This window comes from Patiria miniata, unplaced genomic scaffold (genome assembly GCF_015706575.1).
Source record: "Patiria miniata isolate m_02_andy unplaced genomic scaffold, ASM1570657v1 HiC_scaffold_7, whole genome shotgun sequence".
NCBI classification, from domain to species: domain Eukaryota; kingdom Metazoa; phylum Echinodermata; class Asteroidea; order Valvatida; family Asterinidae; genus Patiria; species Patiria miniata.
In genome coordinates, this window is record NW_024037074.1 from 34,388,733 (window position 1) to 34,532,911 (window position 144,179).

At 40.2% G+C, this 144,179-nt stretch overlaps 2 protein-coding genes across 3 annotated transcripts in view; both read right to left on the reverse strand.

Moving 5' to 3' along the window:
* Nucleotides 1-4,610, reverse strand: part of LOC119746067 (regulator of G-protein signaling 9-binding protein-like) — an 8,954-nt gene extending 4,344 nt beyond the window's left edge. The window contains exons 1-3 of the mRNA XM_038222848.1: nucleotides 4,396-4,610; nucleotides 2,066-2,221; nucleotides 763-929 (exon numbers count right to left, since the gene is read on the reverse strand). Coding sequence (XP_038078776.1) covers nucleotides 763-929; nucleotides 2,066-2,188 — 290 coding nt within the window. The 5' untranslated portion in view covers nucleotides 2,189-2,221; nucleotides 4,396-4,610. The remainder of the gene's footprint in view (nucleotides 1-762; nucleotides 930-2,065; nucleotides 2,222-4,395) is intronic.
* A 2,589-nt stretch (nucleotides 4,611-7,199) lies between these two features.
* Nucleotides 7,200-117,120, reverse strand: LOC119744793 (adhesion G-protein coupled receptor V1-like). Of its 2 annotated transcripts, none has more exons than XM_038220930.1 (98): nucleotides 116,711-117,120; nucleotides 103,223-103,406; nucleotides 101,720-101,971; nucleotides 100,515-100,616; nucleotides 99,879-99,992; nucleotides 98,339-99,368; nucleotides 97,690-97,991; nucleotides 96,816-96,954; nucleotides 94,778-95,532; nucleotides 94,449-94,572; nucleotides 93,731-93,991; nucleotides 91,940-92,072; nucleotides 91,067-91,290; nucleotides 90,226-90,422; nucleotides 89,623-89,779; nucleotides 88,594-88,811; nucleotides 88,007-88,134; nucleotides 87,257-87,382; nucleotides 86,686-86,900; nucleotides 85,392-85,633; nucleotides 84,571-84,972; nucleotides 83,699-83,828; nucleotides 79,586-79,725; nucleotides 77,886-78,059; nucleotides 76,736-76,924; nucleotides 76,512-76,606; nucleotides 75,037-75,215; nucleotides 74,151-74,317; nucleotides 73,052-73,168; nucleotides 72,080-72,221; nucleotides 71,356-71,484; nucleotides 70,521-70,639; nucleotides 69,206-69,387; nucleotides 68,379-68,712; nucleotides 67,279-67,431; nucleotides 66,320-66,545; nucleotides 65,564-65,683; nucleotides 65,140-65,325; nucleotides 63,894-64,033; nucleotides 62,469-62,748; nucleotides 60,807-60,967; nucleotides 60,377-60,467; nucleotides 58,557-58,641; nucleotides 56,836-56,974; nucleotides 56,448-56,589; nucleotides 55,339-55,595; nucleotides 54,513-54,688; nucleotides 53,319-53,443; nucleotides 52,172-52,383; nucleotides 51,391-51,537; nucleotides 50,403-50,671; nucleotides 49,738-49,871; nucleotides 48,645-49,020; nucleotides 47,545-47,749; nucleotides 46,491-46,643; nucleotides 45,533-45,867; nucleotides 45,084-45,213; nucleotides 44,096-44,272; nucleotides 43,598-43,780; nucleotides 42,741-42,920; nucleotides 40,862-41,026; nucleotides 40,522-40,642; nucleotides 39,966-40,089; nucleotides 38,766-38,904; nucleotides 37,966-38,160; nucleotides 37,666-37,777; nucleotides 37,350-37,473; nucleotides 36,956-37,098; nucleotides 35,071-35,504; nucleotides 33,939-34,184; nucleotides 33,298-33,444; nucleotides 32,138-32,361; nucleotides 30,676-30,832; nucleotides 30,110-30,172; nucleotides 29,613-29,715; nucleotides 29,303-29,416; nucleotides 28,776-28,957; nucleotides 28,032-28,211; nucleotides 26,935-27,184; nucleotides 26,184-26,342; nucleotides 25,321-25,511; nucleotides 24,298-24,438; nucleotides 23,359-23,511; nucleotides 22,711-22,857; nucleotides 22,402-22,547; nucleotides 21,161-21,769; nucleotides 20,222-20,386; nucleotides 19,287-19,425; nucleotides 18,420-18,587; nucleotides 17,606-17,728; nucleotides 17,006-17,110; nucleotides 16,703-16,819; nucleotides 15,876-15,957; nucleotides 15,038-15,176; nucleotides 13,454-13,611; nucleotides 12,036-12,157; nucleotides 11,004-11,231; nucleotides 7,200-10,309 (listed from the first exon to the last, which is right to left on the reverse strand). In XM_038220930.1, exons 1-98 carry the CDS (start codon nucleotides 116,722-116,724, stop codon nucleotides 9,854-9,856), a joined length of 18,969 nt encoding a protein of 6,322 aa, XP_038076858.1. In that variant the 5' UTR covers nucleotides 116,725-117,120; the 3' UTR covers nucleotides 7,200-9,853. The 2 variants fall into 2 exon arrangements, with proteins under 2 accessions (XP_038076858.1, XP_038076857.1); XM_038220929.1 differs by having other exon boundaries at nucleotides 100,515-100,619.
* Nucleotides 117,121-144,179: the final 27,059 nt, after the last annotated feature.

Consider the following 144,179-nt stretch of genomic DNA (forward strand, 5'->3'; position numbering starts at 1 on the left):
TTTATAGCAAATATTGTTACAGTGACTTGTTGAAGTTTTGTATTAGTAGATGCTGGATAAAAAACAAGGAAAACAATCGTGTTCCTTTAAACTGGTTCCCTGACCCCACGTTAGATGAAAGGGAGCAATTTATAGACGTCGGGGAATGGTAAGGTCAGGGAATCAGTCTAGCTGGCTTGTACCCGTTCGTAGGTGTGTAATCAATTGCAAACAAAATCCAGACTAACTAAAAATGGTAAACTGGGTGCAGTATATGAAAACAGCCACTTTTTTCCCAACGCTGGTCGGCTGACCAGCATTGGAAATTGCTGCAAAAATATCACTTTACTTGAAAATGACAGCACACCTGGTTCCATGATTTTACAGGATGCTTTACACTGTCATTCACTAACAGTCCATTAAGGTATTTCATAATAATATGTAAGTTTTGTTTTTTGATGTTTTAGGCATGCAACTGGGAATTTAGAAAAAAAAACAAGGAAGTTCCAAGCCACACAGGACTTTGTACAGTGTTTTTCAATTGTAATGGCATTCACGAGAAGTCAAAAATGAGGAAATCAGCTGATCCGAGGAAGAGTTGCATGCCTGGATGTTTGCAAATATTGTATATTCCCTTTAGGCAAAAAAATCTGCAGAGAAGCAGCCGCCAGCAATGAACAGCAGGTGGCATTTTGGCCGGTAACCTATTACTGCTAAGCAGATATTTTTTGTGCTTAGCAGATTTCGTGCTCAGCAGCTAGGACCCGGGTGAGTGTTACTCACGCTTTGAGGTGAGGTATGAGCATTTGTTTGCTGCGTCTAGCCAGCTCCGATGCATTGTGTCTCGTCTTCTTGAGTTCATCTCGTAGGTACTCGGAATCGCTGGAGCCCCCGAGCGCCAGGACCAGATCGTGGTAGCGTGCCGTCTCAGTGTTAAACTCCTTAACAAGCTGCGGGGAAACATTTGGAACAAAAACATGTTTGTACAGAAAAACGCTTTCCCCTAAATTCCTTACCATTTTTGCTAAAATCTTTCCAAATCTTTTCAAACAAAGGCTTAAGCAGAGTGCTGTCTTGCCATATTTGGACATCTTATAGGCAACTTTAACCATTTTGCAAATATATGCAAAATAATCGGAAAACTGGCAATAACTGTACAAAATGGCACAGATGAGATGACACATTTGCCACTGGAAAATGTAAGTTTTGCGCACAATAATTTGAAAATGGCTGATAAAGATCTTTCTAGTGCCTGGGACTGTACGTGTTGGTAGGATGGTAGGATGGATCAAATGATGTTTGCTCTACAAGGCTAGTGTAGAAATATAATATAGTCCAATAATATCTACCACAGTCAATTTTGAGTGAGAACTTGCAAAGTGTCATATACCTTCACTCACTTAGAAAGCATTCATAGTTCAAACTTTGACAGAGCATATATATTTGTTTTTTGTTTAGACAAATACAGTACAATGTTATGATCAGTAACAAGTCAAACTGTAATTTCACCTTCTGTGCATTAATTACATAGTATTGGATGGCTTTGAGATGGATACAAGAATATATTGCACGAGCTATGACAATATTGCACGAGTCGAAATATTGTCATAGCCGAGTGCAATATATTCTTGTATCCTCTGGAGAAAAACAAGCCATCCAATATTATTATTATTATTATTTACATCAGGCTGACTTTATCTGCAAGAAATACAACTGAAAACACTGTCTTCATTTCATCTTTTTCGTCAAACTATTTGAAGCTGCCACTGTAATTGTTGACAACAGTGCGCGTATACCTGGCCTTCTGCGCGCTGCATGCGCGCAGCGTGTTCCGTGTTCGATGGTACGCGCGCGCTACGCTCTGTTGAGTGGTTGACAACTGTGACTTTCTATGCTCATGATCGTGCGGGAACCAGTGAAAATGCCTGGATGACTGCAATAATAGTATTATTGCAGTCAACCGGGTACTTTTACTGATATAATATTGCAGTCATCTGGGTACTTTTTATGAAAGCATACAATACGCTGATTTACTTTTACCGCTGGAAGCCTGATATAAATAATAATATTGAATATTTCAGCTTACGTTTTGGCACTCGTCTGTGCCACAGACTTCAATCTCGGCACTGTTCTCAGTATGCATAGTAGACTGCACCGGGGTACTGCTGTGACGTCGGATCACAGAATCCTCAATGTGGGAATGAACCATCTTGATGACAGTCACTCAAGCATCAAGGTGTTTCTGTGATTGAAGATTTACATACTTGTATAAGTTAAGAACATCTCATCAACGTGATGATATCCAATATTAGTATACAAGCTGCTAAGTTGTAGAAACAATGTGTACAAATTTTTTTTCATGTTTGTTTTTCTGGGGTTGCAGTGGAGCCCAGTACACAGAAGGAGTACTGTCCCATTTAAGTCTTAAATGGGACTAAGCTCACCAGATCAATATGTTCTACGAGTGTGATGATGTGTGACCATTAAAAACTGCATTAGTTCCCATGGCTTCAGTTTAGTAAAATCTTCCAGTTGTTTGGGATAAAAGTTCTCTGGTTGGTATTAGCCGGCCTATCTCTTTTCTTTCTTTTTTTCAGTCAAAATTTGACATGTTTCTCAGTCTCAGATTCATGTCTTTTCAACATTTTTGCAATGACTGACCTTTATTGAGATGATATCCTCGATGTAATGGTTTTCGAGAGTGTAAGATTTATTTCAAGCGAGAGAAAAACACTGACATAGCCTTCGGTTTCCAAATTTGTTGGGCTGGCGGTGGAACACGTACCGCACACACAAGAAATCAACTGGTTGTGTGTTATGAATATGCGCATGTGCGCCGCTACAAGGTCAAACCTCGCAAACTTGATGCCCTGAAAACAGGTGGGGCCAACACGGATGATATATGAAGAAAAAATGGCGTCAGGTTGCAACATTCTCTCCGGGCGCTGTACAATCTAGTTGGCTTTATCCGGCTGAATATCCATTATTGTTTTAAATCCAATCCTACATCAAATTGCAGAATATTTCGTCTTCTTTGAGTTAACTCCATCATCTTCTTAGGGAAAAAATGGAAATAATATTGGAAAGAATTTTGCAACCTGACACTGCTTTTTTCTTCATATATCATCCAAATAAAGGTCATTCATTGCAAAAATGATGATAAGACATGAATCTGGGACTGAGGAACATTTCCAATTTTGTAAGGAAATACTTAGAAAATTTTCTTGACTCTCCATAGACTTTGTACAAAACCACTGAAGTAGCGTCAGGTTGCAACATTCTTTTCATTTACTGGACTAGTAAATACTAAATTGGCCACATTTATGGGGCTAGATGAAGGTCAGTCAATGCAAAAATGAACCTTCAGAAATTAATGCTGCATGAAAATGCTTGGAATGGCTTTCTAAACATACAGTACATGTATGATAAGACATGAATCTGGGACTGAGAAACATTTCCAATTTTGGCGATCGTAAGGTGTAGGGCCCCTGTTTCGTTTTGATTAAATTAGAGTCAAATATATTTTTTATTGCTCAAAAATCACCTTAACAATCAAAAGCAGATGTGGCAAGATTACCAATATGCGAAGTTCACTAATTTTCCTCTGTATTGACTAACAAGCCCCCACATGTCATCAAAGTCAATTTGAGCAGTGAGAAAATACAAGCATTTTCTTAGAAAACACTTAATATTTTCAGTCCAATCTCATAGGGTTTGTACACAGGGTGTTGAGTGAACTTCGTATATGGAAATCTTGCCGCAGACTTTTCTCAATTCTAATGACAATTGTTTTGCAATTTTGAACAGAATCTTGGGGTAGGAATCACGATTTTCCTGCACAGTTTGTGCCTTGCGATTCAGCGCGCCGTGCGTGCTCACAGTACATCGCGCGGTGATCGCCATCTTTATCTTTGGGTCGCGTGTTGTCGCGCGCTGTCATTGTCATTTTACCCCCAAATTTCCCTCAAAAAATCAAAACCTGCCCTCTATCTATGACATACCTGTTTATTGAGAATGTCCCCAACTAGTTTGGTAGGTCCAATAATTTTTAAGTGGATTTTGTTCCCTTAGGAACAGGGCCCTACACTACACGATCGCCAATATCCGACTTCAGAAGTTCAGCCAGTTCAGGCGTCGATTGCTCAAACAAGTTTAACAAGGTTTTGGGGGACATTCCTCATTTTGCCTCAATAGGTCAGGTAGATACGGCCCCAAACCGCTGGACTCCTAAGCCAAGCAGGGGAAGATTCCCATATCTGGCCATCACTAGTCACCCTGTGCACAAACCGTATGAGACTGGTCTGAAAATTTCGAAGTGTTTTCTCAGTAAATTGATACATGATGTAGGCCTAGGTCACTGATGAAGGAAAAATTAGTGATGGCCAGATTTTATATGGGAATCTTTCCAAAACCTACCTTGCACTGCAGCTGCACATCAGTGATCCATTGAGAGCGTTTCCTTATAATATCTTAGTACAGGTAGGTATACTGCTGAAACGCGGAACACGACCTTAGTTAGAGTATTTCAATTATTTTCAGAATTTGTCTTGATGAGTGAAATAACAACCTCGATGATCGTGTAAAATATTCCTTCAACTCATTATTTATCAGTCTGGTGCCGTCTGTTTACACATGCTAAGAACACGAAATCAATCCTTGAAGTCTAGGTGATGTACATGACCACCAAGGGTTTTTAAACCTCGGTTTCGTATCGGTATAGGATCAAGGAGATGAGACAATCGACTTAAATGGACCCTTGCCTGGTGCTCTATTTGGGAAACATCAGTCACGTAATACACAATAATATGAATCGAAAGTTTAATTTACGTCCGCTTGTTATGGAAATTCAAAATTGAATGCTTCTAAATTATTTCGAAACCTGTTTTGAAGATGCAGCTGGAGAATGAAACCATAATTTGGAGAACCTCTTGTCAATTGCTGATGTACAAAGAGGGCGCTATGATGGATGAGCGAGGGAGGAAAAGTCAATGGGCCGAATACATAAAAAAAAAACTAGCAGTTGCTTATCATAAGCTTAAAGCATTCAATTTCTTCTTTTCTGCTACCCTAAAAGCAAATGTCGAGTTTCGGCCGCCGAAGTAAAATCTGGTAGCTGAAAAGCGTAAAAATGGAAATCAGTTGTCAAAACTGCTTGTCTGAAAAGAGCAGTCTCAGAGGGCTAATGGTTTCCGGACGATAACTCAAATACCTGACGTATCAAATTGAAATTTCATCTCGTTATTGGTCGTAATATATAACACAATTCTGATGAATATCGAACAATTTGTTTCAATAATTAAAATAGTATAATTATAACAAAACTATGTTGCATGCTAAGCGCAAAAAAATATGCCATCCGAAATGAAGCCAACGCGATGTAAACAAAGTTATTGTAAAGCACGAAAACTCAAGAATACTAAATAAAAAAAGAAAAAAAAGAAAGAAAGAAAGAAAGATGACAACCTCTTGTGGAGGGCGGGGGGGGGGGATCAAGCCCCCCCCCCCCAGGCCGCCCCCCCCCCCGGGTGTGGCACTGTGTTGTACTCTTTTCTTTAACGGTTTTTCTCGAATTTCAAATGTATTGTTTCGTATATCACAATCAATTATGCTACGCAAATTCAAATCAGTGCATTGTGTTTTTCGTGAGTTATCGTCTCCACAAAGATGCTTTAAGCTTTATCTTTTTTTCCATAAAAACAGTGATTCGAATTCGAATTGAACTTTTCGCGATTAGTACATATTAAATTTATTCTTCAATGGTTCCCGTCGATTTTCGAACTATTTGAGTACTATATTCAGAACAATTATTGGACGAAGTTTCAATTCAGTGCAATGTGTTTTACTTGAGTTATTGTCTCCACAAAGCGCTATAAATATTTGTTCAATTAAAAGTGACTTGAATTAGGATTGAACGTTAATAAACTGTATTTTCTTTAAATCATATTAAATTTATTCTCTAATGGTTCCCATCGATTTTCAAACCATTTGTGTCCTATATCCCAAACTATTATTGAACCAAATTTCAATTCAGTGCACTGTGTTGTTCTTGAGTTATCCTCTCCACAAAGTGTGTTTTATTTTTGTTCACTTAATTTGGGCAGATCGTGATCCACGTTGACAGAAGAAGTCTTTACGGTGGTGACCGTTATTTGTGTAGCGCGCCCTCTTTTGGAAGAAATGATGTTGGTAAACCTTACGGGAGTGCCCTTGCACACTGTAGTTTTGTTTTTGTTGTATTAATTATTTTCTGAAACGGTTTCTGTCGAATTTCAAACTTATTGTGTCGTGTATATATATCACAGTCAATAATGGGACGCAATTTCAAATCAGTGCAATGTGTATTTCGTGAGTGATCGTCTCCACAAAGAATGCTTTATTTTTGTTCCATAAAAAAGTGACTCTGATTCAAATTGAATTTTTCCCAATTAGTACACTGTATTTCCTTAAATCATGTTAAATTCATTCTTCAATGGTTCGCGTCGAATATCAAATATTTTGTGTCCCGTATCACAATTTTTCGCGGTGAACATACTCGATTGTTCGGGCTATACTCTCAACAATCAACAGACTTGTGCTTTATATCACAAACAAACAGACCGAATTTCAACTCAATGCATCAACATTTTCTCAAGTTTTTGTTTGGAAAACAAGTGTATTGTTTTTCCCCTTTAAAAGTTGCCTTTTCTTTTGGATTGTATTCATGTAGAATAATTGTGCTGGGTTTGATTAAGATCGGTCAAGGTCTGCTCAGGTTATGGTGTTTTGTTTCGTCCCCTTCCAACCCTTTTGCTAAGAAAATGCATGTAAGCTTAATCAGAGGCGGTTCCAATAAGTGGCCTCCTGTGAGAGTGCATCCCTAAATTTTCACTGTTAACATTTTTTTTTGCTATTGGGGACATGCCAAGGATTAAGAAAATATCAGTGGGGTGGGTTCTGGGGGGGGGGGGTGCACTGGGACCCTCATAGCCCACCGACTATGTGTCGTATCCACTGAGCTGAAAGTTGAACAGGTAAGGTTTCGACCATTCTACATTCGGGAAGAGGAACAGAGCACTTGAAAAGCAAATGATACATATGCCTTTAAAGCATTAGGGAGACAGTGAAATGTCTCCCTAATGACCAGTGTCTCCCTGGAAGCGCCTCTCTAATTGTAGATACATTTATTGTTAAACTCGTTTAAAACAAAGGGACAAAAGCAAAAATAAAAGCACTCTTTGTTGTAAGTACAAAAATCCGTTTATTTAGCTCTCTTCAGTCAATAAGTACAATGAAAGTACACACCGGAATCAAGGCAAGGCAACAAGATTTTAGTACAAAATTCGATGATTTTGATGACGTTGGTCACATTAAAAAGGCAGTTATTAAAAGTTACTTGTTTAATTATTTCCGAGTAAAGTACATGATTTTGTTTACAGCCAAAATACTGAGTACTGCTTGTATATCTGAACACACTTGGCAGTTTAATTAAAACATGATCTTTCATTAAGTAAACTATGATTTTGCTTCAGGAATACTGAGTACTGCTTGAATATCTGCACACCTTGGCAGTTCAATTACAACATGATCTTTCAATAAGTAAACTATGATTTTGCTTCAGATATGATTGCAGCATTCAAAGTCCTCTTTACATTCAAGATAATTTAGTTTTTGAAATGTATTCATGGGTTTAAGTTAATCTGATGTTTTAGCCTCAAGGTGCTACATAAATCAAGCTCTTCATAGAACTTATTTTTATTTGATCATTAATGAATAATTTAATATAACAGTTTTTATTACTTTGATGTTTAACTGGACGGAGAGAATTATTGCAATCCACACATTTTTTTGGTGGTGTCACTCAGCCAATACCTGTAGTGTATTTAAATGAATACTTTGCTAGAAATAAAATGTTCTATTAGAGGATATGTCAAGATTTTAAATAATGGAATGGGAATGTCACATACACTTAGAATGACTTGGAATGTTTTACAACAGGACGGATGTAAAAAAATATTGCGCTGGAAAAAGCCTAATGATTTGTAATTTTTTTCCATGTCTCTGTTCAAAGGACTTTGGTAGAAGTACTTTTGTAAACATCTTAAGATGTAAACCATCATAATTATTTAATAAACCTCTTCATGACTTAGGCATTTTGTAAAGTGGAATAAACTTAAACATAATCAGCTAACTAATATCGTCAAGGCTGAATGCCTCTTACCAGAAAACAATAAGTCTTAACATGCTCTTTTGATCGACAAAGGGGGTAAAAAGTCACATGATGGGATTTTATACAAATATTGACTGCTTGGAGTGGTGAAGTAAAACTAACCTCCCGAGGTGATCCAGGAAGCATTCTTATTTTTCCCGAGGCGAAGCCGAGGGAAAATAGAATGCTCCATGGATCACTGAGGGAGGCTAGTTTTACTTCACCACTCCAAGCAGTCAATATTTGTTTTATAACACCTCTCCTACAGATTCTGCTTGATATTAAGCCATAACCAATTAATTTAATCTAAATACAATTAAAATGTACTTCTTTTTTTAATACAAAATTAAACACAAATTTACTAGCACTTTTCCAAACTACCCCTTCACGAAATGTATGAACCCAGCCCTGTAGCGCTTGTGCTTAGGAACAATACGCGCAACACACACACCCGTATGCATTTGCACACAATAACGATTGCTATGCGTATAGTACTTTGGTTGCTACGGGTATAGTACTTTTGGCCGAGCACAGCAAGATAGCAAAAATAATAAATACATGTAGTCTGTGACTGGCCCTCGGCCAATGAAGATACAGAATCTGTGGGTGACGTGTTGTAATACCATTTACATAAACAGTAGGTTTGTTCACATCTGGACAAAAACATTTGAGTGAAAAATCATGTATGAACATTGCTGTAAAGAGATGAACAATTGAACGTTACTTTACATTCATGGAGAAAAAAATGCCTTGATTCTGAAACATGCTAATTACAACTACTCTTTTAAGTACTGAACTCACTACAAAAGTATACTATGGATAAAAAGATGGCCATAAGAAAACATGCACAGCAACAATGTACAAAAATATGTATGTCTTCATTAAGTACAAAACGGTGTAAAGTCCACATCTATGTAGTAAAGCTTGTACAGTTTTGTACAATTTAACTCCTAATATGGCACTGAATACATGAAAAAAAAGGCATAAAAGACGAAGTTACGGTACAAAAACACAAGCTCTGAATAACTGACTTTAACTTAGTTTGAAATTAACAGTACACTGTCCGTGCTTTTCATCATACTGGAGTTTTTGTACTAATAAAGTTTATATTTGTATGTTGTATTTTCATGAAAAAAAAAACACTTTTATTTCTATTTTGGGCAATCGCAACCCTCCGAAAGGAATTGAATTACTGGCGGGCCCTCAACTGATTCAAAATTGGAAAAATATTCTAATGCCGATTGTTTTTTTTTCATTTGAAGTCTCATTCAAAATTCAGTATTTTTTGTAATGCTAGAAAACTAGCAGTTGCCAAAACAAGAGGGAAACCCATAAAAAGCATGGACAGCTCATCTTAGCACTTGAAATTGCATCCAACAGCAGCAGAAATAACAAACGGAAGTTCATCATGGGGAGGCACATACAACTTACTGTCAAATGATTGACAAGCCGACTCGTCTATATTGATCAAGTGCTCATTACATAAATGTCTTGATAATTCATTATTTTATATAAAAAAAAGCTTGCACCAATTGGAAGTCTGGCAAATGGCGTATTCAGGACTTTGGAGAATGTGCAGATGAACAATGCGCGGATACAACACAGTGCATTTGCAAATTACTCCCAAGTTGTACTGTCCACCCTGCAAAGCCACAAATGGAATTTACTTGTAGACCATTTGTGCACAGATCAAAGATGCGTATCGGCAATTTGTATCCGTCTCATCTCGTAATGGTCTTGCGTAGCGTCTCCCGTCATGTCCATCATCTCCCCCATCTGGGAATCGTCCTGCCAGTTGCTACTGACCCGTGACGACGGCCGGCTTCGCGACTCCCCCTCCTCCTCCCCTCGCACATAGGCCCCGCCCGTCTTGAGGGCAAAGATCAGGTCGTCGAAGTCCTGCGAGTCGGTGTCGTCATCGTGGTGGTGGGTCGGTGGGAGAGGGGCGGGGACATCTTGGAAGGGTGCAGGGGCGTAGAGGTTGTTCTGGATAGAGCCCGGTCTGCTCCGGTTACCGCCGCCGCCGCCCCGGCTTGCCACTGAGCCAGGTCGGCTGGGCTGGGATTGGTTAGTCTTACTGTGCTGACTGTGATGACTGTGCTGGCTGTGTTGGCTTTGACGACCGAGGGACTGAGTATCCCATTCCTGAAACAAACAATGACATTGCAGTTACTCACTGCCGAGAATCAGCCCAACTTGGCAAAAGATGATGCTTTACCTTCTGTTTTGAAATGAACAATGTTCAGTCATCCAGAACTTCAGGGGTGCAAGTAAGGTTGTCAATGGAAAGCTAGTAAATTATCCTTTCAGATGACACCACACTGACAATGTTTAAGTTCACCATCTTAATATACTTGTCCATTAGTTTTGGATTACCCTTTTTGATACAACCTGTACAGCACCTGAATATGAAAGGGAGAACACCTAGTTCAATAATGGTCGAGCGTCATTACGAAAATTCTCTATATACTGACTCCCTGTGTACATTCCAAAAAATGCATTACAATACATGCATGACAAACCTCAGTAGACTGGTCTGGAATATTTGACTGAAGTAGTCCTCACATCACTGACTAGTTTATGTTGGATCAGAACATGGTTTGCTATCGTAAACAGTAGGGTTAACCATAGTTACAATATGGTTAACTACAGTTAACAATATGTTTAACTATAGATAACACTATGGTTAACTATAGTTAACGATATGGTTAACCGTAGATAACAATACGGTTAACTATAGATAATAATATGGTTAACTTTGGTTAACAATATGGTTTTAACTACAGTTAACCATATGGTTAACAACATGGATCTCTATCATTTTTGATAGTGTACTCACATCATGGTTTCCTATGATGGTCACCCCAGGCGGCTGTTCAGCCTTGGTCAGCAGGACCCTTGACCCCTTCTCAGACCCCGCGGCCATCAGCCCGTTGCCCACATACTGGCTGTTGTCCAGTAACATGACCGAGTTGTCAAAGCCCGAGGGGTTGAGTGAGTAGTTGCCCTTCCTGGGCCGACAGATCTGGTTGCGTAGGATGGTGTACACGACAAAGGCATACAAACCCTGTATAAAAATCAAATTCTCAATTACATTACCATTAGGCTGAACAAACAGGTTTCAAATCCAAAGAACTAAATTTCTTCTTGATAAGATTACATACCTTATAAATTATAACATTTGTTCTATCTTGAGTAATTTGGAGAAGCAATGATAACATTAAAATCTTATGATGAAATATCAAAAACTAAGGTGTTTTGATACAAAATGTAATCCAGAAAAATGTACCGGTAAAATCCCAGAATCCTAAAATTCCACCTTTAGTAATGACTGCTTATAGTACGAAGGAACTGAACAAATCATTTTCAAGCGGTTCAACAGGTTTGTAAGGCTGTGCATTCTGACCCCTTTTTTGGGTTAAAGATTTTGTCTTTAATTCATATTTCCCTCCCTTGTACGATTTACCAGTCCAAACTGCAAAAAAGGTCAACTTTGAGAAGGAATTTAAGACTCATTTTGGGCTTTGTTTCCGAACGGGCCTCATAGCCGAGCGTGAAGCTACAGAGTGGAACTACAGATGTTGGCGGTTCAAATCCCATTCGGACCAAAAACTGGAAAACTCTCTCTGACGACCCAAGAGTAAAATGGGTACCTGATTCGTTCAGGGAAGGTAAGACGGCGAGAGGAGAGGACTGGGCCCCGCCACTCATATGCAGCGCCCAAGACACAGTGGACCTCTAACATCCCACTGCCCCTACGGCCAGTTAGACCTTTACCTTGTACCTTCCAAATCAAATGTTCAAGGATTCAAAGACTATAAACAGTCCAGATTTTTTTCACAGCAAGGGAGAATATTCGTTCCCAACTTGCCTGAACAATGTTGAAGATGACAAAGACAATGAGCAACCAGAGGTAACTGTAGGCCATGTGTAGACCGCCGAAGAGACAGGTTAGAAAGATGATGGCCCAGAACACTAGCAGTAACTGCACCTCTGTAAGATGGAAATGAGCATCAGGGAAACATTACAACAATTCATGACAATGAAACATGCAATCGGCAGAACAAATCATGTTTTTGTTCCTTTTATGTGGAAAACTTAATATCTGTTAATAGACCATGCTGAAGTATAGATTTTGCACTAGGTAACAAGTACGAGGCAGTTTTCACTTTGGGACCCAAAAGTTAGATTTTTTCCCTATGATTTCAATTGTTCTATTTAAAGATGCATTCCCCCGTGCTGTTTTCGAATTTCATCTCAAAAAAAAAACAAGTTTTTTTTCAATTGCTATTTTCCCAGCAATATAAAAAGATATTCACTATTGAATGAAACCTCAAACGAACCAATTTACCGGCATTTAGTTATTCAATTATTTCTTCACAAAAATCAAATTATTGGCTTCTAGACAATAACTCGGCTCTCACAGGGTGGGGTCATTTGTGCGCAGATTGAAATTCCTTTACAGAGGGTTTCAAACACTAAAAATCATTATAAAGTAGTTTTTTCATTAAAAAAAAGTCATACAAATTGAAAATTCATCAGGAGAAAACAATTTATTATTGGAAGAGCACATGTATGCATTCTTAAGAGGCTTCTGAATGCACTCATTTGGGGTATCACATGTAAATAATGAAATAAGAAGGACAGATACTTTCTACTGCAGAGAACATGAAGGCTAATATAAGGCATACACTTGATAGGGCACTGTACAGTCGACTCTCGTTAGTACAAACTCTGTTAATACAAAATTATGGTTATAACAAACATAAAGCCTTGGTCCCGACTGTGCATTTATATGCACAATGATGGGACTGATGTTCCTCTTAATACAAAATTCTGATATAACAAACAATTTGGCTAGGTCCGAACGAGTTTGTTATAACGAGACTCGACTGTATTGTGAATATCTTAAATTGGTAGACCCTAAGTATTCACGGACACAATCTTAATGGGTAAAAGGTCCAATTTTGTAGAACTTCTTTGCACAAGATTTTCTGTTCACAGAACAACTTAACGGAGATAGAATTTAATTTTCCCATATTAAAATTTCAATCAAAGGCACGGTCTGAATGCTGATCGATCTTTTCAGAATTACGATTGTATTTCCAGTATTCTGATCAACCCTGTACCACCCCAAACCGCCCTGCCTGTTACTCCAAGAGCCACCCTAAACTGTCCCAGCACTAAAAATGGGATTAAAAACACAATGTTATACAATGTAATACAATGTAAATACAATGTAGTACAAGTGTTCAAGGGTTAAAACAAATATACAGATTTCTTTCTCACCAGTGGTGTTGTAACTGCCCATATAGATATCATCATATCGTTTCCACTGTGGCTTGACTTGGTAGGCATTGGTGAACACAGTGGCTACACCAAACAGACACAGGATGGCTGGGCCGACTGCGCTAGCTAGGGCCGCATAGCCATTAGGCATGAAACAACTGAGGACCAAAGAAAAACAAAACCAAAGAGACTTAGGATTGATCTATTTTAAAGAACCTGGCCACTTTTCATGGGGCTGGGGCTGTTCAGTACGGAAACTTGCTAAGCATGGAGAGTATTTTCTTAGCAAGATTACAGGTTACCACCAAAAACGTCATGCAATTTATACTGTTTGTGACTGGTTTCCATCTCATTTTTTTAAGTACATAACTTCACAAAGCAATGTATTCTAGGTTTCCATCTCATTTTTTTTGCTAAGTACATAACTTCACAAAGCAATGTATTCTAGGTTTCCATCTCATTTTTTTTGCTAAGTACATAACTTCACAAAGCAATGTATTCTAGGTTTCCATCTCATTTTTTTTGCTAAGTATATAACTTCACAAAGCAATGTATTCTAGGTTTCCATCTCATTTTTTTGCTAAGTACATAACTTCACAAAGCAATGTATTCTAGGTTTCCATCTCATTTTTTTTGCTAAGTACATAACTTCACAAAGCAATGTATTCTAGGTTTCCATCTCATTTTTTTGCTAAGTACATAACTTCACAAAGCAATGTATTCTAGGTTTCCATCTCATTTTTTTGCTAAGTACATAACTTCACAAAGCAATGTATTCTAGGTTTCCATCTCATTTTTTTTGCTAAGTACATAACTTCACAAAGCAATGTATTCTAGGTTTCCATCTCATTTTTTTGCTAAGTACATAACTTCACAAAGCAATGTATTCTAGGTTTCCATCTCATTTTTTTTGCTAAGTACATAACTTCACAAAGCAATGTATTCTAGGTTTCCATCTCATTTTTTTTGGCTAAGTACATAACTTCACAAAGCAATGTATTCTACTTGTCGTTCAGAAGTTCACTAGACATTTTCTTGAAATTTCCTTAACTTGGATTCTCAGCAAAATGGCCCCGAAAATAAAGCTTTTGATCGGCTTAAGCTTTCGGTAACCATAACAAAAGTAAAGAGGCTGCAAGAGCTAAAATGATATATATTTTTTTAAATTTAAACCACACATGGAAAGTTGATAGTCTGGAAATCTAATTATACTGCATTTAAAAAAAGAGCTTTCACAAGAATTATCACTCAATTTCCAATTCATTAAAAAAATGTCTGAAAATTACAGCCTTACTCTCTGAGACAAGTGAGAAAATATATTCTCATTGACTGTAATACTTTTACTTGAAGGAACATTTTTCAAAAGTTAGTGGTATTAGGAAGTTGCAAGTTCAAATCCGGCTCCGATTATTTGTTGAGTTTCTGTTTTTCTCAATGTCTTTATTCAACATAAAATTTAACTTTGTCTTTATCTGTGGTAGCTGCTGATTTTACAAAAAAAAATCCTCAATGGAAATATCAACACTTAGAAGCCTTTAAAAAATGTCCCATCCCAAAAAGTAACATTGTTGGATATGAACTCACATATCTCCATTGAGATGCACGTCTCCATACATGGCCGCAGGAGATGACGGGTCTGCAATAGAAGTATCCAGCAGGAACGGCCAGTCAAACACGGCGTAGGTTATCACCACGTAGATGACGATAGCTACAACGGGCAAACCTGGGTATGCAAACCAATGAATGGTGGATTAGTTCCATCTACATGGAATTGATAACTTCATTTGGAACTTTCAATACTTGTAGTAATGTTAATCATATTGATGATATGGATAGAGAGGGGAAAAAAAAGCCCAGCTCATAAAGTCAAGGTTGCGCAGAGATCTTTAATCTGTTATCAAACTAAAAAATCTTCTCACATCACACCCATCTTAAGACGTTTACATTCCAGATCATTTACAAAATTATACTTATGGTCTTCAAAGCTCTCAGTGGCAAAGCCCCTTCATACATCATGGACATGCACACAATTCACAACCCATCTCTGAATCTACATTCACGTAATAAACATCTTCTCCATGAGCCTAGATCACGCCACACTTGGGGAGACAGGTCTTTTGCTGTAGCAGTGCTTTTATGTTGTGCGTTTCTCATGACTAAATGCTGTGTCCTACAACAGCCATGTTGCAAGAATGCTCATTTTGCTCGTAAATAACGCGCGTGCATTGTGCGAGCATTGGTGTAACATGGCAGTTATGGGACACAGCATTTTGTAATCAGAAATGTTAGGCAAATGTCGGTCCAGTTTTTTTAAAAAAGATGTCCATGGTGATGATTTGACTACCTCTCAACGTATACTGCCCTCTATGGGGAATGCACAGATGGAATAGACAACGTTGCCTGAATGTTATTTTTTACTCACACCAGCCAATGACAAAGAAGAGAATGTAGTATCTCTCAGTGTGCTCGTCGTTGATCACAAACACCTTCCACAGATTGAAGGCCTGAAAATGAGGAATGAAAGCAAATTAAACATTAAATATATCAGAATCAGGGGGAGTGTGGCCTCATGGATACGGTTCGTGACTCATGATCAGAGAATCAGGGGTTTGAATCCAGCTACTGGCAACTTGCCTCTCTCAACCCAGGAGTATAAATGGGTATCGGCACAAGCTGGTGAGTAGCCTTTCAGTCCTTTCATGATACGGAAACCGGTGATAAATGCCGGCCTGATGAGCCACATCTTGGAACAGACTTTATTTTTACATACTAGAATTCAAAAAGGTATTTGCGTGACCCTGACTTTTAAAACCTTTTTCAAAAGTGGAACATTGACTGAAAAACAGTAAATCAACATTCTTTCATTCAACAATGACACTCTACAGCCTCATTAATGGACTTGGTCTTAGACAATTTAAACAATAAACTAAATAAGATTTGGTAAGCCTAGTAAAGCCAGCCCAAGATCAATGTGGTCTGGGGGGTCTGGTCATCTGAATCACTTTTTGGGGGGCGTAATCTGAACCATTCTCAATTCCACAAGATTCTACATAATTTAAATGAGCCCTTGAGGGTTAGGGTTAAGCAAGTCTAATTCACAAGTGACAATCAGTCAGTCAGTGAGTCAGGTACAAAGAAGACTGTAGGCTGGCCCTCTGAGACCAACAAAAACAAGATCTTGAAAGCTCCTGAAAGCTCTCGAATGCAACAATGACCCAAGAAATGAACAGTCACAGTGTGTTTCCTTACCTGTACAAGCATCCAAGTGAATTGAGCCAGGAAGAAGAAGTGAATGAGAACTCCCAGGACTGCACAGGAGGCTGTGGAGATGTAGCTACTCACATACGCTGAGGTGACAAAGACAACCTAGACACACACACAAAGAGAAAAGGGGGAGGGATTATCACAGCTTACACTAACAATAATAAGATGAAATCCGAGTTCTTTTACCAATTCTCCACGGAAGGTCTAATACCTGTTTCAAACTTGCAAATGAAAATGTGCACATTAAAACAGAGGTGAGTCATTTTCTTTAATGGAATGTAGTGTTACCTGGAGCGACATGGCAGCAAAGCACATGTGTATGAGAAGCTTGGCAGAGAACATGGAGTAGACGGAGCAGACATTGTGAGCAATGATGGCACAAACGAGACCAGCCTGTAGAGAGAAACAAAAATTTCACAAATCCCAATAACACAAAGCTGAAACACAACCAAATGAATTAGCGGTTCTGCAAATATTTACAATACTATATTCAAATCAAAACCCTCCTCAATCGTCCAAAATCCTCAAGGCGGTTTTGGAGGACTTTGGAGGATTGAGGCTGAATGGCAAAAAGTGTCAGTTGATTGAGGCAATGGTCAGCCCTCCACTGAACAAATTCAGGAAAAAAACAGATGACTTTGGAGGATTGAGGCTGACTCTGATTTTTACATGGTGGCAATTGGAGGATTTTGGAGGATTGAGGATGGTTCCTAGCAAAAATGACCTAGGGGGTTTAGTGAGTGCAAGTGGAACACAGCATTATGTAGTGCTTATGTGTTCCACACGCTGCAAGGCTTGTTCAGAATTCGGGAAGAAGTTAAAAAAATACAGAATATTTAAAGTAAAAATGTCACGCCTTAATAATAAACTGAAAGATCTCCTACTCACAATGCAGATGAAACAGGACACGTAGATGTACACATTGTAGCCAACAAGATTATCTGTTTCACCCTGGGCCGCGTAGTCTGACAAGTGAGTGCAAGAACACTCCACATAGGCTCCCTGCTGAGTCTGCAGAAAAAAAGATAAGAAAATTGACCAATCAAAACCTATGTCTGATGTCAATGAAATAAAGCCAGCCAATCATGGCATTTCTCTCAGCATAGTCATGCAATTGAGTGCATGAGCACTCCACAAAGGCTCTTTGGTCAGTCTGCAGAAAAAGACTTAAGAGAGAATTGACCAATGAAAAACTCTGTATGATGTCAATGAAATAATGCATCCAATCATGGAAACTCTCTTATCATAGTGAGGCAATTGAGTAAATGAACACTGAGTCAACAGAGGCTCCTTGATCAGTCTACTGAAAATAAAATAAAGAATGGACCAATGAAAAGCTCTGTCTGATGTTAATGAAATACTGTAGCCAATCACGGCACCTCTCTTGCCAGAATCAGTTAGACAAATGATTGAATTGATGACATCCCATCAATTCGGAACTAAGAAGGACTGAAGGAGTATTTCACTTTTGTCTATTTTGTAATTTCTGCAAAAGAGGCTGTGTTCTCACTCCATTTAACATTTCCCAGGTTTGCAGCACTATTATTATTGTTAGCATCATAACTTTGGGAGTGATCCCTGGCCACATGAAATAAACAAATCTAGAGCCTGCCAACCTTTTTCATTGGAATAGAAGTTTCTGCAATAAAGCAATTCTTCACTCAACAGTATACAGAGCCACATGAACTGGGCCCAGACCTACCAGTATTTGACAGCTGTCCGGTCGCCAGCGTTCGGTGGGTCCGTTGAAGATGACACAGCTGGCTCCCCGCGGTGTTACCCTGGCATTATCGGTGTAGATGCGGTAGGTGACCGGTGTGGACAGCCTGGTGAAATTCTGCTCAGCTCCCTTGATGGCAACGGACAAAACCTGACACACACAGAGACACAAATTATGTCTTCAATGCTTGACTATCGCATGACTTTTCTGTGCGTGTATGTGTTCATACATGATTCCCAGCATACGTCCGCGATTGGGGTCGTGTACAAAACCTATGGATGTCTTCCTAAAAAGTTAGAATACAAACAAAAGAGGGACAATAGGACGTCCAAGATCGATGGTGAACACACGTTTGTGTGTATGTGTGGATAATAATAATCGGCATTTAAGAACGCTCCTATTAGTAAACTAAATCACAGCGCTTACAGTATTATTAATACCCCTGATCATTGGGCCAATTTAACATTCAAAATACCATCTCAGCTCCCTGGGGAGTATACAGCTGGATGCTGCCTGCTAGGCGCAAGCAAGCTAATTCAATCACAATAACCATCTCTGCCCTCACAGGTACCCATTTACTCCTGGGTGGAGAGAAGCAATGAGTGACAAGTGCCTTGCTCAAAGGCACACACACCATGACCCCAGCTGGACTCGAACCCACAACCCGCAGCTTTACCCACATGCCACGAATCCAGTGCCCTTAACCACGAGGCCACAGCACCCCACACGGGTGTTATGGGGAAGTTCTGTATTGTTAGGCAAATTAGGTCCGAGTTATGGGGACTTTCTGCTGTCCCCACAGCGTCTTCGGTCCCCATTGTACCATGGGACATGTATCCTTCTTTGTACCTGGTTATTGAGAGTGCTTGCTTCGTTGGCACCATAGAACCACTGCTGGCTGCTGTACTCAATGAAGTGAATGTCTTCACAGGATGAGGATGCACTGGTGTCCAGTAGGTTAGTAGGCATGGTGAAGCTGTTTCTGTCTCTGTGGAAGGGAACCAGGGAGATTAGTTATGAAAACACAATTGAGCAAGGCGGTGTCTGAATAACTTGGCTATGACTATGCATCTAATGCATTTTACATTATCGAGACTTCCAGTGTACAACCTACGCGACTGTGGTATCATCTCCGTAATGGTTTTCAGACCATTTAGGCAAAAACCTGGGCCCTGCTAGGGTTAATATCTTATCTATTCATCTCATCATGTAATCATCTTTGCTTAAGGGCATACAGGATCATTTGCATTTATCTCAAAAGTAAAGTACCAAATTATTATCAAAATGCTTGCTTGGATTAAAGATCGTAATTTTATTGAACATCCAGTGAAGTTATTCCATTTGGCTTGCTGTCATTTACAAGAAATCCAGAAATGTAGGTGATTTCCAACGATCAGTTGATTGACTGATTTTTGGATACAAAAAGTGCTATCGATGAACTCGCAGTCAAAAGATTGAGCACGGATTTTCACTGTTTTCTCAAAAAGTCTAATACCCACTCGGGCATGCAACTGGGAATTTAGAAAATACGAGGAAATTCCAAACCACACAAGACTTTGTACAGTGTTTTTCAATTTGTAATGGCATTCAAGAGTAGTAAAAAAACGAGGAAATCAGCGGATCCGAGGAAAAGTTGCATGCCTGCCCACTGAGCTGAAACTTCAACAGATTAGCTTTTGAACAGTCTTCTTTGGATTTTGATTAGTGTTATTATTGGAACAAACAAAATGCATAGAAAACACAAGATCCTATGTGCCTTTAATTTGTCCAATGTCTGTTCTTACTTTCCCTGGAAGTTATGTCCATTGATTCTTCCCCTAGACCACCGGCCCGTCTCCACCACGGCATGATCACAGGACAGTGTCTGGGGGTCTTGGGTCTCACACGGCAGGTCAGTCACTAGGATGAAGGCAAAGGTACTGAAGGATTCTGCTAGCTGGTAGGCACCCCTATGAGGTTTAAGTGTCCATAAAAAAAAAAATGATTATGTAATGTACCAACAACCATTAAGCCGTATCCAAATATCTTATCTAGAGATTGTCTGGCTCTTTTTCCAGTACAACTACATGGGAACAAGCTGACAATAGACGTAGCCGTAGCCCCAAAACTGTCTTTGGGACACAACCTTATTTCAATTGAATATTGGAATACTGAAACGTTTTTGTGATATATACGTATCATACAATACTGAAATTATGATATGATATATATCAAGGAATGTACTATAAACTAAAGTAATGGCAGGTATGATGTCAATCAATCATCCTGCCAGGATTGAGACTGTTTAATTTGTGTATATAAGGTTAATCCAGTCAGTAAGCAGTTTACAGCAGTTATATTCATTTTTCATTTTGTTTTTTTCTTCAAATTATGGTAGCTGTTTGACATGTATGCAGTTATTGTATTCATTCATAACTTGTCTACCTGATGCGAATGTGTGATAGATTGTATTTTTTCCCCAATGTTTGTAATTCTACATAAGTCCTAAAAATACTTATTTGTTCTCAATGTTCATTATGGGAAAAAAAAATATTTTGACAAGGTTTACATTTTGTTCACAATTACAAGAAGTGTTGATACAACTTCAAATCTCTGGTGCCTAAAATACTGTGTTCAGAACTTGTTACAGAAAGCTAATTGCCTGTGCTGCTTATTTATAATTATGCAAAATTGTGAGCGTAGGACAATGTTTATAATCTAAAGGTTTTCCTTTATGAGCGTACCTTGTGTCTTGCCTGTCCGGATTCATCAACGTGCAGTAGATATCCATCAGCTGAGTCAGCAGGTTGCTAGGCAACTTCCTCCTCCCTCCCTCGGCAACCACCATCCCGATGGTATCCACGACGACGGCCAGTTGCTCCTCCGTCAGCTGAGCCTTGACATGCTCGGCCATATCCAGGAGAATATTATAGATGTTGTCATTGTTCAGGCCAATGAGGGCGCTATAGCGGTTGTCCCAGATGTCGGCCGTGCGCTCGTCCTCCACTAAGGTGATGCTGGCCGTGCCGTAGTCGGCGTGGATACCGGCCCCGTTGGTAGCCTGCATCAGTCTGACCTGCAGTAGTTTTGGGTATTCAGCTGATGACGCGGGGGTCTCTGGGAGCAAGACCACGTCCAGCGGAATCCGCCGGATACCGGAGCTGAAATCCAAGACTCCCGAGGTGGCCACATAGTCCGTGTCTGGGATGGCCGGGTAGGCGGTCAGTCCGGCCAGTTTGATGGGGGAATCGAGCTGGAACGTCCCCCAGGACACAGCGCTGTCCTTGGTGCTACCACCGATTCTCTCTACACGCAGGCTGACTCGCTTGGTGTTGCTGTGCACTGATTGGAACCTGAAAAATACACAGAAAGAAGACTTTAGTGTTTTCAGTCATTCTTAACATTTAATGCGACAAAACACTAGAGGCAATATTCGGTTAAGTCATGCATTAAATATAGCATATTTGCAGGTTCACAAAACTTGCTGGGAAGTCTCAAAATCATGTTCACATTTGAATCTACACCGAGTTTGAAATGCCCTAACACTTTCAGTGTGAATATAATACTAATAAATACTTGTTCATGTGTCATTTCCCTTTGCCCAATGCAGGCTTCTTCAAAGTTCTCATCCTTAAGGCCTGTTCATAATTCACGTGAATGAAAATACGAAGTGATCTTTTGCGAATTTGCAGCTCCTCAAATTTGCGCTCACGAAGGCTTTCACACTGAGTAAGAACCAGCCTTAAGGCAGACTTCAGGCAGTTTCTAGGCATCTGAACTTGGTAATTTGACTCCATTAAGGTAAACTCTCTGTAAGGAGCCATCAAATATTTGAAGGTGCCAAATTGTTTATAATTTGTATTTGGTTCGAACACCTTGGATTTCTGAAATTATTCTGGTGCCAGGAAAGTAGCTAAAGCAAGAGATAAAACTAAAGCCATAGCCTGAGTCGTAGCCAAATCCTTACCATAGCATTACCACTCACCTGGTATCTGTGGTAAACTGCAGCAGACCGTACGGATAGTCACTGTCCAAGGTGGTAATGTTGGCCAATCGCTGGGCTTGGTCCAGACTGGCTCCCTGTCCTACCCCAACCAGCTCCACTAGGAACCAGCTAGCAAACTCGGGCTCCTGTTGTCCAAACATAAAACCAATGCGCATGATACCTTGATTCCATTCCATAACCTCAATTATTTTTTTTTACTAACCCTCGGAAAACAAGCACCACCCTTTGTTAATGCTCAAAAGTCTTAACTAAAACATTGCCCGACAGACATCACAGTGTGGTTCCTACCTCGTCTTGTCGTAGCGTGATGTCGAACGTACACAGTCGCTGGTCGGCAGGACATGTCACCATACCCTGTGCCTGCTCAAGCTGATTGTAGAGATCAGCGTCGTTGGTGATGTCACCGATAGCACTGTACGTTGCTCGCCACTCCACCTAAATGCGGCAAAAAGCAGATGGACGACTTGTGTGATTGAATTTGACATTTGATATGGACTAATCTGACAAACAGAAGTATTATTGAGGTTGAACCATGCTCGCCCGCAGGTGGTATGCATCACTCAATGTTCCTCCTACCAACAGGGTTTTCAAATTAAACGCGTACCTCACGTTAAGCGGAATGCATGCAACATGCCCGTGAGCATCGCGCCACCTCAGTATTTCCAATCTCCAGAAATGTCTCTATGTTGATATTAGAAAAAATACAGAAATACTTTCTGGCACAATCAAATTCAATAAAAATCCCACCATACACTGCCATCTATCATCTCAAGCACAACTTTTCAGAAGTAGTAGCTAGAATGTAATTATCTTCACTAATTCAAAATCTTTGTTCCTTTCGCGGAACATATTTATATCAGGTCTTTTTAATAAGCTGCGGTGAGTGGGTTGGTGGTATTGCGGTTGTGGGGGGGGGGGATTTGGATGAACACCCACCGTGACTTCACCAAAGAAAGCCTGCCCTCTATCTAGCGTGAGTGTAATGGAAGGTGTCACATCCTCATCGACAGTCACAAATCGTGACTCTTCCGCAAAGCCGATCACGCCGTTGAAGTTGTCGCTCCCAACGATGGTGAAATGAGTGAACCCCTGAACAAGAAGATATGGTAATTATTGACTTTACATTATTCAAAACACTAACTGAAATGTGTTAAATGACCCAATGCAACAAAATGAGACATTAAATTCAGTTATAACTCTGTCCCTTTAAAAATTTGTTACACAATGGAAATCAACGTGAAAAATCACTGCTTTCAACAATGCAATATAGGCACATCTCCAAATGAATAACATTAGAAAAATTCTTTTGACAACACATGAAAGTACAGTTTTAAAAAATATCTTCAAGACTGTCTTGTCAATACACTCAATGATTGCTTTATTTTAATGGGTGATCTAATAATGACATTTTCAAAATGACCTAAATTACTTGGTTAAAATTGGCAGTAACACATGTGTCTATGGGAAGTGGATTAATCCATAAGTACACGTGTAATTGCAAGCTGTAGACAAGTATTATGAACCTGGTGCTTAGATTAAATATTGTACTGACTGCTGTAATTAAGAGATTAAAACAATGCCCGGTGACGATGGGCCCATTAACCCTAACAGAACTCAACCCATCAAACCCCAACGGCATGTTTTGTTGGAATCTGTCAGGATGGGAACAGTACCCCTGAACTGACAGTCTTTTACATTGGGTTGGCACACCTCCAGAATCAAAGTCAGAAATATGTGTGTGCAGTTTCCCATATGGTGTTGGAATTTGCCAGGATGGGTATGGTTCCTGGTAAATCATGCTAGGGAGTAAACCAGACTGCAGCAATCCGAGTCGATATTTTGTCTCCACGTATGCCAGAGTTAAATAATTCTCACCTTGAGGCCCCCATCAGGTTGTCCCTGGGCCACCCGTGCCCCTCCCGTGGGCTCAGACAGGTAGACAAAGAACAACTCGGCCGGCTCAGCCACGCCATCATCACACACCTCCACCTGGAAACTCTTCTCAGTCTCCCCATCCTGTCAAGAGAAACATCACTGACTGTCAGATGCACTTTTTCTTACAAACTCTCAGATAGAATGAATATAGATTAATCCTGCAAACAAAATTAGAAGATGCCTTAACTGAGATTGAACCATGCTCGGGCATGTTCTTAAGATCAAGTCATGTGCAAATTTTGCTGTCAAAGCAGCACTGAAGGCATGTGTATGACCCACTTGCAAGCTTGGGTCTGCCTAAGTAATGGCTTCTCATTGAGGTCACTGAAATAGTCTCTGTAGTGCATATCTATCTATCATGTCCTACTCAAATTGTTGAGCGCGAAGCTGTGCCGTGATGGTGTTGTTGGCTTAATCTTCGGTAGCACAAGGTTCTTTCAAATGCGGACATCTCAGTAGATGGTCCACTGTATGAGATTCTGTTCCACAGTCGCATGTCGTTGGACCTGTAGTGTATCCCCACTTGTTGAGTAATTCCTTAAATCAGCCAACTCTGGTGCGAAGGCGGTTAAGTGCCTTCCAAACAGGCCAGTTATTCCTGGAGGGAGACTTTCAGCAACTAGAATTTTCATGTCCAATTGTTGTGATAGCTTGGCGAGTTCCTTTCCATACACTGAGACATGCCTCTGCTGGACAGGTATCAAGGGGTTCTACACTTGACAGAAAACTCTTACGTGACTTGAGTCGGCTCAGTGTAGCGCATATAAAACTGGGTAAAAAATCCATTTTTGAAATAAACATCTCCCTTTATGCCTAACAGAAATAAATTCAAAGCCACAGTCAGACTGTAAAAATCATTCGACTGCTGAAAGAATACAATGATTTTTTAAATGGTAGTCACCATACATGACAAAATCTTTATATCCTGAAAGGTAAACCACAGTATGGTTCATTTGCACTCACTCTGAATGTGATCGCCACATCCACTTGTTCATAGTCCTGACCGGCTGTGGCGTGGGGTCTGTCCTGGGTATTGGCCAGGGCATTCTCTATGGTATTGGTGGTGTCGGAGGGGCGCTGGGCCACGCTGCTCTGCCAGGGCTCCCCTCCCCCGATGGTCCGGACTCGGATGCTGACCTCGCCATGGCTACCACCTAGGAATTGGGAGAAAAATAGTCTGGTCCAAAATTTTGACAGAAATATTTGGAAATTGTATGCCCTCACACGAAACCTGCACAATGGACATAAATAGGAGCTGTCAATGTTTTAACCAACGTAACAACCTCATTTCATGATACACATATATCAAAAGTAAAAGTTAAGCATATTCTCTTAAAAATAATTTGGGGGGCTAACCATCTTGCAGCTGAGAAGCTAAATTGCAAAGGACGTGGCTACAACGTGGTCAAGCCGAAGACATGTAAAGGCGCCTTAGGCAGCCGCCATACGGCCAACGTCTGACCACGGAGCACAGCCAGATCGAAAGTGTTGATTTTGTGTTGGACGAACAACTCTACTCACACATGACCCATGCCAGGAATCGAACCTGGGCCACAGTGGTGAGAGGCGAGCACTTTACGTAATAGCCACCCATGCCTACGAAAAACTTTGGTCTTTAAAATTCAGTCTTGTAGTTGAAGAACTTGTGATTTTTCACAAGTCATCACAAGCCAATCACAACCCATCTTATCCAAAGTGTACTCACAAGCTATTCAAATGAACAGTGACAAAGTCATATTGTTTATTCCTTGTTACTTGTGACTGGACTCATGTGTTGACTGGTGATTTGATTGTGTCCACACTGTTTAAGGTTTACATATTCCTACCTGATCTCTGGATGTTCAGCGTGACGTGTTTGCACGTGGCTTCACTCTCGGCAATCTCAATCACGTCGGGATCCATACTCAGCACGCCGTAGGGATCATTACTGCCCTCTATAGTCACTTCAGAGACAGGGTATCTTGAACTCAGCCTAGGACTGGTACCTGCATGCGGCACAACAAAAATCACGTTCTTCGTACTGTGGCAATTATTTAAAGCAAGAATGGCTCTCATAGAGAATTAAAAGCCTATTTTCGAAAAATACAGTAATGCCTTTATACATTTCTCCGAGTTTTTCCTCTTCTCAATTTCCACGCGGTTTCATGACACCTGAGGGGTCTGTTGCTGTGAGTATGAATTAAGGCACTCACTTTGCAGTTTTTTTTGTGTCACGTACACAGAGTTTTTCTGTGTCATGTACTATATAAACAAGGACATCTACAAAGAGAACTGATGTCAGCAAAACAACATTTCTGGTGCCTCTCTGTACTCAAATTTGTGGCACATTTCTCTGTAATTGTTTTGGGGATGTCCAATTTGCTTCGCAATTGCTCCTCGTGAAGTACGCACTTGTCCAAAAGACATCAATGGGTTTTTAAAACGAAGATAGCAATTCAAATTGCCATTGTCTGAAACACCATTACGAAGGCAACGGAAAATTGAATAGTAAATTGGACACAAAGGAGCATTTTAAGGGAATTCAAGGAAAGTTTCCGGATCCCTCTAATCTGTGATATGTCCAAAAATCGGACTCACCCTGTGTTCCGTCGATGGGTAACCGTGCCACACTGGTGATGTTGACATAGAAGACTTTAGCCAGCTCCGGTGCCTGTTCCTCCAGGATAGTCACCAGTATGTTGGCCGTCTTGGCTCTGGTGGCCATTGTGAGGGCCCCGCTGGTGATGGCCACGTAATCCTCCCCAGCGACGGCCGAGGCGGCGTGGGTCTGGTAGGTCACGCGGATGCTGCCTAGGGTGCCGAGCTGACGCTCCACAGTCAGGGAAAGCTGTGAACAAAAGTCAGTTGCACACATTTGTGACCTGTTCTGTCAAAAAGCAGATGCTTCTGGGCAGAGGTTAAAATTGAGATAGGGCCCAAAAAACGCTGTGGGGGTGATTTTTATCGATTTTCTAATTTTTGCATATTTGTAATACTGAACATGTCTAAAATATATTATAAAAGTTTGAAGCCCTAATTTGAACTCTACATATACTATTTTTGATGATTTTGATAAGGTATATCAGTTAAAGAAATGTCTGTTTTGTGACGTTCGTGTCCATTTTCTCTGTTTTCTACTTTTCGACACAATGAACTTCAAAATAGCATAACTCTGCCCAGGAATGACCGGTTTCAAAAATTAAACCACCTATTAAAAGGAAAAAGAACATATGTTAACAATATGTAAAAATATCATTTTCGACCTTATGCCCAGAAATGTCTGATTTTGACAGAACAGGTCACATTTGTTTCAAAATTGTGCCGGACACAGACTAAAAAATATGGCCGAAAAATTGCTGTAGCTGGCCTGAAATACTTCTGAAGGCAACACATAAATAAAATAAAACCCATCAGAGGATAAGTTACATTTACACTCTATTTCAGGTAACTAGGTTTTTCAGAGGGCTGGCTAGCAGATATCATTTCTCAATGGCTTTGCTTTTAAATTTATTTTTAGCAACGTTTTACCCATTCCAAATGTTACAATACATACTGCTTTAATAGTCCTGTGTATTTTTTCGTTGCTCTGAGGCAGTAAGATAAGGTTTTGCTACAAAATGATAAACGTTTTGGGAATGCCATGTGTTTGATTTGTTTTCTGTTTCAATCTCAGAAAACATCCAAAGTGCACTCACCTCGCCACTACCTTCAGACACAGTGACCCCTCTTGACCCCTGAGTGAAGCCAACCACCCCGTAGGGCTCAATGGGTGCCGTGGTGTACCCTCCCCTTAGCCTGGCCCCGCCCTCAGCCGACGTCAGGGCGCTGGTCAGGTGCGCGGCAAAGAGCTCGCTGGGGTTGCCGCTAGGGTTAAGCTGCAGAACAACAACAACAACAACATCAACAAAAGAAACATGACAATAGACACTTCCGGGATGTTCATCACACAAAATGCATTGACCACTTATATCACGACTTTTGGTCTGTGTTGACCATAAGCCCCACCCATTGGTGGGTGGGGCTTGTGGTCAAGTCTGGAATGGTCCATTGATGAAGGAGGTGAAGTCATTCATGGCTATTTATCGCTTGCAAATGGGGAAAAGGACCAATACACTATATTTTTTTTTAAAAATTGGCCGCTTTTTTTGGGTAATTTCCTGTTTCTTGTGCCAAGCGCAGGCTTCTTTTTAGCGAAGTGGTTGATCTGTTCATAGTTTATGAGTTGTTTCCTTTTTGCTTTTAAACTACAATTTTAATGAATGCGAATAATATTTTTTAAACAAACAAATAAACAAACAAAGAGGATATATTTTCCATAGAATCACGATGAATAAATAATTTGAATTTGAACTGAAATCTTTTTGTTTCGACTAAACTTATTGGTCAAAAGGGAAGATCATGGAGCAAAAGGATCAAATGATCTTGAAACGTGGACTTACCACAATAGGCAGGGTTATCGTTGAGACTCCACTGCCCATGTTCAGCTGACCAGATCCCTGTGATACTGCCCCCTGGAGATAACCCTGGGGTAGCTCGTCTGATGGGTAGCCGGCCTGCCACAGGACATCAATGGTTCCATAGGATCCGATACGTTCGATGGTGAGGACAGTGCGGTAGGATACTGGGGAGAAGGTTGGGGGGGGGGGATTCCAAAGATTACTGTTAAAAAAGCATCTAAGTTGAAGGAATTTTACAACCATTATTGAGGGAAATGAGTTCAATTCATTGACACGCATTTCTGATTGGCATTTCTGAGACTTGGTAAACCAGTCTTCAGAGCAACTCTGCGTCCACCCATATAGATTTTGGTTTTAAAGTTTACTTATCAATTGTCCATTTCAGAGGACTTAGGGCGGTTATTATTTGTACAACATTCAGGATTTTCTTCGGAGTTACAACTACTCAACAAAAATTTCAAATTCAACTCATGGAAAAAAAGGGTGTATTTATGTGTGACTGGACTCACTGTCATCGACTGTGGTGGCGTCCATCTTGAATCCCACCAGTGAATTGGCAGCCTCCTGAGGTACAACAACGAGTGCGCTCTTCGCACCCGGCAGCATCACTGGAGGAATGGTGACTAAAAACAAAACAAACCAAACCAAACACGGTAATATTTACAAATCTTGCTGCAGCATCAAAGTGAGAAAAAGAAATAATATATTTTACTGACTGTTTTGTGGAAATAAATAAGATGTCAAAGAAATGCTTATCAATAGATAAGTGAGCGTTAATTCCAGTTCAAAACTGTTGGAGATTTAAAAAATGTGTTTTACCTTCAACGGGTCCAAGATAACTGAGAGATGTCAAGGTAACATTAAAAGATGTATCCCTCTCCAGGAACATGTCGTTGTTCAGCAACGGAATGTCTTTGGTGCACTGTTTGAGATCAAAAGGAAACAAATGTTACCGTTACAGACATTACATTTAGAGCTAAAAACCAATTTGAAACAACACAATAAAATACTTCCAGCAAAAGCAAAGTTTCATATATTTGGCACAAGTATAGTTTGGGCCTTAAGACAAATTGTCCAAAGGCAAAAGTGAAAAGGTTAAGTCTGGAGGCTATGGATTGTAAAAAGGCATTCCAAAAGTAACTTCAATCAAAGTCTTCTGCAAAGCATTATCGAGGCAATGCTTAGTTCCAATGACAGACAGACAAGTTACTCTCATTGCGTAAATAATAAATTTTGTGCATCACCTTCAGAAAAAAAACAGTTAAAATGTAAAACAAGAACACATCCATAGCCACACAAAAAAGGGGTTAACTTACAAAGGCGTTTCCACTTCGGCAGACGACAGAACTACTGCTCGGAACGTAAGCGCCAGTTATTCCCTGCAAATGACAAGAATTGTCAATCAGAAAATCAATTGGGAGATTAGATGGGGCATGGGGGATGGTGGTGTGGGATGGAGTGGGGCTTGGATGGGGCTCAGGCCGAGGATGAGGATGAGGTGGGGATAGGGTGGGGGTTTACATGGGGGATGGGGTGGCGAGTTTGTCTCCGTCTTCACTGCATTTAACAAAATTTGAATTCCAATTCATAATTAATTAATTATTTTCTCAGACCCTGTTAACACCAAGAGCTGTTGTCAAGTTGTTAAAAGTTAACCACAAGTCATTCCATCTCAAGACAGGAGCTATTCCAATAAACCACGATGAAGTTCATTTGAAAGTGTCATTATTCATCCCCTGTTGCTTGTGACATAAGTTGTGGTTGACATAAGATTAAACATGTGATGGTTTGTGAATGGACTTGTGAGGAACTTGATTACATCCACTTAACATACAGCATGGCCAGATATAGACAAAAAGGGCCAAATGTGTGTACTGCTTACATCATTGTATTTGAGGTCAAAGGTCACTGAGACATCGCCCTCGGTGCCTGCACCGCGAGTCACATAGATCCTAAGGTAACGCTTCATGTTTGCATTGACACCGACCGTCTGGTTCTCCTGGTGGACGCTGAACACTCCGTGGGGATTATCGTTGGGTCTGGAAGAAAACAAGGAGAGGATATAAAAAAAGAGGTTTAGCGTTAGATTAACTAAGTCGTCTGCTGCAACTGTACAAAACAGCACAAAATTAACTTCAATTCAAAGTCATCTTTATTTCCATACTTCTAACAGAGATGCCACAGGGTCTGCTTGAAAAAAACCCGGAACGGCTGCTTGAAAAAAAACGGAACTTTTGTGTGTGTGAAAAAGCCACTCCGTGTCCGACAAGTCCCCGTTGTCATCTTTATCTTGTAGCCAAGCCAAGTTCTGTTTATTTTTTAATGTTGCTTCTATGGCCTTTAAAGCTGTCGGTTCGTTCAATCACTTTGACTATTTCCATATTCCTAATATTTATTCTGCCTACCCGAATTTCCAACGTAATATTCGACACGAAACATGCACGATTCCACAACACTACTGCTGTCGGTGTACATGATCCTTGCACTACGCGCGCGATGCGCTCAACGAAAACATGGTTGGTACCCGCATTTTTTGTATTCACATATCACTGCGATCGGAAACCACCGATAGCTGAAATGATAGACTTGATTTCCAGACTGAATGCTACGTGTGCTTAGCACACAACAGCCCGCACGCGGTGAAGCACGCGCGAGGCGCCGTTGTATATTGCGTGCAGGTACGTTGGCCGCTTGTATTGCATGCAGGCTCGGCAACAACATACACAAAGACTCTTTTTAAGACTACTTCAACGAACAACGTTGTGCCATGCGTGCGCCTAAATGTACTAAATCGAGGTAAAAATCAACGCATTTCCACAGTTTTTCTTCTCTTTTTCTGGTTAATTTGACGGAATTTTGAGAGATTTTTTTTAAAAACCGGAATTCCGGTTAAAACCGGAAAAGTGGCATCTCTGTTCTAAGAGAAATATAACAGATCAAAAATATGAGAGGACCTAACGTTTCTGTACTGGCAGGACCATTTTTAAAGGCAAAATGACAGTCATACAGTGCAAACAAACAGTAAAATATAGTGCAATGAAAGCAAAATTTGGATAAATAAAATTACAAATGTGCAGAAAGGATTTAATTTAGATCACAAAAGGGGCGTTGCCACATTAAGGCGCGCATGTAATTTAGATAGCGTTTTGGTTGAAGGAGCACATAGTGTTCGCACACATCCTGCGCCCAAGTCGGGTGCCACCCGAGTACTGGCTTCTAGATTTAGCTGCCTCTTTTCAATCTTTTCTAAGTCCGCAGCTTAGTGAAGCTTATATCTAAGCTCTAGGCTTCAACAGACACTAAGTAATTATTGACTGACAAGTTATAACCTCTGGAACACTCACTGAATGTAAAATGTGGAAGTGTTAAACTGAGGATCGATCTCAGCCCCACCGTCCACAGACACTAAGACCAGCTGGAAGCGTTCCTGCAGCTCTGGTATCTGGTCTGGTAGGATGTTAAGCAGTATCTGAGTGTTGGCCACGCCATCAGGGATTCGTAGGGTACCGTTAGGGGGTGAGACGTCTGACGCCACTTGGCCTGTCGCGTCTCGTGCCTCCCAGTGCACCTGCGAAAGAAAGAAAAATTTGGTGGTTTTTTTACGAATATGCTAAAAGCGCAACTCAGAAAATCAAGAAAAATATATCACCAGGGATAACGAAAGCAACATATACAAGACCAAACCTGCTTAAAACGAGAAGTGGGGGTTTGTTTGTGAATTTCCAATAATTACAAAGTTTGTTAGTCATTTCCAGTGATTTAAGCCTATATAATTACCAAGCGGGGATCTCACTTTATGCATTAACAATGGCAATTGCAGTTTACTCTCATAAAACACTACCTCTATGTTTGACAAACTCAGCTACACCACCACAGCAGTCAAAATCAATCAAGTGACTATTTTTTCACAATTAAGAATTCCCTAGTTAATTTGATATAACCATGATTAGACGGAGGTGATTGATATGCCAGCTGTACATACCAGTTACCTCTTTTGTCTGTTGATGGAATTTGACTAGTCACAGTGTTTACAGGAATGTAATCTGACTAGTTTTTTTTTTACTAGTCTGTATACAAACGCATGGCAAGGGAAGTGGAAGAGACTTTCGACCGTTTGTGACTGATCAAACAATAGGAGTTAATTAACTTAATTAAAAATTAAATCTGGAGCTCGTTTGGACGAGACTGGACCTCATCTGACATTGGGGGCACTCTATTTCCCTTTTCCCCCTTTTCTTTCTTCTTATATTTTACAAATATATCACGAAGCAGTGGTAGGAAAGTATATGAGTAGCCAACAGCATGGATTTACAAAACAGTCATATCCACTGCTACTCTGGTTTAGTTCATTAACACCTGTACTACATTGTACTACATTGTACTACATTGTACTACATTGTACTACATTGTATATATTCAATGAAGAATTCTTAACACCATAGAGTGCTCAGGCAGCACAGGGAGTAAAAGGCAGGGCGGTTTGATTTTAATGATAAATGCTTACATTGATGTCTCCAACCACCCCTTCCCGTCGTCTGAGAGGGAAGGCCACCTTGAGGGACCCACCATCACCTGGCTCCTCAAAGCTGCGAGGGTTGATGGATTCCCCGTAGAATCGGACCACGCCGTTAGGGTCCCCATGCTTGAGAATCTAGGTGGTAAACAAAACCACACAAACAAAAGTGTCAATACAAAGTCTTGAACGCACAAGATCACGTTTTAGGGGAAAAATCTCAACATAGACACAATTAAAACCTGAATCTCCTGAGAAAATGTATGCAAATACAGTACATTTATTTTTTACTTTATTGCATTCTTAAAGTGTGTTTAACTATATAAAAGCCTTTGGAACTGACTTTGGGCAACCAGAAAAGGGCGGTATTCCAAAAGGAAACAAAATGGTGTTTGTCGCATTTTGGAAACATATGCTTCAAATGGAACATGGAGTTATCATAGTTCAATATGTTCTAATTAACAGAACATGGAACAGTGATAGTTGCATTTTTAACAGTAGTGTAAAAATGGGACAGGGCTCAATTGAAATTCATCATGTTGCATTTCTAATTGCAAAATGGAACAGGGAACAAAAAAAGTACAAAGTGTTGCATTCTCAACACCAGTGTCCAAAAACAAACACCGACTTACCTTCAATGTGGCACGGCCAGCGTCTTCACTGATCTCCCCAGCGCCGACCACCTGGTAGATCTCGACGGTGAACGTCTCCTCCACCTCCGGCCCCGGGTATGGCTTGACCCGCAAGGTGAAACTCTTGGCGCCTCGCTGGCCGGGGTCAAAGGTCACTGACCCCTGGAGCTGCCCGCCGGAGGTGGAGATGTCGCTGGTGTCTGGGGGCAGAGTTTGAGAGTTGGGGCCCAGGATTCGCCAGCGCACCTTGGAGGAAGGCATGAGTTAAATTGAGAATTTATCTGGGGAAGTTATCTGGGACGGGATTTGAACCTGCAGCCTTTGTAACTTAGGCCGCATCTGAATTACTTGGCTACGGCTGGAAATAACACATGGGTCTATGGGAAGTGGCTGCAGCCGCTTCCATAGGCGCATGTGTAATTTCCAGATGCAGTCAATAATTTGGCCACAGCCTTATTTTTCACACATTTAGGCAGCGTCCAAAACAGGCTTCCGGAGTTAAGGCTATGTCTATTGTCAGCAAGTGTCTGTAATGGGTGAAGACCAAGACAATAGCCCTAGCCACAATGTTGCCTTCAAAACAAAAACCGTTACAATTCTATACCACATACTTAAGTGCTTAAGGACAATTTCACTGACAAAAGAAATTAAATGCAGGACCTGTAAAAAGAACCTTGTGACTTTGTTTGATATTTTTGCCTTCAAGTGAATTTTTGATCTCACAAAAACACAGAGGTTTTCAAGACGATTTTCACACACCCAGTGCCAAGATAAAGAAAAACCAGTCTATCAGATTTGCTTAATATGTATAAGGGAACTTTCATTTTTGAAACAACTTAATTTTGTTAATTGTGACAAAGACTCCCAATACAAGAAATCCCATAATGTAATTGCCAGAATATAAAACTTGAAAGTCAATTTTAAATCAACAAGTTTGTCAAAGTAATTTTATTCAATAGGCCATCTTGGTTTTGGTAGAGATTCTGTCTATAAGTAGAGAGATACTGAGAATCACAAGGAACCTTCCAAATATTAAGAGAATTCCTGCAATTTATGAACGGGATAAGTTTATTAGCTGCACATTGAAGTCAATTTTTAGACAAGTCAAATTTTCAAGCCAAACTAAACTCACTTCAGCTCCAGTCAGGTACTGATCGATCCCGCCAGACAGCTCAATAGTGAACTCCATGTCGCGATTATTCTCAGGGTTAGGTAAGATCCGCTCCAGCTGGTTGAGGGAAAACCCAATCAGCCCGTCCGGTCCGTCGCTCTTGGAGATCACCACCGTGGCCGTCCGGTTGCGGCCCAGGACAGCGCCCCCTAGTGTCTCGGTCAGGGTGATCTCGAAGACCTCCGCAAACTCCTTGAGCTGGTCGTCGATGATAGTGACACTGATGGAGCCCTGGGATTGGCCGTCTAGGAAACTGACCGCTCCGTCCGTCAGCGAGTAGTCAACGCCGCCGGGAGTGGCGGTCAGGTTCCTGGAAGTGTAGGAGACTTGGACCAAGCCGAAGGTACCAGCGGTGCGGACGACGGGAATGACTGCTGTGCCCACTCCTTCAGAAACTGCAGTTATGATATAAATAATAATAACAGGTTCTTACTTGGCGCTTTTGACTAAAGATCAAAGCGTTTTATACTATTATTACCCCGATAACTGGGCCAATGAGACATTCCAAATACCATCTCAGCTCCCTTGGGAGTATACAGCTCGATGCTGACATGTCGGCGCAAGAAGGCTAAAATCAATCACAACAAACATCTCTGCCCTCACAGGTTCCATTTACTACAGGGTGGGGAGAAGCTATGAGTGACCAAGAGCATTGCCCCAGGGCACACGTACCACAACCTCAGGCTGGAATCAAACCCACAACCTGAAGAATTACCTGCAGACCACGAATTCAATGCCCCAGACCACGAGGCCACGGCACTTTAATAGTAAAGGGTAACAAGGCCATTATCAGTATTGTGGTCAAGTCCATCACAAGTCCAATCACAAGCCTGGTAATTCACAAGTCCAGTAACAAATAATAGGACATAAAAAATATGCATTTCTCACAGTCCATTTGAATAGCTTGTGACCTGACTTGAGGGACTGGAGGACTTGTAACGGACTTGTGATGGACTCAATTTCAACACTGACATTTACGAAGGACATTCAAAAGCTCTGGTCTAGTTTTTTTTTTCAAGAATGAAGGAATGACCTCAGTTTAGCAGAAAACCAGTAATATAATGTTAAAGTGTGCGTTTCTTTGGGAAGATGGTTCCTCGTCTGGGGTACAATGCTTGAAAAGCCCCTGTTGTTGTAATTGCTTACGTAACTTGTCATGAAAATTTCCAAATTTAGAATGAGAGTGAAAACATAGGTAATCTTCTCTGAGCACCCCCAAACTGTCGAGTCCCAGGTCTGCAGATGTTTCAAGTAAATATGGGAAACAAAGCCAGGCCACATGGCATGTATGTCTTCAATGGCATTTAAATTTGGGGTTCCGATTGGCACACTGGTACTCTCCTTGCCTTCCACCTCTGTGACCCAAATTTATATCCTTCCCAGGGCAACATGTTGATCGGGTTTTCAGTCCCTACCTAATTCCATGTTTTTTTCCCCTGGGGTTTCCTCCCACCACTAAAAAGTGTAATTTCTTTCCCATCATCCTCTAGCAAGGTTAGAAATAAGTTGTGGTCTCTCCTGGCCCAATACCAATAATATAAACTGTATTATTTAATGTGGGGAATTCAGGTTGGTGTAGCAGTCCTTTCCTCGCCTTCCACCGTTGTGACCCTGGTTGGAATCCCGCCTGGGCCAATATGTGGATTGGGTTTTCAGTCCCTACTTGTTTCTGTGGGTTTTCCTCAGAATATTCTTCTGAGGTTTCCTCCCACATCTAAAACTGTCATTTCTTCACGTTATTTTCTCTTTCGTAGGCCCACAGGAGACCAGTGCATTCCACTGAATGGGCTATCTGGTTAAAATAAGAAATAAATAAGTATTATTTTAAACTATATAAATTACTTACATTCAAAGACGTTCGATTGGGCAAACTCAATAATCCCCTGAGCATTGTCATTGGCTGCTATGGTCACCGTCTTCTCACTAAACGAGCCAATCACAGGAGGCATATCAAGTGAGAGACCACCACGCAGTGTGTAGTCGTTGTTCCTGTTGGAAAAACAATTACAAAAAAAAAAACCCTTTAAAAATGACTGAAAAATGCCAAACTTTACCCTATGTAACGTCTTCATTTGTTCATGCATAGAGTCCACACTGGTCTTTGATTGATTTCAAATTTATTACAACAAAATAACTTAGATGTCTCTTTTAAAAATCTTTTGTCATTCCATGACATTACCCTAATACTTTGATCACTTTCACATGAAACGGTTTAAAAAGTATTCCAAGGTCGGACTTACACTGGTTGCAGCAGCTCAATGGAGGTCAGATTCACCAGGAATGATTCCGGACCTTCTGGCAGGTTATCCGGAACCAGACTGATCTTGATTGTGTTCACGTCCACTCCCTCACTGAAAATCAGATCTGAAAATATGAACCAAAGACTTGTTGAAAGATTATTTCAATAAAAATTCTCCAATGAAATATTTGATTTTGCATTTTGAGGGAATGGGCAACAATAGATATTATGTCAATGTGTTGTAAGGATTGAATGTTTACTGTTTTATTTGCTGTGTTTTTGTTGTATTTTTGTTTCGTATTCTAGGCAATAAGTACCTCCACTGTCCTCCACATAATCTTCACCAGGTTGGGCTGAGATTTGTTTGGTTGTGTAAGTCACCTTCACTGCTCCAGAAATGCCAGCATTGCGAACAACGTCAAGGCTCACCTGAAGAAAACAGAAAATCGATGCAGAGGTTGAGATTTGCAATCAGTACAAATCCCATTATTAGATATGACAACCCCTTGCCAACACATTGAAAACCTTTGTAGGAGAAACAACCTCTTTTGTGATGGACAGTAAAACCTACTCTTTATTCAGATCTGAAGTTGAAACGGGAAACGACTGATACTCACTTGGGGCAAGTCTTCGCTGACGACCACCTCGGGCAAGCCGCTGAACTCAAAGACCCCATGAGGGTTATCGCTAGCCACGACGATGATGGTAGCCTGGTTGGCCTGTGAGTCCGGATCGATGGCAGCTCCACCGGTGATGGAGGAGAGCTGGAGGATGTAGGTCTGCTTAGTCTCAGGGATGGAATCATCAATTGTCTGTTCGGGAAAAAGCAAGAGAAAGTTAATTTCTTGGTGGTTTTCCAGACGTAATTTGACACCTGATGACATCATCACACATCATTTCCTTTGTGCACAGTTTCGAGTCAGTGTGCACGAACCACATTTGAACTCTGTATGAGCGTGCATGTGATCAAACAAGTGCAGAAAAATAGGGTGACTAAATGAAAAGAAGAAAATAAATATGAACCCAACAAAAATCAAGGTGTTGTGGCTCGTGCCTCAATGCCAAACCAAAAAAGGAATGTTTGTTCAAGGAATTCAATGTGAGAAAAAAAACGTTGGGAAAAAAAAAGTCTTCAGTCCTTTTGCAAGATACCATTTATCATTTGTCTACCTCAAGACTTTCTTGATTTTCTGAAACGTTCACTGAAATTTCACTTTCATTTAATTTGGATATCATGCCTGGCACTTCTAAAAAAAAAAAAAAAAATTATCCCAAATCCTAAAGATTTCAAAGCTCCTAAATTTTGCGATTTCCTCTTCATTTACAAGAATGTCAAAAGGGTTTTCTCTTTTTTTCCCAGGATTTTAAATTTTTTTACACTTCCATTTCTGGATCCTTGCCATGAGCCCATACTTACCTGCAACATAATGGTAGCATTCTGTTGCAGGTCTTCAAAGACCAACGTGCCCGAGGTCTGCCTGAAGGTGGACCCGTCCCGCGGACTCAGCTGCCAGTTGACTGTCACTTGGCTGAAGATCCCAGCTCCTCGTGTCAAACTGTGAAGCAAAACCAGAAAGGCAGGTTTAGGGGAGTCGGGTTGATGAAGCAGTACTTTCCTCATCTAACAATCTTGTGATCCCAAGTTTGAACCCCACCCAGATCATGTTTTTCAGTCCCTACTTGATTATGTTGGTTCTATTTTTTAACAAAAATATTTATCTTTGATTTTCCTACCGCACAAAAACTGAGCATTATTCTTTATTGTATTCTCTCCACCACGGGTTTCTTCAGGTTTATCATTGACACTTTTGGAGAATCCTTGGTATCATTACAAGAAATACGTAATAATAATGATATCAATGGTAATTAAACAGGAAACTGTACAGTTGCATCAAGTTAATGCAACAGTGGTAAAAATTATTGCAAGTTGTTGCATTTAGCAGCCAACTCAAGTCCCTGTGCTGCTGCATCTTGTTGCATTTAGCAGGGTAACTGCTCATAGTGCCAAGTCGATACAAGAGTATCCACTGTTGCAGTTTGTTGCATTTAGCAGGGTAACTGCTTGGTGCCAAGGCTGGTGTGTACTGGGTTCAGTGCACTATGCAACAGAATCCACTGTTGCATCTTGTTGCATTTAGCATGGTAACTGTTCATAGTGCCAAGGCAATACAAGAGTATGCACTGTTGCATTTTGGTTGCATTTAGCAGGGGAACTAGCTTGGTGCCAAGGCTGGTATGCACTGGGTTCATTGCGCAATGCAACAGAATCCACTGTTGCAGACTGTTGCATTTAGCATGGTTCTCATTTGAGTTGAGTTGGATATTGTTGCATTTAGAACGGTACCTGAAGAATACCCGATGGGGGTTAGGGTTGACGTAGCTTTTCTTACATGACATGGACAAAAGAAAAGTTCCAATCTTTTTTTACAATGAAAAGGGCTTATGGTTACCCTTCTGCGATCACATTATCAGCACAGATATTTTGCACTTGGCACTTTACTCTTTAAGCAGAGAATTCTTCAAAATTTGTTGTTAACCTTCAATTTTTGTTTCAACCTTCTCCCTCCCCAACCCATTCATCATGGTATCCCTCTCCCAGTCTGCCCAGTCTACTTACTGCAGTGTGGCTGTTCCGTCATGAGTAGTCGTCGGTTCTCCAATCAGGACATATCTTGACTGGGGCAGGACGGCTATCAGGCCAGCTGAGCCAGCGTCAGGCTGTATCACAATGGTGGTTGTGCCTTGACAAATCAATGACAATTTCAGATTTAAACCTGGCTCCTTACCAAATCCATTCACAAAACAGGTCCTATTTGATTTTTTATTGGAGTTCCACATAAGGGTGATGTACATTTTTTAACGTTGTATTTCATCCCTTACCAAAGTAAGCATCGTTTACTCAGTGGATTCCTTGAGTCTGTGAAAAAAAAACTTCACAAGCAAATTTGGGCTGGACTGAAACCCAGTCTGCTATTGACATAATTCCCTGGTTTTGCGTATCTGCAAGGCAAAATGGATAGGATTTTTTCAACATTCTCTAAACATATAAAACATTCCTAAGACTTTTGGAATATTGTTAATAAACAATCTATAAAAAAATAATTAAATACTGGCGATCTCCAAAGAATAGTACAACTTTAAACAAATCAGGTTAAAAATTCAGAATTGCATACCAAAGACAGGAGATATTTCTGCGTCGTCGGTAACTGACTGAATGGTGACTGTGTATCTCTCCTCTCCTTCTAGCACTGTGTCTTCAACGGCTCGGAGGGTTATCGTTCGACGAGTGGCTCCCTAATCAACAACCAAACAAAATGTTAAGAAACCAAACCAGATTCACATAAAAGAAAAGAAATAAAAAAGAAAAAGAAATAAAGTTAGCCACTAAGAGAAAACCTTCATACCTATCTGATTGAACTTCCTACATTTGACCATTAACTGAACAGAATTTGTTTATTTTTTTCATGAGAAGGGTTACTTTGTCATAGATTTTCTCCCTATTTTCTTTCCTACCTCTTGGAAGGTGAGTGATCCCTGAGCAGGGCTGAGATCCATTCTGCCCAGGGGTTCCAGGGCCCAGTCCACCTCCACGATACCCTGAGTGCCTTGGCTTCTCTCAATGATCAGTGTCACCTCACCGCTGGGATCCGAGGGACTGAGCGATTCCATCACTGTCTCCTGCAATCAAGGAAGGACAATGATTGTCAAAGAAATAAAAGAACGTACCAGGTCATTTACATTTCTCCTGTGCAGTGCCCTCGCTTGGTAGTACAAGGGCCATTCCTGGTGAGAGTCAGCACTGGTTCAACCAATACCATAACATCTCTCTTGTGTACTTCAATGCAATTTCACAATAGATTCAAAGTTTCAGGATAGCTTCAAAATATGACACCTATAGAAGAAATGAAACGCGACAGAATATTTGCATATTTCTCCTCTCTTGACCATTTTAATAGGTCGAGTTGCTCTTTGTCTTGTTAGTATGCGAGTAGGGGTGTGCATCGGAACCAGGTACCCGAGCACCCGACTGTTGATGTCAGGAACCGGTTCCAGATTATGGGATTGGGTAACCGTAACCACCTTTACAAATTACATAGTAACTTCTCAGACAATGAATAAGAAAGGTATTGAATGTCATTTGTGGAGAATTTTCAAAATGGAAACCAGGCTGCATGGAAAACAAAAAAAGATTCCTGTTTATGACGCTTGCGAAAATGCAATTTCCACTGTAAAGTTAAAGAGCTCACTGTACACACTTGTATTTTTCTGTATTGACGCACCAATGTGGTAGTATTATTGCATTGACCTTTACGAACAATGAGTACAGCAACTTCGGACGGTTAAATTTTGAGTTTGGGTTTCTTTAACAGGTACCTCGGTACCCGTACTACCCGTACTACCCTTTAAAGGGAATATACAACATTTGCAAACATCAACAAATAAAACCACCAAGTTTTTACGAAATACCTTACTAGGATGTTGGTTAATGACAGTCTAAAGCATCCTGTAAAATTATGGCACCTGGTGTAAAGTCATTTTCAAGAAAATGGTATTTTTGTATAAATTTCCAACCCTGGTCGGCCGACCACCGTTGGAAAAACCCAACTATTTTTCAACTACTGCTCCAAATTTACCATTTTTTTCAGTTAAAATTTTGTTTGCTATTGGTTACATGTTCATGAACGGGTGCAGGCCAGCTAGACTGGTTCCCTTCCCTTACAATTTTTCCGGCATCTATAAATTGATCCATTTCATCTTTAGTGGAGTCAGGGAACCAGACTACTTGAACTTTTTTGTTTTTCTTGGCTTTTCCAGCATTTCCGAACACAAAACTTCAAACATGTCAGTGTAACAATATTTGATCTATTATACTAACCCCTCAAATAGTTCATTTTTGAAAATTACAGCAAAAGCCAATGATGTACATTCCCTTTAATGCACACCCCTATATGCGAGTCATTCCACACACAGCATTGGTTCAGCCTACGACACCACAAACCCTCTCTTCTGCTCTTCAACACAGTTTCATGACAGCCTTTCCAAAATTTGCATTAGTTTCATAATTTGAAAGGATGGTGTACATTTGCTGTGTCTGACTCTTTAATATGGTGTCACCGCATTAAAAGAGACTTCCAGCCAAGTCATTGAAGCTTTACTAACACTTTGTGAAGCTATCCTAAGAACCAACATGAAACTGACGTTCACTGGAAGGATAGATTTTTGATTTTAAATTGAGATTTCTCATGGAAATTAAACAGCCTGTCATAAAAAGTAAAAGAAGTATTTGTGAGTACAATACAAGACTGATTTAAACATTCAAGCCCAATTAATATCATTACGAGATCAATACATATTGAGAAATTAGGAAAGGCAAACAATCTCCTCGGCTTACCTGCGTGTACAGGAAACCAAACAGCCCCTTGGGAGAATCGTTCTTGAGAATCTTAATGATGACCGAGGTCTCCGCACCCAGAACAGCGCCCCCACTTGGGTTGTGCAGGGAAACCGTGAATCGTTCGTCATTCTCGTAGATTGTGTCATCAATGATGGCAATCTCAATGAACGCTTCTCTCTGAAAAATAAAAGTTCAAGAAATAACAGCAAATTAGGCCTGAACCCTAACTACCAATATGGTCCTTTCCACATTTTAAGTTGAGAAAAAGTAAACCCTCTATTATTTTCCGGTTTAATTTATCAGATTATCTGTGCAGAATCTGTGGATATAAAACTACTATTCACTGCTTTCATGCTTGGTACCATTACACTGGCATATCTTAGTGATCAACTGAGTGTTCAGCAGTCTCACTCAATGAATCTCCTCAGGTTCTAATTTTACTATACCACTCAAAGCAGCCAATATTTGAATACCGTAGCTTTGACAGCAGTCGATATTGGAATACTATACCAATCACAGTAGTCAATATTTGAATGCTAAGCCACTCACAGCAAGCAATATTTGAATACTAAACCAATCAAAGTAGTCAATATTTGAATGCTTTACCACTCAAAGCAGTCAATATTTGAATACTTTACCACTCAAAGTTGTCAACATTTGTATATTATACAACTCAAAGCAGTCAATATTTAATATCCAAAAATTTGGCACATTCTTAAAAAAACAACCAAAAACCCCCCAAATGAACAGGGTGAACTTTCAAACTAATAACAGATATTAATGTCACTACCAAGTACCAGCAATTCATTGTGGAAATATAATAATAAATAAATATATAAAAAAATAATGTGTACCTGTCCCTCAATGAAGGTGACGTTACCAGACAGTGGGGAGAAGTCAGCAGTGCTGGCAGACACCGTGGTTGCCAGCCAGTTGACGCCAACTCGACCAAATGCACCTGCAGTGCGGCTCACCGGTAAGCTGAGTACCCCACTGGTACCTGAGCCTTCATAGACTTCAACATCGCCAGCAGAATTCTGCGAAGAAAATCAACTTATTTCAAAAGACGCAACAGAGTCTCTTTTCTTGAACTTTTGTCCCTTTTTGATTTAAGCTTGTTAGGCAAGAAAAGTAGGAATTCCTACTGTTTTTATTGAAATTTAATGGCAAAGGGAACTCCAAAAGTTTTTTAGAGGGCACATACATGAAGACTACCAAAGGAGATGAACATTTCAAGAAAATTTTGTTCAAGATCAAGGGTGTCAAAACCAAGATCAGTGCTCCTTGATCTCGCTTGAAATGTTTTTCATTAACACAAACGACACTCAAGTCCAAAGAGAATGTCGCCCTACCTTGGATGCATTCAGCTGCAGGATACCGTTGGCATTGTCGTTCTGGGTGATGGTGATTTCAGCCACATCCTGATCGTTCTTGATGCTGGGCGCCGCTCCGCCGACCGGGGTACCAGTGACAAGGTCAACCGAGGTCAGGTTGACTAGGAACGTCTCGGGTCCTTCAGAGTCAGTGTCCTGAGATACGTTAGGAAAAGAAAATACAACAGCACTTGTATTGAATTCTAATACAGTGTGTATATATTTCCTGATAAATCCATAAAACCATGCAGTGCTGGCTTAAAGAACTTAGAGGTAACTGCCAACATAGGGCTGGCCAGTAGCCCAGTTGGTAGAGCACTGGAACGGTAATCCGGTGGTCGCAGGTTAAAACCCCACTCCAGTCAATTTCTTCGTTCAACTTTTCCAAATTTTATTTATAATTCACCTAGTCAGTTTCCCAGTGTGGTTCATTTGAAAATGTGCAATAAAAAGCCGCATCCTCTCTGAGTGATCCCCGTTTGCTATTTCCCAGGCCTGCATCGTGACTTTGGGCGTGATCCGTGGCTGTAGTATGGCATATACGGGTTTATGGCTTCTGACTAGCACCCCTTGAACAAAGATATTGACAAATTGGAGAACCGCCAACATAGAGCCGTCCAGTAGCTCAGTTGATAGAGCACCGGAACGGTAATCCGGAAGTCGCAGGTTCAAACCCCGCTCCACTCAATTTCTTTGTTCAACTTTTCCAAACATGGACGAAATTTTTTGTGTGCAACCTCTCCATGATTAAGTCATTACCTATTCAAACTTTGAAAATTCCTTTTTCAGGAGCTACATCCGAAATGCATAGATGAGATAAATGTAGTTATTATCAGCAATTTTATGACATGAACAACCAAAACAATCAAAAAGAAAAGAGTCAAAATGGACAGTCTCAGACCCTAAATGCATCAGCCACTAGAATTTGGAGGCTGGGTTCAGACCCATTCCTGATGAGTATACTCACTGGAAGTATGGCGATAGTCAGTGAGGCCGAGGTGACTCCATCTTCCATCCTCACATAGTTGTCCTGGGAAACAAAATCTCGATTGGGTTCTGCTTGCTTCAGCTCCGGCATCTCCGCTGCTCTGGATGTCCTACAAATACCAAAAAAAAGAAGATTTCAACAATCAAAGAGTGAATCAAAAAGTTAATCACATATGGGTGATTCCATAAATTTAGTTCCCAAAGTGTGACTTTTTTTTCCAGTCCATGTTACCTTGGTACTTTGTAATTTGCCATTCAAATATCATTAATAATGACTTCATAGAATACTCGATTTGTCAGGTAGGTGGTTCGCTATTCACAATCACTCTTGGATGACGACTGCATTAAAGAGTGCAACTCAATAACAAATCATAGATTGTGGGATTTGATCCGTCCATGGTAATGGTTGACAATTTAGTTTGGCCTTACTTGTATCTAACGTTGACAGCTCCCAGGGATCCCTGCTCTCGCAGGATGTGCAAGACAACGGAAGCCGATGGCTGCGATCCCTCAGGCTCATTGACAACACTGAACAGGGAATTCAGCGTCCAGGCAAAGACGCCGTGGGGTGAGTCGTTGGCCAGCACCGTCAGCAACGCTGTGCTGTCCGTGTCGCTGATCATGGCCCCGCGGCCCGGGTGCGTGGTGCCGGGGTTGACGATACTGGTGAGTTGTATGGTGGAGGTCTCATCCAGCTCTGGAAAGGAGTCCGCCGTGACCGTAATAACAATAGCGGCTGTGGAGACCCCATCCGCAAACTCAACCTGTGAATATTTTTCAGGCAAAGTTCAAGTTTTAAGTTTCAAGTTTATTTCATACAATTATAAAGAGGTTTTTAAGCAGAATCAAGCCATTATACAGGGAAAAAAGTAATATTGGTGGCAACATCCTGCTTTACTGCAGTCAAAATATGTATGTATATAATGCCGAACTGTCATTTTGTACAAGGAATCAAGGATAAAGTGTCTTGTAGAGTTTTCGTTAACTTCAATTTTAGTTGAAAGTTTCTGCGAATAACAATTATTACTTTTAGCCTTCAACTGCATGTTTTACTTTACAGAAACAATATAGGACGAACAATTAACTGCACCAAAGTACATGCAGAAGTGGCCTTTTGGAGGCAACAACTCCATCACAACTCCATCACAAGTCTGGCCACAAATAAATCACAAGTCCCAATCACAAATCTGACCAGAGGATGAACAATGACAGAGGATTGCCATCGTCACAGTTCTTTTAAATAGCTAGTGACTTGACTTGGAACTGGAGGACTTGTGACTGACATGTGAGGACTTGTGATGGACTTGCGGGGACCTGTGGGGACTTGTGCAGTTCTTGGTTAAAACATTCGCACCGTATTGCGACTTCCTTTCAACCGAGGACTCACCATTCCTGCTGTCGGCCTCATGTCCGAGGGGTCGTGTTCCCCGCTAGCCACCCAGGCCACCACAACCACTCCAGAAGTACCGCGTTGTCTCTCCAAGGTAAAGATGACAGCCGTGTCGGTAGCCTGCTCAGTGGCTTGGATGTTGAGGGAATCCTGAGAGTTGGACATGAAATATCCAATAAAATAATAATTGGTTTCTTCCTTTGTCTTTAAGTTGTTGTGCCCATGCTCTTCAACAATTATATTTTTTTCTCCAGACGAAAAACTAGGATTTCATGATTTTCTTGACTACTTAATCCGTGCAAGTTTTTTTGTTGTTGGATTGCATATTCAAATGTGGATGTATTTGTATTGCTAGAAAAATTGCAATCTCAGACAATTTATTGTTTCTTTCATTTAAAAAGGCCTTAATACACAAGAGCAATCAGTCCTGGTGTGATCCATAGACCCCAAGACTATTAAGGAAATTCTTGTTATGTAAATTCAGTGACAATGAAAATACCAAGTGTTTACTCATGCATATCACAGAGAAACAAAGACTAGTTGATCTGGTACACAGTATCCTGTGCAGACATGTGCATAATAGAGAACAAAAGCTTGTATACGTCTCCACAGAGCAATTTCTATAGGTAAATACGTCTCCACAAGGTTATCACGAAATAGATTTATGGATTTTACTCAAAAACTAGGAATTTCAAAGGTGTGTTGATCTGTCGCAAATTGAAGTATTTTATGTGAGCGATATTAAGTACGAATTGCAGCCCAGGTGATTAATTCTGGTTAAAATAGGAGCATTTTGAAACTACACTAGCAAACTGTAAAATTTTAGTACAAAAGAACAAAGAAATGACTCCACAAGGATAAAAATTCCAGTTTATGTTCACAGATGCTTGACAAATGTGTTTTTTGCCCTGCAGCCCTAGGCCTGAATTTAGCACAAATGTTGCTAGGCACAACAAATATTTGCTTAGCCATAACAGGTTACCAGCCAAGCTGTCATGTTATGTACACTGCTTGTGACCGGTACTCCACATTTAGTTTGCTTAAACTGTACCTGAGCAAAGCCGATGATGCCGTGAGCGTCATCGTTGGAGAGGATGTCCACCATCACAGCATCTTGACGGCCCAACTCGGCCCCACCCGTCGGGTTGCTAAGGACAACGCGGAAGTATTCGTCATCCTCAGGCCGGTCGTCGTCCAGAATAGTTATGGCAACGGTCAACTCCGTGTCCTCGGGTTGAAAGGTCAGTCTGCCAGATCTGGAATGGAAAAAAAATCAACTGTGTATGGGCTCCAAGTGCGGGCGCTTTCTGGCCACTTTCGAGAGCCCCATGGACAGGACACACTGTGTGTGCGTGCTGATTGCGCACGTACTGATTTGTGCAAAGTACGCAGGGCTTATTTTATTCTGACTATGCTCAAAGCCATAGTGTCTTCGCGCAAGTGTCAGGTGTCGGCAGCAATGTGTTCAAATGTCTCTCCCAGTGGTCTCCCCCAAATCTCCCTTTCTTACCGTTGAGGGGGTACTTGTGCACGTAGCCCCTTTATAATTTTGAATGGTTTGTTGATGCTTTGGTAAGCATGCTTAATAACAGTTTACGTCTTTTCTGGGCTAGAGCTCTCTTTATATGGCATGCCAAGTGGAATATTAACTTCCTTCTGAAAACAATCATTGCTTTTACATTTCTTTTGTTTCTAACCCCCTACACTTTTCTCTATAGCCTTTAACCTTGAGTGGAGTCCAGCCTTGTATGAAACAACTTCCTAACAGAGGAACCCTTTTAAAATTTCAAGCTTTTCAGATTTTTTTTTAATGAACATTTAAAATCTTCAAGTTACTTTAATAAAGTCAATTTTTTTTCCCGAAGGAATTATCAATGTGCATGTTTAACTTTAACGATAAAAAAAAAAATCTACTTTTGGCACAACCCTCTAAAAAAGGGCTTTAATGCTTCTAACACTCTAATAAAATCTTCTGTTGGGCTGCAAATAATTCAAACTTTGTTAAGCCAATATTCCATAACGTAGGCAACATTTTATGCTTGATGTCTCATTTGAATGTTTGCTAGTAAAATAGCAATTAAAAAGAAAACGTTTTGGGGGTAAAACTTGAAAAAAGCATCGAGAGCAAGTTTAAGGAAAATAAGCCCGTACCTTGGAATGAAATCTGATGATTCAGTGACCCCAGCGATCTGTAAGATCATGGAGTCCAACACAGACACCCCATCACCAAAATTTGCTGATGCAAGCATCACCAAGTCACGGCCAGCGTAATCGGTGACAGTGAATGGCACGACGTCGTAGGCAGGAGCCAACGACAGACTGTCCATGAACATGGCTGAGAAAGGCTCCCATTCCATGACTACAGAGTCCCCCGCCGCATTGGCGATGGCCAGATAGGTGGTGCCGCTACTGGTGAGGAATGTGGTGACAGACTGGGCCCCCTGGGTGGGGATGGTCTGGTGGATGACAAACAGGGACGTGGAGGGGTTCCAGCGGTAGACGTACGAGTCAACATTTGATGCGCCTTCTGTGAATATAAAACAATATAACAGGAAGGTTTTTTTTTCTCTCATGATCGTTAGGTCCTACCCATTGCAAGCAAATGTGATGCGATCATGCTAAATGAGTCGTTTGTCGACCCTGGTCTTTATTCTTTTACAGATTTGAAAATATCACAATCTCAGCATTACTGCTTTGAAAACCCCATGCTGGTACCATCTTTAATTCAAAAATGATGGAATTTGGAACACCAAGTGATGTGAAGTGATGTGATGAAGTGGCCCTATTTTGGCCTGAATCTCCAAATGAAAGTTCTCGCAAAACGACTCATTTAGCTTGATCGCATCACAAATGATAATAGTTCCGCTTTTCTTGAAAATGACAGCAAACTAGGCCTAGCGCTTTCACAGGACGCTTCATCCTATTATTCGCTTACAATCAAGTAGGAAACTTCACAATATTTTTGCACTTTCCGTTTTTGAATGTTTGCAAAATGTTGTCCATTTCCTAAAGCTCGGAACTCAAACAGAAGCCCTCGCGACCTCTCACTGATGTTCCTGGATTTGGCCCAAGTTCCCAACCACCATTGGTTTGTGTACACTTCTCAGAACGGATTGCAACCAAGTCTGACTGAGCTATCGTGGTCACCTGACCAAAAGCTGTGATCTCATTGGTCAATGCGCTCTGTCGGACCGACAGGCAGGATGGGTCAAATAGAATGATGACAGACATCACAGGCTCCTACCATTGTTTTGGCTGTTGGCAAATACAAGATACATCGCTGTACCGACGCTGAAAGACTCGACATCCACAGCTCCCAGTGTGTCTAGTTGTTGGTACTCAGTAAAAGAGCCGCTCTCCCACTTATACACCACAGACCTGCAAAATAGTCAGTGCCAATTGAAACATGTTTTATATTTTACAGGACAAGTTATTTCAAATAATCAAGTGAATTTTTCTGATGAAATAAAACCATGCCTTCCACACAGTTGGCTGTTAAAAATGGCAAGGCTGAAAAACATTCCATACAAGTAAATTTCCTTCAATTTTGATTTCTGTTTTACTTTATTGTGATTTGGCCAAGAGAAATCTGGGCACACATTCCGACCAAATTTATTCTACTTCAAACATATGGTTCTGCACAAATGACAATTTACCTTTTCAAAGCTTACTTTTTGCACTTTTTTGTTTCAAAATTCAATAATTCAAACGTTCATATTTCAAACACCAAAAGGGCAAACAAAAGTCAAAGCAAAATTTATCAAGTTAATTTCAAGCTCTTGACATAATCCATTCCATATCAATTTTGGTGCAGTCTCAGTAAGTGTGCATGTGTAATCATTTCACTCTATGGATGGCACACAATGCAACATGTGGCATATGATTAGGTAATTTCCAAGATGCACTCACTTAATCTCATAGCTAGCCTGGCCAGAATCGTAAGAGTTAGCCACGGCCAGATACTGGTCCCCATTAATGCTGAGTGCCTCCACTCCGGCTGCCCCCGTGGTGGCCAGGCTACTAACTGCCACAAACTGCACGCCGGTCCATAGCAGGACCGTGGACTCCGTGACGGTCAGCTGGGCATTGGTCAGTCCGTTGGCTAGCATCAGGAAAACGTCTGAGCCGATGGTGAAGAACGTGGCGTCGGTTGCACCCTTGGTGGCCACGTCTTGCATCTGGGGAGACAGCAAAATGTCCAAATTAGTTTAAAACTTTGAGTAAAGCACATCACTAACCCTTTTAGTTTTTTTTTACTTCATAGATACTCACTGCCCCTTGAAAACCTGAAGACATTAATTTCAGCACTATACACAACTTACTTATTTTTTGTGTGTGGAAAAGTGGAATGAAGCAACACCAAAATGATCACTTCAATATTGAAATGAAAATAAAGTAGAAAATTGATTTTAAATTCAACAAGTTTTTTTAAACTGTGTCGAGTGTTCCGTTCTAAAAAGTCTTCACGAGTAGGATAGAAATTATTTTACTTCAAACACACAGCTGTGAGTGTCTTGTATCAATCTCAATAAGTTGTGCAATAACAGGCTCCACGACACTCAAGATTTGCTGGCAAAATAGGTCATTTTCAGGTGCTAAGCCACAAGTTATGTCACCTAAAATGACTGCGCAAGGTACCCCATAATTTGCTGCGCACGTTGCGGACTTACGCACTATGAAACTTTGGTGAAATTGTCATAACTGAAATGTTGCACATCGTGAAATGTTACGCAGCTTGCACAATAAATTGTGGCGCAAGTGGACTCATGCCATTGCATAAAGTTTCGTGAAATCTGCCACAGGTGCGCAGTGGGCGGGGTCTAGTGGATCGGTCCATTCAAGTTCAAGGTGTGTCCTGTATCAGTCAACTATATACCAATGATCCTGAACTACATACCACATAGAGCGTCCCATCCTGATTGACTCTGTAGATTCTGGACATGGTCTCGTACCGCCCTGTACTACCATGATTGGCAATCACTAGATACGTCGTGCCTTGGATGTCATAGGAAGTACAGGCCACACCGCCGTCAGTTTCAATGCTCTGTTGGCACAAACAAGAACTTTGATTTACAGTATATGATTCTCAAATAAAAATTGATAAAGATACCAGAATTTTCAAACAATGTATCCTTTTGCTTTTTTTAGTTTTACTCTATTAATAAAAAATATTCAGTTCATTTGTGAATATTATTCAGTTCATTTGTGAATATTACTCAGTATTTGTTGTTGAGATTTCAGGACATTTCCGAATGTTTAATGATAGTTTTGACAATCAAGTCTCCAAATATTGTAACCTTGCCAAAGTAAGTTCAGGCTGCTAAAACATTTCTTTATCTTAACCAAGCCTCCTTCAATTGTAACATGGCCCAAAATCTTGTGTATGTTGAAATTAAGAAGAACAAATTATAAAAAACGAGTTCAGCCTTTTACAAATGTGCTTATTGGCGTAAACGTCTTAATCACTCCATCACCCATCTTGCTAGGGTCTGCTGGCTGTTTCAAATCTGATTATATTGCAGCAAGTGGGGCTTGAACCCGTGGCCTCCTGCTTACTAAAGCACATGTCTTAACCACTCCACCACCGGGCTTGCTTGGGAAGAACTAGCTGGTTCTTATCTGATCAAATGTTACATCAGGCAAATTTGAACAAATGTTGTTGGAAAACATAACCCTACCTGTACAGGAACAAACTCCCCCTGCCATCGGTACAGCAAGGATGTCGCCCCCGGCGATGACCCATCGCTACCAATCTGGCTGGACAACTGACCAGTCTCCGCTCCACTGACCAGCACCAGATAGACGTCTTGACCGACGCTGTAGGAGCACCAGCTGCGAATGGCCTGGCTGGCGATTCTCTGGACAGTGGCTAGGGCTAGGACTTCACCCGCTGTTTGAAGAGAAAACAAATTATGATAAATCAAGCATTCTGTGTTTACAGGGTTTTATGGGGTATCTCTGGGTTCAACCTCAAGTTACTGCTTGTTTAATTTTCCCCTTAAAACAATCCTGAAAGTTGATGATGTTGATCTTCCAGTAAAGAGCACAATAGACCAAAGTCCATTTTTGTCACATTTTAATTTTTGTAGATAACATGTACACATCATTTTTGTTTCTTTTGTCTTGTTTGCTAATAACTTGAAAAGACAACCGCACTTTTTTTCTACAAACCTGCTATGCAAACATCTGACAATCTTCATATGATCAGAACCTTAGAGATAGAGGTCATACAGAAATAAATTCAACAGTTTCAGACAAAAAAAATAAATTGTTCTCATCTTTGAAATGAGGCAAAATATGCACAACTAATGTTCATCTAAATGTGCACAAACCCGTCTTTGCATGAGCACCATGCACAAGGCAGCAATACATTAAAATGTTCTGCCTATTACTCTCTACGTCAGAACTGAGCTTGGGGGGAATGAAAAATCCAAAAAATAATGGGCACAGGGTTGGGGGGGGGGTGTCACGTATGGCTCCAGAGCAACATAGGGTCAATGATATATGTTTGAATTAGGCTAAAGGCATCCCTTAAAATACCCCTTTCTTTTGTTTTATATAATAAGGGAAGAGATTCCTTTAAGGTAAAATCTCACAAATTCTAGATATCAAAAGGGATTTTTTTTTCATGCTGAAATCAAGAAAAATCCTAACAAATCTCTCCCCTATTTCTGACCATTGAGGGGTTTACTTGTACATGGAGACCATACTACAGACAAGATGCCAGTGTTTCTAGTACATCAGCACTCATTCTCACTTTCACCAGTGAGATGTTGTGTACAAACTTCGTCATCACAGATAACTCTATCTGAATCACGGCCATACCTTGAGCTGTTGCAGTATCTGGTACAGCTTGCCAGTCTACCGTGATGGTTCCGATGTGACCCCCTGACCTCTCCACAGTGAAGTAGACGGTGCCGTTCTCTTCCTCCACATCCAAGCTGGCTTGTCTGCAGGGAGAGAAGAGGAGCAAATGACGTTTTACATTTGTAGGAATTAAAGTCCAAAGACTTGTGACTTGGATAGCCGTCTGACTCAACTCAAAACTTTACCTGCTGGACTGATAAGAGTTTTGTTGGGGTTGGAAGAGTGGTGTTTGACTCATGAATCACACTGGATGAGACCTACATGACTTGACACTCGACTGATACTTGAGCCTTTGACTCAAAATTTAAATATTCACATCCAAATCCGATTGGAATTTGAACTGTGACCCCTTCTGGTAAATGAAACTATTTTATTTTGTTGTAAATTTTTTTTTGTTCTAAATATTTGTCATCCTCAACATTGAATGGTCCAGCACTTGAAAATGCCAGAGCAAGTCTCTATTTTGTTGTAATTGAAATGATTTAAAAAAAAACACATAAAAAATTAAATGTGTTTTGAGCAAAGGATGCTTAACAATAATTTGGATTTAAAAGCAGACCTTGTGGCAGGGTTGCCTTGCTGGTTCTCAGTAGTCTTGAATTATAATGAAGAACGGAGGGAAATATGAACTCAAAACCATGACCATGTCAAGATAACTTGACTATGGCTTGACAGTAACACAAGTGTCTATGGGAAGCGTCTTCAGCCGTTTCCACAGGTGCATATGTAATTCGGGCGATTCACAATGCAGAGCGCCACCAATAGTTTGCCACTTCATTTTTCCCAATGCATTGTGGGAGATAGTCGACAAATTCGCAGCGCGGGACATTTGAAGTTGTTTATTTTTTTCCGGTCGTGGTTTCGTAAGTGTATGATTCGAGGATATGTTTGCCCTTTTCTTTTCTTTTTATCAATATGGTGATTTTTGGTAAGGCAGCAGAACGCTATGCCCCAATCTATAACAAATTAGCTCAAGTGTCTACTGACACTCATTCAAATGGGCCATATTTTGTCGACCGTAAACTTGAAAAGTTGACTCTCCATGGCAAACTCTTGGTGGCGCACTGCATTGTGAATCGCCCGAATTGCAAGCCGTAGCCAATTAATTTTGATGCAGACATGGTTGACGCTCGCACTTTCTCTTCAATTTACCTGGATCCTGTAGGGAAGACCTGCATGCTGCCGTACGGAGCATCATTTCTTTGAATGATGATTGTAGCATTGTTGCTGTCCCCTAGCATGGCTCCGCCCTGGGGCGTGGCCAGAAGCACCTGAAATCGCTCCTCCAGCTCCGGGATATCGTCCGCTGTGGCTGAGATATGAAGAACCTGACACAACAGTCAACCAAAAAAACAAGAAAAATAGGAATAAGGGAGGTTTGTGAAACTTGGGATTTGTTTCCAGCTGCGACTTCAGAAGATTTCAGGCATTTGGAGGACTCCTGAACAATATTAATCTGCTTCAGAAACTTAACTTCTATGCTATGTGGTCCAAGTTTAGAAAAGTTCCATTTAGAAGTATCTTCTAAGGACACACTTTGCACACAGTTTTGAAAGCGTATGAGGATATTAGTCAGAGCAGTGCTCTTGCAAAAACAAAAACAAAAACACCCCAAAACCACACCATTCATGAGATAGACTTTGCATCAGGTTGATGTAAGATGTCTGCAGTAATAGGAAGTCGTGAGTTCGAGTCCCCACCGAGTGATACGTTGGTGAAGGGCAAAAAGCACGAAATATTAAAAAAAACACCAGACAAACAGAATATGTAAATTGATTTTGTAGCAAGGAAATGCTGAATAAGTAATGACTCTACTTTACTGTGAAAAGACTTACAGGGTTTTAAAAAACAGAAAAAAAACCAGAGATTTACTGGAGCAGGATTTAAACCTGCGACACGATTTCTTAGCCCAACCTAAAAAATTTTAAAAGGCAAAAAGCAGCCACTATGGAAAAGTTAGGATTTAATTTCAGCTCACCCCTGTGCTCTCCCCAGCAGCGATTGTGACAAACCCGTCCACCGGGGTCAGGTCAATGACCCCTCGTGACCCGCTGTGGTCTACCACGGCAAATGGGACCTGCACGTCGCCAAATGTCCCTCGACTGCGGACGAGCGTCAGCTGGGCCACGCTGTTGGACGTGTCCGTATCAGAGGGCTCCTGGATGGTGACCGTCAACGGACTCGCAAAGTTGATGATGCCAAAGGCGTCATCGCTGGCCAGGATCCTGATGGTTACTGGAAAGACAAATTACAAAAAGTAATCCCAACTCTCAAACTCTTACAGTTAAAATGTAAAAACTGGTAAAATGTATGAAGTGTGTTAACAAGTAAAGGCACAAGTTCCCAAAAGCTCCTGAAACCTCAACTTGATCTAAACATGGAGCTATAAAACACACCCACCCACACCCCCTGATATGCTTTTATGGAGAGACACAATTGCAGTCAAGTGTCTTGCTGGAAGACAAAAGCAAAACGGCTTCTTGAAAGTTTGGAATACCCACTCTCCTCACTAAAACTGTTGAGGGTGCAACACTAGTCCCTAGACGCTCCTGAAACCTCTACATTAGCTAAACATGAACCCACAAACCCTGATGTGCTTTATGACCATAAGCGATTGCAGTCAAGTGTCTTGCTCACGGACAAGAACATCATAGCTTCTTGATGATTTGGATAAACACTCTGCTGCCAATGCAGGAACACCTGAGGGTGCATTAACTAACATCAGGGCACTTAATGTAACTGCTCCACCAAGAATAAGTTCGATCAAGGACCAATGGCTAACTAGTGGTTGGTTTGTGATGCGTCTAGCACATAGGCACTGAAGTTAAATTGCGAACGACTCTAGTCAACCTATTTTGATGTCAACGACTGTGAGAAAATGGCAGTCGCACACTTTCAATATTTGATGTTTCTGTTTATTTACACAATAGTTGGTCCCCTCTGCACTATGCTATGAAAACTTGCTATTGATAACCAACCAGCGCGACCAGCCGTGGTAGGCTGGTCCTCAATAGTCAACTATACTAGTCCAACTATCGTCGACTAGTGTGCGTTCAATCAAAAGGAAAAAAGGGCAGAAAATGCAACCTTTAGCCGGGTCTCCAAGTTGCAATCCTCCCGTTGGGTTGTTCAGGATCAGTTCAAAGGTTTCGTCGGCTTCTGCGATGTCATCGTCAAATATGGCAACATTGATGGTTCTGGTTGTCTCTCCATCTCCAAAGCTTAGCACCTGGGTAGTATCACAAGTAGTTTATGGCATTTGAAAGTTAACAAGAAAGGCACAAAGAATATGCAGGAAAACGATTTCATTCAATATTTTTTGAACTTCAATGTGATTTTCCTTTCACATGTAGAAGCAATAAATAAGTGAGAATAAATGGCAAAATGTTCCAAGCTGCAGACAGAGGACTACAACACAGTAAGTCATGCATCAGTCTCAAGTTAAAAATCAATCAAAAATCCAAACTAAACAAACCTGATCACTGAAGCTATAGTCAGAGCCCTTCCTGGCATCGACAGGCTGGCTATAGACAAAGACTGTGACTGCACCGTAGGTACCTCGGTCTCTAGACACGGTCAGCTGTAGGGTCCTTTCAGCTTCAATGGTATCCAGGCTGGAACAAAACACATAGATAAAAACAAAATCACCAAATGTCTCAGAACGATCCATCAAATTCCAAGGATATGTTCAGATTGTAACCCATTAGCACATGTACTACATTGTATTACATTGTGTCCATTCACAGACTGCAAGGGCAGTTTCGGGCGCTACTGTGAATAATACGCAGGGCAGTTTCGGGTTATAGTAAATAAAGGGTTAATAATGATAACAATAATAATGTGGTGCTTGTATAGCACTTTATACCAAAGGTCTCAAAGCGCTTCACAATTATTACCCCTGTTCATCAGGTCTTGAGACCATTTTTTTAGCCCAGCAGCTCGAGATCAACGCATTCTGGTCTCTACCTTCACAGGTACCCATTTATGCTCCCAGGTGGAGAGAGGCAGATGTAGTAAATTGTCTTGCCCAAGAACACAAGCACCATGTTCCCCATTGATTTTCAACTGAATGTGTACAGCGCTGTAACAAACATGGGGGCATGCACAAGTTGACCACTGGCATTTGGCAAAAATGGTGATAAAAAGTCTTGTACACTTAATGCACAGTCCAGAACCAAATGTTCAGTGTAATGGTGCTTTTGTGGCAATAACTACAATTTTATGGGACTGGCAAGGTGATTTACAGCATTCAATGCACAATGCCTTTCGCTATGGCAATTGTTGTAGCAACAAGGGCATATTTGATACAGTTTTCGGACTCCGTGCGTGAAAAGTAGATGGCCCATCTTGACCACTTGTGTTAGCTTTGTGTGTAGGTTTCATTGTGTGGGCTCACTGGTTACACGCATACAATGTGAAGTACACAAGACTAACTTTATTGTATAAAGAGGTTGTGGAATGCTCGAAGACATTTCCGTCATTTTTTGGGTATATGTAGCCTAAGGTGTGATGAAATAAAAACGACTATTGTTTCTGTCATGAAATGAGTACAAAAGGTACTCTTGAGAGCTATTTTTCAGGTCCTGTTTCGACCCGAACGTGCAATTTGTGTAAAAGTCGTCGTTGCGGGCAGCAAACAAAACACAGTAAATCGTGACGTAATAAACAGGACTCGTATATGCTACTCTGCATCGGGAGTCCTGTTTATTACGTCACGATTTACTGTGTTTTGTTTGCTGCCCGCAACGACGACTTTTACACAAATTGCACGTTCGGGTCGAAACAGGCATAACAGGACTTCAAAAGCAGCTCTCAAAAGTACCTTTTGTACTCATTTTATGACAGAAACAATAGTCGTTTTTATTTCATCACACCTTAGGCTACTTAAACCCGAAAAATGACAGAAATGTCTTCGAGCATTCCACAACCTCTTTAAGTGCTGGACCTGTAGCATCTTTGAGTGAGCATCTGACATACAGTGGCATTACATTTAAGTATCCTGCACAGAATGCATTGTGCAGAGAATCCATAGTAGCACTCTATTGCACTTGTACACTCAGTATAAGGCCTTGAACAGACTTCTTGGCTTAGGCCGGCAACTGTACATGAGCCTATGGAAGCTGTCAAAGTCACTTCCCATAGACACATGCGATACTGCTAGCCGTAGCCACTCAAACCAGACATGGCTTAACTTACCTGCCGGTGATACCAGAGAACAGAACCACCCCCTGTGTACCATCATTGGCCTCAATGGTGACCTGGGACAGTGTTCCTGAGGAATCTACAGCCAAAGGAAAAATAAAGAAAATGTCTGTTAAAGATTGAGATGAGGAAACGTTTAGACTAAAAAACTTAATTGTCAGGTTGAAAAGTTAATTCTAAAATCATATAAAAAGTTAGATATAATCTTTGCAGATGAGCTTTACCCCTTTGCACATTTATTGATGAGTTTACACAATACAGGGCACTACCAAGTACATCCAGTAGTGATGTGAATTGAGAAGTAAAACACGGGTACCCAGATACCCGTAAAAGAAACCCAACTCCAAAACTTAAAGGGAAAATACAACATTTGCAAACATCAAAAAATAAAACTACCAAATCATTTTGAAATACCTTGCTGGACTGTTAGTGAATGAGAGTGTAAAGCATCCTGTAAAATCATGGCACCTGGTATACTGTCATTTTCAAGAAAACTGGTATTTTTGTATCAATTTCCAACGCTGATCGGCCGATCAGCGTTGGAAAAAACTGGGTTTTTTTCAAATACTGGCCCCAATTGACCATCACACTTGTTTGCAATCGATTACAAACCTATGAACGGGTACGAGCCAGCTAGACTGATTCCCTGACCTTACAATTCCCCAATGTATGTAAACTGCTCTGTTTCTTCTTATATGGAGTCAGGGAACCAGACTACAGGAAAATGATTGTTTTTCTTGGTTTTTATAGCATTTTTGAACCCAAAACCTCAAAAAAGTCAGTGTAACTATATTTGCTATATATTTCCAACCCCCCAATTCCATCCATTTCTGAAAATTACAGCAAAAGCAAATGATGTATATTCCCTTTAAATCCCAGCAGTTATCTGAAGGGCTTTATAGCCTTATAGTGTAAACTGCAACTTTCGCGAGCGTCTTTTGTCGTGCGTTAAAATGCACATAAACATGAAATCTGTAGCCCAGTTTTCCATTTGAACATTCCCCAAAAATGACATTCAAAATTTTCTTTTTCACTGTCTAAAAAGTTACTTAAGTAGTGTGTAAAGTTGGTTACGGGTACCCGATCCCATAATCTGGAACCGGTTCCTGACATCAGCGTTCGGGTACTCGGTTCCTATGCACACCCCTAACATCCAGTAACTTGTAATCACTTCCAAGTACTTGGTGCCTAGTGTACAATGCATCCTGTTTGGCGATGCCTACACACAGTTGTTGACGTTTCTCCACGTTACTTAGTAAAGCTTGATTTAAATTAGGTTTTGCCCTTCACCGACGTTTTTTAAACACTGTATACTCAGTGTGTAACACACTGAGTATACAGTGTTTAAAAAAACGTCGGTGAAGGGCAAAACCTAATTTGATTTATATCACCCCGACACAAAATTCCATCTTATAATAGTTTATGCGGTACCCGCTGCTATGTACATCAGATTCGAACCGGCCAACCGATCCCGTTAGCTCGGTGGTCGAGTGGTAAGACATCTGCACTAGAAAGCAGGAGGTCATGGGTTCGAGTCCCACCCGAGTGATTTTTTTTTCCAACTTTCACTCGGGAGGTAACACACTGAGTATACAGTGTTTAAAAAACGTCGGTGAAGGGCAAAACCTAATTTGATTTATATCACCCCGACGCAAAATTCCATCTTATAAAAGCTTGATTTGCATCTCCAACTGCAGCTCTCTTTGGTAAATCACTCGCATTGGTAAAAAGCATTGGCAACATTACGAAGTGCTACCAAATATGTGTTAAGACTGTCTTCATTGTATATCCTTACAAACAGTTGACAGACATACCTAGTCTTGGGGGAGTGTCTGTAGCCGGATCAAGAATCTGCACAGCGGTCAAGTTGACCAGAAACACCTCATTAAGCTCTGGGATGTCATCCTGAGGATAAAGGAAAAAGCACTCATATCAACAAGGAGCAATGCAGTAGTAAGAAAAACTACAGCAAACAGTGCCTTGTTTCTACTGCCAAGCTCATATTGCATAAAGTGCAAATACAAATGCTACTGGCCAGCCATTAGGGAACATACTCTGCTCCTCTTTGTTAACACAGCACTTATTGCAACATTTTACCAAGTTACGATATAATTAGGGTAAAACTCTCTCCATTCATTTTCCATTGTAAAAAAAAATTGGTAAAAAGGCATATTATTCACAAGTAGCTCTGGCAAAAACTTGACACATTTAAATTGGGATTGGTCACAAATTGTTCCTAATTACCTCATTAATAGGGACGGTTATTTCACCCACGCTCTGACCCTCTTCAAAGTCCAGGTAGTTTGGTCCGCCGATAAAATCCAGGCCGTCCTGGGCCAGGTTCAAGGCAGGCAATGATGGGTCCAGGGAACCCTCCTTGGCTTCGTAGAACACACGCACTCGACCTGTGACCGTAGGAATAAACCACAAAAATTAGAGACTCAATGACTTAAGTTCAAAGCAATTAGGGGAAAAAGTGAAATTAAACAGGTGGCAACTCGAGGTTTACCTCGAGCCTCGAGGGTTTACGAGGTTTACCAAGGTTTTATGGGGTACCTCGAGGTTCAATATCGAGTTCCTGCTTGTTTAATTTTGTATTCTTTCCTTACTTAGGTAGCACCGTGCTCACACAATGACACTGTACTAGTTCAGATTTGTTTCCATAGCTAGATCATATTATGTAGGTAACCTTAGGTTCTTTGATCAAAAACTTTTTCCTTTCATGATTGCCCACAGGGCAAATTACAACATTTTATAGAATTAGACACCTACTCCTTCGAGTAAATGTAGGATGCATCCGAGTATGTGGCTAGATTCAGCAATTAACACATGCGCCTATGGAAGTGGCTGAATTCACTTTGATAGACGTAGACGTGTGTGTTAATACTGATGGCCTTACCTCCAAAGAAAAATATGAGCCTTATAAAGGACTGAACAAGAAAACGGACTCATTTTAACAGGGTTCCTGCACCTTTATGACAATGAAAATCCATGACTTTTTCCATGACTTTTCCATGACCAAATTATGAGTCAATCCATGACCACTTTGAAATCAAAATGTTTGTATCATGGACATTTGTCACATTTTGTCAGGTATAAAAATCAGCTTTCCGATGCTAAACTCTGAATATTACAAAGTATACAATTTAAAAAAAAAAATTGGTCCCCACAAAATTCCATGACTTTTCTTTGACTTTTGTCATTTTTACAAGTTTCCATGACTTTTCCAGACCTGGAAATTGAAAATAAATTCCATGACTTTTCTATGACTTTTGTCATTTTTACAAGTTTCCATGACTTTTCCAGACCTGGAAATTGAAAATAAAATTCCTTGACTTATCTATGACTTTTGTCATTTTTACAAATTTCCATGACTTTTCCAGACCTGGAAATTGAAAATAAAATTCCTTGACTTTTCTATGACTTTTGTCATTTTTACAAATTTCCATGACTTTTCCAGACCTGGAAATTGAAAATAAAATTCCATGACTTTTCAATGACTTTTGTCATTTTTACAAGTTTCCATGACTTTTCCAGACCTGGAAATTGAAAATAAAATTCCATGACTTTTCTATGACTTTTGTCATTTTTACAAATTTCCATGACTTTTCCAGACCTGGAAATTGAAAATAAAATTCCATGACTTTTCTATAACTTTTGTCATTTTTACAAGTTTCCATGACTTTTCCAGACCTGGAAATTGAAAATAAAATTCCTTGACTTATCTATGACTTTTGTCATTTTTACAAATTTCCATGACTTTTCCAGGCCTGGAAATTGAAAATAAAATTCCATGACTTTCCAAGTTTTTTTCCAGGCCGTGGGAACCCCGTTTAACTTTTTTCAATATGTGTTTAACTCTAAGTGCTCCTCAATTTAAAAGTAATCTGAAGCAAGTATTTTTACCAATGGATCCAAATTTCCTGTCCACAAACAGCTGCACTGTAGTGTTGCCCTCGGCAACCATCACGACCTCTGACCCCTGGGCAAAGCTGAATACACCGTGTGGCTCGTCGCTGGCCTGTATGGTGACGCTAGCGGTGGACCCCTGAGGATCTAGGGTGGCGGCCCCCGTCAGAGATATGCCCATGGTTTGCACGTTGCTTAGGGTCACCTGGAACTCTTCATTTACTTCAGGGGTGTCGTCGGAGAGGACCGAGAGCAAGATGGCCTCAAGGAGTTGACCCTATGAATATGTAGCAGATTCATTTGAATATACATGATATACAAATTGAACTTCCCTTTCAGGAAACAAAACAGTCAATTTGAATATGCATTATGTACAACTAATAGTACTTTGGATATAAAACAAGGTGATTTGAATGCATATATGTGACCTGTTCTGTCAAAAGCAGACGCTTCTGGGCAGAGGTTGAAATTGAGATAGGGCCAAAAATTGAAATTTTTGCATATTTGTAATCCTGAACATGCCTTAAATATATTATAAAAGTTTGAAACCCTAATTTGAACTCTAAATATAGTATTTTTGATGATTTGTTAAGGTATATCAGTTAAAGAAATTACTGTTTTGTGACGTTCGAGGCCATTTTCTGTATTTTCTACTTTTCGACACAATGAACTTCAAAACAGCATAACTCTTCCCAGGAATTACAGGTTTCAAAAATTAAACCACCTATTAAAAGGAAAAAGAACATATTTTAACAATATGCAAAAATATCATTTTTGACCTCATGCCCAGAAAAGTCTAATTTTGACAGAACAGGTCACATATGCTCCCTTTCAGAATAAAAACAGTGTTAATTTGAATGTATATTATACAAATAAGGTGCCTGTAAATACGAAGCATTGAATGTAAATGATATAAAATAAGCTTATTTTGACTATAGAAATGTTAATTTGAATACACTTGATTTACAAATGCTGCTTTTTGATTACATATTAGGTTTTGAATATGCAAGAATGCAAGTAAGTTGCTGGCATTTAATAGCAAGAATGACCGCACACATCAAAGACAGAGATAGTGGGATGCCACGAACTAGCAATAATAAACTAATCAATTAGGCCCCACCCACTACACACATGGGGCAACAACACAATGCCACACTCTACATGTTCAACCAAGCAGGCAAGAATGACCACACATATCAAAGATAGAGATACTTGGATGCCATCAACTAGCTACAATAGACTAATCAATTAGTCCCCGCACTACACACATGGGGCAATAACACATGTGCCTCCCCAATGCCACACTGCATGTTATAGCCATGCATGTAATATGCAAGTGCACGCATGTTTTGTTGGACATAAATTATGGCTGTGATCATTGGGCAGGGCTTAACTGATAGTCTATTGATCTATTCCACTCACAGGTGCAAAGGCTAGCGATCCGTTAGTCTGCTGGAAGCTTTGTGTAGGCACTTGACCATTCACGCCACTGATTGTCCAGTCAACTGTCACTTGGCCCAGGCCTGGTGACGATCTCTCTACAGTCACGTTAAATCCCTCACCTGAAAAAAAAGGAAGAGTGCATGTTTGACGATCAGTTCAGCACTCAAAGACAAGATATGAATTCAAAATAAGGCTGTGGTTGAATCCTTTGTCAAAAGCTATTCATAAGATGGAATTTTGCGTCTGGGTGATGTAAATCAAATTAGATTTGTGCCCTTCATCGACGTATACACACTGTATACTCAGTGTGTTACCTCCAGAGTGAAAGTTGGAAAAATTCAACTCGGGTGGGACTTGAACCCACGACCTCCTGCTTTCCAACTTTCACTCAGGAGGTAACACACTGAGTATACAGTGTTTATACGTCGGTGAAGGGCAAAACCTAATTTGATCAAAAGCTATTGTCTAGGTCTCTGACACTGAGAACTTTTCAGGGTTCGCTGACAACAGACATAGCCGCAAGCATGGAAGCCCATTTCGAACACGGCTTATTATGCTTTTGCCTACAACAATACAGAAAGGATTGAAAACTTTTCCACCAATGAACACAGAGCACAGTTGAGAAAGCCCAATGATTTTTGCCTACCCCCCCCCCTCAATTCTATCAATGCCTGTGGAAATGTGTTGGCACTGCATATACACTGAATAGTTTAGCTAAGATTGGAAGGTCTGCATGGTGAAATTAGTTTACAGTAGCACCATGCGACAAATCTCATTTTTGAATTTGTTAGGTTCTGAAAAGTAACCTGTTCTATAAAAATGCATGGCACACACTTATATCCATTTTTACGTGGAGATCAGTGATCTCGCACTGCGTTCATTGCGTGCACTGAGTGCGCGCATGGAACCCGCCAGGGTGCTAGCTTTGCGCAATGAAAACTGCAACATCAACCATTCAGTCTCATGTCCGACAGGACATCAAAACTTTCAGTTATCAAAGGTTACATCGCAGTGGTTTTAAATTATTTCTCACACAGTAGGTTACAACCATTTATCTTTTTGACTTATTGGCAGATATATATAACAAAACAATTGCTGACTGCTGTGATGTGGGATATGATGTTTACACGCAACTCAGGTGTTGAAAATGTCATATCGTTGCTGAATGGCTAAATAGGTCAACCAATCCACCTTTCCCCATGAACCTTCAATCTCTTCAACTCACCTTCTCTGACGATGTACGACAGCGTGGACAGTTTCAGAATGCCAGCCACGTAATCGTTTGCCAGGATACGAACGTCCACTCGACCGTTCAAACCGAGTTCGCTTCCCCCAGTCGGGTTGTACAGCTCAACGGAAAAGGTTTCGTCAATCTCAGGAATCATATCGTCCCTGATACCGATGTTGATAACTGTGATAAGCAAAGACAATGAAGAAATGAAATGAAAATGAGCCGTTGTTGAGTTAGCACCGTGCAAATGACAAATCTGGCAAAAGACAAATTTAATATCCAACCCACACAGCATGATTAATTCCACACCAGGACAAGTAAAAGTAAAGGTAAGATCAATGAACAGTTTCTTTAAAAAAATTGGGGAGGAAAAAATGGAAAAAAAGAGAATGAATTGAAAGGAAAGAGATCAAATTACCTTGTCTAGTTTGACCAGAAGCAAAGTTGAGTGTGCCACCGCTAGCACTGTAGTCATCACCCTCGGTAGCTGTGCCTGCAACTGCCTGCCACGACACACTCACATCACCAATACTGCCACCTGGTGTAAATTGATATGTAAAGAGAAATATGTCAATGTTAAGACTCTGTGCGTATATCCCATAAATGATGACGGAGAGAGAGATATTACACAAATACTACAATGCCACTGCCACACTACAGTTATGTCCACACACTACAGGTATGTTCACATTCTTCAAAAAAATTAAAATAACTTGTATATAAGTTGTGCGTGTTCTGCATTCTTTGTGCTCCCATGCTTGCTTTTCATGCATTTTGTTAATTTCTTATAATAACACCATTAAAAATCCACAAAAGAATGTTCAAAACCTAACTTGTTGAAGTTTCAGCTCAGTGGATATTATATATTTTGGTGAAAAAAAAGCACAACCTTTTAATCACAAAAGACAGGATTATGTCCATAGCACTCTTTATTAAAAAAAAAACAGTCAATTTAAAGATCATTGGAAATCACCTACATTTCTTGATTTCTTTTAAATGACAGCAAGACAGACAGAACAATTTCACTGGATGTTTAGTGCCAGTTCCATCTTTAATCCAGGTAAGCTTTTTGATAATAGTTCGGTAGGTTACTTTTGGGATAAATGCAAATGATCCTATATGCCTTGAAATGCATCATGTCCAGTCAGTTTTCACCACTCCCCCTTTGACTGACCTTGGCGTTCCACGACGAGCTCCACGCTCACGCTGACCCCCTCCGTCTCAGTCACCAGGACCAGCTGGCCATTCACTGCCTCGGGACTGTTGCTATAGATACGCCACACTCCGTTGGCGTCGTCGTTGCTGGCGATGGTGACGCGGGTCTCTCTCTGCGTCCCCAGGGTGGGGAGGTTGTTGGGCTGTGGGGTGGGGCCTACCAAGGTGACGCTGGCCAGACGCATCTGTGTGGTATCACGGACAAGATTGACTGATGTTTAAAGGTGTCATTGTCTATAATAATCGACACTTTTCATCTAAATAGTTTTCTTTTAATAAAAACTACTTTTTACAGATTTTAAGTGTCTGAAACCGACTGAAATAAGGCTTTCAATATGATTTGCTTTTGTGCATAAAGAGATCCGCCCTGCGATTGGACTGGTTTCCGATAGGGAGGTGGGAGCCAGTCTAACCTACAAGAGCTGTACTTACTGTTGAGCCGTAAATAATGATATAATTCTTAAGTAATTATTCCACAACAATATACATGTCTGGGCCTTTTTGGTTGTTGTCTCATTCAAAAGTACATAGCTTTTGTATTGCTTGAAAAATTGCAATTTAGAAGCAAATATGTTTTGGGGAGTGACACACGAAATATAGCGTGGATATCCTTAACCTCAAAAACTCCTCTCTTTCTCAATATAGACTGCGTGCACAAGTACCCTCTCAATGGCGTAAGAGACGGAGGGATGATGGACAATTGAGAACTATTACTACTGTGTATCCTCTGTTAATAAACTTTGGGTTTGTGCTTAATCAAGACAAAAATTGGTCATGCCATCCAGATTTGAAATATTACGTAATGCCACAGCAAAGTATCATCAATGTGAAGACTTCAATGCTAATGATATACTCTCAACACAGGGAATTGTAGGCAATGGTGGAAATGACATTTGACCTTGTAACCTTTGAACTTACATTGAAGATCTCGTCCCTCTCAGGTGTGGCATCGTCCCGAATGGTCACGTTCAGATAGCCAGAAGCCATGCCGTCTGGTATCCTGACTGAGCCACTGTTGATGGGAATGTAGTCCAGTCCTGGCACCGCCTGACTGTCGTACAGAGCCTGGGCCTAAGAAAAATGAAAACGGTACAAGTTTAAACTTTTTCTCAAAGCTCCGACACTACAATCCTTAATACCACAGGATCCCCAATGCAAATGAGTAGTAGAGGGTAAAAATCAAATCAAGAAATCTACGCAACCTTACAAATGACATCTAAATGGGCAGACTAACTTAACTTATTAATAATAATAACTGGGGGCTAATCATCCTTACTTGCAGCTGAAAAGCTGAAATGCGAGGGATGCGGCTACAACATGGCTGAGCCGAAGGTTTGTAAAGCCACCTCAGGCTGCTGCCATACGACCCATGTATGACCACAGTGCACAGCCACATCGAAAGTGTTGATTTTTGAGGACGGAGAAAAACTGGAGAGCCCAGGGGAAAACCCTTGTGGCACAGGAGAGATTCCACAAACAACTCTACTCACATACGGGCCAAGCCGGGAATCGAACCCGGGCCACATTGGTGAGAGGCAAGCACTTTACGCACTTGCCACCCCTGTCACCCCAAAACTAACTTTAAGACCAGACAATGTTACACTGAGATTTCTACCTTGCTGTCAGAGTATAACAGGTATGACAGTTACATTCCATCAGTTACAGATTGAAATTAGAGTAGGAAATGATTTGTATTGTTTTTGAAACATTAAATAATGAAAAATTTCTACTCAAAAATGTATTCATTTATGGGAATTAAAAATTAAAATAGGCTGCCTCATATATGTTAATGCAAAATTGTTTTGCTAAAACTTGTAGTTTTTGCCCAAACGCAGGAACAGAATGTAGGAAAGGTGTGAGAAATGAGATTGAGTGAATGGCAATTCAATTTAATTTGCAGGCACTGAAGTTAGTTTGCTGCATTGTCAAATGTGATTTGGATCACATATCTGCACTGAATTAAAACCTGAATCAAGTACTGTACAGGAAAAAGGAAAGAACAATTGTTCTAAAACTACCTTCACTAAATCCTTCACAAAGAGTCGGAATCCAGAGGTGGCGTCCACGTTGTCCGTCGCCGTGGAGACAGTCCACAGACACATGGCGTCTCCGCTGAAGATCCGGTAGGTGAAGGACCCACACGCCCTCTCTCGCAAGCACTCCTGGGCGCAAGCCAGGAGCGGATTTGATTGGCCCGTCACGTCGATGGTCGTCATGGAGACACCCATCTGGCTGCCTGTGATTGGCAGCTGGTAGTAGTCCATGGCCGTCTCGCCGTTCTGGGTGACCTCCTGGACGAGGTCCAGGGGTCTGGTGTCAAAGGTCACTTGGAGGTCACCGAACGTGCCGGCACTGATTAAGGAAAAGAGTACAACACGTGAAGAAAGGTGTTGTGGATACCCACAAAAATGCAGTTAGACCGAAAGTACATGCAGATAAATGCACTATTCTCTAAAACTAATTTCAATTTTCAGGGTTTTTTTTAAGGGTGTCTGCAGAAAAAAAGCGTTTTATTTGGGCTGCTTTTGCACTTCTTATGCAGTGAAATATCCCCCTGAATTGTTATCCAGCTACAAATAATTCAACATTTGTGAAGTAGGTATTTTACAACGCGGGCCGAATTTTTTTTAATTCAAAATGATTTACTTTTTTCTTATTGCCAGAAAAGTGGCAATTTAAAGGTAATGGCCACCAACCTACTTCAGATTTATTGTATTGTAATTCCTTGAGTAGGCATCAATACATTTTTTTTCACCAAATGGTGTCCACTCCTTTAACAATGGGACATGTTTAATTTGGGTAAAAATAGAGAAACTTTACAGTAATATAATAGCGAAATGAATACCTCCTTGTCACCATGATGCTAGCTACCGTGTCTCCTCCCTCGACTTCCTGGACGATGTTATTAGCCAAGGTGAACTCCACGATACCATGTGGGTTATCATTGGCTTCGATTGAGATGGTTGCTGTAGGGGGGTTGCCGATAACTCCGCCCCCTGTGGCATTGACTAGGGTCAGGATAACAGTCTGCAAATGAAGAAAAAACACAAAGCACACAGATTAAAGCCAGAGTCCATCATTTGCGGCTATCCAAAAAGTAACTGGAGTTATTATTGTTGAAAAACATACTTGAATGAAAAAGTAAATAGTAAACTCCCTGTGAAATTATTCTTTCTATCAAGCTGTCTTTTTGAAGAAATCAACGAAAGAAGGCCTTTCCAATGGTGTGTCTTAAGAAGCACTGTTGGAAATATGTGTTAGTAGTTCGTTTTGTTTTTTTCAGCGAAGCGGGCACAAGCGTTGGCACGATGCAAACGCGCGCGCAGTTGCTATAATTCGTTGGATCAGTGCCCGACATCGCGTAGCTGCAATCGGCTAGTGAGAACGTGTCTTGGACGCTGAATTCAGGCCCAATTCAAAACATGATTCAGCAACTTTTGATTTGAAATCGAGATCCTAGAATGTTGTTTTTCTCGAAATATACAGCTGAAGCTGAGCTGAAACTTCATCAGGTCAGTTTGAGATTTTGAGCACTTTTGTTGCTTCAAACGAACAAAATGCACAAATAACAAATGATGGACTATACCTTTAACTTGAGTTAGTCCTGTCTTACCTTGGGCAATTAGGGCATTTGGTGGGGAGACCTTTTGAAAAGCAGTATTGACATCTACACTAGTACGCAAGAGATTGTGGGTTCGAGTCCCACCAAAGCAAGCTTGTGGGTTTTCCCCCTGCAAGCTCATGGACAGTTCTCAGCATACAGTTATATGGAAGTTAATTTGGTGAAAGCTAAGTGTTCAGTTTTTAATCTCCCTCATGAGAAAAATTTCACCAAAAGTCACAGATCGGAACAATATTACAAAACATTATTTAAAAAAATGTTTTCTCCTGTAATTATTCCTAGAAAAAATGAATTCAAAACCAACATTTGGCTGTCCTTGGTCATTATATGTATTTCCTGTGACACCCCATACATGATTTATAGATTTCATCAAAAATTTTCAAATTGTAATTAAACTCTCCTATGTGCTAATTTATTGTATTGCAGTTCTATGTTTAATCGATAGCCCTCTTTGCTATTCAGGATATTTTAGCTTAAAATTCCACCTTTGCAAAGTAGTTAGGTCATTAATAATGACAACTTTGGTTAATAATCCCACCTCTCGTTCTTCGGGGATGTCGTCTGGCAGAATATCCAGGGTGAATGATTGGCTGACGTCAAAGGAGAGAAAGTACAGAGTTCCTCCGGTTGGGAAGACATCATCCATTGCTAGCACTCCTACAAAGGACATACCGGTACACGGGATGTTAATTAATTCTTTCCGTCTGTCAATCAAACTGATAAGATAACAACCTTTGGTCAGGTGACTGGTCAGGTGACGAAGTAGCTCAGTCGAACTCAATCATAAGCACTGAGACAAACGTACACAAACCAATGGGCCTTGTTGCAAAATCCAGAATGCTCCATTGGTAAGGAAGTAAGCTGTCATGTCAGTAAACATGTAGACAAATCCGGCAGCAGCCATTTTCTGCGGTGGAAAATGCTCACGTGAGTCGCGCTCAGGTAGTACGCACGCACTCCGGGCTCCTTCGACCAATAGGAATACCAAAATGTGCGTGCACCTCATCTTTAAGAAGCATGCGCGTGAGCGTGACACCACCGCAGTAAAAGCTTCTAATTCTGGTCGCCGAATTCCACTATAAGTCAACTCAATTATAATCTGATGAATTATTTTTTTAATGAAGAAGCAGTGTAATAGTCACTGTACTTATGAATGATTGCAAAACTGCATCACAAGTATAGTCACAAGTAAATCACAAGTCCAATCACAAGTCCAGTCATGCATAACAGGGAATGCACAAGAACAATGGAATTCCTTTGTCCCAGTTCATTTAAAAAGCTTATAACTGGACTTAGGACTGAATGACTGATTGACTTGTGATAGAATTAGGAGTACTTTAGCTAGGACACTGTGAATGAGCTACACAACTGACCATTGATCCGTGCCTCCCAGATGACAGCCACCACGCCTATGTCACCTCCGTTACGTATGACGCTGAGACTCAGCTGACGAGAGTTGCCCTCCTCTGGCTCGTTGGCTTGCACGTTGGTGAATCCAAAGCCTATAACAAAAAAATATATAGCCAAATTTATCAAGGGCATTTCAATAGCCTCAAAGTTTCAAGGTATCTATGCACTCTATGTGAAAAATAGGCGGCACTTTGGAACCACTCATGCAAGTGCCAAGTGCAGGACACACCGCCTGAACCAAATTGCATTACACGAAGAATGCATAAAGAAGGGTGCTTAATTGGCTGAATGAGAACGTGTCCCAGACGTGAATTTCCGGCGCAATTCAAAACATGACAAGGCAAATTTTGAACTGAAAACGAGATCCTAGAATATTTTTTTTCTCGGAATATACAGCATACACAGAGCTAAAGCTTCCTCTATAGATTTGAGCTCTTTTGTTGCTTCAAACGACAAAAATACACAAATTACAAACAATCTACTCCACCTTTATGCATCATGTTTTTATTACTAAAAAAAATCAATCAGGTGATTTTTGTGCGCTTTTAAAACAATCTCTTCCATTGATTAAAGTCAATTAATTTAATTAAATTTAAAAAATTTGAGAAACAACAGGATTATGTGTGGATTATAATATAAAGTGTCATACCCCAGTCGTTATTGTCTTATGAGAAAATATGTTCTTACCGAAGCTGCCGTATGGATCGTCCGATGGTTCAATAGTGACCTCGCAGGTGGCGGGCGATCCTAGAATAGCGCCCCCTGTGATCTGATCCAGCAAGACCACTTGGAAGGATTCAGCTACTTCAGGCACTCGGTCATTCAAGATCTGGCAAATAATCGTTATGAAATATTAAGCCGTGTCTAAATGACTGACTACGGCTGGCCATTACGCATGCACACAAGGGAAGCAATTGAAGCCACGTCCCATCGACACCTGTGTTATACTGGCGGCAGTGGCTAAGTAACTCAGTCACCGCATTTTGAGAAAGATTCTCCTGGATCAAAATGTCAGGAACCCCAACTTCTCTACTGTTATATTTCAAACAGTTTGCAGCAGTGTTTTTATTTTTTGTTTTTTATAATATGGCTGGACAAACTCGTTATGACAAAATTGTACAGGATGAGTCAAGGAGTTAAGGTGTTACAGGGAGTCAGGTTGGCCCAGTGGTACTTTGTGCCCCTTCCACCTCTGTGAACCGGGTTTCGAATCACGCCCAAATTATTGAGTTGTTGTTCAGTGCCTACCTGATTCATTAGGTTTGCCTGGAATAGTATGCTGGGTTGAAGGGTCAGGGTTAAGCTTACTGTACTTGTACTGATCCACTATCGACTAGTCTAGATAGTTTAAAATGTTAAGCAATTTCAGGCGAGAACTATATTTAGTAGTCGACAGGAAGGATTGTTGGACTACGCTCAGTTGACTATTTGGAACAAGACCACCGGGCATGGTTGCATCACTGGTTACCAGTAGCCACGGAGCATCTTAGAGCATTATGAAGAGCTGGGACCCAGGAGTTTCATGACATTTTGATCGTTGTCTGACTAGACGCTTTCCCACATTGCTATAGTGCACAGGTGTAAGTTACGTCACAAATCAACCACGAGTCTACTAATGGTCCTTGCCAGAACTTGCTTGTTGCTGTTCCATACACTAACCTCGATAGGAATAGCTTTGTGTGTCTCCCCATCATACATGATGACGTTAGTGGACGTCACACTGTAGTCCAGCCCTTGCTGTGCCGTACCGGGAATGTGCTGGAAAGTTACTGTCACCTGTATGATTGGTATCAATAAAGAGAGAAAGAGAACACTGTTGAGTAAGCATGAAATTTTGCTAAGCAATAAAATTATTTGCTTAGCAAAAGTAGGGTACAAGCCAAAATCTCATGCAATGTGAATGATCCGTGACTGGTTCTCAGCCAATTCATTGTAAGTGCCTAAATTTGCTTAGCACTATTATTTTTTCTTAGCAGCCTCCATGAAGTGTGGGCCCTCATTCATTCAATCAAGTCTTCGTCACACTGAGCTTGACCATCTCAGTTTGGGCTCTGGAACATGGTTAGGAGCCATTCTTTTGTGAAGAGTCTTGACGAATATGGCAATAAGTATGTGCCTGGCCAGTACGTTTAAACCCGGCCAGGGATCTAGACATAAATAATGGCCTGAGCCAAAGGCGAGAGACATAAATGTGATGCGATCAAGCTAAATGAGTCGTCTGTCGGGAACTTTCATTTGGAGATTCAGGCCAAAATAGGGCCACTTCATCACATCACTTCATCACATCTCTTGGTGTTCCGACTTCCAAAATTTTTGAACTAAAGATGGTATCAGCATGCGGTTTTCACAGCAGTAATGCTGAGATTGTGCTCTTTTCAACTCTGTAAAAAAAAATTGACCAGGGTCGACAAACAACTCATTTAGCTTGATCGCATCACAAATGCACAACCACGCCCCGTACTTGATAAAACCAGACAGCCACATGTTTATTCCCATTCAGAAATACCTATTCGGTCAAAAAGTCAAAAACTGACAAAATTCCAATGATTTTGTTCAACAATTTTACTTTTTTTTGGTGTGTGAAACACCACTCTGGCCCTGTCTATGGTGTGTAGCTCATGCGCGTAGTGCTAAATAATCTCCTCATGCGGAGATTGGCATGTGCATTGGCATGGTCTATATTTGTTTGACTGAACTCAGTACTCAGTGACGGGTCACACACAAGTTCTAATGGGTTAATCGCTGCATTTAAACTCACCGTTCCAAACGATCCGGCCACTCTGGTGACGTTCAGGAACGGCTGCATGGATTCCTCAGACACGCGGACCGTGCTGGCTGACAGCTGCAGCACCCCATTAGCATCGTCATTGGCTTGGATGTACACCTCAGCAATGTGCTCGGCTCCAACACGAGGAGAGTCTATGACTGGAAGCACAGGAGGAACGAATAAAATCCATTTCTGAATGCTTTACAAGTTACTTTAAGATTGGCATTTGAGAAATGTGCTGAACTAAATAGCATTTAGGAGCAACTCAGGTCAACCCAAAATAGATTTTGGTTTCAAAAAGGCGAACGTAATGTAGTAATTTTTCCATTGACTAAACTCTGAAGTTGTTTCGAACTACTGCAACAGTCAATATTTCAAGCTAGTCACTCCTGTTTCAAACGTTTGGTGTTCATGAGTTGATGCTTCATTTTCATTCAAATCTTTGAAACGATTTGGTTCAGGCAAATCTGGAATGTCAGTTTGAAAGAGATGTAAGATCAAAAACTTTGTTTAATCATGGCCCGACAAATCTTCACTGATGACACTAACTGATTAATCACAGAGAAAAAAGACCTCGTCATTTCTCACACACTTTAAAAGACTGATTACAAAGTATAATCAGAGGTCACTTGATCTACTGTCAAAATCAAAACACGTGAGAAGATTATGTCTTGAAATTGAAGCAATTTTTTAACATTTTAATGAAGGATCATAGTTCAGACAGTTCTCAAAAATGTTAATGTGCGCACATGGATTCTATTAAACGCCTGCTTCAACTCTTTTCCATTGACATGGACTGAATCGCAAAGCTTCCAATACGTGTTGCCGTACTCATTTAGTAATAACCATAACATGATGTCTCAACTATCCCTCCTACCTGGGTTAGCCTGTGGTGATGACAGCAGACTGACGCTGACGATGTAGACAAACAAACTCTCTGCGGTCTCAGGCTCGGTGTCATCCAGTAGGACCACGCTGACGTCTGAGCTGAGCTGGCCAGGGCTGAAGATCACAGAGCTCCTGGTAGGTATGAAGTCAACATTCTCTCTGGCACGACTGGAAAAAAAAAGGAAAAAAACAAGTCAGGTGTGTTTACAAACACAAATGCCCCGCAACCGTGACAGTTCCCATGACATAACACCACTCTTTTAACATCAACTTACATGTACCTTGGTCACATGGAACATTCATTGACAGCATTAGTGTCTTCTGTAGGTTTTATATGAATTAATCCCTAATCCCTATAATCTCAGAATAAATACATGATTTCTATTGTTTTAGCCACTGTGAACTTGACCATTGACCTTTTGGCCCCAAATTCAATAGGCTTCTTAGGATTACCAAGAACAATCCACAAACCAAATTTGAAGTTCATATGTTAAGTATTTCTCAAGTTATCGCGCTGACAAGATTTCTATTGTTTTAGCCACTGTGAACTTGACCCTTGACCTTTTGGCCCCAAATGCAATAGGCTTCTTAGGATTGCCAAGAGCAATCCACAAACCAAATTTGAAGTTCACATGTAAAGTATTTCTCAAGTTATCACGCTGACAAGATTTCTATTGTTTTAGCCACTGTGAACTTGACCTTTGGCCTTTTGGCCCCAAATGCAAAAGGCTTCTTAGGATTGCCAAAAACAATCCACAAACCAAATTTGAAGTTCACATGTAAAGTATTTCTCAAGTTATCGCACTGACAAGATTTCTATTGTTTTAGCCACTGTGAACTTGACCTTTGGCCTTTTGGCCCCAAATGCAAAAGGCTTCTTAGGATTACCAAGAACAATCCACAAACCAAATTTGAAGTTCATATGTTAATTATTTCTCAAGTTATCGCGCTGACAAGATTTCTATTGTTTTAGCCACTGTGAACTTGACCTTTGGCCTTTTGGCCCCAAATGCAAAAGGCTTCTTAGGATTACCAAGAACAATCCACAAACCAAATTTGAAGTTCATATGTTAAGTATTTCTCAAGTTATCGCGCTGACAAGATTTATCCGGACACACACACACACCCACCCACCCACCCACCCACCCACCCACCCACCCACCCACCCACACACCCACCCACGGAAGGACAAGGCGGAAACAGTATGCCCCTTCGGCTTCGCCGCGGGGCATAAAAAAGAATTTTATAAAGTTGGCAAAGGGCCAGTACCATTTTTAATAAATACAATCGCTGCATAATTTCGTAATTTGTTTGTGTCAAGCTGAAGTAAATTTGTAGGCTGATGTCGTGTGAATATTCTGACACTAATATCATAAAATCCCCAAACACCCCTCTAGATTAACCACTGAAATTTTTCATCTGAATGAAAATCGCCAATGTTTCTCTCTCTAATATTCTTCCTACCTGATGTATGCCGGCATGTTGGGTATAGTCTCCTCCGCGTTGAGAGTGGAGTACACCACCTGTACGACACCCTCACTGCCAAACTGCCGCTGGATCTGGGAGAAACAAAGAAGGCAAGTCAAAGAATTAGCCCTTAGGTTTTCTTACGAAAACATAACTGACATAAATAATGATAAAAAACATACGAGCAAGTGCCTTGTTTGAAATCCAAACAACAAACTCACCGTCAGTGAGACATTTCGGAACTCCTCCCCGACTACAACGCTCCTCGAATTAGCCTCAAAGATGAAGGCTCCGTAGGGGTCGTCGTTCGCAGCTACTGTTACTGTGGCAACCAATTTGGATGGATCTCCAAGTCGACCGTCAGATGCATTTCTCAGTTGCACATAGAAACTTTCGTCCAGCTCAGGGAGCTGTGGACAAAAAACGGTCACGTAGCTTGTTCCTTAGAATGAATTCTGATTATATTTACATAAACAATGGAACACTTGCAAGCAATGAAATAGATTAATCAATCAGTCCCATCTTTCATTCAGCAGAATGCCTTGCAAATCACTCATGTTCTTCTCAAGTTACGGAATTTTAAACATAACCCCCGTTTTAAAGTTCTGTCCACAAGAAAAGGTGTGCGTTCTTTCAGCAAAACGAAAACAATTCACACACATCCCTAAGTGGTTTGTTTTCCTTTTGCTTAAAGGACACTTCCCTTTTGTGATCCGTGGACAGAACTTTAAAATGGTGGTTGTGTTTAAATTTTGTAACTTGAAAATTACATGAGTGATTTGAATGATTCTTGTACTAAAAGAAAGCTTATGTATTGGGTTTTCATATCCTAGATTTTGAAAGTGCTACATGCAGAACTTCACTAAAACAATGGTCCTGACATTTGGGTTTCGTTTTTATTAGTTCATTAGTTCAATAGTTCATTAGTACAGCCTCTGTGATCCACTCTCTTTTTTTACAAAAATTTTATATAGTTTTACACTCAGTTTTAATCTGCAATGTCTTATTTTAGCTAGTCTTAGAGGTCTGTTAATGATAATGAATAATTTCTCCCGTTATGATTTGTACCTTTTAATTTACAATTTAAAGACGTATTGATTGTATTTTAAGTAATTTTTAACTAAAACACCCGTTGTAAATTTGAATGTTTTCAGCCTGTGGGCTGCTTTTAATTCAAATAAATAAACCATAATAATAATAATAATAATTACTCACCCTGTAGAACAAATTTACAAGTTTTATAAAATGATCACCGATTGTTCAATAAAATGAAATATCAGAAACAAAATGATATCCCAGATTGACATATATCCTCAAGAAGTCCTAAATCCTCCACAGGCAAGAAAGCTTTCTGAGAGTTTGTCTCCTCACCTCATCTGATGCTATCTCCAGATTGATGTCGGCTGTCATCTCGTCGACACCAAACATGACACTGCCCCGTGACTGCACGAGGTCATTCGTCACATTGGCGTCGGGGTCATTGGGGTCAGAGGTCACAACCCAATCCACTGTGACCTCAGCCAGGGCTCCTCCCAACCGCAACACCTTAAAAAACAAAATGGGTTACGCATCAAGATCTTGGTCACTTCAAACATGGCTCTGAAGACTGCAGTACACGTCACGACTATTGCGTGTTTGTTGGATGAGAGAGTGATTACAGATGCAAAGGTTTCACAACCTGTATGGTATTCTGTATGGGATCACGCTTTATTCCCAAGTTGTTCGAAACCAGAACAGGCTTTAATTGGGCAATTCCGTAAATTTGGACGTACATGTCAGACACTTTAATGAGCTGCTTGTGGAGAAGTGAAAGTGATACATCACTAGTATGTGACATCTAATGAGTAGAAAACAATTACAGACCAAACTAAGGTACCACCACCTCAACGACCTGGTACATCATGTGGTCGGACGTAAGCAGAGAATTTGATTTTATGGAACTGCCCAATTGTCAAATAGGCCTGGATGCAATTTTCAAAAGTGTTACCTGTATTTTAACACTTAGTACACCCAGGTTGTTCCCTGCACGTGTTGGGTTTGAACAGGGTGGACTATTGGAATACAAGAAAAATCCAAGGTTTTGATGCACTTCCTAACCAGCTAATATAGGTTTCATAATCTTTGTTTTCAATCCCAATATTCCAACACATAAAACTAATCAATAATTTATCAGAAAACCATCCGTTAAAGAGAATGTACATCATTGGCTTTTGCTGTAATTTTCAGAAATGAATTATTTGGGGGTTAGTATAATAGATCAAATATTGTTACACTGACATATTTGAAGTTTTGCGTTCGAAAATGCTGGAAAAACCAAGAAAAACAAAAATGTTCAGGTAGTCTGGTTCCCCTGACTCCACTGAAGATGAAATGGATAAAAAATGCCGGAAAATTGTAAGGTAAGGGAACCAGTCTAGCTGGCGTGCACCCGTTCATGAAGCGATGGAACCAATAGCAAACAACATTTGGACTGGAACAAAAATGGTTAATTTGGAGCAGTGGTTGAAAAATAGTTAGGTTTTTCCAACGGTGGTCAGCCGACCACCGTTGGAAATGTATACCAAAGTACCATTTTTCTTGAAAATGACTTCACACCAGGTGCCATAATTATAAAGTCTGCTTTAGACTGTCATTTACCAACATCCTAGTAAGGTATTTCGTAACAACTTGGTAGTTTTATTTTTCGATGTTTGCAAATGTTGTATTTTCCCTTTAAGTGTAATGTTAAGAGTGCATCAACTTCTTGAACTTCTCTTTTGCAAGCTTTCCATCAGCTTCTCTGTACACATTTTGAAAATTCATCAGTCCCTTTCAAGACAGCTTCCAAAACTTTCACACAAAATAATGATCGATTGCGGTACCCACTGCTCCAGCAGAATCAAACCGGCCAGCCGACCCTGGCAAGCTTTGTGCGAAGATGCCTGCACTAGTAAGCAGGAGGTCATGGGTTCGAGTCCCACCCGAGTAAGCTTGTGAACTTTATCTTGTAAGCCACTGAACAGCACTGAGTGCACAGTGCTTGTAAAATCACATCAATGATAGGCAACATCCAAATACTGAATTCCACAAACCTGCAGTGTTGTTACACTGGAACCCACATCCATTTCAGTCACCGTAACAACCAAGGAGACATCAGCAAACTGGAAGGTCCCGTATGCATTGTCTGAGCCTTCTATGGTGACTTCCACAGTAGACCCGATACCAACTTCAGCTGGTGAAACAGAAGAATGAGTATTAACCAAAATTTGGTCAAGCTACATGTGTGTCTATTTTTGCTTCTTCAGAAAGTGTTTGGTGAACTGTATCTTTCCTCGCCTTCCACCTCTATGGCCCGGGTTCGATTCCTGCCCTGCTTCGCATGTGGATTGGATTTTCAGTCCATACCTGATTCCTTCCCATTTCTTTATTGTCTGCTCTCAACTTGGGTTTATTTTTTTGTCTGTTCGTTTGTTTGTTGTTTTTATTTCTGGCTGGTTGAGCTACAATGCCTAGGGCATTTTTGAGGAATTCACCAACACTGAGACACTAAAGACTGCACTGCATCTCATAAATGATACTGTGGAAATGAAATGCTAACTGTGAAGCGTGAAACTACTTTCAAACTGAAAATGCAAAGCAGAAAACACTACTTAAAACTAACACTAAGCACTAACTAAAAACTGTGGAATCAAAGATGGCTTCTTGTATTTGAATGCTTATCAAGTTAATCATTGTGAGTCAAAGAAGACAGATAATACAATTTCATCAGTTCTAGTCAAGACATTTCTGGCCAACACTCTTAGCTTATATGTTAAACTCAAACAAAAATTCTGGTTGAGTTTTGAAACACCCTTTTTCTCACAAATTACTTAGATGTTGCTGATTTTATTGCTCATTTAAAATTTCAAACATTACAAGTAATAAGGAATTCCCCCCTTTTTGTTTTTTTACTTTGGAACTTACAGCAATGAGGCAACAAATTCAGGTTGATATGCATAGGTGAATAATAGATTAATTGCTTATCAACTTGAAAGATTATTTCTAAACAAAGGTGCACATGCTGTTTTTCTACACTGATAAATAGTATGAGAGATTGTTCGGCGGATGAATATAAGGGCTGTCCATTTTCAAATACTCTATAGTGTTTGATTATTTGAAACGGCCTTTTACTGAAATTTGATTATTCAAAACTCTCTGATCAAGTTTTACGCACGCCAGCTGCAACTGCGTCGGTCAAAAGTTGCATGCAAAGCGGGCTGCTTGAAATTTGCATGCGGCGATTGATATTATGGACTGCTGGAGTGTTTTACAAGTATTTTATAACTGTCAAGAGCTAATAACCAAAGGGATGGCATCAATGAACCGCCGTCGACCAAAAAGTTGCCGTCCACAAAAAGTGGCATCTGACAATAACGCGCCGCAACTTTACGATTAACATAAATCCCAGTCGTGTGTGCACACGTGTGCGTAATGTTTTTCTTCAAATATTCAAACCGGCAAAAAGACATTTGAATATTCAGTTGATGACTGAACATTTGAATATTCGGTATATTCGGGACAGCCCTAATGAATCTTGTTCAAGTCAGTTACAAAAAATGAAAGGTGCTGCACTTTGGCACAGGAGGATTCTTTAGGGGTGAAAGGTGAAAGGTTAAGGATTAATGAGATGGGCATGTATATACTCACCGTAACCATCTATCATAGCGTGGTTAGGAGGGTGGGTGTAGTGTGATAAATATAAACAAAAGGGGGAGAACGTGAACGTTAGTAAAACATATGGGTTATTTGAAAATGAGGGAGAACGTTAAATGAAGACAAAATACAACTCATTTATAGTTCTGCATTATAAAGGCTTTTGTCGTAAGCACACATTTAAATATAAGCATGGTTATTAATGCAATAGATTAATGCTCTATTATCTGAGCTGTCTAGCCTAAGGCTGGTTAATAGTTAATAGGAATGGGAATGGGAGGTGAACTTCAGGGATTAAAACATTGCGTATATTTCATTTTGTTGGGTGCACCACGAGGTGACGGATCAGTATGGACTTTGTGGACATGATACATCGCTTCGTGGTGAGGCAACTATCCACGATATGTCACTTTGTGGTGCCATCCACAACTTGACATCACAGATTTTGTTCACCTTTGTTCAGAGTGGGCACTGGGCCAATTTTTTATTCATCTTTGATCCAAACATTCAAGACAAAGACCATAACAACATACACGCCCAGGAACACACCTCAAGACAAAACCTTACCGGCATTAAAAAATGTCACAAACCTGGGAATGACATTTTTGGATCATTCCAAGACGAAAACTTTATATCTTTCAAATCATCATGTGACAACACATGCAGAAATGACAATGAGGTACCTAGTCAGTGTTTGATGGACCCAAAGGGCCAACCTACTTTCCTCTGACCGACTGAGTGAGTGACTGACTGAGTGAGTGACCTACTGAGTAACTGACTGAGTGACCGACTGAGTGAGTGACTGAGTGACCGACTGAATGACTGAGTGACTCACTGAGTGACCGACTGAGTGACCGACTGAGTGACTGAGTGAGTGACCGACTGAGTGAGTGACCGACTGAGTGAGTGACTGAGTGACCGACTGAATGACTGAGTGACTCACTGAGTGACCGACTGAGTGACCGACTGAGTGACTGAGTGAGTGACCGACTGAGTGACTGACCGACTGAGTGAGTGACTGAGTGACCGACTGAATGACTGAGTGACTCACTGAGTGACCGACTGAGTGACTGACTGAGTGACCGACTGAGTGAGTGACTGAGTGACCGACTGAGTGACTGACTGAGTGACTGACTGAGTGAGTGACTGACCGAGTGACCGACTGGGTGACTGACTGAGTGAGTGAGTATACATCATGTCATAAATTGAGGCTTTCAGTTTGAAGTTCTGTGAAAAGTGAAATGTTACTGGTGTGAAAAGACATAGAGTCCAGGGATGCAGTCGAGTCCATCCGAAGTCCCTGCAAGTCCATCACGAGTCCTCCAGTCCCAATTCAAATCACAAGCTATTGAAATGATAACTAAGCCATTCTTTGGTTATTGCTTATTTGTTATTGCTCAATGTCACCGTTTCTTGTGACTGGACTCGTGATTGACTTGTGACTGGGCTTGTGAGAGACTTGTGATGGACTTGACTGCATCCCTGACAGAAGTTGGGGACACATATATAACATACCAGAAAAAAAACCTGTTAAGCTCTCAACCTACCCAGGGGTGTGATTGGACAAAAATGAAAAATCCACGAACTTCGGTTGACATGTAATATACATGTACATGTAATATACATGTACATGTACATGTACATGTATTATTGTACATGTACTTGTATAGATGTACATGTATACATATGCATGCACGTATGTCCATATATAGGCCTAGGGCATGTACATTTTATGTACTGTAATTTCTGTAATGTTAGCAAATTTTGTCGCTTCAGTAAAGAAAACAAATGGGGGAAAAATTAAGAAAAAACGTCTGGTCATTTAATAATATTATCCATATGTGATTGATTCATTAAGGCTTTTTCTGTGTGTGATGTTATTACTTTTGCATGTTGCAGAGAGAAACGATTCACACAAAACAATATGAACGGTGCTGAAAAAGTTTAATCTTACTTTAATTTAAACTCCAGTCCCAGGCTTCCAAAACATTTTTGAAATTTGGTGTTGGTGGTGGCTATTTTTCAAAACACTACTGCAGCTCAAACTGATTTCCATCCACAGTGACACTTTATTACCAGTTCTTCCAGCCATACTCTTGAATTCCTTGACAAAATCGCGGCAATATTGACACCAATGTGTTTGCGAATTGCTAGCACACGATCGTCACTGCACAATACATGCACAAATACACACACACATCATATCCACACGTGATATACAAACACGAGGTGCTGCAAACCCATTGAAAATTATTTTTAGTCTGGTCCTCAAGTACTCCACTGCGCATACTGCATTAATGTCTACTAGGTTCTTGACCGCACTGCATTAGACTTGTCACCAGTCCATCCATTATCGTAAATTAGAGCCTATATTTCGCCAGAAGTTTTTGGGCAATATTATATTACGGAAACAGAAAACGTTAAAAATCCGGAATCCGCAAAAAAATTCCGCAGGCGTTAGATTAAAAATCCGGAAATCCGGATAAATCCGGAAAAATCACACCCCTGCCTACCTCCTTGTGTAGGGCTGGATAACTGGACCTGGAAAGTTTTATCCAACTCGGCGATATTGTTGTCATTGATGGCAATGGTGATGTAAAGGAAACGTTGCTGGTCAGCGAACGTCAAAGTGCCACCCCCACTCTGTCAGGCAGAAACAGAAGAAGAATTGTGGTAATGTTAAGAAATTCGGATTGGCAGTTATCTTAATAGGAACATCTTTGGCTTCGGATCTGTTAAATCTTGTGTATTAAACAACTTTATCAGTCAGGACCTTTTTTCAACAGAGGGTACTTTTACCGGACTGGGTGAAACATCAGATGTTTATTTTTGTGGTTTTATCTCATGTTTATATTTCTTGTCAATTGAACTTCAAATAAGTTTAATATCTGGCAACACTACTTAAACACCACTTGACACCAGCGGGGCAACATTCCTCAAGTTGACTTTTGAAAGTAACAAATTCTGCTTCATTTAAGAAAATTATCCATGAGATTGAATTTGCACCAGGGTGATGTAAATTCAATAATGGGTTTTGCCCATCATTCATGCAAATATATCTTGTGAAAAGTTTGGTTGTGGTACCCGCTGCAATATCACATTCGAACCAGCCAGCGACATCGGCAAGCTCGGTGGTCGAGTGGTAAGACGTCTGCACTAGTAAGGAGGAGGTTGTGGGTTTGAGTCCCAACCGTGTAGTTTGTGAATTTGTCTCACAATCACTTGGGACAATACTGAGTATACAGTGTTTATAAAAAGACATCGTTGAAAGGCAAAAGTCAATACTGAATTGAGAAATATTCATTCATTAATGAAATGCGCAATACTGCATTTATCACAAAAGGGTGAACCAAGCATCAGCTTGCACAAAGCTGTTCAAACGTACCACGAAATCCACCGGATCCTTGCCAGCAGACAGCGCCGACCCATCGATGGTTCTCCACTCCACCTGCACCTCCCCCAGCAATCCCTGGGCCCTGACCACCAGCAGTCGTACCATCCCTTCCTCCTCCCTCACCCGCACCCTCACCATCTCTGCTGCCGGGGGTATGAGGGGATCAGCGGTGCCAGGGGGAGGACCGGTGGCAAATTGAAGCAGCCCGTAAGGGAAGTCGTTGGCTTGGATGGTCAGGTTGTTGGCGCTGGCGTCCGGGTCGATACTGGCCCCGCTGGTGTCGGTGGTGCCAATCAGGCCGTCGTCAGATAGAGGGAGTTGGGGTAGGAGGATGATAGAGAAGGTTTCTAGGAGCTCTGGCTGCATGTCATCAATGGCAGCTAGGGCGATGGTCTGGGGCAAGAAGGAAAATCAAAGTAAAGAATAAAGGGTTTTGAGATTGTACTTTGTTTAGGTATGTGTATCTTTTTTTTTTTTGTACCTCTCTTGATTTCTGGGCAACTCAAAGAAAAAGAAAGCATGAACTTAAAAATGTTGTTGTTTACAGACCAATATTTTTATGAAGTGTTTAACTTGTAGAGTACACTGAAGTATAAAATAATGTCACAGTCCATTTTAGTTTTAATGTGCCCTTTAACATATATACATATTTTTAAAATGTCAATTCCTTCAGGCCAACTTCAGAAATCAAAAGATTCACAGAGGGCCTGCAGATAAAAGAATTTTAACTCCATTTAAAAAAACAACTTCCTGAAACCTCAATCAGTTTGATTTGAAAAAGACTAAAACCCACAACCAAAGCTCCCACTGACCTGCGTGCGAACCCCATTTGGGAAGACAACTCCCCCAGTCGCGTTGACAAAGTCATCTGATGCCACCTCATCCGTCACCAGGTTACGCACCTCCCAGGGGATGGTGACAACGCCCTCATCGCCACGGCTACGTATGACTGAGCATGTGTACTGCAGGGCTTCGTTTGACTCTGGGTCAAAGCTGGTAGGGGTGCATGGACCATCGAACCCAAACAGACCATTGGCATTATCACTCTTCAGAACTGAGAAGACAAATTAAAGAATTAAATTTAGGAAATAAACCTACAATAAACAACTGACTACAATCACTTTAAATCAATATTTGTCCAAATGTAACAATTCGTCACCGACACCACAAAGTAACACTGTACGTGTAAAACCATATTTTTTTATCGATTTTCAGTTTTTTACATTTTTAAACATTATTCATTAAAGGCCTACCATTGCAAGAAATTTCAAAGCTTCAAGAGCGTTACTTTAATAATTACGCTAATTATCCATGGCAACTTTTGCGCAAAAGTGATAATTTTCGTTTTCACGAAGTAACACTCAAGTTCCATTTACCATTGCAATGCATGGTGCGCACTCTGCTCAAACGTGCTTTTTCAGTTTCACGAACTAACACTCACCTTTTTTCTCTTATTTCTTGTTGATTTAATACACAAACGGGTGAAAACAGCAGATTTAATAAATTCAATTCATCAAGTGTCCACAACGAGAAATCCAACTGAAAATACTCTGCCATTTAGAGGCAAAGTGTTGTTTTAGAAGGCGTTCAACTTTAGATGCCATTTTCACCGACTGCTAGTTTTTACTGGTATGTGGGAGGGTGTTACTTCGTGGTGTTGCTGACGAATTGCTCAGGTCAGCAGAAAATATCGCTCAACAAATTCATGAGCTAAGAAAAAAATTAGCTAGTAACCAGATTAACCAAGAAATATCTACTCTGCATTCATGAACGGACTCTTCAGAAAAGTTCAAATTTACGTGCTAAGCATAAGACTGCTTTTAACCACTCACAACACATATACACTGCATTACATTTTGGTTGTTAACCATATTTTTTGCTAAGCAAACTGTTAAAGTGCTCAGCTAATTTGTGCTAACAGTGCCATGAAATTGACCACCGTTTACCGACCATTCATGCCTGTCAATCAAACAATGCACACTGACCACGAACTTTGGTCAGGTGACCGTGGTAGCTTGGTCAACTCGGTCACAAGCACTGTGAGAAATGTACAATAAACCCAAGGTGGGCGGGGCGCTTATGGGCAAATCTGGTTTGTCCATTTACCTGTCAGCAGTGCGGTAGCATCGTCCCGTCCAATCCGCCCACCGCCGCTACTACACAGCAGCATGACGGTAAACACCTCGTTGCCTTCCTCCTCCGTGTCATCTAACGACTCCATGGTGATGTCAGCCGACCTCTGACCCGGGTCAAAGGTCAACTTGCCTGAGATGGGGGTCAGGTCCTGCTTGGACGGGGAGGTCCATATTTCAACAATTTCCCTGGGATTGGAAGTCGAATAAATATCAACAAACGCTGTAAGCCATCGTTTGAAAATTGTGTCTAAAACTGCCTCCACCCGAAAAAAACACATTGTCCATATTGCTGAAGATTTATGCTTACACATACTTTTTGCATCTTGACAACAAAAGTGTGCAACACAGAATCTAATATTTTAAGTGAGCTTTTACAAAATTGCGTATTTTGTTTGTCATTTCCTGATACAAGAGGGTGCTGTAATGTCAATTACAGTCAGTGCTGGAAAGTTCCTGTACAAATAAGCCTGTATTTGAGGGGAAACCAGCAGTTTAGGGGGCTATAAATATGCACGTGATGCATTTTTGAAGATGACTTTTACCTTTCTTGCAGCTTCCTGGCATACATGCGGACATCTTGCAGTAATCCCTTGTAGCGTTCCGTCCCAGGCTGGAGAGCACCAACGTACAGCTCCCCTGCCCCATCACCCTGGGCCTGATCCATGGTGCTGGAAAACAAACAACCACACACAGATCATAACCTCTGAAGGTAAATATGTTTTTGTCAAACAAAATTCAATAAAATCAAGCAATCACAAGTCAAATCACAAATCAAGTCATAAGTAACACGGGGTAAACATTAACACCGGAATGCCTTCGTCACAGTAATTTGGAACAGTCTGTCCCTTTCAATTGAGATAAGATTAAAGATTAGATTAGAGCAAAAAAAACCCCAATACCCTTGCTCAGATGGGACTCCTGCTAAGGTACCGTGCCCATTCAGCCCTGGTATGGAAAGGGCCCCCCGGTACCTCGTCCGGTCCAAAGCCAGTCCGGTCTTCAGCCCAGTCTAGTCCGGTACATAGGCCTGTCAGACCTGAAGCTTTGAAGTCAGAGTTCCTGATCAGCCACCGGACTAGCCTCCTGGGCCGGTAGCTGGGCCAGTAAGAAAGGGCTTTTTGGTAGCGGGCGAGCTTACCAGGGGCCCTTTACAAACCACGGTTGAACGGTCACCGGCCCTCATGCAGGTGTCTTAGCCACTCACCCACTAAGCTTTCTGAGGTAGGCTGGCCTGTTCTTTAATCTTATGTAGCAATTATGCGATGAAATTTTTGGTGATTATAGTTTCTTACCGTTCAGCTATCAGGCTTCCATCCACATAGAGAGTTGCCTTTAAGCTATCGATGGTCAGTATGATGGAATGCCACAACCCATCGGCCAAGTCAACAGAGCTCAGGGCGAAGTCAATAACTGTATTGGTCTGAAAAATTGAAGGTGGAAAATAAATTACAAAATACTCAACGTGCCCTGAGCACAATACCATAACAACCCTTCCTAGTGTTCAGGGATAAAGGACAATTGTCATATGAAACTTGGACTCCGATGCCAGCTGATCTTTTTCACCTTATATGGACTCTAACCCTCACATGTGACCGGTCACCGTCCTAATTATCTTCACTTAGCCATGTGCAATGCGAAGACGTATTTCACAGAGTCCAAGTTTTGCACTGCACCGTCTTAAAAGTTGGAATGCTGGGAGTTCTCTAGGGCCAGAACAGATACCAAGATACCACAAACTGGACTAAAATTGGCTGGTACATGGTTAAAATTTTTGGTTTCATTTATCTGAAACCTCCTTTGTATATTCCAACAACAAAAAAACCTTACTGAAAAGGGAAACTCAAACTTTCATTTGACACAAACAAGAGCACAGACTTACAAAGCTACTTCCAGAGTATCTGTAGTGCACCATGATCATGCCGCCTGGCCGGGCTGCTAACTTCAAGCCGTAGTGGACCGTTATTCCGTCCGTTGACAGTTTGGACAGCACGAAGCCATCCACGTCCGCGTCAGGCCGGACCCAGGCGCTGAGGGAGAAGCCACTGACGATGTCGGCGGTTGGCAGCTGGTACTGGGAGGGCACTCGTAAGTAGGAATCTTGGAAAGAGAGAAATGTAAACATTACAACTCTAAAACTGTCATGGATATTCATAACTCAGGAAACATAAACAAGACTTGACTCTGCCAGTGTTGGAATCGAGTCCATCACAAATCTGGTCACAAGGAATTCGGAGGTCCAGTCACAAGTCCAGTCACAAATAACAGGAGATGAAATTATCACAAAGGAATGCCTTTATCACACTTCATTTGAATAGCTTGTGACTTGACTTGGGATTGGATGACCTGTGATGGACCTGTCATGCCTGTGAGGACTTGTGATGGAATTAATAACATTTTTTAGACATAAACCAATTGGCTATGATCTTCCAGCCAACAAATTTTCTTGCTGCTACCCCAAATCTTAGGTTGACAGTGGATTATTTTGGGTGTCGGCTTATTGTGTATTTTATTTACTCAAATTTATTAAATTGCAATAAATATGTGATAAAACTGTGTAAAATTATTAAAGAAGATCCAAACTCAAAAGTTTCGAAAAAAATCCACAGAAATCTGCGTTTATGATCGCCAACACTGTACTTGCAGTGCTAGCCTAAAAACACGAAAACTATGAGCTTATCTTGTCAGCATAAACCCTTAGTTCCTGTGAAAAAAACTTCAAAGTTACCATAGATGTTCCTATGGTTTACAATGATTCTTGCCTAACAACAAGCACAAACACAAAATTGTGCCCACCACACATGTACACTCCAACTTTTTGTTGACAATTTTGTACGATTTTCTCAGTTGGTTAAAACAAAGAGTCATTGTAAAGCACAGTGGAGCGTCTCTTATATCAGAGTAGACTTACTTGTGCCACCGTCAAAGAACATGGCCTGTGTGCCAGTGTGGAGTCGTCCCGAGCTTGGTTGGGGGCTGACGCTAGGGTTAGGCTCAGATAGGAAAATGAGGTCACGCACAGTCGGCAAGATACCGGATATGGAATCGGAGAATACTTCCCAAAGAACCTGTGGGGGACAAAAAGCAACAATGGATGTGATCACCATGGAATTATCCCATCAGTACATGTACTACATTGTTAGTTAAGTCTGTCATGAGCCAATATGACACAACAGGCTGGCGTTTATCCCCGGTTTCCTTGGCATGAAACGATGGCGAGTATCTCTATTCCCACCAGATGGGGTGCCGGTCCATCGCTGGTTACTCCCCAGCTAATGACCTTCACATCTTTTACATAATGATGAATCTGGTAGGAGCAAAGTTAATTTTGTACTGGTTGTAATTTTGGTTGTGGTTATTGTTTTAATTGTATGGTATTTTAAATTGAGTCATTTTTATGTGAGTCCAACATTACAGATTACTGTGATTGTTTTTTAATCGTTGGCTGAATAAATCAATCTCTCAGTCTTAAGGACATTCATTCGGTAGGCTGAGATTGAAACAAAACTCTGACCTCTACTTCTCCAAACGACCCCTGGGCCCTCTCCACGGTGAATACGGCCCTCCCCGTGGCATTGTCTTCTGGGTAGTAATCCTCAGCAATGTCTCTCTCCGTGGAGGATGAGGGGAAGACGAGAACGCCGTAAGGGTCATCGTTGGCACTGATCTCCAGACTGACAGAAATGGGATCCGTGTCTGACAAAGCACCATCTGTACAAATGGAAACAATTTTTTTTAATTTAAGGCTATCGCGGAAAAAGTTGTGGGGGGGGGGGTAAGAGTGACTCAGGTTTACCCGGTTTTGGAGAATTGAGGCTGAATGGTGTTTGAAGATTGGAGGAGGATTTTGGAGGATGGAGGCCGAATGCATTTTGAGAGGCAGGGCTGTTGGAGGATTTTGAAGGATTGAGACTGAATGCAACATACTATTTTGGAGGACTGTGGAGGATTGAGGGCACATGGATATTCAGTATCAGTTGATTTTGGAGGATTGAGGCTGAATGGTGTTTGAAAATCGGAGGAGGGTTTTGGAGGATTGAGGCTGGATGCACTTGGAGAGGCAGGGCAACTGACAATGGCTGCTTGCATAATGGGCAACTCTAGCATTGTGTAATGTCTGTGACAGAACATTAAAGAGCTCAGTGAATAAACCTGAAAACGTACTTTTCACATCTCTTACATGTATGTCCAACATCTTAGTAATGGTCAAGGAGATCACAGACCATGAGCTTTTGGATCATTTCTCTGACTCATGAATTAAATATCCTGGTTAATTGGCTCAGTCACGGACATTACACTTCCTTTCATGGTGCTGGATTTGCCCAGGTGCCAATCCTTGGTCAGTTTTCACTCACCAGTGACGTTGACCAACACCAACTCGTAGTACTCCGCAAACTCCGGCACCCCGTCCATCCTGGACGTAACCTGGATCCGTTGCAGGGACTGCTGGTCAGTAAACTCCACCGTTCCGGCCACGACCTCAAACTCTGTCCCCGCGGGCACGGGCTCCGAGGTGCCGTTGTAGACAATCTGCCAGTGGACCCGGACCGTGCCAAAGTTCCCCCTTGCCCTCTGGATCCTGGCAAAAGAGGGTCAATAAAATAATTACAGTAGAACTTTGCTATTACGAAAACTGCTACATGCCAAAGAATGGTTTGTGGATCATAACAAACGTTGTTAGGTCCAGACCACAAAAGATAATTTAGTGTATCAGTCATTTGTTATAGCAATTTGTGTTTACCAGCAGTGCTAGTTATAACTGTACCTAGAATTTGAGAACCAAGGTAGGTAGTTGTTAAAGCTGAATGTTCTGCATATTGGTGTACATCAAGTGGTGTTCTATTGTATTAATGGTTCGGATAACCTGATGGGTAGGCAGTTAGTAGTTGTATATTTTCTTTGAAATTGCTTTAATTCAAGCCCAACTGAATGTGTTAGGGGTGGTTATTGAAATTTCAAGAAATATACTATATGGTCTTTATCTCATTTGAGATTCTGAACCAAACAGTTATTAAACTGTAACACGTTTTAACTTATTTGCTCCTCTCCTCTGGATATATGGTATTTCTGATAGCCCATCAGACTTTCTTCATTTGGCTTTTTTTGGGATTAGGCCATCAGGCCAATTAGGCCATTGGACTGCTGTTTATTAACATCAATAACTTGCGACAAATCTACGTTTAAAACAATATTCTCAAGTTCTGGAAGGAAACAAAGTCATTTCTTACTCAGTGAAAACGGACGTTCCTTCGCTGGCAAACACCCTTGTAAGAGGCTCTCTGAAGCTGAAGATGCCGTATGGATCATCATTGGCTGCTATGGTAACCGTTGCCGTGGGAGCCCCATAGACTACTACATCACCTGAAAAAGGGAACAAAATGCACACCGTTTCAAGCACAAAAGCACATCTCCTTTTTGTAATCTTGAAAACAAATTTTTTAAAGTTTTTAAAACTATATGAATTTATCATTATGATTAAAAGCCTCTAATCATTGTCAGTCCCATTTTTTTTAACTGCTCTCAATTATTTTTCTTTGTTAAACTAAGTATTAGTATTTTGTTTTATAAAAATATTTTGAAATATTTCCAAAAAATAAGAATATACATGTACATGGGAACAATCAAAGATTTAAAATATACTGTTCTCCTCTACATTTTCTCAAGATAAAAATGACCAAGCTATTTCCGTTTCTGTCTCGTAATGAAGTTTTGAAAGTATCCAACCTTCAAATAAATAATGTGTGGGAAGAACACTGAAACCCTAAAACATCATTTAAAGTCTATACTAGCCGTACAACACATCAAAACGGAATGCCAAAAGTACCATCCATTTTGGAGCAGTGTTGACTGTACACTGGCAGCATGCACAGAGTTTGGCCATGCAGGCATTAATTAGTGCTCTCACAATCTCTGTGTTCAGGCAATATTTGTAGCCACTCACTTCAAGAAAGAGGAAACAACATTGAAAACGCTCACACCCCGAGACTGACTTAACAGCCATTTTCTGCTGCCTTTGAATAATAGTTGCGTGTATTTTGCCTCCGAATGCAAAGTAAATCCTTATTTGTAAACACAACAGAATTGAAGACATCATTTAATTAAAAGCACTGAATGTGGTTGTTTGTGGGTTTGCACTTGGGAACTGCAGCAAGATTCAGCAAGTTCAATGAAATATTTGGCGGAAAAGACCACACATTAGGGACAGCAAAACCAAAAATGGGAATAAAAATTGCAAAAAGTAAGCCTGTCTTAAGAAACAGCAATGGTAACCGGGTAAATTTAAATTGTATGAAGCAGAGCAGGATTCACAAAACTGGTTACCAAAACCAGGTGCAAAAATATGGGGGAAGAAAAGGAAAATACCAGATCAGCATACCACAAATGTCATAATACTGACAAGATCTTAATGGCGAAAGCAGGTGAGCCCCAAAATAGCAGAAACCTGCGACAACAAAGCCATATTGTGCTAGTGTCTGGAAGTAATGCTGTACAAATCCATACCGAATGCAGCACCAATTCAAAAGGAACCAGCCTATTTTTACAAAAGCAAAGACCACAGATCTTGCAGAGTGCACCAGCTAGCGGCTACACTAATGTGTGGGGTCCAATTTCTTTTTTGGCAACTTTTTTTTCTGGTGTTACTTACGTGCACCAAATGAGTACACTGTATCAGGTGTAAGAAAGAAAACCAAGAATTGGGTTACCTTTTTGGAAGTAGTAAATGCTTTCCAATACCCAGAAGATTCAAACAAATCTTTAAGGAGTGACTTTAAGTCAGTCACTAGTGATGGGTTTGTCATATACTTAAAAAAAAATTGTTTTTGTTCGACTCAAATTTATGGGAAGTTCAGAAAATTCGGGGCGGGCAAAATTGGTTGATATGTGATTAATAAAAAAGACAAGCATATGACCTTAACCATTTTCACTCATACCCACTCATACCCACAGATGACAAAATTCCTACATAAAATAATGAGATGAAATATCTCAGGAAAAAACTGATGTGGATGATCCCTTACCCATTGGATTGTACAGCTGGATGGTGAAATACTCGTCGTCCTCCGGCGTGTTGTCGTCCAGTATCCGGACGGCAACCCGCTGGGTCTGAACACCGACCCCGAACTGCAGGGTACCAGCCACGGTGGCGTAGTCAAAGAGGCCGTCAGTTGCTGAGCCGGCCACTGTGCGGTAATCCACGGAGGCGATGGAGGCTGCAGTGCCATTCCGACGGACGGTGAACGCTACAGCACCGGGCTCTGCGACTGTCTTGGCAATGGGGTCTGTGAGGGATTCATACAAAGGAAACTGTTTTATTTTCTAGTTAAAGGCGAGATGAGGTTCTCTCTATCAATTCTTTCTCCAACCAAACAACTTTCTACTTCACAAATTAAATCTTAATAGTTGCTCTATGTACCCATAATGTCTGAATCTTTGGGTGAAACAAAATGTCATAATTTGTAGATTATTTTTCATTCATTTGCAGGTCTGAAATTCCACAAATCATTGTGTGAATTGAGGAGATGTCATCACAAAGACATTTCAGACATTTGGCAGTTCATAGTGTTGTAAATATCATGTGAAATTAGCATTTAACAGTTAGAACAAAACTTACTGTAAAAATCAAGAATGCACAAAAAATGGGAGCACTGAATTACTAAAACTATCCAACACCACATCTCTAAGAACATCTTCGATGTGATTTTTTTTTAAAGTTGTTTAACAAAGTAGTAAGCTAACCTTCAAAGAAGATGGCATCATCATTCTTATTGATGTTGAGCGTTGCCGTGGTAACACTACCTAAGCGACTCGCCCCAGCAGGGTTGGTTAAAGTCAGCTGGAATGTCTCAGGATTCTCTGGGATCTAAATAGAAAAATAGAGAAACAATTTGTTAAGCTTTTGTCTCCTGACTTATGTCAATTTTTTTTTAACCAAACAAACTATGGTGGTATCACTAGCACTCTTGTAATGTCAAACCTCTTACTCTGGTTTCACTAATACAGGATTTAAAATGGCACATCCTTAAGAAGGACTTAATTGTTTAAGTTTGGAAAAGTCTGGCACCCACCTCGTCAGCCCTTGCGGTAATTTCAATCTCCTGCAGGCTGATCCCATCCCCATAAGTCAGGACACCAGACAATGGAGAGATATCTAACGCAGCACCAGTGGTAATAACAGCCCATGAGACGTTGGCTTGACCGAACACTCCGGCGTCGCGCAACACTGGGAAACGGGCCGAGTAGATGTCCGTTCCTTTACTCTCATCAATGTGCCTGATCGTGGGATCTTCTGGGAAGGTGAACACACCGTGAGGATCGTCATTCTCCAACACCGTGACCTGAATGGTGGTCAGGTCGCCGAGGTCACTTGGCGGGTTGCCAAAGGTGGCTAAGGTCAACTGGAACATCTCATTGAGCTCTGGGATTGAGTCCGGTGCAGCCACAAACGAGATGTTTTTCTCAGTTTCTCCCGGGTTGAAAGTCACAACCTGGGGCAGGCCGTAGAACTCCGGGGATGTCATGCTGTCCCCGGCCGCAAAGTATCGCACGCTGCGAGTGACGAGACTGCCACCGCGGCGCAGGATGGTCACCTGGACTAAGTCTCCGCCCTCTGATATGACGAACGGTCCTGGGGTGAGAGGGGAGAACTCAAAGTACCCTCCAGGTCCGTCGTTCTCGCGGATTGTCACGACCGCTTCGGTGTCGCCCTGCCGCAGGATCTGACTGCCTGGCTGGACATTATAGAGTTGAATGATCATGGTTTCATCTGTTTCGGCAAGGTCGTCTGGCAGGATCTCCAGAACTATCTGGGTTCTTGCGATACCTGTTGGTTCAGGTGAAAAAAACACAAATTGTTACTCATATCTGTGCAAGTGTGCAAACATTCTTTATCCATCTGATCTTGTGGTTTATTTTATCTCAAGAAACCTTCCTGTAATTGCAATACAGATAAATGTACTAAGTCCTAAGGAACCAACACGTCACTTGTTCACAAACACAATTAAGTCCGTCATTCACGCTAAAAAGTTAACAGCTCACAGGGATGCTCCTTCCTAAGAAGACAACCAGCAATTTCATCATAATTATTCACAGAGTTATGAGAAATGATCACTAACCCATCAAGCAGGAGTCAAAACATCAGTAATACTCATCATTCATGAAAACACATTAACAGTTTGTGAAATTTGTCTTCAATTGGTCCATGTTGTAGAGGAGTCAGGTTGGTGTAGCAGTCCTTTCCTCGCCTTCCACCATTGTGACCCGGGTTCGAATCCCGCCTGGGCCAATATGTGAATTGGGTTTTCAGTCCCTACCTGATTCTGTGGGTTCCCCCAGAATATTCTTCTGGGATTTTCCTCCCACCTCTAAGAATTTCTTCTCATTGTCTCTGCTCTACAGGCTTCCTCAGGCCTGCAAGCTACATCGCTTAGGACCCTTTTGAGGAATCCTTGGTTTCATTACCAGAGGTAAATAATAATAATAATAATAATAAAAATAAAAATAGCAAGTTTGGTCAAGAGTAATTCATTATGCAATTCACAATTTCAGTCAAGTCTAAAAAGGCATTATCGACTACATATGAATGCCTTTGTAACAGTATATTTGAATAGTTTGTGACTTGACTTGGACGTGGATGGTGCGTGATTGACTTTTGATAACTTGCGATGACTTGTTAGGACTTTATGATGACTTGTGAGGACTTATGATGGACTTGACTGCAACACTGCTATTCACCAATGAGAAACAGAGTCAGTGCTGAAGTGCTCCAACCATGCACAAAGCTTTGTATTTCACCGTGTCCATCACAAATTGCTCTCATGTCTGGCCCCAATTTTGTGGCTCTGCTTACCGATGCCGATTAGCAAAAAACTCTGCTTACCGTACCAGAAAAATCCATGCTAACAGTTAGCATATTTCACAGGTTAGCAAGGAATTTTTGATTATGCGCATGCGTAAATCTCATAACTAAGGATTCTGTTCTAAGGATTCTGTGGTTAGCACAGAATTGTTTCGCAAGCACTGTTAGCACAGAATGGTGATCGTAAGTGTGGAATTCTGTGGTTAGCTGAAGCATGCTATTTGGGCCCTGATCTGTCCATGACTTACCTGAGGCAATGAACACTGAACCAGAGAATGCACTGATGTCCTCTTGCGTGGGCGTGACTGGGTAGCTTGGGCTACTGACGATACGCCAGTAGATGGTGGCATCACCGGATGTGCCCTCCCGAGTGATGTCCAGTGGAAACTGGGTTGAGGCAAAAGAAAGTTATTAATGCCTTGAGGCATCTGCGAATGGCTGGATCCAGATTTCTTGGCTACGGCTTGATATTACACACATGCCATATGGAAGCAGCTGAAGCCACTTCCCATAGACTGCCTGTTACTGCTAGCCATAGCCAGGTAATTCTGACACAGCCTACCTCGCTAACTAGGGATGGGCAATTAGTTTGAAAAATCGAGTGTCCAAAAATCATTAACCCCAAGTGGGTATCCGGGAGTGGTTATTAAAGACATGTTGCTTGCATGTAATTCTCAGATTAGGGCTGAGCATTTAGTTTTGAAAAAAAAAAAGGATTTGAAAATAATTCAGGAAAAGCATCTAGGTACTCACAGGATTGCTTAATAACAAGAAGTATACATTGTTAATTAATCAAGTTTTGTTGCAGTATTTGGCCAATCAACATTACTGGTAACTTGTAAAAAAAGAAAAGTTTCATTTGATCTAAATTCTGCCTGTTCTGCAGTGTCCAGTTATGCCAGAGATGTAATCGAGTCATTCACAATGCAAATCAGAGGTGGGATCACAAGATATCAGAGAATGGACAATGACAAAGGACTGTCTTTGTCAATGTTAATTTGAACAACTTGTCCCTCAACTTGAGACAAGACTTGTGATACAACAGTGTTTAACTTGTGACTGACTTGCGATGTTGGATTACAACTCTGGGCCATGCAATAAACAAATCTCTTGACTACATACCAACGTTGGCGTGGTACCATCAGGTTCGTTGACAAACAGACGCTGGTTTGGCCGCTCGAAGCCAATCTCCCCATTGGCCACGCCACTAGTGACTTCCAAGCTGACCGCCGTCCGATCCCCAAGCCTGGGACTGCTCGGAGGGAGTAAGGTGGCATGATCCAACAGCCGGACACTCAGCAGGGTGACCAGAAAGGTCGCCCCTAGACTGAGGAAGGAGTCGGCTTTGATTGGGATCTGGAAGGGATGGACGGTGGAGCCGCCGGGAATGACTGTAGTCTGATTTTCCGCACCATCTATAACATCTGAAACCAAACACACATGTACAACAACCATTGGAAATGCTGAGAAGAACTTTCACTTCTCATTCACCATTGCATGCCTTCACCTGCTTGACTGCTTTCTTCAACTACACACATATTTGTCTTTTGTTTTTAAACAGAGAGCCATTTTGTATGGGCGGCCATTAAAGACATAAAATTCAACGATGGTTGGCACCAGATTTTACCCCTGTCAAATGGGACATGAAAACCCTAAGCTATCAAGAGATATATTCTCAGGCCCCCAACGAGTTTTGATAAAGTGATTTTTAACTACCGTGATATTTCAATTTTTGGGATAGCAGTTTGCAATTGATAGAATGGTAACATACCTGTGCTTCCCACACTGCTTGGGTCCTGGGTGGGTAGACGATACACAACAGAGAAGCTAACAGACACCTGACCCACTACACCAGCCGCTCTAGTAAGCATAAGCTGGAGTTGTCTGGGTCTGGTCGACGATACGATACGCTGTTCGACATCTGATGAAAACTGAATCACGCCGTATGCATCATCACTGTCCTGGATGGTCAACAAACCTTCGGTGACGGCACCAACGCTGGCGCCACCAGTAACCGAATCCGGCAGCAGTGAGATGATAAACTGCTCCGCCTCTTCTGGCACGGGGTCGTCGATGATGTTAATGGGGATACTCTGTGATCTTTGACCTTCTGGGAGGGTCACCGTGCCACTCGCTGGTGCAAGGTCCGCAACGATGGGCGCGGAGCTCGAATCATTGCGGGTTATGATATAATCAATGCTGACTTCCCCAAATGTGCCCCCTTCACGGACGACGGTGAAGCTACTAGTTGAGAACGTAGTGTCTTCGTTGATGACGGCTTTCGGTGATGATCCAGAGTTTTCTGATGAAAGGGACAACACGCCATGCTGGTCGTCATTGGGTAGGATCGCAACCACTGTAGTCACCGGCTCCACCAGCACTGCATTTGTGCTGGGATTTGCAAGGCTGATTGAGAACTCCTCAGCTAGCTCTGGAGTGGGATCATCTAAGATGGCGATGCTGATGGTTTTTGTCATCTCCCCCGGTGAAAACCCCAGGCTGCCGTTGGTCACTACGCAGTCCACACCGAGCTCTGCGCTGCCGGAGTAAAACCAATACTCAACGGTGACCGTCTGATCAGACGGACCGAGGGGGGTCAGTCCATCAGTGTCCAGGCCTCGTTGGACCTCCACCGTCACAGTCCCAGCATTCTCTGGGAAGCTGTACTGAGGCTGGGCAAAGCGTAGCGGACTGTCGTTGGCATTTATTATCAAGAGAACAGACTGGGATGAAGAGTTGAGAGTAGCACCACCACTGACTGATGTTAACTCTACAGTGAATTCTTCATCATCTTCTGGTATCTGCATGTGGAGAAAAAAATATGAATCGTTATCGAAGTAGCAAGTTGAAAAGGTACACAGGATCATTTGCTTTTTCAACATATTTCAAATTTGAAGCAACAAACATGATCAAAACCTTAAGTAGAGTGCATAACAATCAACCTGCTTTAGCTCAATGGCTGCTATACATTTTGAGAAAAAAACAGAGAACACAGATTTTTGGGGTTTGTAACTTGATCCCATTGCTGGTGCATGTAAAAACATGCATGCAGACAGCCTATGAAAAACCTCCATCAATGTTTGTTTTCTTCCAAAAGACACCACTTCAAGTGGATTTGGCACCAGTCCTATCATGACATTGAGCAAGGCTTCTGTCATTAAATCAGTCGGTACGTTTCCGGATAATTGCAATGATCCTAATAATGGTTACCAGTTTCTGAGATAAGTAAGGTGTGGTGTCAAAATCAAGCAGATTGCCAACTTGCAGTCTACTCCCTTTCTAGCAATATATGATCAGCTCACTACACTTACCAAATCTGCAAGTATGACGATGCGCAATGCATCCGTTGAGATACCTTGAGATATAGTAACTGATCCTGTTACTGGTGTGAGATCCCCACTGGCTGTGCCTGAGCCTCCAGTAATCTAAGAAAATGTTAGGTACGGTTAGTCAAAACTCAAAGGTTTTAACTTAAGACTCGGGCCAATTCTTGCTAAAACAATAAATTTTGGGCTAAGCATTTTTTGTTCTTAATTTCTGCTTTTTTTCTTCTATCCATCATTTACAGATTAATGTCAACCCTGTATTTTTTTAAAATGGAAACAAAAATATTCAATGATATTTGCATATGTACGAAAAAAAAAATATATATATCCAAGAAAATAATGTACAAATACTAGCAAAAAATAATGGGTCTGACTCCAATTGCAAATTCTTTAACAATTTCAGCAAACGTGTTTTGTCAAACTTCCTACCTATTATCGAAAGCCAAAGTACTGCGAAAACACCACACTGTCTATTCACACAGGTTTAGCCTGTTCCATACCAGTTTGTAAATTTCATCTGTCCAATCTGTCAAATTTCGGCGTTAGAACAAGAATCTGGCACACAATATATGTAATAATCACTAAATCATTCAGTGGAATCCATAACATTCATGGCCTTACCTGGTAAGTCACAGCCACGAGGCCAAACGTGCCCCTTTCTCGCTTTAAGGGAAGCAGAAGAGTAGTGGATGACTGTTCCTCTGTTACTCTCATTGGGGAAACCTGCTGGATTAAAGGACCTAAAAATTAGGTCTGAGTTTTGTTTAATACGCTAATTCAATTGTCAAAACTCTGCACAGACATTTTTTGCCTAAACACATATAAATATTTGTGAAGTTACCTCATGTGAACACCCATGATTTGTTCATATCTCTATTTGTTTAAATTAATGCACTCCACGGAAAATGTTTTAGAAGCTGAAGTAGCTAGGGCTGTCCCAAATGTACCGGATATTCAAATATTCGATCATGAACCAAATATTCGAATAGCTTGTTCGCAGGTTTGAATATTCAAAAAGAAAAATCTATGCATGTGCGTGCATGACTGTGGTGTGATTTCAATCGTAAAGTTGCGTTTTTAAAGGTCCCTCTCCAATGACGTCACTTTCTACCGATTGCCACGTGCATCTGCATTTTGGGCATCCGTATCGGAAATTTCGAGCAACACGTGTGCGTGTTTAGAACATTTTGCACACGCTCCTTATGGCGTGGACATGCAGTTGTACTTTTCCTATGAGGATGGCGTCCTATGAGACAAGGCTATTGTCAGATGCCACTTTTTTGTCGATGGTAACTTTCTTGTTGACACCTTTTTATTGGTCCCATTCTTTTAGATGGGTAAAAATCCCTGGTCAGTTATACAGTACTTACATGTACTGGAAAACACTATGACATACCACTGTCGCATGCAAAACAATCAAAGTACTGTTCAAAAGTGTAAAACTTGTTCTGTAAAAAGTGCTGATCAGAAACACACAAAAAACAGCAGAAAAAAAGCAGAAACGTCTTTTTAAATCAAAATGCTTGTATCGACAATTTGTCGCATTTTGTCGCAAGGTGTATCAATCAGATTTTCGATGCTAATAAAGTGGTCCTCACTAAAAAAAAATTTCATCACTGTTGTCATGTTTACAAATTTCTGTGTCTTTTTTTCATGCCTTGTAATTGATAATAAAATTCCATGACTTTTCCAGGGTTTTTCCAGGGTTTTTCCAGGCCGCGGGAAACCTTACTGGCTCAACAAAACCCAAAGCTCACACTGGTGCTTCATAAAAAATAGCCTGAATATTAGACATTCAGATATATTCTGAATCAAACCTTGCTTACCACATCAAAGCCGATCACGCCAAACGCATCGTCGTTGGCTGCGATCGTCACGGTGGTCGTGCTGGGATCGCCGATCACGGCACCGCCGCTGATGACAGTCATAGTGACCGAGAACGGCTCATCTGGTTCGGGATTGTCGTCATCAGAGGAGTAAAAAGTCCCCTCTTGGACTGACGTTGCTGAACCGGCAGGGAAACTCAAGACGAAATTGTTGCCAACAAAATCAGCATTTGCGGCCATCTGATCTTGAAACTGAAACAAAAATGTGAAACAAATACTAATAAACTCTTGAGTGTTCATGAAATGCAAATTTCATCATCCAAAACAGGGGAAACCTCACCCTTTCAGCCCAAATTTAGTTGAATGGTTTATTTGAAGAAAGTTCACGATTCATGATGAAGACCCTTTATATTTGTATATAAACTGAAAATTTTCCATCGACCGAGGTTCAAGGTTAAAGTTAAAAAACTATTAGATTTTTTAGTCTGGTTGACTTGTACCTGAAATATAAGCCCTCTCAAACAGACACTTTTTTGCTTGAAGGGGTTGACAGTGTGAGACGCACATCCTCTATTTTGATGTATGTGTGCAAATGGTTTACTTGTCCAGGGATCATGTTAGCGCATAGAGTACTTTCCACAGCCATGAACTGTTGAAGTTGCTGTTCAGATTGTCTATTAAGGTACGCACGATCAGTGTTCTAGCCAGGGCGAAATTACAGTGTTGGGGTAATTTGGTTCGACAATTAATGTGAGCGCGGAGCCCTTACAGCATGGGGTCTGGGGCCTGCTTAAGGGCCCCGGAAAATTGTGGATCCTAGATGCTCTGTGGTGCAATCTGAGGCGATTCCTGGCCACTTTCCCCTAATTTGTTTTTGAGCAGAAGTGTAGTATTATTGCCTGCTTATTGCTTTCATAGCGAATGCGTACGGACGTATTATGTTCGTATGAATCGGGTATATAATACGGGGTTCGTGCTGTTGGATCGTTGTTTGTTTTCGCTGTGTCGTACGGCCAGTGCACAATTTTCGAAGCTGCCGCGCTTCTTTACGGAAGCAGATATTTTTGTTTCGCAACCAAAATTTATAGCGTAGCAAAAACCGTAGCGCTTATTTCCGAAAGCGTAGCGGGTGCTAGTGCTATCTAATGCCTGGCTAGAACACTGCCGGCACGATAATACTGCCACATCAGTGTGTCAAAACAGCAAGATACAAGAGTGTTCATTGAACTTTACAGCAACTTTCGCGAGTGTCGTAAATGTGAAGTATGTTTTGTTTTGCCATGAAGCCTGGTTTGTCATTTTTCAAATTCCCCACAAATGGCATTGAAAACTCGTCTAAGAAGTTACTAAAAGGCACCCAATCCCATAATCTGGAACCGGTTCCTGACAACGGTTCGGGTACTCGGGTACCCAGTTCCGATGCACAGCCCTGCTGGAAATAAGTCCAAAGACTTCCACTGGCTATCCTGGCCAAATGCAGAAGTATACCAAAGGTCAACTTACCCCGACTACAACTCTAACTTCACCGGGACTATCTCCAGTCTTCTGCACCCTGACTGTGGCAGCCCCTCCTTCCTGTATGGTGATTGCTGACTCCACGAAGGATACTGTGGCTGATTGGGAACTTACTGTGCTGACCAGCAGCATGAGAAGGGCAAGGTGGGCCAGCATGGTCCCTCTGTAGGGTCTGGATAGGAAGAATTAGGAACATGGGTCAACAAAAGTAGAAGGGCAATTCCATGGTTACTCACGTTACATGTACTTTGTACTTTTGTACTTTTGAGTTTCCTTGGGCTGTAAGTACCTTACTGAAAAGGTTTAATAACTGTTATCCCCATGGTAGATAGAGTAGACCTAGACATCCAGAAAAATGCGTTATGTATGATAAACAAGACGACAAAATTGGTTACTCACGTTACGAAAATGTAACGTGAGTAACCGTGGAATTGCCCAGAAGCCATTTTTTTCCCCCGAACATACATGTAATAATTTGCGAGCAATCTACAGATTTAGTAAAGTTGCATTCTCCATACTCTTTAAAAAAAATTAATATTTAAAAAATAGATGCTTTTTTTTCTCTTTCATTTTTGTCTTTATAAATAATTTTCGAGTTGTATACAAGCTTTCTCAACCACAAATCTCCTTTTTAAAACTGTATTGGGCATCTCCCTCTGAAAAATAGTTTTAATTTTGGTAACAAACAAATCCACCGTCTGAGCTCCAGGTCCATGCATTATTGATACTGATTTTTGGGCAGGAACCAGCCCGCCTCGCGAGAATGCAATTATTGTCAGACTGCTAGTAATTCAAAATTTGTAAACTAATACTTCAATAACTAAATGTAGGCTGATTCTTTTTCATTTTAAGAAAATGCAAAACAAAATATAGTTTTAAAGAAATGTATTACATTGGGAGGTCAGAGTGTGGAATAAATTGGCAGAAGCTGTTATTCGAAGAAAGGAAATATCTTTGGCAAAGAGGCACTTTAATTTTTTGAATAACCAATAAACATTAAAAGCAAAACTCAGGGAAAAGAACAAAAATTGCAAAATTAAATACATGCACAATAACACATTAGAGAATTACAAATTTCAAAAAATTATGATTCAACAGCATGTGACAGCAGTGCTTTGACACACAACACAGAATAACTAGACAACTTTTTAACTGGGAGTGGGGAAAAAAGCCATGTTATTGACAAAACGGTTGACTAAGTGAACTGAGCCGGGCTACGCCTAACATTAATTAAAAACCTTTTCCGAAGCCATCTGTGTGTATTGAGAGCCAAGTGCGGTGTGTGCATCTATGATTGCGTTAATAATATGATCTCAAGGACAATAGGCAAAAAAGGGAGTTCCCTGAATACACACAAAGGCAGCTGATGGATCAATTATTCAGCAGGTCTGTTGCCTGTATTAATCATAACAGACTATGATGCATGCACAACGGCGGACAGTGAAATTATGGTCATACAGCAGGCATTTTCTGACAATTTGTTGATTTGTTGAATGTTGTTTCATTTGGCAAAAAGAGTTTTAAAATAAGGTGGATGTCATTGCAGGTTGCAGCATAAAATAAAACGATTGCTCCTTTAGCTTGTGTCAAGAGAAATGATTAATTAGTACATGATACACGAAATTAAAAAGAGCATTTAACAGCAGGATAGTCCACACAACCATCCTTTAAAAACTGTCCATTTTTGTGAACTTTCTTGCGATAACCATCCAAGAACGAATTTCGGGGGTCAAAGTTTTGACTCTCATTAATCAAGCTGTTGAGTACTACTACAGGTACATGTAGCTGTGAATGCTGCTGCACAGAGCATCGCATTCTGTGGACATGGTGGATGTGCAAGAAACTGCATATATGCTGTGTGTATTATGTGAAACACAAACAACGTGTATCATACATTGAATAGACACAGCTGGAAATATGTTCATGTCTGGGTATGCTATAATGTAATGGTATGTCCGATGTAAACAACCAAATAATTTTATCTTTTCTAGAGATTGGTAAGACGTAAGGTAACTTTTCTTTCAACCAAACCTTTGAAATAGTACAATTTATAAGTAACCAATCCAAAACACAACATTTTCGGGGATTTCAGGCCGTAAATGCCCCAATAAAGATAATGGACACCAGTTTCAAACATTTCAACATCTCAAAATATCATGAACTACATGTATAATATTTGATTTGTTAGGATCCTGCATGCTAATGAATCCTTGCACCTACTTTGCCGTCATTTTCAAGAAGAGAGGAATTGCCATGATTTCCTTGCAATGTTTTGGGTCAAGAACAATGAAGACACATTTCACAGTTTCTCCAAAAGTGTGTCTACTGAGCTGAAACTTGGATAGTTTAGTTTTTTCAAAAGCTGCTTCCCAAGTACATTGTATTGTGTTGTTCCTTGAATCTGCAAAAACAAATCTATGTTTTGCAAATGGTTACGTCAGGAAAAGGAAGACGCATTTTCTCAAAAAGTATATGGCTATAAAGTTTGACACCTGGGTTAGGTTTTGAAAAACCGGCTTCACGTTTATTGTGTTGTTATTTTTGCAAATTGCAAATGGTGTTGTTTACCTTTCATTTGGCAGGACATTAAGGTAAACACACAATTACCACTTTTGGTCTTTCCCACATATTTCCAAACAAAAATGAAACTGATCAGTAAAATTGTGCACTCTAACTGCATTTTATGTCAATGAAAGAAATTGGCACTCTGCAAGGATCATGGTTCAAAAAATTAAGAGAATTACATGTAGTTAGTTTTTTTCTGACCATGTTGTGTGTGTCATTTTAACCTCTGCAATGGGTATTCTAAATGCACTACAAAATGCAAATTAAACCTTTTTTATTGCAATAGAATGAAATCACACAATCCTGGTGGAAACATTACAAATTTCTTAAAAAGTATATTAAAAGTTGTGATTTTTTAAAAGGTTGCAAAATGACACATTTGTGATGAATGAATTACTTAGTCTGATAAACTCAACTGGTTACTGGTGAAGCCCTTTTAAACAGGAATTTTATTCAGTTCAATTTGGAAGGCTGATAGTTTGATAAGCCTACTGTAAATATTTACAGCTAGTAATTATGGACAGGGTGAGTCAAAAAAAGCAGAACCCAAACCCCCAAAATTATATTTCATATTTAAAAAAATATTTAGCACCAAAAATTATAATGACTGGAAAACCAATTTCATAAGCTACTTTTGGATGAAAAAAATTACTGGAATTGGTCAATCCGGTCAAAAAAATCACCATTTAAACACAATGACCCTAAAACCTGTCTCGTTAAAAAAATGCGATTCAACAATCGTCGTCACAATGAAATCTTAGTTTAAACGTTAACAATATGCAACAAAGTCCTTTTGAAGGCCCGTCTTTATATAAAAGTAGATTTTATACATCATATCGTTTGCCTAACCAGGGTTGTTAATCAAAATATTGTGTGCTACAGTTGGCGACAGTTATTGAAACAAGTATTCCGTGTCATTTTCTTTGTTGTTCCAACAGTCAAAACGCACAATAAATTGATTTTTTGTGGACGAGACAGGTTTTAGGATCATTGCGTTTAAATAGTGGTATTCTTTGAACGGATTGAGCAATTTCAGTAATTTTTTCATCTACAAGTAGCTTTTGAAATTGGCTTTCCAGTTATTATTATTTTTGGTGCTACATATTTTTTTAAATATGAAATACATTTTTGGGGGTTTGGGGTTCCGCTTTTTTGACTCACCCTGTATTTCAAGGCTGATCCATTTTTTTCATGACTTAAAAATCCATTTCATCTATTTGAACAATGTTCCAATTCAATTTTTAATTTTGTTCCAAAAGGTTCCAATTCATTTTTCTTTACTTTGACACAGATTAGGAGCTGAAATTATTTCCGTCCGTTTTTCCCAAGAACCCTTCGTGTTTTAAGAATTTTGATTTTGAAAAAAACGTGGGCCTACATGTAGATGTGAATTTCATGAAATAATGACAATTTCATGTCAGAACTTGAGCATAAATGTCTAGATAACATAACAATTGTTAATTTGTAAATGCAGACCAAACCTAAATATATATCCAAATACTACAGTGATGTAAAACTTGAAAATGAAGATCTGTTGCTGTTGTATTCAGGCCTACTCTGACCCTTCCTGATTCACTGATTTTTATGAATACATGCATACGCTTACTGTACTTCACAAATTATTGGATTGAATGTTAATGCTACAATCATTCTCATCAGGCATAATCAGTGTAAAAAAAAAATTGAAAGAGACATAGGCCCCCTATGTATTTTATTTAAATTGAGCCAGTTCACACAAAAGAACTTGTGCTTTTTGAAGTAGCCTAGGCCAGGTCATAATCATTTCAGAATAAATTGTTTCACAATCACAGTCACAAACTGACGGAGCTTAAAAAAAAAAAAAAAGTTAGGCCTAATTAAACAATTCTTACTTCTTATTCTCAGACTAAAAAAAAAAAATGGGCTTGAAATACTGCATATACATTTTTTCCCCCTTGTATTTGTGGAAATTCCCAGTGCTAAAAATGCAGTTCACAGATTACTCAACTCTACTTTACAATCGAACAATAGTCATAGTCACACATACGAACTTGGCCTATGCATCGTGCGGGAATTTGCACGCCTGCGCACTTGCAGTCATTTTTAGAAAAAATATGTCGGTGACTTGCCTACGTCACAGACAACCCGAACGTTAGCGGGTCAATCCAGGTCAATTCCCGCGCGGACCATCTATTTTTGAACCGATCGATATTGCGGTCGGCCGATATGTAATCTGATACGTTCCCACGCCACGGCCAGGCACTATGCATACATGCTGCATACAAATACGTATACGTGTATGTACATGTATTGGATGATCCAGGGGATCGGCGAGCTTAAGTTCAAGTCAATTTTTTCAAATCGGAGTTTGACTCGAAGCTTGCTTCATTTTATTTTTGACCAAAATGCAATTTGGGATTACATGTATATTCAAAGTTACATAATAATACAGCAAATATGAAAGACCGTTTAGATCTCTACATCATTTGTTGTGAATTAGCCACTGGAAAACACAGTACAAAATAACTTTATTTAAGTTTAATAACTTTTCAAAATCTGCACCTGTGGTTTTTAGTATTTTACGACGATGGAAAAAAAACATTTTTAAAGTTCTTTATCCTTTTTTCCCCGGCATATTTTTAAAGTTATATTTCATTGTCATAGTGCTAGCCCGGGGCGGATAAGCATCGTGTCTTTTTGCTGTCAGTCTTTATGTTATCATTTTAAAAATTATTGTGTTTTACAGGCATATTTTATTCATAGGTTAATTTAAATGTAAGTTTTACTATTGTCAGTTCTTGCATGCTGTTTTTACTGTTTTTACTCTTTGATTTACACCAGGACAAGAATGTGTTTGTTTTTAACTTAGATGACTAATACAAGTACGAATATGAATGTTCACCACTTGTCAATAATGTCGAGAAGTTATAACAACAAAGGCATGAAAATAAAAGGAAATACACTTGATGCCAACTTCACGAAAGGGGTAGATCATGGGGGCAATTCCGAAGAGTCGTCAAAGAACAGACGCAAAACAAACAATCCAGATTATAATCTCCCCCAGGCTAATACATAGTCAAAAACCCGTTCTTTAAAAATCGAATCAGAGTAAGTAAGCAGTAAGCAGTAAGCATGACAAGTCTTTTAAAAAATAGTTTTGAAATTTTTGAATCAAATTGCAAAAGGTTTTCAGCGTTTTTACGGAGGGACTAAATTATTAATCCAAAAATCATACCTTTTTTCAAAATTCTTGTTCCGGCTGAAATTGCACGCAACGAACATTTTTTGGAAAGAAGTCTGGGTTAAAATCAGATAAAATCAACGAAATCATAACAATCAATGTTGAGAACATTTCACCTGAATGTCTTTTGATTTTTCACGAAGAGACAAATTCGTGCAAAGGGTGGGGAATGGGTATCGGCAATTTGCCAAAGTGTGTGGGATTTATTTTTTACGACCAGACAAACATCTATGGGAATATTAGTTACGATACCGGTACCTCGCAATTGTTGCTCCATTATTCTGTTGGTACATCTTTGAAGTTTCATCTGTGTTTCAAAAGTTAGTCAGTAGTAGGCGAAATGTTTATTCCAAAACGTGACATACTTAAAACCCCTTTTCTGACAACCACTGCAAGTTCAACGGGTGCATTATGTCTGTTCCCCAAACCTAACCCTAACCATTAAACCCCAACACCTATTGCGGCAAATTCACCACTTCGTGAAAACGCTGACAAATTGGAATAAGCGAAATCTCGATAAAGTCAACACTGATAACTCAAAACTTGAAATTCAAACCATGTACCATCCCTCCGTGGTCAAAGAAAACTACATAGTACTACGAAATAAAACAATATATATACCCTAATTAACCAAAATTTCGAGTTGTTCCGTAGCTGCATGGGAGGCTATACTATCAAGGTTGGGGCCATATATCGCAAGTCCGACTCCTCCGATGATAAACCTAGACCCCCGCCACGCCGGGGTCCGCTCATAAGTCCGACGCAATAGGTCCGACGCCTCATAATAAGTCCGACAAAATTGCATTCCCTAACCAAATAAAGGCCCATAAGTCCGACGCCTCATAGATCCGACGCCTCATACTAGCTCCGACGCCTCATAGCTCCGACGCCTCGTAAGTCCGACAAATTAAACGCCTCGTTTTTCCGTTGTCGGACTTATGAGGCGTCGGACCTATGAGGCGAAATAAATAAATGTTATGCCTCATAAGTCCGACGCCTCATAAGTCCGAAATTTCGGACTTACGAGGCGTCGGACCTATGAGGCGTCGGACTTATGATACGGCCCCGCCACGCCTCGGAAGTCCGAAATTTACAAATTATTAGGCGTCGGATTGATGAGGTGTCGGACCTAGGCGTCGGAATTTTATAAGTTATGGGCCTTATATTAGATTTTGCCGGACTTGGGGCCTATAATGCGTCTGACCTATATATTGTTGATGTACCCTAACGTGGCGCGGCCCCTAACGTGGCGCACTTGGATTTTTCGCCGGTAGCGCCTACCTAGAGCAAAATTTTAAACTGAAATTTCACAGAAAGTGAAATTTCATCAAGTTCTAAACGGTCCTGTTCATAAATCGCGAGTTTATTTACCCGTAACAAAGTTAGAAGGAAAAGCTATTTTGGCGTGATTATCTGATTTTATTTTCAAGTGCAAAGTGAACCCTTTGAAAATGCCCTGAAAAATAAGAAAATAATTTTCTGACAAACATTTGGCTGGGTATGTAAGTAAAGATATTAATTACTTATCAGAATTTATCACGTTTACAGGAATTCGTAAGTGTTAATTTGGAATTTTCCAAGATTTATTCAAGTGCGCCACGTTAGAGAACACTCCGCCACTTTGTGCCCAATTTCCGGACACCACCGTTTTTGAATTTCGGATTAAATTTTATGAAGCTGAAATTGTTCACAGAGGTAAAATAGCAAGTATCGATAAGGTAAAAGTACTAGTATTTCATTGCATGAATTTGAGGTTTGTCAACAAAGAGGTTTGGCAACACTACACGAGGAAAGTCGGGTAAGCTTCGAAGTGCGCCACGTTAGGGTACACGACTATATATGAGGCTTAGCGGAGCCCTTAAGATTTCCCTTTAAGTCCAATGTTGTTGAAAGGTCATTGGAAACGATGGAAAATGATGAATACTCCGAATACAAAATACTCTAAATAATTATGGAGAACTAGTGATCAAAGGCATCTTGTGAGCCAATAGTTCGTCAGTACTGATTGTTATTCTCCTCTGATGTTATTGTGTATCGTCTAAACATGAGAATGCAGTTTCTATTTTGTTGGTTTCTGACAAAGGAAGGCATTTCAAATACATGTAGTTTGCTCCAATTTGTAGAGAAAATATTCTGAACTTGCGGAAAAAGGACCCACAAAGTCAGAACGTCGGCCAAAGAGGCGAAAAAAGATATGTTTTTTTGCATGCCTATAGAATTTATATAAGGGAGGTGTTTGGTACGCCCACGGGGGTCGTGCGGATCCAGATAATCCACCCTAAGAATTTCTGTGTAAGCCATGCTAGATTAAACTTTTAAATAATAAAACATGAATCAATGAAGTTGGAGGCTCACTCGGATGGCAGGTATGGGAGCCGCTGATAAGTTCAAGCTTGACACCACCAAGGAGAAAGAGAAGGCTGCCGGCCAAGGCTAAGGCAGCTAAGGAGAAGGAGATAATCAAGGCCAAGAAGGAACGGGAAATGAAAGCCAAGATTGCAGAAAAGCCAAGAAAGCCAAAATGGTGAAGAAAGTCAAGAAACCCGCGCCGAAGAAGTCACCCAAGAAACCTGCCAAGAAAACGCCATCCAAGTCCAATATACATCTGTCAAGAAATCCTCCACCAAGCCATGCCAGCCAAGTCAACCAAGCTCAAGCCAGCCAAGAAGCCAGCCATGCAGCAAGAACACATCGAGCAAGCAGAAGAAAAGGTCGGCCAAGCCTGCGAAGAAATCATCGAATCAACAAACTAAAAACCAAAACGGCTCTTTTCAGAGCCACAACGTTTTCACAAAAGAGATGAGATATTCGTTTCTGCAATTTGCATTTTTTTTTATTTTATATTTTTCATGATTACTGTTTTTAAGCTTTCGTTAACCCCCCCCCCCCCAAAAAAAACACCCCAAAACATCATTGCATGAAAATAGGATATTTTCACCCCGGTATATTCCATCCCGCCCCAGGGGCCAGAATAAAAAAGAACATCGGATATTCCAACCTCCTGATTCGGAGTACTCTAACTCCCCCCCCCCCCCACACACACACACACGCTTAATTGCACAGGCATAGAAGTGGGGAAGCGGCCCCCATCCCCCATTTCCCCCCATCCCCCATTCGCCCCTCCCCCGCCCCTAACTCCCCCTTCCCCGGGGTCTGGATAATGGTGCACGGAAAAAAAGAGAAATTAGGGACAAAGGAAATTTTATCCCCGCCACGCCCCAAGGGGTCGGGATAATGGGCAAGACCAAAAGGGTCAATAAAACATGTGATTATCTGTTGCATGCAGTGTTCCCGGTGCACGCCCCCAACCTCCCCCACCCCACCCTCTCAACCCCGTCCCGTCGCTTTAAGATTGTAAGGGACGAAAAAAGGCCATTAAGAAACGGAATCCTTGCTTTGTAACGCTTCTTCCATAGCTCCTGCACGGGTGCATATCTATGTTCCCCAATACCGATGTTCCCCAAAACCGATGTTCCCCGAAATCCTTACCGAAATATAACCCTAACCCTAACCCTAACCCTAATCATATGGATTTGGGGGAACATCGATAGTTTCTGCTCTGCTGCACGATACGTACATGTACATGTACGTGTATACTGTATACTGATCATTCGCAATTTTTGGCAGTTCCTTCGAAAAATTTCCATGCATATTGCTCGCGACCATCGCACAATCAAACCGACCACTCATATGTGGCACACCATTCGACAGCTGAAAACCTCAACTATTTGAAATAAATTCATTTGAATTTGAACCAAATACTGGAAAGAAGACAAACGGGATTAAAGCGATGGACGCCTAGCGAGTGTGGCCGAAATTGATCGAAGACGATGTCATGCGCGTATTAAAGCAAGAATTTGACTATCGCGTCATAAATTTCGGCGCTGTTAACCTAATTAGCATACGAAGGTTTCTGTGAATAGTTTGTCGTGGCCCCCACCCTCTGCCCCTAGGGTCGGGATATAATGCAAGGACCAAATCAAAAGAAGATTGAGAAATTCCAGGCCCTCCCCATCTGCGGCTCCCCCGGGGATATTCAACCCTCCTGGTTTGGAGTACTCTAACCCCTCCACCTCTCTCTCCCCCTCTCTCTCCCCCTCTCTCTCCCCCTCCCCCCCCCCAAGAGCAGCACGTCTTAAGATTAATCGCTGGAAGAACAGGAATAATATTCCATCCTCTTTGTTTGGGGAAATCCAACCCGCCCCCACCCCCTCCACCCACGGGCATGCAGGTCTGAAAATAATCCTTGAAGAAAATGCAATCCTCTGTTTGGTAAATCCACAAGCCCTGCCCACTCCCACACCCACCCACTGGGCATGCAGATCTGGAACTGAGAATCGCTGGAAGAAAATCCCCCGACCCCACCAACCCCTACCCGGCCTCAACCCCCCCCCCCCCCAACCCAGTCCCATCCCGCAGTAAAAAAAAAAGTCTGGTCGGGAACGTAATTGCACCACCACCGTAAAAAGACAAAAATCACTGTTGGAAAACAAATTTCAGCTTTCTTGGCATGGCTTGAACCGCACACCCCGCCCCCGCCCCACCCCGGGGGTCTGAATATGATATCCAGGACAGGGGAAATGAAAAATGAAAGGGGTAGGCCTACTCCCAATAATATAATAAAGGTGCATCATTCATCAGAAAACAAAACATCTTGCTTTTTAGATTAATCTTGTTTTTTTTATTATTAGAACGCAAGCGGTGATGGCGTGATCAATATTGAAAATCATTTGCTGTTCCATCGAAAAATGCCAATGCATATTGCTCGCGACCATCGCACTATCAAACCGACCACCCACATGTGGCACACCATTCGACAGCTGAAAACCTCAACTATTCGGAATAAATTCATTTGAATTCGAACCAAATGTTGGAAAGAAGAAAAATAGGATTGAAGAGATGGACTCCCAGTGAGATTGGCCGAAGACGATGTCATGCGCGTAATAAAGCAAGAACTTGACAATGACGTCATCATGAGCGGAGCTGTTCGCCTAGTTGCATACGAAGGTTTCTGTGAATAGTTTGTCGGGGCCCCCACCCTCTGTCCCCAAGGGTCGGGATATAATGCAAGGACCAAACTCCGCTGGATCGACGGCCTCACCAGATGGAGCGGTCTCAGTGTGGATAAACTAACTGCGGCGACCCTTCAGCGAAGGAAATCACCCCTTCACCAGTCACACAACCCAGAAGAAGTGGACGGTTGTTGCGTCAACGGGCAGTAGCCTACGACGTCTGATGATGATGATGATGATGATGGAAACAAAAGAAGATTGGGAAATTCCTGAAGCTCCCCGGGATATTCAACCCTCCTGGTTTGGAGTACTCTAGCCCCCCCCCCTACCCTGACTCATGCGGCCCCACCACCTCCCCCCCCCCCAAGAGCAGCACGTCTTAAGATTAATAACTAAAAGAACATGAAGGACATTCCACCCTCTTTGTTTTGGGAAATCCCCCCCCCCCGACAACCCCTACCCGGCCTCAACCCCGGCCCGGTCCATGATATCGCAGTAAAAGAAAGTCTGATCGGGAAAGTAATTGCACCAAATTAAAAGACAAACTTCACTTGTTGGAAAAAAAAAATTCAGCCATCTTGCCGTGGTTTGAACACCACGCTCCGCCCTCCCCCATCGCCCCACCCCAGGGTCGGAATATGGTATCCAGGGCAGGGGAAAGGAAAAAAGAAAGGGGTATTCCCAATAATAAAGTCACATCATTCATCAGAAAACAAAACATCCTGATTATTTTATTAATCTTGGGTTTTTATTAGAACGCGCGCGGTGCCGGCGGCGGGATTATAGCCGGCGTGATCAATTGAAAATCATTCGCAATTTTTAGCAGTTCCAGTGATAAATTTCCATGCATTTTGCTCGCGACCATCGCACTATTAAACCGACCACCCACTTGGGCCGCACTATTCGCCAGCTAAAAACCTCAACTACTCGGAATAAATTAATTTGATCTCAAACCAAATGTTGGAAGGAAGAAAAACAGGATTGAAAAGATTGACTCCCTTGGACAAAACGAAGTTTGAGTTCCAAAAAGGAAAACGCTAAAACAATATTTTAACTGTCAAAACTCACCCTTTCATTTAACAATTTTGACGCTTTCTTCGGCAAAAGGAAGCGGACATCATTCTGTTGCTTTCAGCAAATAAATTTCTGGCATGTGCATCCTCCGATGTAGGCCTACAATGATATTATTAATAAAACTGAAGGAGTCTGGCCAAAAATTGGCCGAAGTAGATGGCATGCGCGTTAGCAAGAATTTCATTATGATGCTATAATTAGCGGCGCTGTTTACCTAATTTGCATATCAAGATTTCTGTGTTGGTGGGGGCCCCCACCACCCACCGCCCAAAGGGTCGGGATATGTTGCAAGGACCGAAAAAAGAAAAGAAAATGTGAAATTCCACCCTCCTCCTTTTGAGGCCCCCCCCCCCCGGATTTTCAGCCTCCTGGTTTTGAGTACTCTACCCCCGGCCCCCTCTACACTCACGAGGCATCCTCGCCCACGGCCCCCCCCCCCCCCCCCTCCACCGGCAACCCCTTATGTCCACTCCCCTTCCATGGGGTCCTGATATGGTGCAGGTGTAAGAAATGAAAGACAGGAAATATTCCATTGTCCTGGTTCTCAGTACCCCCCTCCCGTTCCTTTCCCCCCACCCAGGGGACCCCACCCCGCCCCTCAAGGTGTTGGGATATATGCAATGGCCATTCAACCAAAGAATGTGCATATTCCACCCACTGTGTCTTTGTTCCCCCGCCGCCCCCCCCCCCCCCCTCCCCCCTCCCCCTCCCCCACCCCACCTGCAGGCCTCCCCAACCCCACCCGCGGGCCATCCCCACCCCAACCCACCGCCCAACCCCGTTGCATCGGGATACAGGGTAAAAGGGACAGAAAAAAAGAGACACACACACATTTCATCAAACGGGATCCCTTTAATCAAACGGGATCCCTTTAATCTTCGTAACCGTCTTTCACTGAGCTATATATATCTCCTGCACGTTGCACGTGTTTATATCACGTGATTACTTCACTATCATTCGCAATTTTGGGCAGTTCTAGCGAGCAATTTTTATGCATATTGCTCGCGACCATCGCCGTATCAGACCGACCACCCACATGTGCCACACCATTTCAAAGCTGAAAACCTGTTCTATATGGAACTAATTCCGGTTTTCCCGAACCAAATTCGAGAAGAAAGAAATTTAGGATTAAAAAGATGGACTCCCTCGAAAAATAAGAAGGTTTGGTTCCTAAAAAAAAAAACGCTAAAAAATGTTTCAACTGTCAAAACTCAAGCAATAGTTCATCGATTTTGACGCTTTCTTCGGCAAAAGAAAGCAGATATCATGAGCTTTTCTACTGTAAATTTCTGGCATGTTCACTCTCCGATGCATAATGATTTCATTCATAAAACTGAAGCGAGTCGGGCTGAAATTGATGGCATGAGCGCAAGCACGAACTCAACGTTGACGTCATAATGAGGGGCGTGTTGACCCCAATTTGCATAGGTGAATTTTCGCGATAAGTTTGTATGTGAGTCATTCAATACCGTAACACCACCCTTTGTTGCGCAGAGGTCAAAGAATAAACCGGTCACATTTCAATGCACACGACCCAAATAGTTTACAGTGAAATTCAACAGGCAAGGCAAAGCTTGATTGAAAAATCTCCAAGAACAGTCTTACCTCGTGTTTCCCATGCTGATTTACTGAACTCTCAAATGGAGGTAAATTCCACAGATTTCGTTGGTATTCATAACATAAACCGCCACTCAAATTTCGGAGAAGACATTTAAAAATCGAACTATGGCCTGCGTCGACGTCTCACACTCGACTCGTTCAGTTCACGCTGTAAACTGACTGGATGGATGTTTAAGAATCCCCACAATTTTCGTACAAAATAATCCTCACAAGTTGCAGTGAACGACGTGTCCTGAATTTGGTCCGCAAATCTTGCCCTCTCGAATAAATTCCACAGGTTGGCAATAGACGCTACAGTTGCATCACCTTAGAAACGAAATTCCTCATTTCATAGCGTCCGTTAACTTTCTGATTGACAAGAAAATTTATTTATGGCACATGAATAATTTCGCTTCGCTGGTGACACAACCAAAAAAGACATGCAATGTGGGTATGATTGAAGGGAACCAGTTACAATTTTACTTTCACGGTCGCTCGAAATTAAGATACCGCAAGAGGGCGCTATGCCATTTTCTCGGTAAACCACTTGTTCGCGACACCTGTTGCTGTCTGCTGCTTGATTGTAAACGCCGGGTTGTCCATCTCCAACTTTCAGTGAAAATTCGTTGGATATGCACGAGGCACACGGAATTCAGCCGCGGAATTAAAACGTCAGCGTGGTACTTATTTAATGGGCAATTGTGCCCTAATTTTGTTCCCTTAATAAATCGTAAAATTACTGGTTTGCTGGCCGACAAAAACACATTGAATTTAATGGGGTGAACACTTCGACGACCTGGAATCGAGCATGTCAAGGGCGGAGCCAGAAAACAATTTCTTTTGGGGGGGGGGGCAAAAAAAGAATGTTGGTCCCCCAAAGAAAGAGTGGGTCCCAAAACTTATGGCGTTTTTTAAGGGCCCCTAATAGTTTTTTTTTTTTTTTGATTCTAGATGCTCTGTGCTGTGGTGCGATCTGAGGCAATTTATGACCACTTTGACCAATTGTTTTGCCTAGGAGTGGGATCAGAACTGAAAAATCTTTTAAAAAATCCTGGACACTAGAAGTACAAGTAACATGGACCCTACCAATCACCTTTTTTAACATCCGGACATGGTCTAGTACTTATAGTAATAGTAGTCCGAAAAATTTGGGACTTTCCATGCTGTTTCTGGTACTAGGGTCCCAGTTACTCGGACCATGGAGCTACACATGTATATATAATAGCTCTACGCTCGGACCATGCTCGGACTAGGACGTCACAATTAATATGCAATCAAAGTAACAAAAAAGTGGAATAGCATAAAAAAGCATAATTTCACACTTTTTTGTGGTTACGAAATTAACTATAAAGATTCAATTTACCCAAAAAGAAATATAATTTAAAATCTAAAATTCCCAACCTGGATTTGAACCCACAACCTTCAGATTGAGAGTCAGCAGTCCATACCATTGGACTAAGCATAATTTCACACTTTTTAGTGGTTACGAAATTAACTATAAAGATTCAATTTACCCCAAAAGAAATAAAATTTAAAATCTAAAATTCCCAACCTGGATTTGAACCCGCAACCTTCAGATTTAAAGTCAGCAGTCCATACCATTGTACTAAGCATAATTTCACACTTTTTAGTGATTACGAAATTAACTATAAAGTTTCAATTTACCCAAAAAGAAATAAAATTTAAAATCTAAAATTCCTACCCTGGATTTGAACCCACAACCTTGAGATTTAGAGTCAGCAGTCCGTACCATTGGACTAAGCATAATTTCACACTTTTTAGTGGTTACGAAATTAATTATCAAGTTTCAATTTACCCAAAAAGAAATAAAATTTAAAATCTAAAATTCCCACTCTGGATTTGAACCCACAACCTTGAGATTTAGAGTCAGCAGTCCGTACCATTGGACTAAGCATAATTTCACACTTTTTAGTGGTTACGAAATTAATTATCAAGTTTCAATTTACCCAAAAAGAAATAAAATTTAAAATCTAAAATTCCCACTCTGGATTTGAACCCACAACATTCAGATTTAGAGTCAGCAGTCCGTACCATTGGACTAAGCATAATTTCACACTTTTTAGTGGTTACGAAAATAACTATAAAGATTCAATTTACCCAAAAAGAAATAAAATTTAAAATCAAAAATTCCCACCCTGGATTTGAACCCACAACATTCAGATTTAGAGTCAGCAGTCCGTACCATTGGACTAAGCATAATTTCACACTTTTTAGTGGTTACGAAATTAACTATAAAGATTCAATTTACCCAAAAAGAAATAAAATTTTAAAATCTAAAATTCCCACGCTGGATTTGAACCCGCAACCTTCAGATTTAGAGTCCGCAGTCCATACCATTGGACTAAGCATAATTTCACACTTTTTAGTGGTCACGAAATTAACTATAAAGTTTCAATTTACCCAAAAAGAAATAAAATTTTAAAATCTGAAATTCCAACCCTGGATTTGAACCCACAACCTTCAGATTTAGAGTCAGCAGTCCGTACCATTGGACTAAGCATAATTTCACACTTTTTAGTGGTTACGAAATTAACTATAAAGATTCAATTTACCCCAAAAGAAATAAAATTTTAAAATCTAAAATTCCCACCCTGGATTTGAACCCGCAACCTTCAGATTTAGAGTCAGCAGTCCGTACCATTGGACTAAGCATAATTTCACACTTTTTAGTAGTTACGAAATTAACTATAAAGTTTCAATTTACCCAAAAAGAAATAAAATTTTAAAATCTAAAATTCCCACCCTGGATTTGAACCCGCAACCTTCAGATTTAGAGTCAGCAGTCCGTACCATTGGACTAAGCATAATTTCACACTTTTTAGTGGTTACGAAATTAACTATAAAGGTTCAATTTACCCCAAAAGAAATAAAATTTTAAAATCTAAAAATCCCACCCTGGATTTGAACCCGCAACCTTCAGATTTAGAGTCAGCAGTCCCTACCATTGGACTAAGGATAATTTCACACTTTTTAGTGGTTATGAAATTAACTATAAAGATTCAATTTACCCCAAAAGAAATAAAATTTTAAAATATAAAATTCCCACCCTGGATTTGAACCCGCAACCTTCAGATTTAGAGTCAGCAGTCCGTACCATTGGACTAAGGATAATTTCACACTTTTTAGTGGTTACGAAATTCACTATAAAGTTTCAATTTACCCCAAAAGAAATAAAATTTTAAAATCTAAAATTCCCACCCTGGATTTGAACCCGCAACCTTCAGATTTAAAGTCAGCAGTCCGTACCATTGGACTAAGCATAATTTCACACTTTTTAGTGGTTACGAAATTCACTATAAAGTTTCAATTTACCCCAAAATAAATAAAATTTGAAAATCTAAAATTCCCACCCTGGATTTGAACCCGCAACCTTCAGATTTAGAGTCAGCAGTCCGTACCATTGGACTAAGCATAATTTCACACTTTTTAGTGGTTACGAAATTAACTATAATGTTTCAATTTACCCAAAAAGAAATAAAATTTTAAAATCTAAAATTCCCACCCTGGATTTGAACCCGCAACCTTCAGATTTAGAGTCAGCAGTCCGTACCATTGGACTAAGCATAATTTCACACTTTTTAGTGGTTACGAAATTCACTATAAAGTTTCAATTTCCCCCAAAATAAATAAAATTTGAAAATCTAAAATTCCCACCCTGGATTTGAACCCGCAACCTTCAGATTTAGAGTCAGCAGTCCGTACCATTGGACTAAGCATAATTTCACACTTTTTAGTGGTTACGAAATTCACTATAATGTTTCAATTTACCCAAAAAGAAATAAAATTTTAAAATCTAAAATTCCCACCCTGGATTTGAACCCGCAACCTTCAGATTTAGAGTCAGCAGTCCATACCATTGGACTAAGCATAATTTCACACTTTTTAGTGGTTACGAAATTAACTATAAAGATTCAATTTACCCCAAAAGAAATAAAATTTTAAAATCTAAAATTCCCACCCTGGATTTGAACCCGCAACCTTCAGATTTAGAGTCAGCAGTCCGTACCATTGGACTACGCATAATTTCACACTTTTTAGTGGTTACGAAATTAACTATAAAGATTCAATTTACCCAAAAAGAAATAAAATTTTAAAATCTAAAATTCCCACCCTGGATTTGAACCCACAACCTTCAGATTGAGAGTCCGCAGTCCATACCATTGGACTAAGCATAATTTCACACTTTTTAGTGGTCACGAAATTAACTATAAAGTTTCAATTTACCCAAAAAGAAATAAAATTTTAAAATCTGAAGTTCCAACCCTGGATTTGAACCCACAACCTTCAGATTTAGAGTCAGCAGTCCGTACCATTGGACTAAGCATAATTTCACACTTTTTAGTGGTTACGAAATTAACTATAAAGATTCAATTTACCCAAAAAGAAATAAAATTTTAAAATCTAGAATTCCCACCCTGGATTTGAACCCACAACCTTCAGATTGAGAGTCAGCAGTCCATACCATTGGACTAAGCATAATTTCACACTTTTTAGTGGTTACGAAATTAACTATAAAGTTTCAATTTACCCAAAAAGAAATAAAATTTTCAAATCTAAAATTCCCACCCTGGATTTGAACCCGCAACCTTCAGATTTAGAGTCAGCAGTCCGTACCATTGGACTAAGCATAATTTCACACTTTTTAGTGGTTACGAAATTAACTATAAAGTTTCAATTTACCCAAAAAGAAATAAAATTTTAAAATCTAAAATTCCCACCCTAGATTTGAACCCGCAACCTTCAGATTTAGAGTCAGCAGTCCGTACCATCGGACTAAGCATAATTTCACACTTTTTAGTGGTTACGAAATTAACTATAAAGGTTCAATTTACCCAAAAAGAAATAAAATTTTAAAATCTGAAATTCCAACCCTGGATTTGAACCCACAACCTTCAGATTTAGAGTCAGCAGTCCGTACCATTGGACTAAGCATAATTTCACACTTTTTAGTGGTTACGAAATTAACTATAAAGATTCAATTTACCCCAAAAGAAATAAAATTTTAAAATCTAAAATTCCCACCCTGGATTTGAACCCGCAACCTTCAGATTTAGAGTCAGCAGTCCGTACCATTGGACTAAGCATAATTTCACACTTTTTAGTAGTTACGAAATTAACTATAAAGTTTCAATTTACCCAAAAAGAAATAAAATTTTAAAATCTAAAATTCCCACCCTGGATTTGAACCCGCAACCTTCAGATTTAGAGTCAGCAGTCCGTACCATTGGACTAAGCATAATTTCACACTTTTTAGTGGTTACGAAATTAACTATAAAGTTTCAATTTACCCAAAAAGAAATAAAATTTTAAAATCTAAAATTCCCACCCTAGATTTGAACCCGCAACCTTCAGATTTAGAGTCAGCAGTCCGTACCATCGGACTAAGCATAATTTCACACTTTTTAGTGGTTACGAAATTAACTATAAAGGTTCAATTTACCCAAAAAGAAATAAAATTTTAAAATCTGAAATTCCAACCCTGGATTTGAACCCACAACCTTCAGATTTAGAGTCAGCAGTCCGTACCATTGGACTAAGCATAATTTCACACTTTTTAGTGGTTACGAAATTAACTATAAAGATTCAATTTACCCCAAAAGAAATAAAATTTTAAAATCTAAAATTCCCACCCTGGATTTGAACCCGCAACCTTCAGATTTAGAGTCAGCAGTCCGTACCATTGGACTAAGCATAATTTCACACTTTTTAGTAGTTACGAAATTAACTATAAAGTTTCAATTTACCCAAAAAGAAATAAAATTTTAAAATCTAAAATTCCCACCCTGGATTTGAACCCGCAACCTTCAGATTTAGAGTCAGCAGTCCGTACCATTGGACTAAGCATAATTTCACACTTTTTAGTGGTTACGAAATTAACTATAAAGGTTCAATTTACCCCAAAAGAAATAAAATTTTAAAATCTAAAAATCCCACCCTGGATTTGAACCCGCAACCTTCAGATTTAGAGTCAGCAGTCCCTACCATTGGACTAAGGATAATTTCACACTTTTTAGTGGTTATGAAATTAACTATAAAGATTCAATTTACCCCAAAAGAAATAAAATTTTAAAATATAAAATTCCCACCCTGGATTTGAACCCGCAACCTTCAGATTTAGAGTCAGCAGTCCGTACCATTGGACTAAGGATAATTTCACACTTTTTAGTGGTTACGAAATTCACTATAAAGTTTCAATTTACCCCAAAAGAAATAAAATTTTAAAATCTAAAATTCCCACCCTGGATTTGAACCCGCAACCTTCAGATTTAAAGTCAGCAGTCCGTACCATTGGACTAAGCATAATTTCACACTTTTTAGTGGTTACGAAATTCACTATAAAGTTTCAATTTACCCCAAAATAAATAAAATTTGAAAATCTAAAATTCCCACCCTGGATTTGAACCCGCAACCTTCAGATTTAGAGTCAGCAGTCCGTACCATTGGACTAAGCATAATTTCACACTTTTTAGTGGTTACGAAATTAACTATAATGTTTCAATTTACCCAAAAAGAAATAAAATTTTAAAATCTAAAATTCCCACCCTGGATTTGAACCCGCAACCTTCAGATTTAGAGTCAGCAGTCCGTACCATTGGACTAAGCATAATTTCACACTTTTTAGTGGTTACGAAATTCACTATAAAGTTTCAATTTCCCCCAAAATAAATAAAATTTGAAAATCTAAAATTCCCACCCTGGATTTGAACCCGCAACCTTCAGATTTAGAGTCAGCAGTCCGTACCATTGGACTAAGCATAATTTCACACTTTTTAGTGGTTACGAAATTCACTATAATGTTTCAATTTACCCAAAAAGAAATAAAATTTTAAAATCTAAAATTCCCACCCTGGATTTGAACCCGCAACCTTCAGATTTAGAGTCAGCAGTCCATACCATTGGACTAAGCATAATTTCACACTTTTTAGTGGTTACGAAATTAACTATAAAGATTCAATTTACCCCAAAAGAAATAAAATTTTAAAATCTAAAATTCCCACCCTGGATTTGAACCCGCAACCTTCAGATTTAGAGTCAGCAGTCCGTACCATTGGACTACGCATAATTTCACACTTTTTAGTGGTTACGAAATTAACTATAAAGATTCAATTTACCCAAAAAGAAATAAAATTTTAAAATCTAAAATTCCCACCCTGGATTTGAACCCACAACCTTCAGATTGAGAGTCCGCAGTCCATACCATTGGACTAAGCATAATTTCACACTTTTTAGTGGTCACGAAATTAACTATAAAGTTTCAATTTACCCAAAAAGAAATAAAATTTTAAAATCTGAAGTTCCAACCCTGGATTTGAACCCACAACCTTCAGATTTAGAGTCAGCAGTCCGTACCATTGGACTAAGCATAATTTCACACTTTTTAGTGGTTACGAAATTAACTATAAAGATTCAATTTACCCAAAAAGAAATAAAATTTTAAAATCTAGAATTCCCACCCTGGATTTGAACCCACAACCTTCAGATTGAGAGTCAGCAGTCCATACCATTGGACTAAGCATAATTTCACACTTTTTAGTGGTTACGAAATTAACTATAAAGTTTCAATTTACCCAAAAAGAAATAAAATTTTCAAATCTAAAATTCCCACCCTGGATTTGAACCCGCAACCTTCAGATTTAGAGTCAGCAGTCCGTACCATTGGACTAAGCATAATTTCACACTTTTTAGTGGTTACGAAATTAACTATAAAGTTTCAATTTACCCAAAAAGAAATAAAATTTTAAAATCTAAAATTCCCACCCTAGATTTGAACCCGCAACCTTCAGATTTAGAGTCAGCAGTCCGTACCATCGGACTAAGCATAATTTCACACTTTTTAGTGGTTACGAAATTAACTATAAAGGTTCAATTTACCCCAAAAGAAATAAAATTTTAAAATCTAAAAATCCCACCCTGGATTTGAACCCGCAACCTTCAGATTTAGAGTCAGCAGTCCGTACCATTGGACTAAGCATAATTTCACACTATTTAGTGGTTACGAAATTAACTATAAAGTTTCAATTTACCCCAAAAGAAATAAAATTTTAAAATCTAAAAATCCCAACCTGGATTTGAACCCGCAACCTTCAGATTTAGAGTCAGCAGTCCGTACCATTGGACTAAGCATAATTTCACACTTTTTAGTGGTTACGAAATTAACTATAAAGTTTCAATTTACCCAAAAAGAAATAAAATTTTAAAATCTAGAATTCCCACCCTGGATATGAACCCGCAACCTTCAGATTGAGAGTCAGCAGTCCGTACCATTGGACTAAGCATAATTTCACACTTTTTAGTGGTTACGAAATTAACTATAAAGTTTCCATTTACCCCAAAAGAAATAAAATTTTAAAATCTAAAATTCCCACCCTGGATTTGAACCCGCAACCTTCAGATTTAGAGTCAGCAGTCCGTACCATTGGACTAAGCATAATTTCACACTTTTTAGTGGTTACGAAATTCACTATAAAGTTTCAATTTACCCCAAAATAAATAAAATTTGAAAATCTAAAATTCCCATCCTGGATTTGAACCCGCAACCTTCAGATTTAGAGTCAGCAGTCCATACCATTGGACTAAGCATAATTTCACACTTTTTAGTGGTTACGAAATTAACTATAATGTTTCAATTTACCCAAAAAGAAATAAAATTTTAATATCTAAAATTCCCACCCTGGATTTGAACCCACAACCTTCAGATTTAGAGTCAGCAGTCCGTACCATTGGACTAAGCATAATTTCACACTTTTTAGTGGTTACGAAAATAACTATAAGGATTCAATTTCCCCAAAAAGAAATACAATTTTAAAATCTGAAATTCCAACCCGGGATTTGAACCCACAACCTTCAGATTTAGAGTCAGCAGTCCATACCATTGGACTAAGCATAATTTCACACTTTTTAGTGGTTACGAAATTAATTATAAAGTTTCAATTTACCCAAAAAGAAATAAAATTTAAAATCTAAAATTCCCACCCTGGATTTGAACCCACAACATTCAGATTTAGAGTCAGCAGTCCGTACCATTGGACTGAGCATAATTTCACACTTTTTAGTGGTTACGAAAATAACTATAAAGATTCAATTTCCCCAAAAAGAAATAAAATTTTAAAATCTGAAATTCCAACCCAGGATTTGAACCCACAACCTTCAGATTTAGAGTCCGCAGTCCATACCATTGGACTTAGCATAATTTCACACTTTTTAGTGGTTACGAAAATAATTATAAAGTTTCAATTTACCCAAAAAGAAATAAAATTTAAAATCTAAAATTCCCACCCTGGATTTGAACCCACAACATTCAGATTTAGCAGTCCGTACCATTGGACTAAGCATAATTTCACACTTTTATTTGAACCCACAACATTCAGATTTAGAGTCAGCAGTCCGTACCATTGGACTAAGCATAATTTCACACTTTTTAGTGGTTACGAAATTAACTATAAAGATTCAATTTACCCAAAAAGAAATAAAATTTTTAAATCTAAAATTCCCACGCTGGATTTGAACCCGCAACCTTCAGATTTAGAGTCAGCAGTCCATACCATTGGACTAAGCATAATTTCACACTTTTTAGTGGTTACGAAATTAACTATAAAGGTTCAATTTACCCCAAAAGAAATAAAATTTTAAAATCTAAAAATCCCACCCTGGATTTGAACCCGCAACCTTCAGATTTAGAGTCAGCAGTCCGTACCATTGGACTAAGCATAATTTCACACTTTTTAGTGGTTACGAAATTAACTATAAAGTTTCAATTTACCCCAAAAGAAATAAAATTTTAAAATCTAATAATCCCACCCTGGATTTGAACATGCAACCTTCAGATTTAGAGTCAGCAGTCCGTACCATTGGACTAAGCATAATTTCACACTTTTTAGTGGTTACGAAATTAACTATAAAGTTTCAATTTACCCAAAAAGAAATAAAATTTGAAAATCTAGAATTCCCACCCTGGATTTGAACCGGCAACCTTCAGATTGAGAGTCAGCAGTCCGTACCATTGGACTAAGCATAATTTCACACTTTTTAGTGGTTACGAAATTCACTATAGAGTTTCAATTTACCCCAAAATAAATAAAATTTGAAAATCTAAAATTCCCATCCTGGATTTGAACCCGCAACCTTCAGATTTAGAGTCAGCAGTCCGTACCATTGGACTAAGCATAATTTCACACTTTTTAGTGGTTACGAAATTAACTATAATGTTTCAATTTACCCAAAAAGAAATAAAATTTTAAAATCTAAAATTCCCACCCTGGATTGGAACCTAGAACCTTCAGATTTAGAGTCAGCAGTCCGTACCATTGGACTAAGCATAATTTCACACTTTTTAGTGGTTACGAAAATAACTATAAAGATTCAATTTCCCCAAAAAGAAATACAATTTTAAAATCTGAAATTCCAACCTGGATTTGAACCCACAACCTTCAGATTTAGAGTCAGCAGTCCATACCATTGGACTAAGCATAATTTCACACTTTTTAGTGGTTACGAAATTAATTATCAAGTTTCAATTTACCCAAAAAGAAATAAAATTTAAAATCTAAAATTCCCACCCTGGATTTGAACCCACAACATTCAGATTTAGAGTCAGCAGTCCGTACCATTGGACTAAGCATAATTTCACACTTTTTAGTGGTTACGAAAATAACTATAAAGATTCAATTTCCCCAAAAAGAAATACAATTTTAAAATCTGAAATTCCAACCCGGGATTTGAACCCACAACCTTCAGATTTAGAGTCAGCAGTCCATACCATTGGACTAAGCATAATTTCAAACTTTTTAGTGGTTACGAAAATAATTATAAAGTTTCAATTTACCCAAAAAGAAATAAAATTTAAAATCAAAAAATTCCCACCCTGGATTTGAACCCACAACATTCAGATTTAGAGTCAGCAGTCCGTACCATTGGACTAAGCATAATTTCACACTTTTTAGTGGTTACGAAATTAACTATAAAGATTCAATTTACCCAAAAAGAAATAAAATTTTAAAATCTAAAATTCCCACGCTGGATTTGAACCCGCAACCTTCAGATTTAGAGTCAGCAGTCCATACCATTGGACTAAGCATAATTTCACACTTTTTAGTGGTTACGAAATTAACTATAAAGTTTCAATTTACCCCAAAAGAAATAAAATTTTAAAATCTAAAATTCCCACCCTGGATTTGAACCCGCAACCTTCAGATTTAGAGTCAGCAGTCCGTACCATTGGACTAAGCATAATTTCACACTTTTAGTGGTTACGAAATTAACTATAAAGTTTCAATTTACCCAAAAAGAAATAAAATTTTAAAATCTAAAATTCCCACCCTGGATTTGAACCCGCAACCTTCAGATTTAGAGTCAGCAGTCCATACCATTGGACTAAGCATAATTTCACACTTTTTAGTGGTTACGAAATTAACTATAAAGGTTCAATTTACCCCAAAAGAAATAAAATTTTAAAATCTAAAAATCCCACCCTGGATTTGAACCCGCAACCTTCAGATTGAGAGTCAGCAGTCCCTACCATTGGACTAAGGATAATTTCACACTTTTTAGTGGTTATGAAATTAACTATAAAGATTCAATTTACCCCAAAAGAAATAAAATTTTAAAATATAAAATTCCCACCCTGGATTTGAACCCGCAACCTTCAGATTTAGAGTCAGCAGTCCGTACCATTGGACTAAGCATAATTTCACACTTTTTAGTGGTTACGAAATTAACTATAAAGTTTCAATTTACCCAAAAAGAAATGAAATTTTAAAATCTAGAATTCCCACCCTGGATTTGAACCGGCAACCTTCAGATTGAGAGTCAGCAGTCCGTACCATTGGACTAAGCATAATTTCACACTTTTTAGTGGTTACGAAATTCACTATAAAGTTTCAATTTACCCAAAAGAAATAAAATTTTAAAATCTAAAATTCCGAACCCTGGATTTGAACCCGCAACCTTCAGATTTAGAGTCAGCAGTCCGTACCATTGGACTAAGCATAATTTCACACTTTTTAGTGGTTACGAAATTCACTATAAAGTTTCAATTTACCCCAAAATAAATAAAATTTGAAAATCTAAAATTCCCACCCTGGATTTGAACCCACAACCTTCAGATTTAGAGTCAGCAGTCCGTACCATTGGACTAAGCATAATTTCACACTTTTTAGTGGTTACGAAATTAACTATAAAGTTTCAATTGACCCAAAAGAAATAAAATTTTAAAATCTAAAATTCCCACCCTGGATTTGAACCCGCAACCTTCAAATTTAGAGTCAGCAGTCCGTACCATTGGACTAAGCATAATTTCACACTTTTTAGTGGTTACGAAATTCACTATAAAGTTTCATTTTACCCCAAAATAAATAAAATTTTAAAATCTAAAATTCCCACCCTGGATTTGAACCCGCAACCTTCAGATTTAGAGTCAGCAGTCCGTACCATTGGACTAAGCATAATTTCACACTTTTTAGTGGTTACGAAATTAACTATAATGTTTCAATTTACCCCAAAAGAAATAAAATTTTAAAATCTAGAATTCCCACCCTGGATATGAACCCGCAACCTTCAGATTGAGAGTCAGCAGTCCGTACCATTGGACTAAGCATAATTTCACACTTTTTAGTGGTTACGAAATTAACTATAAAGTTTCCATTTACCCCAAAAGAAATAAAATTTTAAAATCTAAAATTCCCACCCTGGATTTGAACCCGCAACCTTCAGATTTAGAGTCAGCAGTCCGTACCATTGGACTAAGCATAATTTCACACTTTTTAGTGGTTACGAAATTCACTATAAAGTTTCAATTTACCCCAAAATAAATAAAATTTGAAAATCTAAAATTCCCATCCTGGATTTGAACCCGCAACCTTCAGATTTAGAGTCAGCAGTCCATACCATTGGACTAAGCATAATTTCACACTTTTTAGTGGTTACGAAATTAACTATAATGTTTCAATTTACCCAAAAAGAAATAAAATTTTAATATCTAAAATTCCCACCCTGGATTTGAACCCACAACCTTCAGATTTAGAGTCAGCAGTCCGTACCATTGGACTAAGCATAATTTCACACTTTTTAGTGGTTACGAAAATAACTATAAGGATTCAATTTCCCCAAAAAGAAATACAATTTTAAAATCTGAAATTCCAACCCGGGATTTGAACCCACAACCTTCAGATTTAGAGTCAGCAGTCCATACCATTGGACTAAGCATAATTTCACACTTTTTAGTGGTTACGAAATTAATTATAAAGTTTCAATTTACCCAAAAAGAAATAAAATTTAAAATCTAAAATTCCCACCCTGGATTTGAACCCACAACATTCAGATTTAGAGTCAGCAGTCCGTACCATTGGACTAAGCATAATTTCACACTTTTTAGTGGTTACGAAAATAACTATAAAGATTCAATTTCCCCAAAAAGAAATAAAATTTTAAAATCTGAAATTCCAACCCAGGATTTGAACCCACAACCTTCAGATCTAGAGTCCGCAGTCCATACCATTGGACTAAGCATAATTTCACACTTTTTAGTGGTTACGAAAATAATTATAAAGTTTCAATTTACCCAAAAAGAAATAAAATTTAAAATCTAAAATTCCCACCCTGGATTTGAACCCACAACATTCAGATTTAGCAGTCCGTACCATTGGACTAAGCATAATTTCACACTTTTATTTGAACCCACAACATTCAGATTTAGAGTCAGCAGTCCGTACCATTGGACTAAGCATAATTTCACACTTTTTAGTGGTTACGAAATTAACTATAAAGATTCAATTTACCCAAAAAGAATGAAAATTTTTAAATCTAAAATTCCCACGCTGGATTTGAACCCGCAACCTTCAGATTTAGAGTCAGCAGTCCATACCATTGGACTAAGCATAATTTCACACTTTTTAGTGGTTACGAAATTAACTATAAAGGTTCAATTTACCCCAAAAGAAATAAAATTTTAAAATCTAAAAATCCCACCCTGGATTTGAACCCGCAACCTTCAGATTTAGAGTCAGCAGTCCGTACCATTGGACTAAGCATAATTTCACACTTTTTAGTGGTTACGAAATTAACTATAAAGTTTCAATTTACCCCAAAAGAAATAAAATTTTAAAATCTAATAATCCCACCCTGGATTTGAACATGCAACCTTCAGATTTAGAGTCAGCAGTCCGTACCATTGGACTAAGCATAATTTCACACTTTTTAGTGGTTACGAAATTAACTATAAAGTTTCAATTTACCCAAAAAGAAATAAAATTTTAAAATCTAGAATTCCCACCCTGGATTTGAACCGGCAACCTTCAGATTGAGAGTCAGCAGTCCGTACCATTGGACTAAGCATAATTTCACACTTTTTAGTGGTTACGAAATTCACTATAGAGTTTCAATTTACCCCAAAATAAATAAAATTTGAAAATCTAAAATTCCCATCCTGGATTTGAACCCGCAACCTTCAGATTTAGAGTCAGCAGTCCGTACCATTGGACTAAGCATAATTTCACACTTTTTAGTGGTTACGAAATTAACTATAATGTTTCAATTTACCCAAAAAGAAATAAAATTTTAAAATCTAAAATTCCCACCCTGGATTGGAACCTAGAACCTTCAGATTTAGAGTCAGCAGTCCGTACCATTGGACTAAGCATAATTTCACACTTTTTAGTGGTTACGAAAATAACTATAAAGATTCAATTTCCCCAAAAAGAAATACAATTTTAAAATCTGAAATTCCAACCCGGGATTTGAACCCACAACCTTCAGATTTAGAGTCAGCAGTCCATACCATTGGACTAAGCATAATTTCACACTTTTTAGTGGTTACGAAATTAATTATCAAGTTTCAATTTACCCAAAAAGAAATAAAATTTAAAATCTAAAATTCCCACCCTGGATTTGAACCCACAACATTCAGATTTAGAGTCAGCAGTCCATACCATTGGACTAAGCATAATTTCACACTTTTTAGTGGTTACGAAAATAACTATAAAGATTCAATTTCCCCAAAAGAAATACAATTTTAAAATCTGAAGTTCCAACCCGGGATTTGAACCCACAACCTTCAGATTTAGAGTCAGCAGTCCATACCATTGGACTAAGCATAATTTCAAACTTTTTAGTGGTTACGAAAATAATTATAAAGTTTCAATTTACCCAAAAAGAAATAAAATTTAAAATCAAAAAATTCCCACCCTGGATTTGAACCCACAACATTCAGATTTAGAGTCAGCAGTCCGTACCATTGGACTAAGCATAATTTCACACTTTTTAGTGGTTACGAAATTAACTATAAAGATTCAATTTACCCAAAAAGAAATAAAATTTTAAAATCTAAAATTCCCACGCTGGATTTGAACCCGCAACCTTCAGATTTAGAGTCAGCAGTCCATACCATTGGACTAAGCATAATTTCACACTTTTTAGTGGTTACGAAATTAACTATAAAGTTTCAATTTACCCCAAAAGAAATAAAATTTTAAAATCTAAAATTCCCACCCTGGATTTGAACCCGCAACCTTCAGATTTAGAGTCAGCAGTCCGTACCATTGGACTAAGCATAATTTCACACTTTTTAGTGGTTACGAAATTAACTATAAAGTTTCAATTTACCCAAAAAGAAATAAAAAATTTTAAAATCTAAAATTCCCACCCTGGATTTGAACCCGCAACCTTCAGATTTAGAGTCAGCAGTCCATACCATTGGACTAAGCATAATTTCACACTTTTTAGTGGTTACGAAATTAACTATAAAGGTTCAATTTACCCCAAAAGAAATAAAATTTTAAAATCTAAAAATCCCACCCTGGATTTGAACCCGCAACCTTCAGATTGAGAGTCAGCAGTCCCTACCATTGGACTAAGGATAATTTCACACTTTTTAGTGGTTATGAAATTAACTATAAAGATTCAATTTACCCCAAAAGAAATAAAATTTTAAAATATAAAATTCCCACCCTGGATTTGAACCCGCAACCTTCAGATTTAGAGTCAGCAGTCCGTACCATTGGACTAAGCATAATTTCACACTTTTTAGTGGTTACGAAATTAACTATAAAGTTTCAATTTACCCAAAAAGAAATGAAATTTTAAAATCTAGAATTCCCACCCTGGATTTGAACCGGCAACCTTCAGATTGAGAGTCAGCAGTCCGTACCATTGGACTAAGCATAATTTCACACTTTTTAGTGGTTACGAAATTCACTATAAAGTTTCAATTTACCCCAAAAGAAATAAAATTTTAAAATCTAAAATTCCGAACCCTGGATTTGAACCCGCAACCTTCAGATTTAGAGTCAGCAGTCCGTACCATTGGACTAAGCATAATTTCACACTTTTTAGTGGTTACGAAATTCACTATAAAGTTTCAATTTACCCCAAAATAAATAAAATTTGAAAATCTAAAATTCCCACCCTGGATTTGAACCCACAACCTTCAGATTTAGAGTCAGCAGTCCGTACCATTGGACTAAGCATAATTTCACACTTTTTAGTGGTTACGAAATTAACTATAATGTTTCAATTTACCCAAAAAGAAATAAAATTTTAAAATCTAAAATTCCCACCCTGGATTTGAACCCGCAACCTTCAAATTTAGAGTCAGCAGTCCGTACCATTGGACTAAGCATAATTTCACACTTTTTAGTGGTTACGAAATTCACTATAAAGTTTCAATTTACCCCAAAATAAATAAAATTTGAAAATCTAAAATTCCCACCCTGGATTTGAACCCGCAACCTTCAGATTTAGAGTCAGCAGTCCGTACCATTGGACTAAGCATAATTTCACACTTTTTAGTGGTTACGAAATTAACTATAATGTTTCAATTTACCCAAAAAGAAATAAAATTTTAAAATCTAAAATTCCCACCCTGGATTTGAACCCGCAACCTTCAGATTTAGAGTCAGCAGTCCATACCATTGGACTAAGCATAATTTCACACTTTTTAGTGGTTACGAAATTAACTATAACACGGCTTGCGCTCTCATCGAGCGCAGGCCCCTTTGTGAAAGGTCACACCGCGGTCACACATTGAGTGTCGAGATGGGCGAAGTAACTTGAGTGCGCGCTGGGAGTCAGCTAGTGGATGTCTGGTCTGCATCGGTTGTCAGGCGGTCATGAGGAGTTCATTGCTCAAGTTGCCAGAGCGCGCGCAAGGCCAGAGCACTGGCACAAAGACCGCTCAGTTTCGGTTTGGTTTTCGCTTGATACAGTCAATGATTGTCGGGGCTCTCGTTCACGCTATGTGTTTCAGGATTTTAGTGTTCAGAAAATCGACTTATTTAATTGCTACTCTTTAACTGTAATCGGAATGACAACAGCAATAACATGGAACGAGAATTCGCCCGACTTGAGGTAGTTCGATAAAAACGCAGATCGCCCCGTTTAATCGCTTAGGCGACCGCCCAACTGGGAGGTGGTGGAGTCCCAGACGTATCGAAACGTTTTGGCCGAGGCGACGATTCCGAAAGCTTGACATGATGATGATCTGGTCTGGAACGATATTGCGTAGGGGCTAGACGAGCGAGCATGGGCTAGCAACGCCGACAGAGAGTTGTTGGCCGGACGGACCGGCCAAACTCCGGAGTGGGTCAAGGTACTGGACTCGGACATCACGACATCGAGCTGCCTTTAGCAGTGCAGTGTGCTTTCCCCTCCCCGGCCGAGCACGGGAACCCGAGACAAACGGGTTGCTCACCGTTCCACCGGAATCGGGCGTGACCGGACCACGGCGTTACTTTGACAACCGGCGGCGGGCCACATGTCCTGAAGTCCGTGGAGTGTCTTCTCATGCCGGGTGAGCAGATTCCTTTACCACTGTGTAATACCTGAAGCTCAGATAACAATGGGTGTTGGGCCGAGTTGACTGGGCATGTTCGTGAGTTTCCGAGTGTCCTAGAATTAGCGCACACTCCAATTAATAAGCAACAGGTTCAGACCTACCCTCCTTTTAGTGGAGCTAGGGAGCGTTTTGCATGCAGCTTTGCTTAGTACTTGCTGGTTCCCCCGTTAGTGTCTTGTCGAAATTCCAGGTAGAATCAAGGATTGCAAATCTTACCACAATCAGAATAACGTAGAGCAGACGTTAAGATGAAGGGGATTGTGGGGATTTTATTAGGCCATGTGAGCGCTCGTAGTCGTAAGTTGTAAGTGTAGGCATGGAGGAAGGAATGTAGGGCAGACTAACTACGGGTAATCCCTATAGAGAAAGGCGTAGGTTTCAACACAACGTGAATGCCGCATACCAATGTATGAGACATACATGACATAACGTCACCAAAAGTTGCACTTTATCAACGACGATGAGAAGTGAAAAATTGTAGAGCATGGCAAGTTTGAGAATGAGAGGGAGCTAGATGGACACAACTAAATGCCAGGTTCCATAACATTAACACTTTACTAAGATAGTACCTAAGCAAAAACTGCCAGCAACAAATTGGTTTTGGTTGTCGGATAGTTGCTGCAGGCAGGCTTGGGTGTGGTAGCTTGGGGCTGCAAGCCACAGAGAGCAACCGTTTCTCACTAGGTACCATTGAGCAAACGGTTGGGAGCATAGTCTGATAGGGATGTATGCAGAAATAAAACGCGTAAATAGCACAATGTCTGCCCATTGATGCCGCCTCAACACCATCAACATGGTTTTGTCAGGGAAAGCAGGACATTATGTGTGTGGGGAGAGAGCTCAAGAGGGGCACATTTAAAAAGAAATAAATTAATTAATTAGTAAATAAAAGAAAAAAAAAAAATGTCCCCAACAGGGATGCCGAAAGCTTTCGCGTGCAGTTCTTTGAGGACTGCCTCAAAAGGTAGCAGAAGAATTATTTGATAAAACTATTGTTGCCAATTTTATTGCTCCCATAATTGCAAAGGCCATGGTGCCAATGGCGTAGGCTATAGGGAGGCGGGAGGGGCGCCACCAAACACGAATACGTGTCACTTTGCCCAGTTCCTGGCTAGTAGTTTCAGATGGAAACAGGCACGTGGGAGCCCCCGGCCCCTTCCCTTTGGTGGGTGAAATCCACGGTCGCGGAAGATTAACTACATAAGTACATAAATAGATAAATAAATAAATGAATCAATACATAGGCCCTACATACGAGCAATTGTCATTAGCGTGTGCACATTTTGGCGCCACTCACGTGTCAGTCAAGGTGCTGCCTAAGCAAATTAATGGAACAGAGTATTAAAGTGAGTAGGGCACTGCAACCGGCCATATTATTGTGGGTCATAGTCAACGATGGGTTATTAAGTGTTAATCTGTGACAAGATGTGAATTGCCGTAATGGTTACTAGGTCCCTCACAAAAGCTCTGTTTTTGATCCATATACAGAGTGCACCCCGAGGATATGGCAAGCGCCTGGCAGCCTCATCCCGATGAGTTAAGGTCGGCGGGGGCGGCCACAGGATCGGTGACCTGGGAACCACTAGTGCAGTCTGCAGATTCCTTGCTTTGGAAGGAGTGGTGGGCGTGTCACCAGCACTTTACACAGAACTTGCAGACCAGGCTGTGGGGAGTCGAGGCAAAGCGTTGCCGTCAGATTGTCGGACATATTTTGTGCAGACAGTATTGTGTCGTTGCCCAATCGCCACATACACGGTGGTTTTCGAATGTCGCGGGCGATTGACGGACAGCCCCTGCCAAAAAGTCCCGGGGCTTAACCGGACATGTCTACGGAGGAGTCGGACATTTTTCATCACGGTTTGATTGGTTGCACGCCGCGCAACAAACCCTCCTCAAGTCGAACTCTTAAAGGGGCTTACGGACTTGTGCAGCCCATGCGACAGACTATTACATAAACTGTTTTAGCCCAAACACGTCCGGTACCCTTCAGCACCGGCAAATTTGGGGCACAGTGAAGGGGACATTGAACAAACCAAAACAGGCAATTGCCTTACGATTATTGTAAATGCAGGAATGGTGTTCGCATCCAATAGTGTATGAAGCCCAAGCATGGCGGTGAGCCGCCCGGTCGAAGTTCGTTGACTGAGATACATGTAGTAGCTTAAGAGGTATATAGGGGCGAGATGGAACTAAATACTTAAGACTATTACCGCACACGTGCATTAAGGGCATACAGTCACAGATATTCACCAGATTGTCAATGCATATAGTAGCGGCATCATACGAGTATATGCCACATGTTATTAACAGTATTGTGGGTTGCTCCCGAAACACGTAACCGATCATGACTTAGGGGTTAGGGGTTGTCCCCAGTTGAAGTAAAATTGCAGTTAACGTCAACGCATGAGTTATCATATGAACCATACTTGTGAATGGGTGCCTGCAGTACAGGGAATGTACATCATTGGCTTTTGCTGTAATTTTCAGAAATGAACTATTTGAGGGGTTAGTATAATAGATCAATTATTGTTACACTGATATGTTTGAAATTTTGTGTTCGAAAATGCTGGAAAAACCAAGACAAACAAAAATGTTCAAGTAGTCTGGTTCCCTGACTCCACTAAAGATAAAATGGATCAATTTATAGATGCCAGAAAATTGTAAGGTAAGGGAACCAGTCTAGCTGCTCTGCACCCGTTAATGAACATGTAACAAATAGCAAACACAATTTAGACTGAAAAAAAAGGTAAATTTGGAGCAGTAGTTGAAAAATAGTTAGGTTTTTCCAACGGTGGTCGGCCGACCACCGTTGGAAATGTATACAAAAATACAATTTTCTTGAAAATGATTTCACACCTGGTGCCATAATTTAACAGGAGGCTTTAGACTGTCATTTACCAACATCCTAGTAAGGTATTTTGTAAAAACTTGGTAGCTTTATTTTTCGATGTTTGCAAATGTTGTATATTCCCTTTAAGGGGAGTACAAGTCATATGTGCGGGTTAATTAAGTGTTGTCTTCAATGGAGTCACATACTCACGTTGTAAACGCACACCAGGTTGATTGCATTACTGCTTGTAGTCGATCATTTATGGATACCAGGTTGGTTAGAGACAATTCGTAGTGTAGTAGGGCATATGACTATTGAAGGGATTATACTTATTTTGCTACTGAATTGTGATTAATTGGCAAACCAGCCGATTGGCGACAAAACATGGTAGTTGATCATGCGGAAGTGGTATTACTAACAAGAGGTGTAACACATAATTGCATTTGCAGTCGATCGTGACTTAGTGGTAAACCAGGTTCAAGTTGTAGTCAATCCCGACTTATTGGGTAAACCCAGACTTGTTACGCCATCAATCGAGCAGGTATTACGGATACACTTGCTGTCGATCATTTGACTGATTAATGAATTATTCGGAACAGTCGTTCAGGATTTGATGGCAAACCAAATTATAACAAAATTGTATTCGAAGTCAATCAGGAGGCATTGCTGAACCAGGTTGGATAAAAACAAGTGGTACGTTGCCGTTAAGGCCTTAGGGGTATTGGTTGTTATACAATATTCGGTATCCGCTCATGTCGTAATGGTGAAGTGGACAAGGAATTTCATAAAACACAACCCGATCAACTCCTGGCTATAATTACATATCATGCGGTTGAGCGCCTTCGATGACTTGTCAGTATAGTTTACCGGATTTACGATTGTATAGGCGTTCTGGTTCTGGCGTGAACTGCACTTCACGTTGGCTTGCGCCACTGAGTGGACACCCATTTAAATTAGACATAAAAAGGGTCATAGGAAAAGTAACCTCGTAATGCAGTCGGTAAATGGGAATCCAATCTTCAGGTTGGCATGAGATAGCAAGCTTGGGGCCAAAAATAGGTTCTCATTTTTCTCAACGAGTTTTGAGTGTTCGTAGCCGGCGACAATATCTCGATTGGCTACCCGAGAGTTACGTGAGCGGGAAGAAAAAGGCTGGAAAACTGATGTGGATATTCAATGATGCGAAGGTTTAATTAATCACAGACACGTGACATTGTCAAGTTGGCAAATTAGATAAAGCAAAGTTTGTGTTAATAATTATCCACAGTAGGCTGTAACATATAAGGACCCGTGGTGCGAAATCAGACACCAGCACGATCCAAATTATTGGGTAATGTGTATATTATTAATTTCCTAGATTTTGAGTTTATCCAAGGATTTAGTGGAGAACAGTATTTAGTTGATCACATGTCTTAAGGTTTTCGTATAGCCTCCAGTAAATTACCAGTCGGCCACAACTGGTTCACCAGGCCACAAAAAAAAAAAAAAAAAAAAAAATTATGGAGGTATGGGTGTTTGGATGGTTTGAGCCCAGGGAGAGAGAGGTGAGATGGTCCATTTGTCAAATTTTGAGTGGTAGGCCAAGGGTCAGCACAAACGGACGAGCCACTATCGCCGGGGGTGCTGGCTCACGTCCATTATCCTTGGAATGATGGATCTCAGCCAATCTCCCTCCATGGGCTCTTGTGCTGCGGATAAGTGATTTATCCGCAGCGTTTATCAGCTTGCGAAAAGCGATGGCGCTTCTAAGTGTGAGAAGCGATTGCGCTTATTTTTGCGACAAGCGACTGCGCTTCTAAATGTAGGGACATCTATAGTCCCCTGGGACTTGTGAGAAGCGATTGCGTTTCTAACTGCATGTACGGATATCCGTAGTCCATTGGGACTTTTGGAGAAGCGATTGCGCTTCTAACTGGACGGATATCCGTAGTCCATTGGGACTTGTGAGAAGTGATTGCGCTTCTAAATTAGTGTAGGGATAGCCGTATAGTCCCTTGGGACTTGGGTGAAGCAATTGCGCTTCTAGGTGTAGGGATAGCCGTAGTATTGGAATGTTATAACCGTTAGCATGTAAGTGGTAACTATGGGAATTTATTTAGCCATGCTGGTAGTTACATGGACCTGTCATTTATTAGAACTGGTAGCAGGTAAATTGTACATGTGATTGTTAAACCATGCTTGTTGGACTGTTTCAAGCGAATAAATGATTGCCGAGTGACCACAGTGCTTTTCTCCGGTGTGATTCTCTTCACAACACGGCTTGCGCTCTCATCGAGCGCAGGCCCCTTTGTGAAAGGTCACACCGCGGTCACACATTGAGTGTCGAGATGGGCGAAGTAACTTGAGTGCGCGCTGGGAGTCAGCTAGTGGATGTCTGGTCTGCATCGGTTGTCAGGCGGTCATGAGGAGTTCATTGCTCAAGTTGCCAGAGCGCGCGCAAGGCCAGAGCACTGGCACAAAGACCGCTCAGTTTCGGTTTGGTTTTCGCTTGATACAGTCAATGACCCTCCTCCCACCCCGATCTCCTAATGCAGGGTTGTTGCTTTGAAACAATGGACCCTCTATAATCTCAGATAGGTATTGAAAGGAAATTTTTACCGAGTTTAAATGATATTTTTGAATTCAATGGGAACGTGTACAGTAGGTTTTGGATGACGGGGAAAGGGTTCGGTTCGGTATGAGTAGCGGGCCGGATGGTTTGAGCCCAGGGAGAGAGAGGTGAGATGGTCCATTTGTCAAATTTTGAGTGGTAGGCCAAGGGTCAGCACAAACGGACGAGCCACTATCGCCGGGGGTGCTGGCTCACGTCCATTATCCTTGGAATGATGGATCTCAGCCAATCTCCCTCCATGGGCTCTTGTGCTGCGGATAAGTGATTTATCCGCAGCGTTTATCAGCTTGCGAAAAGCGATGGCGCTTCTAAGTGTGAGAAGCGATTGCGCTTATTTTTGCGACAAGCGACTGCGCTTCTAAATGTAGGGACATCTATAGTCCCCTGGGACTTGTGAGAAGCGATTGCGTTTCTAACTGCATGTACGGATATCCGTAGTCCATTGGGACTTTTGGAGAAGCGATTGCGCTTCTAACTGGACGGATATCCGTAGTCCATTGGGACTTGTGAGAAGTGATTGCGCTTCTAAATTAGTGTAGGGATAGCCGTATAGTCCCTTGGGACTTGGGTGAAGCAATTGCGCTTCTAGGTGTAGGGATAGCCGTAGTATTGGAATGTTATAACCGTTAGCATGTAAGTGGTAACTATGGGAATTTATTTAGCCATGCTGGTAGTTACATGGACCTGTCATTTATTAGAACTGGTAGCAGGTAAATTGTACATGTGATTGTTAAACCATGCTTGTTGGACTGTTTCAAGCGAATAAATGATTGCCGAGTGACCACAGTGCTTTTCTCCGGTGTGATTCTCTTCACAAAGATTCAATTTACCCCAAAAGAAATAAAATTTTAAAATCTAAAATTCCCACCCTGGATTTGAACCCGCAACCTTCAGATTTAGAGTCAGCAGTCCGTACCATTGGACTACGTATAATTTCTCACTTTTTAGTGGTTACGAAATTAACTATAAAGATTCAATTTACCCAAAAAGAAATAAAATTTGAAAATCTAAAATTCCCACCCTGGATTTGAACCCGCAACCTTCAGATTTAGAGTCAGCAGTCCGTACCGTTGGACTAAGGATAATTTCACACTTTTTAGTGGTTACAAAATTAACTATAAAAGATTCAATTTACCCCAAAAGAAATACAATTTTAAAATCTAAAAATCCCACCCTGGATTTGAACCCGCAACCTTCAGATTTAGAGTCAGCAGTCCGTACCATTGGACTAAGCATAATTTCACACTTTTTAGTGGTTACGAAATTAACTATAAAGTTTCAATTGACCCAAAAAGAAATAAAATTTAAAATCTAAAATTCCCACCCTGGATTTGAACCCACAACCTTCAGATTTAGAGTCAGCAGTCCGTACCATTGGACTAAGCATAATTTCACACATTTTTTAGTGGTTACGAAATTAACTATAAAGATTCAATTTACCCAAAAAGAAATAAAATTTTAAAATCTAAAATTCCCACGCTGGATTTGAACCCGCAACCTTCAGATTTAGAGTCCGCAGTCCATACCATTGGACTAAGCATAATTTCACACTTTTTAGTGGTTATGAAATTAACTATAAAGATTCAATTTACCCCAAAAGAAATAAAATTTTAAAATCTAAAAATCCCACCCTGGATTTGAACCCGCAACCTTCAGATTTAGAGTCAGCAGTCCGTACCATTGGACTAAGGATAATTTCACACTTTTTAGTGGTTATGAAATTAACTATAAAGATTCAATTTACCCCAAAAGAAATACAATTTTAAAATCTAAAAATCCCACCCTGGATTTGAACCCGCAACCTTCAGATTTAGAGTCAGCAGTCCGTACCATTGGACTAAGCATAATTTCACACTTTTTAGTGGTTACGAAATTAACTATAGAGTTTCAATTTACCCAAAAAGAAATAAAATTTTAAAATCTAGATTTCCCACCCTGGATTTGAACCGGCAACCTTCAGATTGAGAGTCAGCAGTCCGTACCATTGGACTAAGCATAATTTCACACTTTTTAGTGGTTACGAAATTAACTATAAAGTTTCAATTTACCCAAAAAGAAATAAAATTTTAAAATCTAGATTTCCCACCCTGGATTTGAACCGGCAACCTTCAGATTGAGAGTCAGCAGTCCGTACCATTGGACTAAGCATAATTTCACACTTTCTAGTGGTTACGAAATTAACTATAAAGTTTCAATTTACCCCAAAAGAAATAAAATTTTAAAATCTAAAATTCCCACCCTGGATTTGAACCCGCAACCTTCAGATTTAGAGTCAGCAGTCCGTACCATTGGACTTAGCATAATTTCACACTTTTTAGTGGTTACGAAATTAACTATAAAGTTTCAATTTACCCAAAAAGAAATAAAATTTTAAAATCTAAAATTCCCACCCTGGATTTGAACCCGCAACCTTCAGATTGAGAGTCAGCAGTCCATACCATTGGACTAAGCATAATTTCACACTTTTTAGTGGTTATGAAATTAACTATAAAGTTTCAATTTACCCCAAAAGAAATACAATTTTAAAATCTAAAAATCCCACCCTGGATTTGAACCCACAACCTTCAGATTGAGAGTCCGTAGTCCGTACCATTGGACTAAGCATAATTTCACACTTTTTAGTGGTTACGAAATTAACTATAAAGTTTCAATTTACCCAAAAAGAAATAAAATTTTAAAATCTAGATTTCCCACCCTGGATTTGAACCGGCAACCTTCAGATTGAGAGTCAGCAGTCCGTACCATTGGACTAAGCATAATTTCACACTTTTTAGTGGTTACGAAATTAACTATAAAGTTTCAATTTACCCAAAAAGAAATAAAATTTTAAAATCTAGATTTCCCACCCTGGATTTGAACCGGCAACCTTCAGATTGAGAGTCAGCAGTCCGTACCATTGGACTAAGCATAATTTCACACTTTCTAGTGGTTACGAAATTAACTATAAAGTTTCAATTTACCCCAAAAGAAATAAAATTTTAAAATCTAAAATTCCCACCCTGGATTTGAACCCGCAACCTTCAGATTTAGAGTCAGCAGTCCGTACCATTGGACTTAGCATAATTTCACACTTTTTAGTGGTTACGAAATTAACTATAAAGTTTCAATTTACCCAAAAAGAAATAAAATTTTAAAATCTAAAATTCCCACCCTGGATTTGAACCCGCAACCTTCAGATTGAGAGTCAGCAGTCCATACCATTGGACTAAGCATAATTTCACACTTTTTAGTGGTTATGAAATTAACTATAAAGTTTCAATTTACCCCAAAAGAAATAAAATTTTAAAATCTAAAAATCCCACCCTGGATTTGAACCCACAACCTTCAGATTGAGAGTCCGTAGTCCGTACCATTGGACTAAGCATAATTTCACACTTTTTAATGGTTACGAAATTAACTATAAAGTTTCAATTTACCCAAAAAGAAATAAAATTTTAAAATCTAAAATTCCCACCCTGGATTTGAACCCGCAACCTCCAGATTTAGAGTCCGCAGTCCATACCATTGGACTAAGCATAATTTCACACTTTTTAGTGGTCACGAAATTAACTATAAAGTTTCAAATTACCCAAAAAGAAATAAAATTTTAAAATCTGAAATTCCAACCCTGGATTTGAACCCACAACCTTCAGATTTAGAGTCAGCTGTCCGTACCATTGGAATAAGCATAATTTCACACTTTTTAGTGGTTACGAAATTAACTATTAAGATTCAATTTACCCCCCCCCCCCAAAAAAAATTTAAATCTAAATTTCCCACCCTGGATTTGAACCCCAACCTTCAGATTGAGAGTCAGCAGTCCGTACCATTGGACTAAGCATAATTTCACACTTTTTAGTGGTTACGAAATTAACTATAAAGTTTCAATTTACCCAAAAAGAAATAAAATTTTATAATCTAGAATTCCCACCCTGGATTTGAACCCGCAACCTTCAGATTTAGGGTCAACAGTCCGTACCATGGGAATAAGCATAATTTCTCACTTTTAGTGGTTACGAAATTAACTATAAAGTTTCAATTTACCCGAAAAGAAATACAATTTTAAAATCTAAAATTCCCACCCTGGATTTGAACCCACAACCTTCAGATTTGCTTTATGTTCTTCATTCTCTCAGTTTTGTTTTCACTGATTGTCTGAGTATGACTTGGAATTTTGTATATTAATTTTGCAAGATTCCTGTAAATCTTG

Bases quoted from the DNA above. Each gene is read 5' to 3' on its own strand.
- LOC119744793 (XM_038220929.1), bottom strand. The intron at 92,073-93,730 runs GTAAGGGATCAT...TCCCTTTTTCAG, and splicing joins CCAGCTGTACAATCCAATGG to GTGATGTAGTAGTCTATGGG. The intron at 25,512-26,183 runs GTAGGAATATGT...CCCAATTCCTAG, and splicing joins GCTGAACATCCAGAGATCAG to GTGGTAGCCATGGCGAGGTC.